The sequence below is a fragment of the Mobula hypostoma genome, chromosome 10 (assembly GCF_963921235.1).
Source record: "Mobula hypostoma chromosome 10, sMobHyp1.1, whole genome shotgun sequence".
Taxonomy (NCBI): domain Eukaryota; kingdom Metazoa; phylum Chordata; class Chondrichthyes; order Myliobatiformes; family Myliobatidae; genus Mobula; species Mobula hypostoma.
The window spans coordinates 30,817,096-30,961,274 of record NC_086106.1 but is presented as its reverse complement, the minus strand read 5'-3'; the positions used below and the strand labels follow the sequence as shown (position 1 = coordinate 30,961,274).

At 45.3% G+C, this 144,179-nt stretch overlaps 2 protein-coding genes across 2 annotated transcripts; both read right to left on the bottom strand.

Annotated features, from left to right (window-relative positions):
- Positions 1 to 65,511: 65,511 nt before the first annotated feature.
- On the bottom strand, positions 65,512 to 104,657 carry LOC134352816 (zinc finger protein 850-like). Its single transcript, XM_063060306.1, has 4 exons — positions 104,563 to 104,657; positions 96,137 to 97,961; positions 90,048 to 90,053; positions 65,512 to 69,272 (listed from the first exon to the last, which is right to left on the bottom strand). The coding sequence occupies exons 2-4, from the start codon at positions 97,132 to 97,134 to the stop codon at positions 68,138 to 68,140; spliced, it is 2,139 nt and encodes a 712-aa protein (XP_062916376.1). The 5' UTR covers positions 97,135 to 97,961; positions 104,563 to 104,657; the 3' UTR covers positions 65,512 to 68,137.
- A 21,624-nt stretch (positions 104,658 to 126,281) lies between these two features.
- On the bottom strand, positions 126,282 to 126,902 carry LOC134352480 (gastrula zinc finger protein XlCGF17.1-like). Its single transcript, XM_063059756.1, has 2 exons — positions 126,769 to 126,902; positions 126,282 to 126,624 (listed from the first exon to the last, which is right to left on the bottom strand). The coding sequence occupies exons 1-2, from the start codon at positions 126,900 to 126,902 to the stop codon at positions 126,282 to 126,284; spliced, it is 477 nt and encodes a 158-aa protein (XP_062915826.1).
- Between the last annotated feature and the right edge of the window lie 17,277 nt (positions 126,903 to 144,179).

Genomic DNA, 144,179 nt, shown 5'->3' with positions numbered 1-144,179 from the left:
ACCTGTCCAGCTCTTGGCTCTATCCCTCTCCCTCCTGTCTTCTCCTATCATTTTGCATCTCCCCCTCCCCCTCCAACTTTCAAATCCCTTACTCACTCTTCCTTCAGTTCGTCCTGACGAAGGGTCTCGGCCTGAAACGTCGACTGCGCCTCTTCCTATAGATGCTGCTTGGCCTGCTGCGTTCACCAGCAACTTTGATGTATGTTGCTTGAATTTCCAGCATCTGCAGAATTCCTGTTGTTTGCGTAAACAAAAGTTAACAGTGTTATGTGTATATATGTGTGTAAATGTAACTCCCAAATTATTGAGCTTGGGAGGCAAACAAGGCTTAGAGTCTTGAGATGATAAAGTATGAAAGTTCAGTTCATCCACGGAATAGGTGATGAGAGAGAGATATTTGTAATCCAGGGTAAATGTCGAGACCAGGCAATTACATCGATATTCCACAGATTCCACGACAGCAATACAAAATAACAATATTAGTGGGTTTTATCTCCGAAGTTGTTCCACTCCACACACAAAATATCACCAACAACGATCTTCAACGAATATCTTTTCAACACAAGTGGTACCACCCCGGAATTCAGCTACGGGTCATCCCAAAGTGGTGGCCACAGGATACTCAGACAGAATCCACATATGGATGATCACCAACAGTAGCTTATCACTGAGGTACTGTCTTCAAGTGGTAAAACTACCAACCCAGGCAAGGATTACCACACAAGGGTACCCCAAACACACAACATGATAGCCACTTTCCATGACATACGAAGTAACTCCAACAGTGATTTGCCACAGGGACGCCTTTCTTCACCCAGACCAGGGTAACACACAACTGGTATTCCCAAAGGTACTCCCCTGACCAGAGAACCCACTCTTGTGGATTAACTACGTGACAGTCACACCTTCGTATTCAAATGGAACTCAAACTCACCCTCACGGGCTACCTAGCAAGAGAGAGTCCACTAGGTTTCTTCTGTTTCAAACCTTCCTCTCCCCTCTTCTTTTAAAGTCACCGAATGTGACCACAAAAAGGAGACCGTCTTCTGTGGAAAAGTTATCAACCCTTGCAAGGGTTGGACCCACTGATAACTTCCCACCAGTCACACGTTTTCAACACTACGAGAGCCTCCAAAAACTCCACCTTTCTGTGGGCACAACAAAGCTCATGCAGCGTCCAAAACCATGTGTCTGTCCAACAACCAGCTGACCTTGTATTTATCTCAGCATGCTGAACACCAGCTGTCCATCACATAACCCTGCCCTCGGTCACCATGGCAACTCACTCTATATATATATATATATATATATATATATCCATCCTTATCTCTCTCTCTCTCTCTCTCTCTCCCTCTCCCTCTCTCTCCATGACAACCCAGAATGTGACAGCAGTAGTCAGTGTCCTCGTAAAAGTGTAAACACAAGTTGAAAGGCAGACTCCACCCCTCTCTCTCTCTCTCTCTGCAGAAATCCAAAAGTTAATCTCAGTTCTCTCTTGTGCCTTAAAGTGACAGTCCACAGCAAAAAGGAACCCCAGGGGTACATAACAGTGCTGATAGTGTTGCTAGACATGTTGATGTAGTCTAATCTTAGACTGCATAATCAGGTCTTAGCAACACACACAAAATGCTGGAGGAACTCAGCAGGCCAGGCAGCATCTATGGAAAAGAGTAAACAGTCGACATTTCAGGCCGTGACCCTTCATCAGTCCACTCTTTTCCATAGGTGCTGCCTGGCCTGCTGAGTTCCCCAGCATCTTGAGTATGTTGCTTGGATTTCCAGCATCTGCAGAATTTCTCATCTTAGTGCTGAGTTCTTGCAATGTTTCCCATCTGATTAAAAATGCTGAAGAAAGCTGCTGTCTCGGCTGATTTTTGAGAAGTTGTTTAACTCACTGCATAGCTTTGTACATCCATATTGCCAGGGCAACAGAGTTGTCTTTACTGCAAAGAGAAATGTGAAAAGTAACAATAACAGCATTTCTCCGCATCCCTTTTAAATGGATTCTCCTCTATCCTGAGGCTGTGCCTTCTTGTCCTAGACTCCCCCGCCATGGGAAACATTGTTTCCACATCTACTCTGTCTAGACCATTCAACATTCAAAAGGTTTCAATGAGATCACCGCCCCCCCCCCAATCCTTCAAAATTCAGCGAGTGCAGACCCAGAGCTATCAAACGTCCCTCGTATGATAGCCCTCTCATTCCAGGAATCATCCTTGTGAATCTCCTCTGAATCCTCTCCAATGCCAGCGCATCTTGGATGAGGAACCAAAAACTGTTCACAATACTCAAGGTGATGCCTCACCAGTGACTTATACAATCTCAGCCTCACATCCCTGCTCTTGTCTCCCTCTGGCCTCATTTTCTAGTGGTCCTAGGTCCTAAATCCACTCTCATCTCTCTACTTTTTACAAACTTGGAAAAGCTTTTACTATCCAGTTTGATATTGTTTGCTAGCTTGCTTTCATATTTCATCTTTTCCCTCCTAATGATTCTTTTAGTTGCTCTCTGTAGGTTTTTAAAAGCTTCCCAATCCTCTGTCTTCCTATTCATTTTTGCTTTATGTGTGCTTATACATTAGCTTTGACTTCCCTTGTCAGCCACAGTTGTACTATTTTGCAATTTGAGTATTTCGTTGTTTTTGGAATACATCTATCCTGCACCTTCCTCATTTTTCCCAGAAATTCATGCCATTGCTGCTCTGCTGTCATCCCTGCCAGCACCTCCGTCCAATTCACTTTGGCCAACTCCTCCTTCATACCACTGTCATTTCCCTTATTCCACTGAAATACTGCTACATCACACTACTTTCACACTATCAGATTTCAAGTTGAACTCAATCATATTGTGACCACTGCCTCCTAAGGGTTCTTTTACCTTAAGCTCCCTATTCACCTCCGGTTCATTACATAACATCCGATCTAGCATAGCTGATCCCCTACTAGGCTCAACAACAAACACCTCTAAAAAGCCATCTCGTGGGCATTCAACAAACTCACTCTCTTGAGATCCATTACCAACCTGATTTTCCCAATCAATCTGCATGTTGAAATCTCCCATGACTATCATAACATTGCCCTTTTGACATACCTTTCCTATTTCCCATTGTAACTTCTTGTTCAGATCCCAGCTACTGTTGGGAGGCCTGTATGTAACTGCCATCAATGTCCTTTTACCCTTGCAGTTTCTTAACTCAACCTACAAGGATTCAACATCTTCTGATCCTATGTCACATCTTTCTACTGATTTCATGCCATTCTTCTCCAGCAGAGCCACACCACCCCCTATCTTCCTATCCCTCCGATATAACGTGTAACCTTGGATATTCAGCTCACAACTACAACCATCCTTCAGCCACGATTCAGTGACAGCCACCTAACAATGTGTAATAGTGCAACAAGATCATCCACCTTATTTCTTATATTCCATGCATTGACTCAAATACATTTTGAGTACTGTATTTGCTACCCTTTTTGATTCTGCATCCCTAATGCACTGATACTCACCCTGCTGGCTGCAGTTTTGTCCTATCATCTGCCTAATCTTCCTGACAGTCTGCCTGCACACTATCTTTGCTTTTTTACCATCTGTCCTATCCTGAGTCCTTTCACTCCTGTTCAATTCCTCTGCCAAATTAGTTTAAGTCCTCCCCAACAGCTCGAACAACCTGCCCACGAGAATATTGGTTCCCCTCGGGTTCAGGAGCAACCCGTCACTTTTGAGCAGGTTATACCTCCCCCAGAAGAGATCCCAATGAGCCAAGAAACTGAAGCCCTGCCCACGCACCAGCTTCTCAGCCACACATTAATCTGCCAAATCATCCTGTTTCTACCCTCACTGGCACATGGGACAGACAGCAATCCAGAAATTATCACCCTGGAGGTTCTGCTTCTCAGCTTTCTACCTAGCTCTCTAAATTCAGGACCTCTTTGCTTTTCCTCCTTATGTCATTGGTACCAATATGTACCAAGACATCTGGCTGCTCTCCCTCCCTCTCCAAAATGTTGTGGATGCGATCTGAGCCCGGCACCTGCGAGGCAACATACCATCCGGATGTCCCATTATTGTCCAGAGAATCTCCTGTCTGTTCCCCTGACTATTGAGTCCCCCATCACTACTGCTCCCCTGTTCTCCCTCTTTCCCTTCTGCACCATGGACCCATGCTCAGTACCAGTAACCCGCTCTTCACGGCATTTCCCTGGGAGGTCATCCCCCACAACAGTATCAAAAACAGTATTCTTATTATTGAGAGGAATGGTCACGGGGGTACTAACTGCCTATTCACATTTCCATTTCTCCTGACAGTCACTCAGCTACTCGCCTCCTGCAACTTAGGGGCGACTACTTCCCAGTAACACTGATCCATTATCTCCTCACTCTCCTGTACAAGCCGAAGGTCATCTGCTGCGGCTCCAGATCCCTAACACGGTCTTTAAGGTGCTGCTGCTGGATGCACTTCACGCAGATGTAGTTCCCTGGGAGACCCAGTCTCCCAGGATTCCAACATCCAACATGAAGAACACGCAATGGTGATTTACTACATTAGACACAGTAAGAGAGGGTAAAATGGGAACCTTAACAGAGGCTTAGCCGGAGCCATTTCTCTTTCAAGCCGAAGCCTCCTTTGAGCCACAGCCTGAGACTCCGACTCTCATCACTGGCTTACTCCTGACAATGGCCGCCCTGCTTGTCCCTTCTGTACCTTTAAACAAGCGTCACCAAGCTGCAAGAAACCTCATCACTGTGCCCTGCTCCTGCCACTGATTGGGCTACTGGAATGAGCCCAAACGCCTGCAAAGGTCTCCTTCTAAACAGGTGACGCTGACCTGTCAGGGAAAGTATTGAAAGGCAAAATCGAAATAACACGTATGATGGGTTGGATAGTTTGAAGTGTGTATATTTTAATGCTGGGAGTATTATGGGTAAAGGTGATGAACTTATAGAGTGTGGATCAGTACATGGAGATATGATGCTGTGGCCATTACTGAAACTTGGTTGAAAGAGGGGCAGAAATGGGTAACTAACGAGTCAGGTTTTTGGAGTTCTAGAAAAGATGAAAGAGGGGTGGAGTTGGACTATTAATCAGGGACAATATCACAGCTACTCTCAGAGGAGACGTAATGGAGGGTCAGACACTGAGTCCACTTGGGTGGAACTAAGGAACAGGAAGAGCGCAATCACACTGAGGGATTGTACCACACAGCCCCGAATAGCCACACAAGGAACAGCTATGCAATCAGATTAAGGAAATGTTTAACAATAATAGGGTTGTTGTCATGGGGGATTTCAACTTCCCTAATATAAACTGGGACCTGCTTGGTGTCAGGGGTTTAGATGGGGCAGAATTTGTTAAGTGTATCCAGGAAGGTTTCTTAAATCAATGTGTGGACAGTCCAATGAGATGAGGGGCCACACTGGACCTGCTGTAGGGTAATGATCCTGGCCAGGGTGACTGACCTTTCAGTGGGTGAAAAGTTAAGGAACAGTGACCATAACTCCTTATCATTTAGGATAGCTATAGATAAGGATAGGTATGGTCCTTGTGGAAGAGTTTCTAAATTGGAGTCGGGCAAATTATGAGAGCATTAGGCAGGAACTAAGAAAGTAAAGTGGAAATAACTTTATGTTTAGCCAAGAAGAAAAAGGAAAAGTATGCAAATATTCAGAAGTTTGGATCAAACAAAGTGCATGAGCAGTATAAGAAGCCATAAAGAGTCCTTGGAAAGTAGGGTTAAGGTTAATCACAAGGCATTCTATACATATATCAAGAGCAAGAGGATAACTAGGGAGAGGGTGGGACCACTCAAGGATAAAGGGGGAACATTTGCTTGGATGCAGAGAATGTGAATGAGGTACTTAGTGAGCACCTTACTTCAGTATTTACCAAGGAAAAGGATATGGAGGACCAGGAGATCGCTGTTGAATGTATAAATATGTTAGAGCATTTAGAGGTCAAGGAGAAGGAAGTGTTGGGCCTCCTAATGAGTATTAAGGTGGATAAGTCCCCAGGGCCTGGTGAAGTTTATCCCAGGGTATTGAAGGAGGCAAGAGATGAGATTGTTGGGCTCTTGACCAGTATCTTCTTGTCCTCTCCTGCCACAGGCGAGGTCCCGGAGGACTGGCGAGTAGCTAATGTTGTCCCTCTATTTAAGAAGAGAACAAGGGAACTATAGACCAGTAAGTCTCACATCAGTCAAACTGCTGGAGTAAATTTTTAGGGATAGGACATATGAGCATTCAGAAATTACGGACAGCCAGCATTGCTTTGTGTGTGGCAGGATATCCCTTACCAACTAGACTGAGTTTTTTGACAGGGTGACGAGAGATTGATGAGCGTAGGGCAGTGGATGTTGCCTACATGGATTTAACTAAAGTGTTTGACAAAGTCCCTCATGAGAGGCTAATCCAGAAGATTAAGAGGCATGAAGAGACTGAGAGTATCTGTTTCCCCAGGTTGAAACACCTAATACCAGAGGGCATGCATTGAAGGTGAGAGGGGGTAGGTTCAAGGGAGATGTGAGGGGTAAGTTTTTTACTCAGAGTGATGGATAGAGGCAACTACTAGGGTGGTACAGGCAAATACATTAGAAGCTTTTAAGAGCCATTTGGATAGACAGATAGATGTAAGGAAGACAGAGGGATATGGACAATGTGTAGTAGGAGGGATTGGTGTTTGTGTGTTTCTGAATGCTATTTGGCTGGTTCAGCACAGCACTGTGGGCTGAATGGCCTGTTCCTGTGCAGAACTCTTTTATGTTCTGTGTTCTACAATACAGGGCATTCTGACTGTTTGCATCACAGCCTGGTGTGCAGCTTCAATGCACAGGATCACAAGAGGCTGCAGAGGGTTGTAGATTCAACCAGCTCCATTACAGGCACAGCCTTCTCCACCTTCAGGCCATCTTCAAAAGGCATTGCCTTTAAGATGGTGGCATCCATCATTCTGCATCCTCACCATCAGAGACATTCCCTCTTCTCATTACTGCCATCAGGGAGGAGGTACAGGGGTCTGGAGTTAAAGATTCAGCAACAGCTTCTTCCTGTTCGCCATCATATTTCTGAACAGTCCATGAACTATGTTGTTATTTTTTTCACACTTTATTTACTTTTGCGGCTTGAAAACAATGAACCTCATGGAAAATATATTTGGTCAGGTACACGGTTTGGAAAGGTTCAGAGAGACATGTGCCGAGCACAGGCAAATGGGAATAGCTCAGGTAGGTAGTTGTTGGGCCGAATGGCCTGTTTCCGTGCTGTATGATTCTGAAGCTGTCCAGGGTGAGGTGCAGCCCATCAGGATAATGCATCTGCCGATGTTTGATAGAATCCTGGTGGACACACTGAATGTTCTCCAATCTCTAAAATAAAGTACATACTCTGCACTTTCTAGATCATTCCATCTGTATGGAGGTACTAGGAGATGCTCCTGGCAATATGGATGTCCATGAACTTGAAGGTGTCAACCAGCTCTACAGCAGATCCATTGAGGATGGGGCTATGTTCATCTACATGACCCCAGACTCACCCACCATCCGCTGTCCCCTCTCCCTTGGGTCAACCACCAGATCTTCGGTTGCTGGCATTAAGGGTCAGGTTATGGTTCCGACACCATGACACAAAGTCTCTTCCCCGTACTGTCTCATTTAATCCAGCTGAGAATATACTGCAGGTGTCACTGGCAAACTTGGAGATCAAAATGGTATTGTACCCGAACACTAACTAGTATCAAGAAGTCCCACTTGGGAGGGAAAGGATGGAGTGTAAGAAAAGATTTAAATTTGATTCCTCCTTGGTTTATGCTAAAATGTGTAACACAGAATGGACACTTGTCTGGAAATGTTATGTCAGATTTTTGAAGGGATTTTGAAGGGTATAAAAGGGGGTAATTCTTTGTGCAAGGGGGAACCTTCTGTTAGGCTGGATTGCGGCGAGTACTGAGAGCTGGAGAGAGAGGTGGGGGAGGGGGGAAAAAGACTGAAAAGCCATCGGGCATCTGACAGTGCATTGTGTGGAGTGGCTTTGTGATTGGGTGATTATATTGTCTCTTTTACTATTTTATTAATCATTTTTCTTTCTATATTTCATTCTTTAATCAAGTCTAATAAGGTAATTTATTATAACCTTTAACCCAGGTGCTGTATCCTTTGTTTGTGGATACCTCTTGAGGCTGAATCAGGAAAGAACAAGGAACTACTGCTAAAATATTTTTGTTCCAAGTGGCCGTGTGATCAGTGAATGATTTCAGAACATGCAGTGGAGCTGCATGGTTGCCAGGGATCACTCCGATATTGCTTATCGCCCGTGATGCAACTGAGATTCTGACGACCCTGGTGTCCGGACTTGGCATCCTGAGTGTTTTACAGAGGTTACATCTGGATCCCCTGTACAGTGCAAGGTCATTGTCCCTGAACCTGAACCAGTTGGGCTTTATCATGATCCACAGATACTCAGTTTTCACGTTCAAGTTTAGTATCATTCAACTCTATACATGTTTACTGCCAAACCAAAGACGTTCCTCCAGATCAAGGTGCACAACCCAGTGTATATAACCATATAACAATTACAGCAGGGAAACAGGCCATCTCGGCCCTTCTAGTCCATGCCGAACTCTTACTCTCACCTAGTCCCACCGACCTGCACTCAGCCCATAACCCTCCATTCCTTTCCTGTCCATATATCTATCCAATTTAACTTTAAATGACAACATCGAACCTGCCTCAACCACTTCTGCTGGAAGCTCGTTCCACACAGCTACCACTCTCTGAGTAAAGAAGTCCCCCTCATGTTACCTCTAAACTTTTGCCCTTTAACTCTCAACTCATGTCCTCTTGTTTGAATCTCCCCCACTATCAATGGAAAAAGCCTATCCACGTCAACTCTATCTATCCCCCTCATAATTTTAAATACCTCTGTCAAGTCCCCCTTCAACCTTCTACGCTCCAAAGAATAAAGATCCAACTTGTTCAACCTTTCTCTGTAACTTAGAAGATGAAACCCAGGTAACATTCTAGTTAATCTCCTCTGTACTCTCTCAATTTTGTTGACATCTTTCCTATAATTCGGTGACCAGAACTGTACACAATACTCCAAATTTGGCCTCACCAATGCGTTATACAATTTCAACATTACATCCCAACTCCTATACTCAATGCTCTGATTAATAAAGGCCAGTATCCTGAAAGCTTTCTTCACCACCCTATCCACATGAGATTCCACCTTCAGGGAACTATGCACCATTATTCCTAGATCCCTCTCTTCTACTGCATTCTTCAATGTCCTACCATTTACCATGTATGTCCTATTTTGATTAGTTCTACCAAAATGTAGCACCTTACATTTATCAGCATTAAACTCCATCTGCCATCTTTCAGCCCACTCTTCTAACTGTCCTAAATCTCTCTGCAAGCTTTGAAAGCCTACCTATTCATCCACAACACCACCTATCTTAGTATCATCTGCATATCTACTAATCCAATTTACCACCCCATCATCCAGATCATTAATATATAAGACAAACAACACTGGACCCAGTACAGATCCCTGAGGCACACCGCTACACACCGTCCTCCAGTCTGATACACAGTTATCCACCACTACTCTCTGGCGTCTCCTATCCAGCCACTGCTGAATCCATTTTACTACTTCAATATTAATACCTAACGATTGAACCTTCCTAACTAACCTTCCGTGTGGAACCTTGTCAAAGAAATATATATATATGTATATATCTCACAGGCAACATATAAGGTAATATTACCATATTAAATAATAAGGTGCATGTATGACACAAGTCAAAAGGTAAACCGTATAACACTACTGGGTTTTCATACCTGATCAGACCTGGGTGGTAGAAATGAGTTCAGTAGTCTCACGGACCGGGGGAAGGAGCTGTTTCCCACCCTCACAGTGCTTGTCCTAATGTTACTGTATCTCCTGCCTGACAGTGGGGGGGGGGGTCAAAGACATTGTTGGACGCATGGGAGGGGGGATTACTGAGCACCTCTGATAAATATCTCAGATGGGTGGAATGGAGACCCTGATGATCCTCGTGATGGGGGCCCTTAATGCCATCCTTCTGAGGCACCGCTCTTCAGAAGGGTAAATACAAGTAGGTTTTCTCCACTGAGACTAGAACTACAGGTCATATGTTCAGGTGAAAGGTGAGATATTCAAGGGGAACAACAGGGAGACTCTATGGTGGTGATGAGATTGTAAAACGAGGTACCAGTGGAAGTGGTGGGGTCTGATTTCAAAACTGAAGAGGTTTGGATAAGCACCCGGATGGGAGGGGTACGGTGCTCCATGGTCCAGGTGCAAGTCAATGGGACTCAGCAGAACAATAGTTCGGCATGGACTAGGATGGTCTCTGGGTCTGTTTCTGTGCTGTGTTGCTCTCTGACAATGACCCTAAGACAGACAGTAGGGTCAGTAGATGTTGTTCACTTGGATTTTCGAAAGGCCTTTGACAAGGTGCCACACTTGAAGCTGCTAAACTCTAGTATTACAGCAAAAACACCAGCATGGAGGGAAGACTGGCTGTAACTCAAATAACCATGCGTTACAACAGTGACGTGCAGAAGAGCACATCGATTCATTCACTAGTTCCACCCGCTAACGCATCACTGAGTTCACATTGAAGAGAGGCCATACATCTGCTCTGAGTGTGGGAAGGGATTCATTCACTCATTCCACCTGTGAAACATCAGCTTTACATAAATCCTCAGCATTACATCTTTGCTTTTTTGATGTTACTCCTCTATAAATGATCAGTAACATTGCATTTGCTTCCCTTACCTCCAACTCAACCTGAAAATTAACATTCAACTAATCCGGCCTGTAATTTCCTGTCATTTTCTTGGCTCTTGCTTCATATAAAGTGGAGTGACATTTGCAATTTTCCATTCCTTTGGAACCATTCCAGAATCAAGTGTTTCTTGAAAGATCGCTACTAATGAGGTAGGCTCTTCACTACCTCTTTCAGAAACCCGGAGTGTAATCTATCTGATCCAGATGAGTTATCTACCTTCAGACTTTTCAGCTTCCCCATTACCTTCTCACTTCTGCTCCCTGACTGTCTCGAATTTCTGGCACGCTGCTGGTGTTATCCATTGCGAAGACTGATGCAAAATATTATTTAGCTCACCTGCCATTTCATTCTACCCCACTTCCACCTCACCAGCATCATTTTCCAGCAGTCCAATGTCGAGTTGAGTCTTGTCACTCTTTTACTGATGTGACATCAGTGACCCCAACTGACTCCCGTTGCCTAGGGTGAATCGTCGTTAACCCGCCAAACAGTGCAAATGCTTTGGTGCAGATACGGTGTGATGCACCCAAACATTAGCCGCGACACAAATATCAAACAACATACAGTGTGCAAGTAAAGAAATATACTTTATAGTAATTCTTAGTGGTGGGTTATTAGAAATAACTAAAAGAAAAGGCGCCACATAAGTAAGGTTATCAGTCTTGTGCACATAATATTGTAATACGTTGGAGCTCACACCTCCGATTCCATCCACAATGTCCTTCCGAGACTCCGGCCACCCTCCGAACCCCCGAGGTCCGGTATCTGCCGCCCTGGAACCGCTGTCCGTTCACCGCACGTCCGTCCTCTCCGCTCACCTCCCGAAAAAGCCCACGAACCCCAGTTCAGCACACACATACGAGATACAGTAGCATAACATAGCTTCCATTGGTTAGTTCCTCTATTATCTATAACTATAACCCAAACATTACCTCACAGTTAACATTACAAAGAAGCCATTTCATTATAACACTTCAGAGAAGCCATTTTATAATTAGCAGTTAACAGTTAATATTACTGAGAACCCTACATTCTCCCCCCACCGAATTAAGTCATACCTTTATGATGTTCAGATAATTTGCCAACCCTTCCTGCAGAACACACAGCCCAATCCACGTGCAGAAAGCAGTGAAATTGCTCCCCAACACAGCAGAGATCACACCTTGTTCCCCAGGTGCTACATAGGCCAACCTCTCTGAGACCTACGTACCCCCTCTTCTAACTCTTTTGCCTCAGACACTACAGGGGACCCTTTGAAACTACGAGGCGAACCCTCCCTCGAGTGGTCACCCAACCCCATCTGTACCTCGGAACCCTCTATCTCTGGTTCAGGCCCTACATCCTCCCCTTCAGCGCCCTGCGGTACCATGGACTGCCCCTCTCTAGCCCCCCTTACCCCGTCTAACTCAGTGGGGGAAAGGCCAGGAGTCTCTTCCTCCATCACGGGAGCATCAGCAAACAGCAGAAGGTACCAACCATTCCAGTCATCATCCTCCGAGTCAATATCCTTCACAGGGGCTGGGCTCGGGCCCGTCTCTCCCGGGGTGGGCACGTCCTCCACCCTGAGGGGACGCAGAGTCCTGGCACTGGGTGCAGCCGCCTCGTCAGCCTCCCGCTCTACCTGTATGTCTTGTCCGAGGGGCAACAGGTGATTCCAATGGAGAATCTTGACAGGCCCCTTTCCATCCTCAGGCCGCACCCGAAAGACCGGTAAGTTTGGCATCTGACTCTCCACCACACAGGGTGTGGCCGCCCAGCGATCAGCCAACTTGTGCTTTCCCGGTAATCCCAGATTCCTGATCAGGACTCGGTCTCCCGGTAGGAGTTGAGAGAACTTTACTTTCTGGTCATACCTCCTCTTATTTCCCCGATTCTGCCGGGCGGCCGCCTCCCCAGCCAATCCGAAAGCCCTTTTCAGCTCTTTCCTCATATCAGACACATACTTCAAGCAAGGCTTCGGCGATACTTCACCTGCATCAGTCCCGAAACAGAGATCAATGGGTAACCTTGCCTCGCGCCCAAACTTAAGATAATAGGGTGAGAAACCAGTAGCTTCGTTGCGTGTACAGTTGTAACAGTGAACCTGATGCCCAATATGTCGACTCCAATGATTCTTTTTGCTGATCTCCAGAGTCCCGAGCATGTCTAGCTGCGTCTGATTAAACCTTTCCGGCTGGGGATCGCCCTGCAGATGATAGGGTGTGGTCCTCGATTTCTCAACCTCCAGCATGCCCAGTAACTCATAGATGAGCTTACTCTCAAAGTCCCGTCCCTGGTCACTATGTGTCCACCTCGGAAGGCCATAGTGCACAAAATACTTCTCCCATAACACTTTCGCCACTGTAGTCGCCCTCTGATCCTTGGTAGGAAAAGCCTGAGCATACCTGGTGTAGTGGTCTGTGATGACTAAGGCATTGGCCGTGTTGCTGGCATCAGGTTCTATGGCCAGGAAATCCATACACACCAGGTCCAAAGGTCCTGCACTCTGCAAGTGGGACAAAGGGGTAGCCTGCCCGGGCAGCATCTTCCACCGTATGCAGCGAATGCACGACTTGCAGTATTCTTCAACATCCGTCCTCATTTGGGGTTGGTAAAACCGGTCCTTGGTCAATCCGTAGGTCTTTTCCATCCCCAAATGCCCCGAGTCATCATGGAGGGACTTCAACACAACCTTCCGATACTTCTCCGGCAGGACCAGCTGCCAACACCGAGGTCGGTCCGGGGGTGACGTTACCCGGTATAACATTTGATTCCTCAACCTCAACCGAAGCCATTCCCTCAGTAACAGAGACACTGAAACGTGTCACATCCCCCTCTCCCACGGCATGCCAGACCGGACCTATGTCTGGGTCACCTCACTGCGCGGCGGCCAATTCCCCAGGGCTTAACCCTGGCAGCTGCATGGTCTGCAGAGCAGTCAGGTCACAGTACACTAGGGGCAGGGCGTCACCCGATGCCCCCAGTGAGTCCACTGCCCAATCTGGCCTCTCCTTCTCCTCAGCCTGCACGGTGATAACAAACTGACACATTGTCTTCACCCAGATGCAGGAACACTCTCCCACTCCTCGTCCTTCTCCATGCCCCCGTCGGGACAGAGCATCCGCTCGACATTCCGGCTCCCCGGCCGGTACTTCGGGCTGAAATCATATGAAGACAAGGCTGCCAGCCACCGATGGCCTCTGGCATCCAGTTTCGCCGAGGCCAGGATGTAGGTGAGCGGGTTGTTGTCTGTCCTCACCTCAAACTTGGCCCTGTAGAGATCGTCACTCAGCTTATCCACCACCACCCATTTCAACACCAGGAATTCCAGCTTGTGAGTGGGATAGTTTCTCTCAGAGAGCGACAAACTCCAGCTGACAAACGCTACAGGCCTCAGCCCAGTGCCCTGATCCTGATACAAAACGGCCCCTAACCCCTCCTGGCTGGCATCGGTGTATAGCACATCGGGCAATTGGGGTCTGCAAATGCCAGTCCCGGTGCCTGAGTCAGCATCTCCTTCAGTGACTGGAAAGCTGCTTCACATTGGTCATCCCATCTTTGTCTGAAGGGCACTGATGGGTCCAAATATTCTCCAACCTCCTGTCCTCTCCTCCCTCTCCCCCTCTGTCCCAGGGGAGGGCAGCCACGTCGAAGCTGGTTCAAGGGATGACTCACCTTGGCATAGGCCTTCATGAATCTCCGATAGTATCCACAGAACCCCAGGAACGAGCGCAGAGCACTCACGGTCTGGGGCCCCGGCCACATGGTTTCCACTTCTATCTTAACCAGGTCTGTAGCTACTTCATCCCACAAGATTATATGTCTGACATAGCTAACAGACGTCTGGCAGAACTGGCACTTGTCCAGGGAAAGTTTTAACCCTTCCTGCTTCAGCTGGTTGAGCACCTTCATTAGTCTCGCTTTGTGTTCTTCCAAGGTGGATCCAAAGACTATGAGGTCATCCAAATATACTAGCACTTTGAGCAAGTTCATATCCCCCAATGTCTTCTCCATGACCCTCTGGAAGGTGACAGGGGCCCCCGATATGTCCTAGGCCATCCTTTGGAACTGGTAAAATCCCAGAGGGCATATGAATGCCATCTTCTCCTTATCGGCCTCACTCATCGTGATCTGGTAATACCCACTCCACAAATCCAACACACTAAACCACTTCGCCCCACTCAGACAGGCCAGCGCACCTTCGACCCAGGGGACCGTGTACTGATCTGGGACCGTGCACCTGTTCAGTGTTCTATAGTCCACACCCATACTAACCTTCCCATTCTTCTACCGGGCCACTACGATAGGAGACGCATATGGGCTCCGGGACTCCGTGATGATCCCAGCCTCCTTCAACTTGTCCAAATGCTGCCGCACTTCTTCCACATCTGCAGGGGCCAGGCGCCATGATCGTTCTCTAAACAGAGTATCCTCAGTCACCGGTATGGTGTGGCGAGTGCTCCTGGATCAACCCACATCAAACTCATCAAGGGAAAACACATCTGTCATCGTCAACATCTTCTCCACCAGCCTCCGCTTCCAACTCTCCGGCACAGGTGATGCCCCAAAGTTAAAAGCTTCAGCAGTCAACTTAGGCCTCTTCCCCGACAGCTCTCCATCAGCTGGCCTCACGGGGGCGCTATGCATCACCGTCACCGGGAACAAGTGTGCCAGAGGTATTCCTCGCTTAAAGGTGACCTCCCGTGCAGTGGTGCTCCTGACGATCGCCACTGGCCTGCGTACCTGTACCACCGAGGGCTTCTGCAACTCGGGTCTCACCAGCACCCCAGACAGGAATCTCGACTCCCCCTCAAGATCTTCCAGGGTGTCCACTAAAAGGGCTTCACCCAAAGGCACTACCGGGAATCTACTGGGCTTCGACTGGGCACACCACACAGTGCCTCGTTCACATGCCGCGTCCAGCCCAGGGCGACCCCACGCTTCCTCAAAAGCAGCTCGGAACACTAGGTGCACTGACAGGGTCTCCAAAAAGTCTTCACCCGCCTTCTCCTTGCAGGCTCCCAGCAGTCCCCGCACAGTAGGGGTGTTGGTCCCCACCAGAATTGACACACCCCCAGTCTCACCGGGGTCTGGGCAAACCAGTACCAGGGCCTCATGAGCCTCAGCTTCCAGGAACTCCAGTTTCACGGTCAAATAGCCATCATACGGGTAATCACCATGACTGATACCCCAAATTTCCAGTGCACTGAAAGGTGTGGGGGTAAGTGCGCCAGATACTGATCATAGAAGTAGGAGGAGTAGAAGATGGTGGCGCGACACAGCGCACGTAGCCTCTCTGGTGAAAAGATATCGTATTTGTAAGTAGGATGCCGTGCACAATTCTGATTTGACGGAGACAGCCGTGAGAGCACAGAGGAACATCTGGATTAACTTCTGAAATGCCCGGTTCGCTGCCGCTGCTACTGTGCGATCGAGAATCTCCGGAGGGTAGGCCCCAAAATCCTCGGCTTTGCCTGCTGCTGGCGACTGGGGCTGGGGTCGAAGCGTTCGGCAGAGATAGTGCTCTGTACTAGGTGTCAGAGGGCTGGTCGGAGGCTCGAAGTTTTCGGACAACTCAGAGCCGGACTGTGGTGGGGCATGGTAGGGAGAGTTTTCTTCCATCTCCCGTCTGCGTGAGATGTGGGACTTTCGAGAGATTTTGAACTTTTTGCCGTGCTAATGGCTTGTTCTTCATCAGGTTAAGGTATTGTTTGCACGGTTGTAACTATGTGTTATAATTATGTGGTTTTTGTCAGTTTTCCAGTCTTGGTCTGTCCTGTGTTTCTGTGATATCACACCGGAGGAATGTTGTATCATTTTTAATGCATGCATTGCTAAATGACAATAAAAGAGGACTGCGTGACTCTAATCTAGAACGACCAGTAATGTGACCTGCGACCCAGTGTCGAGTACGGCTTTTGCATCTATCCCCTCTCTCCGTAACGACACGCTGGATCGGGGCCCCACCAATCCTTCTGGATCCTCTCGAGGGCCCCGCTGCACATCGTTGGGAACGTATTTTCCCAGAGACTCCAGTCCGTTCCCTCACTGAGTCCCCTCTAAGTTTCCCGACCTCCTTTCCTGCTGGGACACCCGTCGGCTCTCCCTCGGAGGGGCTCCCTGCCGTTTACATTCCCGCCTGAAGTGCCCCTCTTCCCCGCAGTTATAGCACACGCCCCGTCTCGCGGGACCCCGGCCTCCGCCTGGCCTCAGTGTCGTCCATCCCGCCCGGGAGGGGCCTCCTCCGCTAGTCCCCTCACGCGGAGACACTCCACCTGCTATCTCCCGCGTGGAGCTGGCCCCAGTCATTTCACCACGAGGAGCGGAGCCCCCTTCCGCTTCCAATGCGGCCTCCTCCTCCCTTACCTCTCTGAGCAACTGAATAAAAGACGGGAGGGGACGCATTCTATGGGACAGCCGGAGGCTCGTAGCGATCGCATCGTGTCTCTGCGCGCCCCTGACTACCTGGTCGATCCTTATCCGAGCCACCTCATTCCCTGAAATAAACTCCCGGCGCCTCAAATAATCTAGCCTTCGCTCTAGCCGGAAAAGATACTCAGAAAGCTTTTCCCCTTTCTCCTGACGCAGATTCTGAATCCCCTCCGTCAGCCCAAAAGCCTCCTCTAATGCGTCTAAACACTCCTTCCAAGAAGCCGAGGGCTGGGTAAATGTCACGTCTTTTACCACCTGAGCTGCCACCCCTCTCAAACTTTCTCCCAATCTTTGCCGCTTCTCTTGCTCAGAACACTGCCACTCACCTAGCAGCTGAGCGGTGTCTTCGATCCAGGTCTCATAATCATCTTCCCCTTCGGGGGTGGGAGTCCTCCCTGAGAAAATTCTTAACTTCTGACGAGGACCCACCGCCCAGTTCACCAGGGAATTAATGGCTGAGGCCAACTCAGAGTCCTCCCACTTCAGTGGGGAATGAGAACTAATTACATTTTCCAAGTCTGACCACCCTCTTCCTTCATTCTTCAGAAACGATTGGACCCGCTCTCCAAAATCTCCGCCCCTAGCTTCGGGCAACCCCTCAGACCCTTCCTCCGTGACAGTGTGCACGCCCCATGGTCCCGCCTCACCGAGGTCACCGATACACGGCGGCAGTCCCAATTCCTTGACATCAGCGCCAGTCTGTACCAGCACAAAGGCTGGGTCTCCTGTTTTACCGATCTTTCTGCTTACAATTTCAACCTTACCGATAGCTCTGACCGTACTCAAACATCGAATTAACACATCGTCCGGGGTACGCATATCCACCCCACTTAAAACGCAGGCATGATTAACCGGGACATCCTCGATCTCACACCAAAGTTCAATCTTACCCGAGTCCATCTCTTCTAATCTACAGTGTATCCGACAGAATTCAAACCGCCGAGGAGCAACTCACAATGTAACGTCGGTGACCCCAACTGGACTCCCGTTGCCTAGGGTGAATCGCCGTCGACCCCGCCAAACGCTTTGGTGCGGATACGGTCTGATGAACCCAAATATCAGCCGCGACACAAATATCAAACAGTATACAAAGTGCAAGTAAAGAAATATACTTTATAGTAATTCTTAGTGGTGGATTAGTAGAAACAACTAAAAGAAAATGCGCCACATAAGTAAGTTTATCAGTCTTGTGCACATAATATTGTAATACGTTGGAGCTCACACCTCCGATTCCATCCACAACGTCCTTCCGAGACTCCGGCCACCCTCCGAACCCCCGAGGTCCGGTATCTGCCGCTCTGGAACCGCTGTCCGTTCCCCGCACCTCCGTCCTCTCCGCTCACCTCCCGAAAAAGCCCACGAACCCCAGTTCAGCACACACATACAAGATACAGTAGCATAACATAAGCTTCCATTGGTTAGTTCCTCCGTTATCTATAACTATAACCCAAACATTCCAGCTACAGAGAACATTACCTCACAGTTAGCACTACAAAGAAGCCATTTCATTATAACACTTCAGAGAAGCCATTTTATAATTAGCAGTTAACAGTTAACATTCCAGTTAATATTACTGAGAACCCTACGCTCATTACAGATCTAAAAAAGGCTTTGGAATCCTCATTTATATTATGAGCTAGATTACCTTCATATTCCCGCTTTAATTGTATTTTAGTTGCCTTCTGCGTAGTTTTAAAATATTTCTAATCATCTAGCTATTTTTGTTATATTGTATGCCGTGTTGCTTTTATGCTGTTTTTGGCTTGTCTTGTTGTAGTAAAAATCCTAAAATGTCGGCCAGAGGGCGCAGGGAACAATTGCTGGGATCAAATGCGTGATGTGCGGGCGAAGAGTGACCAAGGTATTGTCTCTGCGGACCTGAGCCGGTAGCGCCCGAGGCAATGACTGGTCAGGTGACGGGTCAACCCGGACAAAGGATCGACCCAGCTAGGGGTGGAGAGAAGTGACCACTGTATCAAAGAAGGGACACACCGCTGGTGAGGTCTCTTGGATTTGGGCTCGCCACAGGTTGGGTCGCGACTGACGCTGTGGACCAACTGGAACAGGGCGGCTGCAGTGAAACAGGCTCGGGCGCGCTCCCGAGAGAAGAGGCGATAACGTGCGTTGCGCGCAAGGCTGATTTCTGCCGGATCTGCGAACAGTCGCTGACTTTTGGCATAACACCCTGATTACCCCAAAACTATCTTTCGTTAGTAATCTTTTTATTGATTTAGAGAAAACATATATGCAGACAAGGGGAGAACTATCTCAAATATGTATATCAGCAACAATATTTTTGCTTATTGCTAAGTATGATTATGATAATATCTATTTCATCTTTTGTTTATATTCATAGTAGTCATAGTCATAGAAGTCATACTGAAATAGATGAAATAGATATTATCATAATCATACTTAGTAATAAGCAAATATGCAATATATAATAAAAAAAGGACAACTAATTCTCCTCATCAATTCATAAAGAGAGAGGGGAGAACTTTAAATTTAAAATGAAAGGAAAAAACCCACTGCACTAAAAAAAAGGAAAAAAGGGGGGACTGGGCAGTCCATTCGGAGGATACAATCAAGAAAAAAAGAAAGACTTTCTGATCAAATCTGAAACTCCAAAAAAAAATTGGAAGTGTAATAAATCAAATCAAATGAAAATATAGAATAAAAGGTCATCATATTTGCTCAAATTTAAAGGATGTATCAAATGTCCAGCTTCCTATTTTCTCTAAACTTTAAACAGGACATAATGGAGGAAAGCCAATAAAAGACAGTAGGTGGATGAAAATCCTTCCACTTCAGTAAAATGGCTCTCCTAGCCAATAAAGTCGAAAAGGCTATCATACGTTGAGCGGAAACAGGAATATTTCCTGCTTCTGATGGGATAATCCCAAAGATTGCCGTAAGTAAATTAGGTTGTAAATCCAGATCCAAGACTTTCGATAGCATTTTAAAAATATCTCTCCAAAAGTTATTTAGCTTTATACAAGATCAAGGCATATGAGTTAAAGTGGCCACCTCAATATTACATCTGTCACAAAGAGGATTGATATTGGAAAAAATACACGCTAGTTTATCCTTTGACATATGGGCCCGATGCACTACCTTGAACTGTATCAAGGAATGACAGGCACAAATAGATGAGTTATTAACCAAATAAAAATTTTTATTCCATTGATTATCTGAAAATGACTCTTGAAATTCCAATTCCCAAGCACATTTAATTTTATGATTAGATATCATTTGTGAATTCAATAACTGTTTATAGATTATAGCTATCAACCCTTTTTGAAATGGTTTAAACTGAAAGAGAGCATCTGTCATATTATGTGAATAAACCCCCCCAAAATTATCATGCATAGCGAATGCATAAGATGGCAAATGGAAAAGATTGGTTTCTGTATCGTCACCGTTTTTCTGGCCACCTCTTCCCTGATCCAGTGGATAAACATTCAAGGCATGCTTCCACATTGGCTTTCCTTGGACCCTTAAAGCGATATATTTGGTGAGCAACCCTTGCAATGGACCTCCTCAGGAGGGTCCCGGAGGTAGGTTCGTTGGTAGGTTCTCACCAGCACCCAGTCCCCTGGCTGGTAGATATGGCACTCTGCAGCCAGCACGATCTTCCGAATTTCAAATACAGGTTTAAGGACTTGTGTTAGAGCCATACAGTACTGCATTATGCTTTCACACAAAATATGGATGTCCATCTGTTTAATTGAAAAAGGAGGGGCATCTGGCAAATGCACGGGATGTCCCAAAGTTATTCCACACGGAGGTAGGACTTCAATTAATTTGAAGCACAGCGCACAGTCATGAGGGCCGGTGGAAGCGCCTCTGGTCATGTTAGCTCAGTCTGCTGACGCAATTTAGCTAACCTGCACGTCAGGGTCCCGCTACGACCGTCAGCTGCCCTGTAGGATTCAGGGTGGTAAGGGCAGGTGAAATGATGTTGACACTACAAAGCCTTTGTCATCTCCTGTAGAGCTGCCAATAAAGTGAGGATCGTTATCACTTGGGATTTTCTCAGGATTCCCAAATATAGTTATGAACTCTCATAATAAAAAAAAGCAACAGTTTTTAGAACAGCTTGTTGTTCAGCCCACTAGGGGATTGGCTGTGCTGGCTTTCATGTTGGGCAATGATCTGGAGGTGATAAGAGAGCTTAAGGTTAAGGAACCCTTGGGAAACACTGATCACAATATGATTGAGTTCACTTTGAAATTTGAGAAGGAGAATCTAAATTCCAATGTGTCGGTATTTCAGTGGAATAAAGGAAATTACAATGGCATGAGAGAGGAACTGGCCATAGTTGACTGGAAAGGGACATTTGCAGGAAGGACAGCAGAGCAGCAATGGCTGGAGTTTCGACAAAAAACGAGGGAAATGCAAGACAGATATATTCCAAATAAGAAGAATTCTTCAAAGGGAAGAAGGACACTATCATGGCTGACAAGCGAAGTCAGAGCCAAAGTAAAAGCAAGAGGGAGGGCATACAGGGAAGCCAAAGCTAGTAGGAAGATAGAGGACTGGGAAGCTTTTAAAAACTTTCAGAAGGAAATTAACAAAGATGAAGTATGAAAGAAAGCTGGCAACTAATAACAAAGAAGATACTAAAAACTTTTTAAAGTATATAAAGGGTAAAAGAGAGTCAAGGGTAGATATAGGACCAATACAAAATGACACTGGAGATATTGTAATGAGAGACGTAAAGATGGCAGAGGAACTGATGCATAATTTGCAACATTCTTCACAGTGGAAGACATCTGCAGTATACAGGACATTCAAGAGCGTCAGGGAGGTGAAGTATGTGCAGGGAAAATTATGACTGAGAAGGTGCTCAGAAAGCTTAATGGTCTGAGGGTGGATAAATCTCCTGGACCTGATGGAATGCACCCTCGGGTTCTGAAGGAAGTAGCTGGAGAGATTGTGGAGGCATTAACAATGATCTTTCAAGAATCGGTAGATTCTGGCATTGTACCAGATGACTGGAAAATTGCAAATGTTACTCCGCTATTTAAGAAGGGTGGGAGGCAGCAGAAAGGAAACTATAGACCAGTCAGCCCAACATCAGTGGTTGGGGAGTTGTTGGAATCGATTGTTAGGGATGAGATTATGGAGTACCTGGAGGCACATGACAAGATAGGCCAAAGCCAGCATCGTTTCCTGAAAGGAAAATCCTGCCTGACTACCCTACTGCAATTTTTTGAGGAAATTACAAGCAGGGTAGACAAAGGAGATGCAGTAGATATAGTGAACTTGGATCTTCAGAAGGCCTTTGACAAGGTGCTGCACAAGAGGCTGCTTAGCAAGATAAGAGCCGATGGAATTACAGGGCAGTTACTAGCATGGGTGGAGCATTGGCTGGTCAGCAGAAAACAGAGGGGAAAACAGGAATCCTATTCTGGCTGGCTGCCAGTTACCAGTGGAGTTCCACAGGGGTCGGTGTTGGGACTGCTGCTTTTTACGATGTATGTCAATGATTTGGACTACAGTATTAATGGATTTGTGATGATACAAAGATAGGCAGAGGAGCTGATAGTGTTGAGGAAACAGTGAACCTGCAGAGGGACTTAAATAGTTTAGGGGAATGGGCAAAGAAGTGGCAAATGAAATACAATGTTGGAAAGTGTATGGTCATGCAATTTGGTGAAAGAAATAAACAGGCGGACTATTATGTAGATGGGGAGAGAATTCAAAATGCAGAGATGCAAAGGGGATTGGGAGCCCTAGTGCAGGATACCCTAAAGGTTAACCTCCAGGTTGAGTTGGTGGTGAAGAAGGGGAATGCAATGTTGGCATTCATTTCTAGAAGTATAGAATATAAGAGCAGGGATGTGATGTTAAGGCGCTATAACGTACTTGTGAGACCACACTTGGAGTATTGTGTGCAGTTTTGGGCTCCCTATTTTAGAAAGAATGTACTGACATTGGAGAGGGTTCAGAGAAGATTCACGAGACTGATTCCAGGAATGAAAGGGTTACCATATGAGGAATGTCTGGTAGTTCTTGGGCTGTAGTCCCTGCGGTTCAGGAGAATGAGGGGAAATGTCATAGAAACACTCAGAATGTTAAAAGGCTTGAACAGATTAGATATGGCAAAGTTATTTCCCATGGTAGGAGAGTCCAGGACAAGAGGGCATGACTTTAGGATTGAAGGACGTCCATTTAGAACAGAGATGTGGAGAAATTACTTTAGTCAGAGGGTGGTAAATCTGTGGAACTGGCTGCTATGAGCAGCTGTGGAGGCCAAGTCATTGGGTGCATTTAAGGCAGAGATAGATAGGTTCCTGATTAGCCAGGGCATCAAAGAGTATGAGGAGAAGGCAGGGGAGTGGGGATGACCGGAAGAACTGGATCAGCCCATGATTCAATGGCAGAGCAGACTCAATGGGCTGAATGGCCCGCTTCTGCTCCTATATTTTATGGTCTTATGGTCTTATTATTTTGTGATGTGATTTACTTCGGCGACAGTTAATAACAATACCAGCAGGTAATTGAAAAGCAGGAAAATATTCATAGTTAATTCACCATCTTTTATCAGCATCCCAAAGAGGCAAAAACGCACATAGTTTTCATATGCACGTGATACTCCTAAAGCAAAACGTGAGTCTGTGTAATTATTTACAACTGCACCGCCTGCAAGGTTGCAGGTTTTGTTAAGGCAAAAAGTTTGGCTTCTCGAGCAGAACAGGAGAGAAGGTAGCTGAGCCATCTTAACTGCTACTTGAGGTGCTCACACTGCATTTCCACTGGGATTTTCCACTAAAAATGTCCCAGTATCAAACTGGAAGGAAAAGCCACAAAGAAAAATTACATGTGGGCTTCCCCAGTGTGAAGACACAAGGAGCGGTAGGCAGTCAGAGGTATGAGACACGGAAACAAATCCTTCAGCCCGAATGGTCCATACTGACCGAGCTGTCGACCCAAACTACCAGCATGTGGCCCAAAACCTTCTGAACCTTCCTTGTCCATGAAAAGTCTTTCAGTACTTGTCCCTGCCTCTAACTCTTCCTCTAGCATTGTGAGCCAGACACCCACCTCTCTGTGTGTGAAAAACCTGCCCCTAAACAGTGTTACGTACCCCGCAACTGGGTTGCCAAACCAGCAGAAATGGACCACTTAGTTGGAGTCTGGATTACTGGAACTAAGAAAGTTTTATTAAAGAAATAAGCAACACAGTACTCTAATCAAAAGGATATAAATGCAACAGTTTAGCAATGAATAAACACACATGTACACAGAACTAGGATAAATGGATCAATCAAGCTCTATTTCAGTCTAGGGGTAAAATGATCAGTCATCAAGTGACACAGAGTTCAGTTCAATTCAGTTCACAGTAATCGCCGTCGTGTCCTTGGGGGGAGAGAGAGAGAGAGAATGAATGAATATGCAAATCGGTTTCCAAACAGACCTTCGATATTCCTCGCAGTTAGCTTTCGGGCGAGTCCTTTGTAATGTCTTCTGAGGTCATCGACTGTGACCCCTCCGTTCCAGATACGATCGTTCTTCTGCGGTGAACCCGGCATCCAGGCAAGGGTGGACACACACACCGGGTTCCCGCCGACCGTACCTTTCCACCCTGTGCGTCTATGGCTGGTCCCGCGACCGGACCTCCAAAAAAACTCCCACCAATTTGTGGGGGGGCACACCGCTTTCAGGGTCTCGTTACCTTGTGGAGTTGTGTGTCCGTTGCCTTAGCGAACCTGTCCCTTTTTATCCCCCTGCTGCGGTATCGCCTGTCCATCAGACTTCAAACAGTTCAGGTTCAAAGCCACCGGTCTCTGACAATACTCTGAACCGTGTCTCCTTTCGGTAATCTCTCTCGTCTCTCTCTTATTAGCACCTTGCATGTTCCCCCATTGTCCTTTTATCGGCATCAATCTTCTGATAACTGGTTCTTTTGTCACAACAGTTATTAAAATCTTTCACTCTCTCACCTGAAACTGATGCCCTCTAGTTTGAAACTCCCCTACCCTGAGAAATGGCAGTGACTATTCACCTTATCGATGCCCTTTGTCACTTTATAAACCTCTATAAGGTAAAGCCTTACGTTTATGCTCCAGGGAAAAAAAATGCAGAGACATATGTTTTTTTTCAAAAAACTGTGAGAGCCAGAGGTGGTAGAAACAGATACATTAGGAGTGTAGGGTAATGTAATGTAATTGGGAGAAATGTGCATAATTCACAACCACCAACATCGAGTCAGGGTTTCACTTTAAGAGGCTGATCTGACTTGATGACATCCTTGTTACATAAAGAGCTTCAGTGTGCTTTTGTGTTTTGGGTTTGGAATTCGTTAGAATGTGTTATGGGTTTCTTTGGACGTAAAACGCCTCACTGTGTTTTATTTGTGAAAACCAGCATTGGTGATTCCGAAACTCTAGGACGATTCTGGAGTGATAGAACATGTCGGCCAACGCAGTCGCTTTGAAACTGGCGGAGTTTGGAGGGGGGGGAATGCCATCGCTGCGAGAGTGGCGAGTCTGCTTGAACACCCGCCTAAACACGGTAAATATCGATCGCTGAAGATTCACCTTTGACAGATTTTTGATCTACCCGGCCTCAGCGATGCTAGGCTTTTGGAGCTAATGGACCACATGCTGTCTCTCCTGGGAAATCACCATCCTTGTTTTACTATTAAAGAACTCTTCATGCAGCAAGTGCCTGATCAAGTTCACATAGCCCTCACTAATGCAGCTGTGAATGACTCCAGGAAGCTTCCTAAAATGGCTGATAGTCTACCCTCAGTTAGGCAATGGTGGATCATTCCTCCTCCTTTCTCTTCCACAGTAAGCCTGGTTATAAAGGCCCCGAACATAAAACATAGAAAACCTACAGCACAATACAGGCCCCTTGGCCCTAAAGTTGTGCCAAACATGTCCCTACCTTAGAAATCCATAGCCCTCTATTTTGCTAAGCTCCATGTACCTATCTAAAAGTCTCTTAAAAGACCCTGTCGTATTGGCCTCCACCACCATTGCCGGCAGCCCATTCCACACACTCACCACTCTCTGAGTAAAAAACTTACCCCTGACATCTCCTCTGTACCTACTCCCCAGCACCTTAAACCTGTGTCCTCTCGTGGCAACCATTTCAGCCCTGGGAAAAAGCCTCTGACTATCCACATAATCAATGCCTCTCATCATCTTGTACACCTCTATCAGGTCACCTCTCATCCTCCGTTGCTCCAAGGAGAAAAGGCCGAGTTCACTCAACCTATTCTCATAAGGCATGCTCCCCAATCCAGGCAACATCCTTGTAAATCTCCTCTGCCCCTTTCCATGATTTCCACATCCTTCCTGTAGTGAGGCAACCAGAACTGAGCACAGTACTCCAAGTAGGGTCTGAGCAGGGTCCTATATAGCTGCAACATTACCTCTTGGCTCCTAAACTCAACTCCACGATTGATGAAGGCCAATACACTGTATGCCTTCTTAACCACAGAGTCAACCTGCACAGCTGCTTTGAGCGTCCTATGGAGTTGGACTCCAAGATGCCTCTGATCCTCCACACTGCCAAGAGTCTAACCATTAATACTATATTCTGACAACTGCAGTGTGAAACAAACAATGCCAGGCCTGTGCTTTTACCAGGCTCGCTCTGGTATGAATGCTAGGAATTGCCGACTGCCTTGAAGCTTTGACGGTGCCAGCACCGTGAAGACCAGGGGTTCCAGAGGCTAGGATTGTCTACTGTCCATTCTGGACACCTCCTGTGTGACAAGGATGCTCACATGAGTGTGTTGCCAGCAGTGCCAATTGCTGAGAAGGCAAAGAGTGACAAAACCTCACTGGAGGCCACTAATGGGGGCAAAATCCAGACCTAAGGGACAGGACGGGTGATGCTCTGCTGCAGTGGGCAACGTTACACATGGAGTTTCGTTTTGGCTGAAGTGGCTAGACCTCAGCTTGGTGCAGATTTCCTACATGCTCAAGATCTGCCGGCTTGTGGGTGTCATGGACTTTGGGTCGGTACCCTGCTTTCCCCAGTAAGTGCCCCACAACGACGCTCTCAAGCACATGCACCACTGCCTGTGAGTTTGTTTGACTGCTGGGTGAATTCCCAAACCTCACCAAGCCCAAGTTCTCCAGAATCAGTTCCTGCAGTCACTTGTGAACTCACTGCTGTGTCAGAAGCTGCCGTGTTTAAATGTCCCAAGTATGGACTGCACATTTAAACTGTCCCTTCAGTATGCATTTGGCAACGTCTGCAGAGGTGTGACAACTGAGAGGACTTCTTCCCACATTCGAGACAGCTGGACGGTCTCTCTCCAGTGTGACTTCGCTTGTGCCTCAGAAGGAGAGATGACCGAGTAAATCTTCTCCCACACTCGAAGCAGGTGAAGGTCCTCTCCCCGGTGTGAATTCGTTGTTGCCTCACAAGGAGAGATGACTGAGTGAACCCTTTCCCACACTCGGAAAAGGTGAAGGTCCTCTTTCTGGTGTGAATTCGTTGGTGCCTCAGAAGGAGGGATGACTGAGTGAACCTCTTCCTGCACTCAGAACAGGTGAGTGGCCTCTCCCGGGGCTCCCCAGTGTGAACTCGTTGGTGCATCAGAAGGTTAGATGACCATGTGAACGCCATCTCACACTCAGAGTGGGTAAACCGTCTGTTCCCAATATGAATTCGCTGGTATGTCACAAGGCTGGACGACGAGTGAATCCTTTCCTGCACAAAGAACAGGTGAATGGCCTGTTCCCAGTGTGAATTCGTTGGTGACTAGCAAGGATAGACGACATAGTGAATCCTTTCCCACACTCAGAACAGGTGAATGGCCTCTCCCCAGTGTGAATTCGTTGGTGAGCTAGAAACCTGAATGACCGAGTAAACCCCTTCCCACACTTGGAACAGGTGAATGGCCTCTCTCCATTATGAACTTGTTGGTGTACCAAAAGCCTGGATGACTGAGTTAACCCTTTCCCGTAATCAGAGCTGGTGAAGGGAGGCTCCCTGATGTGGACTCGCTGGTGTTCCTGTAGGCTGAAGGAATTATTGAAAGCCTTCCCACAGTGAGAGCAGGTGGACTGCCTCTCCCCAGCAGGTATTTGCTGGCTGTTCATCAGCTCGCCAGGTCACTTAACGTCCTTACTGTGGTCCAATGTGCAGGAGATTGGATGACCAAATGAACCCCCTCCCACAATGAGAGCAGGAGAATGCCTGTCTCTGGTATGAATTCAATGGTGTGTCACCAAATGGGATGAGCGAGCAAATCCTTTCCTGCACGCAGAGGAGGTGGACGGCCTCTTCGCAGTGCGAATTTGCCACTGTCTCATCAGAACGACAACTGAGTGAGTCCCTTCATGCACCTGAAGCAGGGTGACAATGTTTCCTTGGGACTTCAGTGATCAGTCAGGAAAGAGACGAGCAAATGAATTACTTTCCTCAACTGGAAACAGGTGGAAAGAAGGTCTGAATATTCTCAGCATAATGGATCATTTAAAATATTTCCCCAGTCAAAAGAATGGATGTTTCATTGGTACAAAGACAAGGGAGTGGTAAACACGCTCCCTGCCACAGATTAGGTGAGCTCATCTCCCCCAACATGTCACAAACGGTCTCTAGTTGCAGTGGGGGTTCCTTTTCCAACCTGCACTAGAGTGATCACTGCCTGCTCCTTCACAGATGAAGGAGTTACATCATTTCTCGGCAAACTTGGTTCATGGCCTCACACAAGTGGATTCTCCCACCATCACTGACAACAGTACATTGTCTCCCCAATGTGCCATGGTCAGTGCCCTGCAACAGCCCTCACTGCCTGGGGTCTGAAGTGAAACAAACCAGCATCTCTCCTTCCACGTTCACAGGCCGATGATATTCAGGTGCTGGGGAGCTGAGTGGGGTGTAGACCTGATGTGATATTCCGTCTGAGATACCCAGTCGCAATTCCTCCACCTTTGATGTCCTGTAAAAAGATACAAAATTCATCAGTAAGTACAGGGTAGTGACTCAAACAGATCACTTTAATCTCCTGGGTGGGCTGTGACTCAGTTGGTGGCTCTCTGACTATGACACTGTAACTGTGACATTTAGACATTCGGCCCATCGAATCTGCTCTGCCATTCTATCACGGCTGATTTATTATCCCTCTCAGTGGTATTCTCCTGCCCTCTCCCCAGAAGCTATGAAGCCCTGACTAATCAAGAACCTGTCAACCTTCACTTTAAAAATACCCAATGAATTGGCCTCCACAGCCGTCTGTGGCAATGAATTCCACAGATTCACCAGCCTCTGGCTAAAGAAATTCCTCCTCATCTCTTCTCTAAATGGCTATCCCTCTATTCATGTGCCTCTGGTACTTGACTCCCCCACAACAGTAAGCAAACTCTTCACGTCCACTTTTCAATATTCGATACGTTTCAATAATATCCCTACACATTCTTCTAAACTCCTGTGAATACAGGCCCAGAGCAATCAAACGCTCCTCATGCATTAACACTTTCACTTCTGAAATTATTTTCATGACACTCGTCTGGGCTCTCTCTAATGCCAGTGCCTTTTCTTAGATTAAGAGCCCAAAACAGCTCACAATAATCCCAGACTGGTCTGAGTTTAAACCCCCACCAATATCTTATAAAATTTCAATATAACATCCCAATTCCTGTACTCAATACGTTGATTTGTGTACCAAAAGATTTCTTTACAGCCCTATCAACCTGTGACACCACTTCCAAGGAATTATAGATCTGTAATCCAAGATCCGACTCTTCTGTCACATTCCTTAGTGATCTACTGCTTTCGTGTAAGGCCTTCCCTAGTTGGTCCGCTCAGGGTTCGACACCTCACTTTCAATTTGGCATTTTTACAGCTGGTCCAGATCCTGCTGCAAGCTTTGATAGTCTTCCTCACTGTACAATACTCCCCCAGTCATGGTATCATCTGAAAATTTGTTGATCGAGTTAACCACATTATCATTCAGATTACTGATATAGATGACAAACAACAATGGACCCAGCATGGATCCCTGCTGCACTCCCCTATTCACAGACCTCCAATCCGAGAGGCAACCCTCTGTACCACTGTCTGGCTTCTCCCGTGAAGCCAATGTCTAATCCAATTTACTACTCCACCTTGAATGCCAAGAAACTGAACCTTCTTGACCAACCTCCCAGGCAGGATCTTCTCAAAGGCCTTACTAAAGTCCATGTAGACAACACCCATTCCTTGCCTTCTTCAAAATTCCTAGTAAATTCCTAAAAAAACTCTGTAAGATGCTAGACATTTCCTATCACACACAAAGCCATGTTGACTATCCCAATCAGTCCCTGTCTATCCAAACACTTACAGATTCAGTCCCTCAGAATACCTTCAAATAGCTACCATGGCTTAGGCTACAATCACAAACAAGAGGAAATCTACAGGCGCTAGAAATCCAAGCAACACACAGACAAAATGCTGGAGAAACTCAGCAGGACAGGTAGCGTCTATGGAAAAGAGTACAATCTTTTCGGAAGACCATCCTGTTGAAGGATCTTGGCCCGAAATGTCGCCTGTACTCTTTTCCATAGCTGCTGCCTGGCCTGCTGAGTTCCTCCAGCATTTTCTGTGTGTTGTGTGGCATAGACTTAGAGGTTTTATTAAACAGTGGAACATTAGCTATCCTCTGGCACTTCGCCAGTGGCTAAGGATATTATAATATCTTTGCTAGGGCCCCAGAATTTTCTGCAATAGGCTCCCACAGGGTGTGAGGGAACACCGTGTCAAGCCCTGGGATTTATCCACCCTAATTTGCCTCAAGCGAGCAAACATCTCCTCGTCTGTAATCTGTATAGAGTCCATAACCTAGCTGGTGCTTTGCCTCACTTCTATAGACTCTATGTCCATTTCTGTCTGAGAAAACACAGTTGTAAAATGTGCACTTAGGATCCCTCCATCATAAAAACATAGAAACATAGAAAACCTACAGCACAATACAGGCCCTTCCCCTCACAAAGTTGTGCCGAACATGTCCCTACCTTAGAAATTACTAGACTTCCCCATAGCCCTTTATTTTTCTAAGCTCCATGTACCTATCTAAAAGTCTCTTAAAAGACCCTGTCGTATCCGCCTCCACCACCATTGCTGGCAGCCCATTCCACGGACTCACCACTTTGAGTAAAAAGACTTACCCCTGACATCTCCTCTGTACCTATTCCCCAGCACCTTAAACCTGTGTCCTCTTGTGGCAACCGTTTCAGCCCTGGGAAAAAGCCTCTGACTATCCACACGATCAATGCCTCTCATCATCTTATACACCTCTATCAGGTCACCTCTCATCCTCCGTTGCTCTAAGGAGAAAAGACTGAGTTCACTCAACCTATTCTCATAAGGCATGCTCCCCAATCCAGGCAACATCCTTGTAAATCTCCTCTGCACCCTTTCTGTGGTTTCCACATCCTTCCTGTAGTGAGGTGACTAGAACTGAGCACAGTACTCCAAGTGGGGTCTGACCAGGGTCCTATATAGCTGCAACATTACCTCTCGGCTCCTAAATTCAATTCCATGATTGATGAAGGCCAATACACCGTATGCCTTCTTAACCACAGAGTCAACCTGCACAGCAGCTTTGAGCGTCCTATGGAATTGGACCCCAAGATCCCTCTGATCCTCCACACTGCCAAGAGTCTAACCATTAATACTATATTCTGCCATCATATTTGACCTACCAAAAGGAACCACTTCACACTTATCTGGGTTGAACTCCATCTGCCGTTTCTCAGCCCAGTTTTGCATTCTACCAATGTCCCGCTGTAACCTCTGACAGCCCTCCACACTATCCACAACACCTCCAACCTTTGTGTCATCAGCAAACTTACTAACCCATCCCTCCACTTCCTCATCCAGGTCATTTATAAAAATCACGAAGAGTAAGGGTCCCAGAACAGATCCCTGAGGCACACCACTGGTCACCGACCTCCATGTAAAATATGACCCATCTACAACCAGCCTTTGCCTTCTGTGGGCAAGCCAGTTCTGGATCCACATAGCAATGTCCCCTTGGATCCCATGCCTCCTTACTTTCTCAATAAGCCTTGCATGGGGTACCTTATCAAATGCCTTGCTGAAATCCATATACACTACATCTACTGCTCTTCCTTTATCAATGTGTTTAGTCACATCCTCAAAAAATTCAGTCAGACTCATGAGACATGACCTGCCCTTGACAAAGCCATGCTGACTATTCCTAATCATATTATACCTCTCCAAATGTTCATTAATCTTGCCTCTCAGGATCTTCTCCATCATGTTCAACTCCCCATAAAGATTACCAGTTTGATCTCCCAGAGGAAGATCCTTTGCTATCTTTTTACAGTGTGGGAGTCCCAGTCAATGTGGAAAGTTAAAATCACCTACCAATTCAGCCTTCTATTCCTTCCAATAGTCTGTGATCTCTCTGCAACAAGTTGGAGCATCACTTGAGTCGGCACTCAAAATAAGCAGATTGATAAATGAAACACAAGAGACCATCAGACAAACGGTTGTGTCAGTATTAAACTGAAGAAATGAAGTGAACCTGTACCTCCCTCATTAAACTATGATTTCATGAGCACGTGGCACAGGGTGGCAATCCTGGGATCATAACCCTGGAAGTCCAGCCCTTTAACTCAGCACCGAACTCCCTGAACTCACTTTGCAGAACCTCGTCATCCCTCCGACCCACAACACTGGTACCTTCCTGGACTATGACCCCCACCCTCCCACTGAACACTGAGCACTGATGAACAGCCAGAGGCCATGGTCCATGCGGGTAGCGATGACACAGGTAGGATGAGTGACGAGGTTTCGCATAAGGAGTTCAGGGAGTTAGGAGCTAAGTTAAAGGGCAGAACTTCCAGAGTTGTGATCTCAGGATTGCTACCCGTGACACATGCTAGTGAGGCCAGAACTAGGAAGTTTAATACAGTTTAACACAGCTAAGGATTTGGTGTAAGTGGTGAGGGGGTGGAGACATAAGTTTTTTGGGATCACTGGGGTCTCTTTCAGGAAAGGTGGGACCTGCACAGAAGTGATGATTTGCACCTGAACTGGAAGAGGACTAATATCCTAGTGAAGAGGTTTGTTAATGCTGAATGGTCAGGGTTTAAACTAGAGTTTCAGGGAGAAGGAAACCAGGGGCCTAGAACAGTTAGTGGAGAGGTTGTGGAGGCAGATGTTGGTAAGATCTCAAAGTCAGGAATCAAAAAGTTGAACATAATGTGTCTAGTGTCCTGAGCTGCCTATATTTCAATGCAAGAATTATCATAGGATGATAGTGCTCAAAATGAGATGACAAACTGAGGCAATGTGTAGTGAGGAGAGGCTGTTGATAGGGCAAAGTTGCAATCAACAGGACAAATTGCAATGTAAAAGGCAGACAAAATCAAAAAGGGTAAATACAGGACCAAAGGTGTTGTATTTGAATGCACGTAGTACACAGAATAAAGTAGATAAAGTTGCAGCACATTTGCAGATTGGCAGGAATGATGTTGTAGAAATCACTGAATCATGGCTGAAAGATTATAGCTGGGAGCTTAATGTCCAAGGATACACATTGTACCGAAAGCAAAGGCTAGAAGGCAGAGGGTGTGGTGTTGCTCTGTTGGTAAAAAATGAAATCAAATCATTAGGAAGAGGTGACATAGGGTCGGAAGGTGTAGAATCATTGTGGATAGAGGTAAGGAACTAAAAAGACCCTGATCAGAGTCAGATAGAGATCCCCAAATAGTAGTAAGGATGTGGCCTGCAAATTACAAAGGGAGATAGAAAATGTATGCCAAAAGGGCAATGTTACAATATTCATGGGGGACTTCAATATGCAGGTTGATTGGGAAAATCAGGTTGGCGCTGGATTACTGGAGGGGGAACTTCTAGACTACCTACAAGATGGCTTTTTAGAGCAGTTTGTGGTTGAGCCCACTAGAAATCCCTATTCTGGATTGGGTGTTGTGCAATGAACCAGAATTGATTAGAGAGTTTAAGGTAAAAGAACCTTTAGGGGAAGGGATCATAATATGATTGAATTCATCCTGAAATCTGAGAAGGAGAAGCTGAAGTAGGATCTATCAGTATTTCAGTGGAGTAAAAGGAATTACAGAGGTATGAGAGAGGAGATGGACAGAACTGATTGGAAAAGAACACTAGCAGGGATGATGGCAGAGCAACACTGGCTGGAATTTCTGCAATTCGGAAGGCACAGGATATATACATCCCAAAGTGGAAGAAGTATTCTGAAGGAAAGATGACACAATCATGGTTAACAAGAGAACTCAAAGCTAACAAAAAAGCCAAAGAGAGGACATATAATAGAGCAAAAATTAGTGAGAAGTTAGAGGATTGGGAAGATTTTAAAAACCAACAGAAGGCAACTAAAAAGTCATCAAGAAGGTAAAGGTGGATTATGAAAGTAAGCTAGCCAATAGTATTGAAGAGGATATCAAAAGTTTTTTCAGATACATAAAGTGTAAAAGAGAGGCAAGAGTGGATATCAGGCTGCTGGAAAACAATGCTGGAGAGGTAGTAATGGATAACAATGAAGTGGTGGATGAACTGAATTAAGTATTTTGCATCAGTCTTCACTGTGGAAGACACTAACAATATAGTGGAAGTTCCTGGTGTCAGGGGTCATGAAGTGTGTGAAGTTATCATAACAAGAGAGAAGGTCCTTGGGAAACTGAAAGATCTGAAGGTAGATAAGTCACCTGGACCAGATGGTGTACACCCCAGGGTCCTGCAAGGTGTGGCTGAAGAGATTGTGGAGACATTACTAATGGTCTTCCAAGAATCACTAGATTCTGGAATGGTTCTGGAAGACTGGAAGCAAGTGTCACTCCACTCTCCCAGAAGCGCGAAGGGCAGAAGAAAGGTTAGTCTGACCTCAGTAGCTGGGAGGATGTTGGAGCTGATTACAATATGAGGTTTCAGGGTACTTGGAGGCATATGATGAAATAGGCCACAGTTAGCATGGTTTCCTCAAGGGAAAATCTTGCCTAACAAATCTGTTCCAAATTCTTTGAAGGAATAACAAGCAGGATACACAAAAGACAATCAGTTGATGATGTGCACTTGGATTTTCAGAAGGCCTTTGACAAAGTGCCACATGAGACTGCTTAACAAGCTGTGAGCCCATGGTATACAGGAAAGATTCTAGCATGGATAAAGCTCTGGCTGATTGGCAGGAGGGAAAGAATAAGAATAAAGGGACATTTTTCTGGCTGGCTGCTGGTGACTATGGTGTTCCACACGGGTCTATGTTGGGACCAATTCTTTTAATGTTACATGTCAATGATTTGGATGATGGAATTGAATACTTTGTTGCAAATTTGAGACAATATGAAAATAAGTGGAGGAGCAGGTAGCTTTCAGGAAGTAGAAAGGCTACAGAAGGACTTAGATTAGGAAATGGCAAAGAAATGGCAGAGAGAATACAGTGTTGGGAAGTGTATGGTCACTCACTTTGGTAGAAGAAATGAAAGGGTTGACTATTTTCTAAGTGGAGAGAAAATACTAAAAACTGAGGTAGATGCAAAGGGACCTGGGAGTCCTTGTGCAGGATCCCCTGAAGGTTAATTTGCAGGTTGAGTCGGTGGTGAGGAAGGCAAATGCAATTTCAGCATTCATTTTGAGAGAACAAAAATATAGAAGCAAAGATGTAATGTTGAGACTTTATAAAACACTGGTGAGGCCTCACTTGGAGTATTCTGAGCAGGTTTGTGCTCAATGGAGGTTCACAAAAATTATTCCAGGAATGAATGGTTTGTCACCTGAAAAGTGTTCGATGGCTTTGAGCCTGTATTCACTGGAATTCAGAAGAATGGGGGTGATCTCATTAAAACCTATCGAATGGTGAAAGATTTTGATAGAGTGAACGTGGACAGGATGTTTCCAATGGTGGGACAGTCTAAGACCAGAGGACACAGCCTAAGAACGTTATTTCAGAACGGAGATGAGGAGGGATTTCTTTAGCTAGAGAGTGGCGAATCTGTGGAATTATTTGTCACAGGCAGCTGTGGAGGCCAAGACTTTATGTATATTTATGGCAGAGGTTGATAGATTCTTGATTCGTCAGGGCATAAAGGGATATGGGGAGAAGGCAGGAGATTGGGGCTGAGAGGAAAATTGGATCAGCCATGATGAAATGGCCAAGCAGACTCATTGGGCCAAATGGTCTAATTCTGCTCCAATATCTTATGGTCTTAAGGACTCGATCTGAAATATTCCTGACCCTGACACCCAGAAAGCAATACACCATTCATGAATCTCACTCTTGTCCATAGAACCTCCCTTTTGTTCCCCTAACTAACAAATCTCCTACCACCAGAGCTCCACCAGGGCTAACCTCCTCTCCCCACTTCCCTTCTGAGCCATAGTGCTCGACTCTGTGCTGGAGCCCTGACAGCTATGACTCTGCCAGGTCATCTCTACAACAGTATGCAAAGTTTTTGAATGAGGGAGGTGCTGGGGGTTTGAAGTCTGATATTCTTGTTGCTGCTTTTTCCCGTGTGGGCAGCTTGTCAGTTCCCTGTGCAAGAGCGGGGGCTGGGGGTGTGATGTTATTGTCCCTGTTTAGTTTTAAAGACGGGTAGGTTTGTTTGGATGATTGTGAGTTTTTCTTTTCATTGGGGGGTGGTGTTGATGTCTTTTCTTTCAAGGAACACAATGCTCTTGTCGGATTTCATGGCTATCTGGGGAAGACGAATATCAGAGTGGTATTCTGCATACAAACGTTGATAATAAAGTGAACTTTGAACCTTTATTCCTGTTGTTGAGGGGGATGGCTATTGGCTGTTTAATCCCTTTCACCATCCTGACTGTCACCCAGTTTTTCACCCATAGGTGAAAAAGGCGAATGGTATGCTGGCATTTATAGCGAGAGGATTCGAGTACAGGAGCAGGGAGGTACTACTGCAGTTGTACAAGGCCTTGGTGAGACCACACCTGGAGTATTGTGTGCAGTTTTGGTCCCCTAATCTGAGGAAAGACATCCTTGCCATAGAGGGAGTACAAAGAAGGTTCACCAGATTGATTCCTGGGATGGCAGGACTTTCATATGAAGAAAGACTGGATGAACTGGGTTTGTACTCGTTGGAATTTAGAAGATTGAGGGAGGATCTGATTGAAACGTATAAAATCCTAAAGGGATTGGACAGGCTAGATGCAGGAAGATTGTTCCCGATGTTGGGGAAGTCCAGAACGAGGGGCCACAGTTTGAGGATAGAGGGGAAGCCTTTTAGGACCGAGATTAGGAAAAACTTCTTCACACAGAGAGTGGTGAATCTGTGGAATTCTCTGCCACAGGAAACAGTTGAGGCCAGTTCATTGGCTGTGTTTAAGAGGGAGTTAGATATGGCCCTTGTGGCTATGGGGGTCAGGGGGTATGGAGGGAAGGCTGGGGCGGGGTTCTGAGTTGGATGATCAGCCATGATCATAATAAATGGCGGTGCAGGCTCAAAGGGCCGAATGGCTTACTCCTGCACCTATTTTCTATGTTTCTATGTTTCTGTGTTTCCCATGTCCTGCACCTTGAGTGTAATTACCTCTCTATATGTCCTCCCTATCAACCCTCAACCTCCCAAATGATCCAATGTTCATCCAGTTCCAGCTCTAACTCCTTAACGTGGAGTGTTAGAAGCTGGATGCACTTCCTGCAGGTTAAAACGTCAAGCACACTGGAGGTCTCCCTACCTTCCCACATCCTGCAAGAGGGGCATTCACTATCCTGCCAGGCATCCCTATTTCTCTAACTGTACAAATATAGAAGTTTCTGTACCACACAGTGATGCAGCCACACAGGACAGTCTCGATGGTCCTCCTATAGAAAGTTGTTGGAATGGGGACATGCCTCAATACCCTCAGAAACTGTAGGCGTTGCTGCATCATGTTGACAAGTGAGGTGGTGTTGTGGGTCAAGGTTAGATGGTCCATTATGTGCACACCAAGTAACTTTGTGCTCTTCACTGTCCGTGGCAGAGTTATTGATGTGTAATGAAGACTGGTCAAACCGTGCCTTCCTCAAGTCTACAATCATCTCCTTTTGTCTGGTCCATGTAGACATGCAGGTTGATGTTCCAGCACTGTTTGACGGGCCTCTCTACCTCCTCTCTGTGTGCTGACTCATCATCGTTGCTGATGAGGCCAACATCAGTGAACTTGATGATGCAGATTAAGCTGAATCTGACAGCTCAGTCATTAGTCAATAGCGTGAACAGCAGTAGATAAAGCACACAGCCATGGGGTCACCAGTGCTTAGTGTGATGGAGCTTGAGATGTTGCTGCCAACTCAGACTGACTGCGGTCTTCCCATCAAGATCCAATTAGTGAGGGGTGCTTAATCCCAACAAGGACAGTTTACCCGCAACCCTCTGAGGGATGATCGAGCTGGCATACGAAGCATCGTTTTCTAGGTGGGACAAGACAGATGTGGGGGGGGGGGGAACTGAGGCTATCATCAGTGGATGGATTTGAGTGGTAGGTTTACTGGTAAAAGTCTAATGAAGCTGGAAGGTGGGATTTTATATGATCCATTAGCAGCCGCTGAAAACACTTCATTTTTGTTGAAGTCAGTGCCACTGGGCAGTAGTCATTTAGGCCATTTACCGATGCTCTCTTGGGCAGAAAATGATGGTGGCTGCCTTGAACCCTGCAAGGACAGTAAATTGTTTCTAAGATATTAAAGGTGCCCATTAAGACCTCTGCTAAATGGGCCACACAGTCCATCAGCACTTGGCCAGTGATGTTATCCGGCCCTGCAGCTCTGCATGAGTTTACCCTGGCTAGGTTTGTCCTTGCCTCGGTTGTGGCCAGACAGGGTGTCTGTTTCTCAGAAAGAGAGGGGGCTTTCCTTGAAGCAACACACATAAAAGTTGCTGGTGAACGCAGCAGGCCAGGCAGCATCTATAGGAAGAGGCGCAGTCGACGTTTCAGGCCAAGACCCTTCGTCAGGACTAACTGAAGGAAGAGCTAGTAAGAGATTTGAAAGTTGGAGGGGGAGGGGGAGATCCAAAATGATAGGAGAAGACAGGAGGGGGAGGGATGGAGCCAAGAGTTGGACAGCTGATTGGCAAAAGGGATATGAGAGGATCATGGGACAGGAGATCCGGGAAGAAAGACGGGGGGGGGGGACCCAGAGGATGGGCAAGAGGTATATTCAGAGGGACAGAGGGAGAAAAAGGAGAGAGAGAGAAAGAATGTGTGTATAAAAATAAGTAACAGGTGGGGTACGAGGGAGAGGTGGGGCATTAGCGGAAGTTAGAGAAGTCAACGTTCATGCCATCAGGTTGGAGGCTACCCAGATGGAATATAAGGTGTTGTTCCTCCAACCTGAGTGTGGCTTCATCTTTACAGTAGAGGAGGCCGTGGATAGACATGTCAGAATGGGAATGGGATGTGGAATTAAAATGTGTGGCCACTGGGAGATCCTGCTTTCTCTGGCGGACAGAGCGTAGGTGTTCAGCAAAGCGGTCTCCCAGTCTGCGTCGGGTCTCGCCAATATATAAAAGGCCACATCGGGACCACCAGACGCAGTATATCACCCCAGCCGACTCACAGGTGAAGTGTTGCCTCACCTGGAAGGACTGTTTGGAGCCCTGAATGGTGGTAAGGGAGGAAGTGTAAGGGCATGTGTAGCACTTAACAACACCTTATATTCCGTCTGGGTAGCCTCCAACCTGATGGCATGAACATCGACTTCTCTAACTTCCGCTAATGCCCCACCTCCCCCTCATACCCCATCTGTTACTTATTTTTATACACACATTCTTTCTCTCAATCTCCTTTTTCTCCCTCTGTCCCTCTGAATATACCCCTTGCCCGTCCTCTGGGTCCCCCCGCCCTTGTCTTTCTTCCCGGACCTCCTGTCCCATGATCCTCTCGTATCCCCTTTGCCAATCAGCTGTCCAGCTCTCGGCTCCATCCCTCCCCCTCCTGTCTTCTCCTATCATTTTGCATCTCCCTCTCCCCCTCCAACTTTCAAATCCCTTACTCACTCTTCCTTCAGTTAGTCCTGACGAAGGGTCTCGGCCTGAAACGTCGACTGCACCTCTTCCTAGAGATGCTGCCTGGCCTGCTGCGTTCACCAGCAACTTTGATGTGTGTTGCTTGAATTTCCAGCATCTGCAGAATTCCTGTTGTTTGGGCTTTCCTTGATGTCACATCATTGTGGTATCTATACCTTGTCACATGCGCATGTCCCTGGTGTCACAAAGGTGTCTGTGGATCTTCTCTGCGTACACACACCTTGCCTTCTTGATGCCATGGCAGAGTACGGCTCCTGCTGACCTTAGTGTGGCCCTGTCCCCCAATCTGAAGGCAACGTCCCAATTGCCAAGCAGTGCATAAACCTCTGCAGTCAGACATATTCTCTGGTTTGTCCTGATGATTATATATTTATTTTTTAGGGCAGAACCAGAGCAAACTTTAAAACTGGTATTGAGTTGTGTGCGGGCCCACCACAAATGTTACACCGAAAGGGCTGTGGATCCTAAATCAGGAAGATACAAATTCCCCTTATCAGTTTCAAAACTTCATTTATTCAGGCAGGTAGAGGAAGCATTAAAATATTTAACAAGATGTGTGTGGACTCTTCTCCCCTCCTGCTCTACCCGATCCACTACACTGTTTGTGACCCAACCCATCATTCAGTGCCCGCCAAGCCCCCGACCGCTCTACTGCAATTCCCACTCCACTGATATAAAATGCTGCGGATCAATACATTAGCACCAGCTCAAACCACCGATGCAGTCTTCACTTGCCAACACTCTTCATAAGTCCAGACACAGTCATAATCCAAGCTTTTGCAGATAGTGATATACACAGTAAAGAAATTTGCACACATAAAGTTTAACTCTTTACAATATATTCAACTCCAATGTTGCAACCCCATTACAGGATTTAATACAATTCCTGCGGATGTCCCACTAAATGATGAGCAAGTCGCAAAGCTACTGAGCATAAAACCAAAGTTCCTTTCTGAACACCCCTGTGAGCTATCATAGCCACCTACCTCCTAGCGCTGTGTTTATCGACCACATGCTATCGGAAGAGGTGAGAAAGCTGTATATTTTCCTTTTATTGTCCTGCATGGATGTAGGCGTTTGTTCAGGTAAAAAGGTTCAGCTGCTTCAGCAGAACAGAAGCGGAGGGAGCGGTACAACCTCAGCTGCTATATGGGCTGCACACGACGCATTTCCAGGAGGATTTTCCACAAAATATTTTCTCAATATCAGAACGGGAAGAAAAGTCGTCAAAGAAAAATTAAATGGTGGCTTACATCAGCTGGCATTTTATAACAGAAAGAATTAATATTGTACACATTCTTCAGTATAGCTCCGGAACAAATTGTTTAAATTGTGTGTTCTGTGGATGAGAACGAGACTCCCAGGTGGTATGCGGCCTCCAGGGTACCAGGATCAGGAACATTGCAGATCGAGTCCACTACGTATTTAAATGAGAGGGTGAGGAGCCAGACGTCATGGTCCATGTCGGTATCAATGACGTGGGTAGGAAGAGTGACAAGGTCCTGCAAGGTGAGTTCAAGGACTTCGGTTAAAGGAACAAATGGGCTGCCGGTCTTGCCTCCTGCAACTCCAGTTTAAACCCTATCCTTACCCCATGCAGCACTGGCAAATCTTCCCTCTAGGACGTTCATCCACCTCCAGTTCACGTGCAAACTGTCCCTTCTGTACAGGTCCCACCTATCCTCGAAGAGAGCCCAATGATCCAAAACGCTGAAACCCTCCCTCCTACATCAACTCCTTAGCCACGTGCTAAACTGCACGATCTTCCTATTTCTGCCTTCACAGGTAGCAATCCTGAGATCACAACTCTGGTGAACCCGTCCTCTAATTTAGCAAAGTTAACTCAGTGGAGAGGTTGTGGAGAAAGATGTTTTTAAGCCGACATACAAAGTCAGGAATCAAAAGGTTGAACATGATGGGGCTAATGTTCTGGGCTGTGTATATTTCAATGCAGACTATTGTGGGATTAGGGCATGGATCAACACTTGGAATTATGGCATTGCAGATGAGATTGAAGGAGGGGCAGGACTGGCAGCTCACTTGTCCTGGAGTTCTGTTGTTTTAGACTTGATATAGTGGGAGGGTATGAAAAAGGGGAGGGGTGGCATTACCACTCAGGGGAAAATGTCACGGCAATGCAGTCAGGACAGATTGGAGTGCTCAACTGGTGATGGTTTATGAGTAGAACTGTGGTCGAGAACTTCTCATTTTTGATTATACCCGTCATCCTGTATATTCCAGCACATAGTGTGTTTTAGTCCATGAAGTCTTTTCAGACACTGGCACATCACGCAGTTCACCAAAGAACCCAGAAAATATTGGGAGACTCATCACACAGGCCATGAATATCTGGTGTTTCTGCTTCAGCAAAGGAGTCAGCTCCTTTGTCCCCTTCAGTTATTTCATCCTTCTTGTTCGTATGAGCTGCATAGTGTGAAAGTTACTGTAAGGTAACAAGAGCCTGGGGCAATTCTAGTCAAGAGACCACCAGGGACACTTCTGCTTACTACAGATGATATAATGTGTACTCAAGCTAAATCAGTGAGGCCTCTATCGTGAGACTTTTCCAGCCACGTCTTCCTAAAACATAGTTTCCCTTTACACATTAAGGGGTTCCAGAAACAGATGAGATAACAGAAGGATGGGAAACACACCAAACAACTAAGGCTCTATTGCCCAAAATTAACTTAGCGACGGGATCCTGAATTCCCCTATGAACTGTGCTTTTGAAAAGAGAGAGAGAGTTATTTAACAGACATGTTGTTTGTAAAAGAGAGCGAGATGAAGACTAACTGTTTGACTGTCACTTTAAGGCACTAGAACTAACTTTGGATTTCTACTGAGTTGGAGACAGCACCGAGCAGCTCGTAAGTTGTTATGGTGACTGAGGGCATTATTAAATGGATAACTGATGTTATGATTTTCGGCAGGTTGTTGATACTTCTTCAAGGACTTTTGCCTGCTTGTGCATTTCTTCACAGAGAGAGGAAGGAGGGATTATTTGAATGACAGTTGATGCTCAGCACGGGAAGATAAAATAGGTCAGATGATAGACCTCAGACACATGTTCTGGACACTGAATAAGCATTGTTGTGCCTGCAGGAAAAGTGGGTTCTGGAGGATCGATCAGGCGGATCAATCCATTGCTCTTGCAGTGGAAAGAGAAAAAGGGTTGACTGGTGGGGAGTTGTCCATGTGTCCACCCTTGCCTGGGGGATAGTTCAACCACAGAAAACCGGTCCCCTTTGTTAAAGTCACAGTCGGTGACTTTTAAAGGATTTCGAAGGACAACGAGAAGATCGACAGCATCAGCTCACCTGAAGACTCAAATCTCTCCCTCTCTCTCTCTCCCCATCACTACTCAACTCATTACCACAAATTGAACTGAATTTTATTTATCATCGTAAGACTATCTTTTTACCCCTAGACTTAAAGAAGCTTGGTTTTTCATACATATATTTCCACACTTACTGATGTACTTACTTATATATATAATCATTGTTAACCTGTTTGATTTATTTACATTTATATTACTGTATTGCGTAGTTAATAAATATTATTAGTTTATAGCGATACTGGACTCCAAAGTGTTTTCCATCTCTGCTGGTTCTTTATTCCCATCGTGACAAAATCAAAACATCAACTGCCTGCTTGAAGTTTCAATTAAATTTAACACCTGTATTGTGAATGGCATTTCATCTTGTAAGGAATTCAAACATATACAACTAAAAACAATCATTATCTGTAACTGATAAGCCAATTTTGTACAAAAATGGCTGTTTGTGTTCAGAAATCAGAAGATTGTGGTTGACACGGTGTTCTTGTGAACAGGTAAAATAAAAGGGATGTTTGAGTCGGTGTGTTCTGGGTCCAGTTATTTTGATTATTTTATTACAAGAGAAAATCTGCAGCTACTTGAAAACCAAGTAATACGTACAAAATTCCAGAGGAACTCAGTAGCCCAGGCAGTAGCTATGGAAGTGTACAGTCGACGTTTCTGGCCGAGACCCTTCAGCAGGACTGGAGGAAAAAAATGAGGAGTCAGAGTGGATTATTTTATTATCGGTCATGATGGATAATTCAGAACAACAACTGTGGCAGGTAATTTCCATCATTACCCATAATGATGACACATACTACTGCCCACGCAGTTTGCCTAATTATCCATTGTCAAGAGCTACTCCGAAGGCAAAACGAGAGCTGGTGTAATTATTTACAGCAGCACTGGCTGCAAGGATGCAGGCTTTGCTAAAAGTTCGGCTACTTGAGGGGAACAGGAGGGAAGGTAGCCATGCTGCCTCAGTCGCTACTTGAGGTGCACACACTGCATTTCCAATTGGACTTGAAACTAAAAAATCTCCCAGCATCAGATCAGAAGGAAAAGCCACAAAGAAAAATTATATGTGGACCGACATACACATGTGGCATTGTACAGTGAGCAGATTTTAAATCATACAAGTTCCTAAGAACAATTCAGGAATGAAATATTTAAAATAAACTGCATAGTCCATGGCGCTGGTGGTGGAGAAGGCAGAAAGCATTATCAAATTTGCCTTGGGCCGAGGGCATCTTCAAGCCCAGTGGCCTGACATTCTGCAAACAAAATAAAATACTCCTTGCGGACATCCCCATGTTTTGTTACCCGCTACCGTGTCCACCATCCCAATTCCTTTACTGTTTTCCTGATCCGACAATCATTTGCTAGATGCCCTCCCTGATTGTTGGCACCAAAAAGCAAACCCTCTGTGATATCACAGCAGCTGCACCCACTCTCTGCACTTGATGATTTCTCTTGCGCTTTCTTTGGTCCATCTCACTGGCCCGTGAAACTATCGCAGAGTAGGTCAAGCCCACCGGTGTCTAAATCTAGAACTTCCTGGTGGGCTGAGCTCAAGCCTTCCTTCATCATTTTCAGGAAGACTGGGTCATCCCTCCCCGGATTATCCAACCCTGAATACTCCTCATACACCCGATATTTATGTTCTGCATAATCCATGGCTGTCTCATAAGCTCTTTGAATCACTGCCATTATCATTCCACAGTTACTCTCACTCCCTCCCCTCCCCAACAATTGCTACCTCACTTTCCTTTGAAACGAAGAATCTTTCTTCATTGCTGGCTTTCCCACAAGTTGCCCATGTACCATCTCGCACCGCCTAGGCCATTCTCCCACATATGCCTCCGGCACTTCGCTTTTACCAAACACATGTATATCTTTGGGGTGTATCTGGTGAATTTTAACCATTAAACACAAAATAATCTGCAGATGATGGGGTCAAAGCAACACTCACAACACGCTGGAGGAACTCAGCGGGTCGGGCCAGAACCTTGACTGATCATTTCCACGGATGCTGCCCGACCTGCTGAGTTCCTCCAGCGTGTTGTAAGTGTTGAATTTTAACCATTTTCTTGAGGTTGAGGCAGAATCCCAAATTCCCACGTGCAACTTTAAGTGAGGGCAACTCTGACACCATGCTCTGTTTCTCCCCAGGGGTGAAAGGCTCATAAACGGCCATAATCAGAGTCAAGGGCTGGAGTGGAGCATCAGAGTTCTTGGCCTGGTGTTCCCTCACCTCAATGGGTACTATTCTGACTGATATATCTGGGTAAAACCTCTCCCTGGAATAACTCCACACTACGCAAAATATAAATGACAGGTACCAGTTAAACAGTACACACCTAAATCCGCAGAGTACGTACTCCGCAATCTGCCACTTTTGAGCAACCGAACTCATGAGGCCTCCTATATTCCTTTGCATTACACTTGCAAAATGGCTATGCTAAAATGCCACGCGGAACGAGTACACACGCCTCCACTGGCGTCCCGAACCCAACCCTTCGCAGCTGGTGGCTCCATCTCACCGAATTAACACCCAAAGTTCTGTCCCTTACAGAATCAGAAACACACACACACAAATAGTTTTTATACCTATACCAGCTCAGCTCTCTCTGTTCATGATCTCGTGTTCCCATGTACCACTGACCCAAACAGATCCAAGTGTGAGTGCTAATTTTTAAAAATTTCCACCCACTTAGACTACTAAAATCACTTGGCCAGATGATGGGTCGCGCCAAGGTGTTCCACTTCTGACATTAAATGTTGTGTGAATGAAGTCACCGAAGAAGAGTACTGATAGAGGTGAAGGAGCTTCTGTATTCGACAAAACAAGGTACAGCAGGCACCATCTGCAGACGCTTTTGGGCAAAAAGTCTGATTGGCCCAACATGGGGCTTGATATTTTATGTGCAAAACATCCAAGGACAATTCCAGATTTACAACGTACAGACAATGCTTTCTTTGAAACTGCACGCAGACTTCGCACCCACACCCCAGACATCCAAATTAATTTCAGTCAGCATTGTCTGGTTTGGGATTCATAACTTTTGGGAACACATTGTTCAGAGCTACACTCCAAATTAAATCCACAATTTACACTCAGACCGAAGTTTGGTGGTTAAAGCCATTTGATAAACTCAGAAACACTCCAACAGGGACAGGTTGAAGATCCGGGTCGGGACCCGGCGTCACGAGACCAGACCAACCACTCACACCTTCTGCCTCCACGGACGCTGCTGGACACTCAGTGGGTTGTGCTCCCTGCTTTGTGGGACCACCCTACCACAGGTAAAGGTAATTTGGCCCCACTGGTTACCAAGGTCATGGCTAATGGTGACCAAACACTGTTTTCCTGCTGTCCGACATCGCGTGATCCCTTTAGCATCGGGAGTTTCCCACTGAAGTTCATGACCTCCCAGTTCCCCACACTTGACTCCATCTGCTGTGTTCCTGCCTGTCCCTTCTGCTTGTCCATATCCCTCGAAGTCTCTCACACCCTCCTCAAGCCCAGTTCATTCACACAGAACAGATTTATTTATAATTGATGCAGAATACAAATGTACCTGCAGTTCCAGGGGAAACAACCCAAATGTGCCCAGTAACCAGGGTCCAAACCTGGATGTGATCAACGGCAGCAATAACTGCAGAATCAGTTCCTGCAGTCACTTGTAAACTCACCGCTCTCTCAGCAGCTGCCGTGTTTAAATGCCCCACCTACACTGTACATTTAGACTTTCCCTTTAGTATGTGTTTTTCGATGTCTGCAGAGGTAAGACGAAGAAGCGAACTTCTTCCCACACTCGGGGCAGGTGAATGGTCTCTCCCCGGTGTGAATTCGTTGGTGCCTCAGAAGGTGACATGACCGTGTGAAGCTCTTCCCACACTCGGAGCAGATGAACGGCCTCTCCCCGGTGTGAATTCGCTGGTGCACCAGAAGGAGAGATGCCTGAGTGAATCTCTTCCCGCACTCGGAGCAGATGAAAGGCCTCTCCCCGGTGTGAATTCGTTGGTGCACCAGCAGGTCAGACGGCCTGGTGAACCCTTTCCGACACTCGGAGCAGATGAATGGCCGCTCCCCGGTGTGAATTTGTTGGTGCCTAAGAAGCGCATGGGACTCCGTGAACCCCTTCCCACACTTGGAGCAGGTGAACGGCCGCTCCCCAGTGTGAATCCGCTGGTGCAACAGAAGCCCGGAGAGCCAAGGGAAGCCTTTCCCGCACTCGGAGCAGGTGAACGTCCGCTCCCTGGTGTGGACTCGCTGGTGCTTCTGCAGGTTGAAGGAATTCTTGAGAGCCTTCCCGCACTGAGAGCAGGAGAACTGCCTCTCCCCGGCGGGCATTTGCTGGTCATTCATCAGGACGCTGGGTCACTTGAAGTCAGTTGCATCAGGCGATTGGCCTCTCCCTGATCAGAACTCGCTGGCCTGTCACCAAGTGGGATGAGTTAATTACTGTCCTCAAATGGAAACCGGTGGAAAGAAGGTTTGAATACTCTCAGGGAAATGGATCAAGTTTATCTCAGTCAAAAGAGGGAATGTTTCACTGGTGCAGAAACAAGGATGTGGAGAACACGTTCCCAGTCACAGATCAGGTGAGCTCACCTCCCCCAGCGTGACACACACGGTCTCTCGTTGCAGTGGGTGTTCCTTTCCCAATCTGCACTGGAGTGATCACTGCCCGCTCCTTCACAGACTGAGAGTAGTTACACGGCTTCTCTGCAACTGGTTCCTGTTCTCACGTCAGTAGTTTCTCCCCTCCCCGCCGTAGACAGTGTCTCACTACCCAGCTGTGTCACGGTCGGTGTCCTGCAACAGCCCTCACTGCCTGGGGTCTGAAGTGAAACAAACCAGCATCTCTCCTTCCACGTTCACAGGCCGATGATATTCAGGTGCTGGGGAGCAGAGTGGCGTGTAGACCTGATGTGGTATTCTGTCTGACATGAGCGTTCACAATCCTTCCATCTTTAAAATCCTGTAAAAAATTACAAAAATCATCAGTAAGTACAGGGTAGTGACTCAGAACAGATCAACAACTGGGTCAGCTGTGACTCAGTTGGTGGCTCTCTGACTATGACACTGTAATTGTAACATTTAGACATTCGGCCCATCGAATCTGCTCTGCCATTCCAACACGGCTGTTTTATTATCCCTCTCAGTGGTATTCTCCTGCCCTCTCCCCAGAAGCTATGAAGCCCTGACTAATCAAGAACCCATCAACCTCTGCTTTAAATATACCCAATGACTCTTTTCAAACAGAAACAATAAAACGAAAGTGAAAAAACAACTTAGGGGAAATAAAGCCGAGACGCCATCTTGAGATGTAAAGACCCAGAAAAAACAAGTACTTCCCCGAACATTTCAAAAGGAGAACAAAATTAAACCCTGAATCTTCTACTTAATTACTTTCAAAAACAGAAAAAATAAAAATAAGGATAGAAAATAAGTGAAAAAAAGGGCAGAACCATTAAGAAAAAACTTTAGTCTAAGAGTATAAGAAAAATACCTACACTACAATCCAAGAACATAAGCCCTCAAATTATCAAAGATTCAAATCTGTAAATCTGTTATTAACCAAAAACAAAGAAACCAATAAGAACAAAGATGAAAAAAAAGAAATAGTAGAATAATTAGGTCTTAGAAGCCAAATTCAGATCATCAAGAAATTTTTGAGCTTTAATCAGAGATTTAGAGAGACAGTGGGAATTATCGGAAAGGATAATTCTCAGATGACCTGGGTAAAGGACAGCTGGTTTAAAACCTTTTTGATAAAATTCAGAAGACAATAGTTTAAAAGCCATCTGTTCCCTTAAAACTTCCGGACTGAAGTCTTCAACCAAACGAAGTTTGAAACTTGATCATCCTTATTCTTTGGGCAGCTCATATCAGATGATCCTTAATGTGAACATAATGGAACCAAATAATAACAACTCTTGGTTTAGAACCTGCGATCGTTTGGTGAAAGGAATACGGTGAGCTTGGTCTATTAACGGAGGGGTATCCAAAACTTCTGATCCAAACACGTCCAATGAAATTCCTCCTTCTCTCTCCTCTAAATGGACGTCCCTCTATTTTGAGTCTGTGCCTTCTGGTACTTGACTTCCCCCACAATAGCAAACATGCAGTACTCTCCACGTCCACCCTATCTTGGCCTTTCAATATTCGATAGGTTTCAATAAGATCCCCACACATTCTTCTAACCTCCAGAGAGTACAGGCCCAGAACAATCAAATGCTCCTCATACATGAACCCTTTCATTCCTCGAATAATTCCCCTGAAACTCTTCTGGGCTCTCTCCAATGCCAGCACATCATTTCTCAGATAAAGAGCACAAAATTGCTCACAATAATCCTAGAGCTACCTGAGCAATGCCTTAAAACTCTACCAACATCTTATAAAATTTCAATATAACATTCCAACTCACGCACTCAATACATTGACTTGTGTGCAAAAAGCTTTCTTTACGGCTCTTATCAACCTATAACGCCACTTTCAAAGAATTATGGATCTGTATTCCAAACTCCCACTGTCCTACCACATTCCTCAGTGTCCTCCTGCTCAGCATGGAAGACCCACTCTAGATGGTCGTCCCAAAATACAACACCTCACACTTATCTGCATTAAGTTCCATCTGCTATTTTTTCGCCTGGTCCAGACACCACTGCCAGCTTTGATCGTCTTCCTCACTGTGCACTCCTCCCCCAATCAAGCTGTCATCTGCAAATCTGCTGACCCAGTTCACCACATTATCATCCAGATTGTTGATGCAGATGACAAACAGCGACAGACCCAGCACCGATTCCTGCGGCACTCCACTAGTCACAGGCCTCCGGTCAGAGAGACAACCCTCCACCTTCTACCACTCTCTGGCTTCTCCCGCAAAGTCAACGCCTAATCCAATTCACTACCTCATCCTGAATGCTGAGCAACTGAACCTTCCTGACCAACCTCCCACGCAGGATCTTGTCAAAATCCATGTAGACAACATCCACTGCCTTGCCTTCATCAATTGTCCTGGTAACTTCCTCGCAAGATTCTGTAAGATTGGTTTGAAAGGACCTATGACACACAAAGCCATGTTGACTATCCCAATCAGTCCCTGTCTATCCGAACACTTGCGTAGCCAGTCCCTCAGAACACCTTCCAATAATGTTCCCACTACTGGCATCAGGCTCACTGGCCTTTCATTCAAAGGCTGATTCCAGGAACCTTTCTTAAACAGAACAACGTCAGCTCTCCTCACATCCTCGGGCACCTCACCAGTGGCTCAGGATGTTTTAAATATCTCTGCTCGGGCCCTTGTAATTCCTGCACTCGCCACCCACAGGGTCTGAGGGAACACCTTGTCAAGCCCTGGGGATTGATCCACCCTAATTTATCTCCTTGTCTGTGCTCTGTATCGGGTCCATTATCTCACTGCTGCTTTCCCTCACTGGGTCTCTGTCTCCCAAGTGAATACAGTCGCAAAATATCTATTTAAGATCTCCCCATCACTTTTGGACCCCCGTGTACATTACTACCGTGATCTTCCAGAGGACTGATTCTGCCCCTTGATATCCTTTTGCTCTTAATATATCTGTAGAAGCTGTTGGGATTCTCCCTCACCTTGTCTTCTTTTAGCCCCGTTCATTTCTTACTTACCTGTTCTTTTGCAATTGTTATACTCTGCACGTACCTGATTTGCTGTGACCTACCTATACCTGCTGTGTACCTTCTTCTTCTTCACCAGGTCCTCAGTGTCCCTCAAAAACCAAGGCTCCCAAACCTGTTGTCCTTGCCTATCATTCTGAACATATAAGCCCTGTACTCTCAAACTTTCATTTTTGAAGGCTTCCACTTACCAAGTACACCTTTGCCAGAAAGGAACCTGTCCCACAGCCTTTCTGTCACTTTCTCCAATCCAGAATCGCAACTCAAGGACCAGACTAATCCTTTTCCGTAACCACCTTTAAACTAATGGCAGGATGGTGTCAGGATGAGTTCGGTGGTCTAGTGGGTAGTGCTTGTCGCTCTCAGTTTCAACCTCCACTGCCGGCTTGTAAAAAGGAGAACTGAATGTTTAAGTCTCTCCCTGCCAGTACATAGCCTCTCCAACAGCAAGCAAGCCCCATGTTGTGACTCCTCGCTGGTGACACACAGAAATCGAACATCTTTCGGACTCAGGCTGAACTACGGAGGACAGGGAGGAGGTCTGGCCCCTGCACACGTAGGACGTGGGCCCACTGGCGTGTGGACACGCCCTGGTGCTCGTGAACCAGATCCCCAGCTGTGGGTAAATAGCCCCACTGCTTTGTGGGCAACCTCGGGAGAGACGAAGGCTACCGGAGTAAACCCAGACAGCAAATCCAGAAAATCCCCTAACGTGGCTGGATGTCATTGAACATCCCTGCAGCAGATCCTGCAGCCAAGCTGGTGCCAAACTAATTGCTTCATAACCTTTCCTTCGGACTACACTGGTGAGGTCGAGAGGGGGATCTTGACGACTGAGCATCTCAGGATCTCCATACCTTCTACGGAGGCCCGTGATGATCATCATCACCCATTGTCCTTCGAGACGGATGGATAGCAACCAACTAAATTTCCCTGACTACAATAAGAAGAGCAGTGAGGAAGCTGTAAAGTAGTGTCAGGCCCTTTTTAAATGCAATTTTGCATCGGGTCAATTACCCAGAAGCCCATGTGCCTGAAGTCACCAATAGCAGAGTTGGGTGACACTGGGCCACTGATTTCATCGACATCAACGAGCAGTTCCCCACGCACTCCCTCCCTGCGCCATCTCCTTTGTTACATGTCAAAGTGCATGATTTCTGGCCTCACCAGCACTTGGCACAGGTGGCACTCCAGACATCATACCGCTGGAGGTGCAGTGCTTTAAACTTACACTCACTTTGCAGGACCTCGCCACCTCCCAGCCTATGTTGTGGTACCTACAGGGACCACAGCCTCTGGCTGCTAACCCTTCCACTTCGTGCTGAGGACTGATACGAGATGCCCCGGACCCTGACATCCAGGAGGCAACATAACACCGATGAATCTCACTCTCTTGCACAGAATCTGCTTTCTGTTACCCTAATGAATGAATGCAATTTACTGCTGCCACAAAACAACAAATTTCACGTCAATACTGATAACCCTTACAAATCACGGACTGGGCCTCTGCTGGTCCATTGGGAAGGACATCGAGGGATCCGTGAGACTGTAATGTCCCGGGGATCATGATTATCTGGAGTGACTGGAGCAGTCAGTGAGATTTCCCAACGAGCAGAAAAGAGATGTTCAAATCGATGGGCTGGTTTTAGATGAGATTGGGAGAACAATGTAAGAGACAGCAGTGTGAGATTCATCACTTTACCTCCGATCTCTTCCTTCGCTGCATCTTCCCTGTACTGACCCCATTTCTTTCGCCCCTCAGTATGGAGAGCAGAACAGTGCAGCAGATGAAGAGGCCCTGTGACCCACCATGTCTGTGCTAATCGTGATGCCGATCCAAACTAATCCCGTCCCCTTGCACAGGATCCATCCGACCCCATTCCCTGCCTTTCACACATCTGTCTAAATGTTCCACTTGTATCTGCTTCCCATCACTTCCCCGGCAGCCCATTCCAGGTACCTTAACATCCATTGATCTTTCCCTTAATTGCACTCACAGACTCAACCTCGAGGGCTGTCTGGGGTGGACTCTTACCGCAGACTGAGATGGAGATCACGCTCGTTTGCAATATTCCAGAAACCATCTCCCCAGGGCCTCGATACACTGAGTGGGTACATTAATAAGTACACCTGCTCATTAATGCAAACATCTAATCAGCCAATGATGTAACAGCAACTCAATGCATAAAAACATGCAGACATGGTCAAGAGTTGTAGTTCAGTTATTGTTCAGACCAAAGGTCAGAAAGGGGAAGAAACGTGATCTAAGTGGCTTTGACCGTGGAATATTTGTGTCTGGCAGGGAGGTTTGAATATCTCAGACACTCTTGATCTCCTGGGATTTTCAGTCTCGAGAGTTTACAGACAAGGGTGCAAAAAACAAAAGAACATTGACTGTGCCGCAGTTCTGTGGGCAAAAACACCTTGTTAATGGGAGGGGTGAGTGGCCAGACTGGTTCAAGCCAACAGGAATGAGACACCAACTCAAATAACCACTTGGTACAACAGTGGTGTGCAGAAGTGTATCCCTGAACGTGGACACATCCGGAAACAATGGGCCACAGCAGCTGGAGAGGGTGAACGTAGACTCACTGCTCAGTTTACCCGGTACAGGAGGAGGCTAATAAAATGGCCACTGGGTGTAACTGCAGCACGATCCATTTCTATTGGGCATTCCTCAGTTCACACCAGCATAACATCGTCAACCCATCGTTTTCACTCCTTCCAGACCAACAAGCCCAGTGAGACCCAGGTCACCAATTAATTGACTAAACTGCACCGGGAGGAAACCCACATGGTCACAGGGAGAACACAAACTCCTTACAGACAGCGGCGGGAATTGAACCCCGTTCACTGGCGCAGTAATGACCTTATGATAAATGATACACAACCGTTCCGCCCTAATATTGTTTTGTAACTTAGCGTGGCAATCCTTTTGAGAGTGCAAACACACTATATTCACCCTTTTCTCCTCACAACACCAACAAACATTAAAAAAAATTGTCAATCATGCTGCCGTTATGGAGATACAACACAGAAAAAGCCCCTTTACCCAAATACACGCCAATTACAAACACTAAATCAAATTAGTTCTGTTCCATTCTCCACACAGTCATACTTATTCCCTACCTACACGCTCGGGTAATTTACAGAGGTCAATTTATCTACCAAAGTTAAAAGGCAATTGTTCTCGCATCATCTGTTACCATCGGCAGCGAGATCAGAGATTTGTTTCTTTATTTACTGGAGTTCCTATTTATCGGGTCTGAGTTCCGCTGCATGCCCACAGTTGGGTGTGGAGAGCTCGGCAGGGTCTGGAAGTCACCCCACCGGCTCCCAAATCATCTGCCGGTGCAGCAGGCGCTGTGGAGTCAATGGCCGCAATTACACGGGCGCGAGTGACCGCTCCACACCACCGATACACAAGCGCTGCCGTGTACATTTTAGGCCGGCGGCAGCTCGGGGAGGTTGGTCAGGGACGGGGCTGGGGAGGGTTTATCCTCACCGCGACACTTGTGGCGCCCGTACCGTCTCTCTCCCCCGTCGGGAACCGCTCCTCGGCCCGGCGCTCTGTTCCCGGCTCCAACCCTCCGCCCACTGTCGGTGACGTCACGTCTGACGTCAGGCTCTGGGGATCTGGCCAATCCAAAGTGAGGTTCGCGCAGCGCCTGTCCCTGTGTTTGAGGTCTGCGATCGTAACGCCAGAGAAACATCTTTAGCAACAAATTCAGAGTTACGGGAGATTCTGCAGATGCTGGAGATCTTGAGCAACACCCACAAAACGTGGAGGATTTCAGCATGTCGAAGAGCCTTCAATAGGCCTGGAAAGGCAGGGTGCAGAAATCAGAATGAGGTGGAGGAATTGCAATGAGTACAAGCCAGCAGGTCACGGGGGGTGGGGGGCGGGGGGCGGTGTGTTAGTGGGAGAGGGTCTCGCTGTACTTCCCTGCAGAGACGCTGCCTGACCACCTGTTTTCTTCCAGCATTTTGTGTCCCCACCCCCCCCCCCCGAACAGCAACGTTACCATGAAAGGACCTGTGGTGTTGATTGAGGAGGAAATGTTATTTGGGACCTTGGAATTAGTTCTGCAGCTCTGCTTGACACATTTGGGGATCTTTCGTGTCTGCTTAAGAGCCTCTCCCCGGAAGGATGGACTCGAGGAAAGGACAATCCATCATGACATCACTGGAGCACAGTATCTGGAATTGGACTGTGCACCCTGTGAATGTTAGAATCATGGAGTTACACAGCATAGAAACGGATCCCTCTCTCTCCCAAACGCGTCCATAGCTCTTTACGCTCATCATATTTATATGCATTAGTCTATATTCAACTGATCATTCAAATGTAATATTTTCATCTTGTAAATCTTCTAATTGTATCTGCCTCCCCCACTTCCTCTGGCGCCTGCTTCCAGATGACCCCCTTCATTCCGTGTGGCAGAACTTGCCCCTCAGTCCTCACTTAAATTTCTTCCATCTCACTGGCATCATATTCCTGATCTATAAGGTGAAGGAATTCTAAGAAATTCCAACAGGATATTGGTAACTGGAGAGAAAATAGATCTGAATAGTTCAAGGAGATGGGTAGAGGAGTATAAGATGATGAGAGGCATTGATTGTGTGGATAGTCAGAGGCTTTTTCCCCAGGGCTGAAATGACTGCCACAAGAGGGCACAGGTTTAAGGAGCTTGGGAGTAGGTACAGAGGAGATATCAGGGGTAAGTTTTTTTACCCAGAGAGTGGTGAGTGCGTGGAATGGGCTGCCAGCGATGGTGGTGGAGGCGGATACAATAGGTTCTTTTAAGAGACTCTTGGACAGGTACATGGAGCTTAGAAAAATAGAGGGCCATGGGTAACCCTAGGTAATTTCTAAGGTAGGGGCATGTTCAGCACAACTTCGTGGGCCAAAGGGCCTGTATTGTGCTGTAGGTTTTCTATGTTTCTATGTTTAAGGTCAGATTTTGGAACCAAGGTCAGGTTTCCTATCACTGACGGAGTTGTGAAATTTATCATTTTGTGGCAGCAGTGGAGTGCATTACATAAAATCTACTATAACTTGCAAAAGGAAATAAAAAGATATTCACACTACTTAAAAATCTCTCTCTTAATCTATCTATTAAAGATATATACCCATCTCTCTATATGTATATATAGATATATAAAAATCTCTTTCACTATTTATCTCTCCATATCTATATATATCAAGTTCAACTTTATTGTCACTGACTGTACATCAGTGTGTATATACAACCAAATAACATTTCTCCAGACCACAGTGGACCCACACAACATACATTACACATAGCAGATACACCAAAATATTAGATAAGTTAGTAAAGTACTTTTGCTCATGCATGCAGTAAACAGCTCACTGTCCCAGTAATGAGAGCTCAGTGGTGGCAGGGTATTCATTACTTTTTCAGTCTGCAGGAAGAAGCTGTTACCTAGTCTGGCAGTCCTAGTCCTCATACTTGTGTACCTTCTTCCTGACGGTAGTGTGTCAAAGAGGGTCTGGGATGGGTGGTAGGGATCTTCAACAATGCTTTGGACCCTTCATCTACAATGCACCCAGTAAATGTCAGAAATAGGAGGGAGGATCCTCTCGGTGGTTCTTACTGTCCTGTGTAGGGTCCTGCAGTTTGATGCATTGCAGCTTCCACACCACACAAAACCAGTCTTGATGTGCTCTGGTAGAAAGTTCCAGAAAAATGACTTCAATCTCCTCTGAAATTGTGGACCCTGCTGTGCCTTCCTGACTACTGAGGAAGTGTTGTAGGTCCAGGTTAGATCGTCTGTTTTTTCACACTGAGGAACATGGTGTTCCATTGCAGAGCCATTGATGTACAATGGAGACTGGTGAATCTGTGCCTTCCTAAAGTCCACAATCATCTCTTTTGTCTTGTCCACATTGAGACAGGTTGTTGTTTTTCTACCATTTCAGAAACCCCTCTCTCTCTTTATATATGCCGACTAATCATTGTCATCGATGACACCAAACACTGCAGTATCATTGGCGAACTTGATGATACAGTTTGAACCGAGTTGGCAACACTGATGCGAGTCAGCAGTGTGAACAGCAATGCATTAACCACTCAACCATGAGAGGCACCAGTGCTCAGTGTGATGGAGTTTGAGATGTTGCTACAAACTCAGACTGACTGGGGTCTTCCTGTCAAGAAGTCCAAGGTCCAATTACAGAGAGGGGTGTTGAATCCCAACAAGGACAGTTTACCCACTACCCTCTGAGGGATGATCGTGTTAAATGCTGAGATGAAGTCAATGAACACCATCTTGGCATATGAGCTATCGTTTGCAAGGTGGGACAGGAGAGCTGAGGCTATAGTATCATCAGTGGATACATTTGAGTGGTAGGTTTACTGGAAAGAGTCCAATGAAGCTGGAAGGTGGGATTTTCTATGACCCATTACCAGCCACTGAAAGCACTTTATTTTTGTTGAAGTCAGTGCCACTGGTTGGTAATCATTTAGGCCAGTTACCGATGCTCTCCTGGGTACCAGAATAATGGTGGCTGCCTTGAACCCTGCAGGGACAGTAAACTGGTTCAGAGTTATTAAAGATGCCCGTTAAGAGCTCTGTTAGCTAGGTTGCTTCAGCATTAAACCTTCTGTAAGATTTTGCATTCAAAGGGATTGGTGTTTCCATCACAGGCTGTGATGCAGCCAGTGAATATATTCTCCACCACAAACATCAATAGAAGTTTGTCAAAGTTTGAGATGTCATGCCGAATCTTCGCAAACTCCAAAGGAAGCAGAGGTGCTGCTGTGCTTCCTTCATAATTGCACTTACATGCCGGGCCCAGGACAGGTCCTCTGAAATAATAACAGCGCGGAGTTTAAAGTTGTTGACCCTCTCCACCTCTGACCTTCCAATGAGGACTGGCTCATGGACCTCTGGTTTCCTCCTCCTGAAGTCAATAATCAGCTCCTTGGTCTTGCTGTTATGTCATCACTCAGCCAGATTTTCAATATCCTTCCTGTATGCGAAATTGTCACCCCCTATGATAGTGGTGTCATCAGCAAGCTTGAATATGGCATTGGAGCTGTGCTCAGCCACACAGTCATAAGTGCAAGCAAGATGATCGGGGAGTTAAGCACACAACCTTGTAGTGCACCTGTGGTGATGGATACAGTAGAGGAGATGTTGTTGCCAACCTGAACTGACTGGAGGAGATCAAAGATCGAATTACACAAGGAGGTATTGAGGCCATAAGCAGTCCTTCCAGGTGAGGCAACTTCCCTTGCAAGTCTATTGGGGTTATCTACTGTAGCTGGTGTTCACAGTGCTGCCTGCTGTACAGTGGTGAGACACAACATAAATTGGGGGAATATCCAGTCGAGCACCTTCCCTCCATCCACAGCAAGCAAGATTTTCCAGTGTTCCAATTCTAATTCCTATTTTGACATATTGGTTCATGCCCTCCCCTATCGTCACATTCACATTTTAACATTTGGAATGTTTCTTTGAGATCCCTCCTCATTCTCCTGAACTCCAGAGAATACAGCCCAAGAGCTGCCAGACGTTCCTCATACAGTAACCCTTCCATTCCTGGAATCATTCTCGTGAATCTTCTCTGAACCCTCTCCAATGTCAGTATATCCTTTCTAAAATAAGGAGCCCAAAACTGCACACAATACTCCAAGTATGGTCTCATGAGTGCCTTATAGAGCCTCATCATCACATCCCGGCTCTTATATTCTGTACCTCTAAAATGAATGCCAACATTGCATTCCCCTTCTTCACCGCCGACTCAACCTGGAGGTTAATCTTTAGGGTATCCTGCACAAGGACTCCCAAGTCCCTTTGCATCTCTGAATTTTCTCCCCATCTAAATAATAGTCTGCCCGTTTACTTCTTCCACCAGAGTACATGACCATACACTTTCCAACATTGTATTTCATTTGCCACTTCTTTGCCCATTCCCCCAAACTATCTACCTACATCTCCGTACTCTATATTCCGTCTGGGTAGCCTCCAACCTGATGGCATGAACATCGACTTCTCTAACTTCCGCTAAGGCCCCACCTCCCCCTCGTACCCCATCTGTTACTCATTTTTATGCATACATTCTTTCTCTCACTCTCCTTTTTCTCCCTCTGTCCCTCTGAATATACCTCTTGCCCATCCTCTGGGTCACCCCCCCCTTGTCTTTCTTCCCGGACCTCCTGTCCCATGATCCTCTCGTATCCCCTTTTGCCTATCACCTGTCCAGCTCTCGGCTCTATCCCTCCCCCTCCTGTCTTCTCCTATCATTTTGCATCTCCCCCTCCCCCTCCAGCTTTCAAATCCCTTACTCACTCTTCCTTCAGTTAGTCCTGACGAAGGGTCTCGGCCTGAAACGTCGACTGCGCCTCTTCCTATAGATGCTGCTTGGCCTGCTGCGTTCACCAGCAACTTTGATGTGTGTTGCTTGAATTTCCAGCATCTGCAGAATTCCTGTTGTCTACATCTATCTGTAGGCTTTCTGTTTCCTCGACACTAGCTTTGTATCATCGACAAATTTAGCCACAAATCCATTAATCCCATAGTCCACATCATTGACATACATCATAAAAAGCAGCATTCCCAACACTGACCCCATGGAACTTCACTGCTAACCGGCAGCCAACCAGAATAAAATCCCTTTATCCCCACTCTCTGTTTTCTGCCGATCAGCCACTGCTCCACCCACGCTAGTAACTTCCCTGTAATTCCATGGGCTCTTATCTTGCTAAGCAGCCTCATGTGTGGCACCTTGTCACCTTGTACACCATGTCTCATTTGATAGCAGCTCCTCAGAGAGAGTCAGCAGGTGGTACATCTATGGTACTATGCAGGCAAGATAACAACTGTGCATTCGGGTTAGGCAAAATATCCCATTTTTAAAGGGTATTTTTTTGCAGCCAGTAATTGGACTGGCAGCTACTTACACAGTAAGTACCATTAACAAGATTCAGAGGGTCACCAGTTGTATAGATATTGCACGTACTGCTACCCAAGTCTCATCTCATCCCTTGATGTTTACAGGAACATACTTCACCCCATCTTCAAGAAGCAGCTTCAAATCAAGGGGATTATGTAAGCGGAACAAGTGCTACACATGCCCTTACACTTCCTCCCTTACCACCATTCAGGGCCCCAGACAGTCCTTCGAGGTGAGGTGACACTTCACCTGTGAGTCGGCTGGGGTGATATACTGCGTCCGGTGCTCCCGATGTGGCCTTCTATATATTGGCGAGGCCCGACGCAGACTGGGAGATCGTTTCACTGAACACCTACGCTCTGTCCGCCAGAGAAAGCAGGATCTCCCAGTGGCCACACATTTTAATTCCACATCCCATTCCCATTCTGACATGTCTATCCACGGCCTCCTCTACTGTAAAGATGAAGCCACACTCAGGTTGGAGGAACAACACCTTATATTCCGTCTGGGTAGCCTCCAACCTGATGGCATGAACATCGACTTCTCTAACTTCCGCTAATGCCCCACCTCCCCCTCGTACCCCATCTGTTACTTATTTTTATGCACACATTCTTTCTCTCACTCTCCTTTTTCTCCCTCTGTCCCTCTGAATATACCTCTTGCCCATCCTCTGGGTCCCCCCCCACCTTGTCTTTCTTCCCGGACCTCCTGACCCATGATCCTCTCGTATCCCCTTTTGCCTATCACCTGTCCAGCTCTCGGCTCTATCCCTCCCCCTCCTGTCTTCTCCTATCATTTTGGATCTCCCCCTCCCCCTCCAACTTTCAAATCCCTTACTCACTCTTCCTTCAGTTAGTCCTGACGAAGGGTCTCGGCCTGAAACGTCGACTGCACCTCTTCCTACAGATGCTGCCTGGCCTGCTGCGTTCACCAGCAACTTTGATGTGTGTTGCTTGAATTTCCAGCATCTGCAGAATTCCTGTTGTTTGTGGGATTATGTAATTGTTGTAATTTGATACTCCTGAAAAAAAGTTGTATTGTACAAGTCCTCTGCTACTGTATAGGTCTAGTTTTGTTAAATGAGTAAAGCACAGAATCAAACAGTATAATTCAGGGGTATAGACCATATTGGCATCTCGCCTTCCAAATGTATAGGAACTCTCTATAGCACACCCAGTGGAACGACTGGTTAGTACATGGCACATATTCATAACAAAGGCGAAGAAAAGTGGTAGAAGTATTAGTTTCCAGAGATGGTGTACTTCTGCATTTAAGCAGAAAATAGATGCCAGATTATTCAAAACATAATGCATAGTGATTACTCAAGGTGGCAAAAAGCAAAGATAAAGAGTTCAGTCTGTCAGCTGATATTATCAATGTCGTTCTGGCCACCTATTTCCAGCTCAGGGGGCACCACTGCCTTAACAGCATGTGGCGTGATTCCACGTTGGCTTTCCTTCCAACTTTAAAGCAGTATATGTAAATAGCACATGGAATGGACCTTCCCAGCAGGGGAGCCAGGCTGTTCTTTCGTTGATAGGTTCTCACTAGCACACCCCATCTCTCTTCTGGTAGATTTGACACCTCTGCAGCCAGCACCATCTTCTGGGCTTCAAGTAGGTGTTGCTGGGAAACTTAAAGAACTTGTTTTAGTGCTATACAATACTGCAACATGCTTTCACTCATAGTATGGATAGCCATTTGTTTAATTAAATAGGGAGGAGCAACTGGTGCGCTCATGGGCATCCCAATACTATCTCATGTGGAGATAGGACTGTTGCATGGTTTGGAGCATAGCGCATTGTCAGGAGGGCCAGTAGAAACAGCTCTGGACACCTTAGCTCAATCCTGAAGCAGTGGAGGCTACCTCAGTAAATATATTTAAGACAAGGTTGGATAGATTTTTACGTAGTAGGAGAATTAAAGGTTATAGGGAAAAGGCAGGTATATGGAGATGAGTCCATGGTCAGATCAGCCATGATCTTATTGAGTGGTGGAGCAGGCTCGACGGGCCAGATGGCCGACTCCTGCTCCTATTATGTTCTTACCGTGCATTTTAGCTAGGATGCATTTTAAGACCCTGTTCAGTCACCTTGTAAGATTGAGGGTGGTAAGGGCACATGAAGATACTTACACTCCAAAGTTTTTGTCGACTCCTGTATAACTTAACTGGAAAGTGAGGACCGTTATTTCCTGAGAATTTCTCTGGAATCCCAAACCTAGATAAAAATTCTCATAATAAGAAAAAAGCAACAGTTGCATTATTTCTCTGAGTTGGATGAAAGCTTTTACCCATGGAGATAATAAACAAATAACAAGTGCATATTCCATACATGAACCATACATTTAGGTAACTGCATAAAGTCCATCTGGAGATGCAGAAAAGACTTCCAGGGGGAGCATCCAGCAGCTGCAGATGCCAACAGTATGTTTTGGCAAGTCATAGTTATTTTACTTGCTATAATCGGGAATCTCTCTTTTTTGATTACACCCATCATCCAGCACATAGTGTGTTTTAGTCCATAGTCTAATGCATCACGCTGGAATTGTACTAGTTCATCAAACGAATTTGGCTCAGTAATGGCAGCCTTAACACACTGGAATACCACGTGGCCATAACAAGAATCAAAAAGGATTCATATCTTTCCTTCCCATGTTATTTCATTCTTCCTGTTGGTATGAAAAACAATTGAAGTAATTAAAAAGCAGGAAAAGATTCATAGTTCACTGTGTTTTATTCAAGTTCCGAAGAGCTGAGAAACCCAAAACTGAGAAAGTTTCCTTTCAGTGTCCATTGTCATGTGCTTTTTCGAAAGCATAATGAGATTCAGTGCAATTATTTTCAGCAACGCCAGCAGCAAGGATGTTCAGATAAAAAGGTTCAGCTGCTCCAGCAGAACAGAAGCGAAGGGAGTGGTACCACCTGCGCTGCTATATGAGGTGTATGCACCACTTTTCCAGGAGGACTTTCCACTAAAGAAATTCTCAGTATCAGAAACATATACAACTAAAAGCAGTGTCTGTAACTGATGAGCCAATTTTGTACAGAAACGGCAGTTTTTGTTCAGACATCAGAATATTGTGGTTGACATGGTGTTCTTGTGCACAAGAAAATAAAAAGAATGTTTTAGTTGTAAGAGTCTGGGCCCAGTTATTTTGATTATTTTATTATTGGTCATGATGGTTACTTCAACAATAATTAACAACACGAATTGTAGCAGATAATTTATATCATTACCCATAATGTTGAGACGTACTTGTGCCCCTTAATTTCCATAATTATCCATTGTCACGTGTTTCTCCTAAGGAAGAGTCGGTTTAATTATTTACAACTACACCACTTGCAAGGATGCAGATTTTGTTAAGGCAAAAGGTTCGGCTACTAGAGCGGAACAGGATGGAAGGTAGCTGAACCACCTTAACTGCTGTTTGAGATGCACACACTGTATTTCCACTAAAAATTTTCCTTGTATCAAAGTGGAAGGAAAAGCCACAAAGAAAAATTACACGAGGACTTAGATACATCATGTGGCATTTTACAATGGGTAGAATTAAAATTGCACAAGTTCTTAAGAAATAATTACTTAAAATAAACAATGTCGCTGTGGTGCTGATGGTGGAGAAGGCAGAAAGCTTTATCAAATTTGTATTGGTCTGAGGGCCAGACTGACTGTAAATAAAAAAAAATACCCCTTGTATACATCCCATCTTTCTTACTGCACCATGTCCACCATCCCAATTCCATGTTTGTTGACGTGAATCAAAGAAAGTCAATCATAAAGAATAGCAATATATAAACTGTATCTACACTGTTCAAAAGAAAAATTACCAATTACCAGCAGTTAATGTTTGAACCAAAGTTTACGGTGAAATTTTTTGCAGAAGCAATTGCTTTTGAGTTGCTGGGTGTATTTCACATCTTTCCTTTCTTCCTATCTCTGGCACCCCCTACTGTGTAAAGGGAAGCTGTATTCCTCTCGGTTATTTATACATTACTGTACCACAGTCATACTCACCTACCACATCTACAGTAAACAATTCGATCTTACTTCAGATTCTGGGCTGGCTACAACTGCCCCAAGCTAACCTTACCTGACTGCAGCTTTCACATTCCCACCCCACTGCAGGAAGTTGAGAGAGTGGCCCTAATGTGTGATTACACCTACCCACAGCAGGGAAGTGAATGGGCAAATACGGGATCAGGAAAGAGTGGGAGTGAGTGTGTGTGTACACATACACCCTGTGATCCTGATCTATGACCATCCCATTGCAGGGAGGGGGGAGAGTGGTCCTGATTTATGAATGTCCCCACACCACAGCGGGGGGGGGGGGCAGTGGGTAAAACACAGAACCTGAGCACTGAGGGGGCATCTGGCCTGCAACTGTCTTGGTGTGTCAGGCTGAGGCAGTCAGGGGTGTTTCATCAGGGTGAAGCACCTCCTTATCCTGAGTGCCCACCCAGTGGGCCATGTCGAGAGGTGGCAGTTAAGAGTCTGAGGTAGAAACATATAAACAAGTTCTTTGGCCCAGATAGTCCAGACTGAACTCATCCAATCCTTCTAAACTTTCCTGTCCATAAGTGTTTTAGATACTGTAATTCTACCTGCCTCAAACCACTCATTCTGGCAATCTGTGCCATACAGGCACCACACTGTGTGTGAAAAACTTGAACCTCGTGTGCTCTTTAAATCCTCCCCCATCTCACCGAAACTAATGTTCTCTAGTCCTACATTCCCCTATCGTGCGAAATGGCTGCGGTTATTCACGGTATCTATGCCTTTCAGTGGGCATGTGGCCAAGTGGTTAAGGCATTCGACTAGCTACCTGAAGGTCGTGAGTTCGAGCCCCAGCCGAGGGAACGTGTTGTCCTTGAGCAAGGCACTTAACCACACATTGCTCTGCGACGACACTGGTGCCAAGCCGTATGGATCCTAATGCCCTTCCCTTGGACAACATTGGTGTCGTGGAGAGGGGAGACTTGCAGCATGGGCAACTGCTGGTCTTCCATACAACCTTGCCCAGGCCTGCGCCCTGGAGAGTGAAGACTTTCCAGGCGCAGATCCATGGTCTCGCAAGACTAACGGATGCTTTTCTATGCCTTTCATGAGTTTATGAACATCTGGATGGTGACGCTTCAACACACTGTGCTCCAGGGGAAAGATAGCTGAGGGAAGTGTTCCTTTTCTCACTGAGCATGGTGGTGCATGCCAGAGGTGGTAGAAGCTGATACATTAGGATCATTTAAGAAACTCCTAGATAGGCACGTGGGTAGCAGAGAAATGGGAGCCTCTCAAGGTGGAAAGAATTTGATTGATCTCAGAGTAGGTTAAAAGGGTCAGCACAGCATCGTGGATCAAATGGCCTTGTAACAAAGTAAGAAAGCAGACATCAGGAGGCACTTTAAGGAGTCAAAATGGATCTTTAATTACTCAATATCAAAGGAAATATTTACATGTTATTTCTGAGAGAAAAATTACCCATCCTATACCGACATCAGGCATTGCTCTTTGCTCCTCAACTGCTCCCCGGGGTCTCTGAGCAGAACTCCCAAAAACCAACACAAGGCATTTCAGTCTACAGGCCAAATCATTTGACATGTACAGGGATACAGAGAAATCATCACATTAGTTAAAACCATATTCGCCCTTAATTTACACTGTTTAAATAGTCTTCCATAACTATTCAATGACATAATACAAATTTAATACGTAATCCCTTAAAATAACCTACAAACTCGACTATAAAAACACTTGAAATAATAGACTTCCTCCTTACATAAACCGCTAGATCCAAAGATCCTACATTACTCATAATTCATAGCTTAATCATAACGGATGGTCGGAAAAACTTGCATAAGTATCTCCCAAGTCAGTGGTCCCCAACCACTGGGCCGCAAAGCACATGCTACTGGGCTGCGAGGAAACAATATGATTTGGCGATATGAAATGATATGAGTCAGCTGCACCTTTCCTCGTTCCCTGTCACGCCCACTGTTGACTAACACACCCGCGCCCCCCCCCCCCCAAATTGGCCAGTCCGCAAGAATATTGTCAATATTAAACTGGTCATCGGTGCAAAAAAGGTTGGGGACCCCTGTCCTAAGTTACCACTTACTGACCCACTCTGCAGCCACGTACCATGTGGGGAAAACAACAGGCAACAAAGACAGAATTGCATTTAGAAAATGTGCTTAAAATGTTTAATAAATAAATGTTGAAGTTAAACCCACAATGTTGTCAGTCTTTGCTGGTGCTCACGTCTAGCAGAGATTAATGGGCAGGCTTGCTTTTGAACTGTAGAGCACACAGTGCCGATGAAGGGACAACTCAGCCACATTGCAACAAAGTACATCGTTTTAGCGAAACAGTAAACACAGATAAATTTAGCGTGCTTGATGTTAAAATGTCCACTGCATTGCTGCAACTGACAAACGTGGGGCATGATTCACTGAACACCTTTGACCGTTTACTTACGTAAACATTCTAACATTCAAATGGGTAAGGTAGTCTGCGGTGTTCTTCCCAACCTGCAGTTTTAATTTGTGTGGGGGCTTAAGCAACTATCACAGGCTCACACTGTGCTGCAGGGTTCTATGTTCTATCCAAGTCTATCTTTATAACCGAAATCTTCCAGTCCTGGTATCATCCTTGTGAATCTATTTTGCACCTTTGACTCCTCAGTAGTATCCTTCCTATCATTAGTGACCAGAACTGTACATAAATTCCAAGAATGGTCATCTGTGCAGTTGCAACCCAGGTGCTGACTCTTGCACTCAATCCCCTGACCGATGAGGGTAAGTGTGCCAAACGCCTTCATCACCCCGTTTACCCACGTTACCACATACGTGGAGGTCTCTCTGTTCTGCAATGCTCTGCACGACACTGCATTCACTGTGCCAGTCCTGCCCAGGTTTAACTTCCTAAAATACAACATTTTGCACTTGGCCCACTTTCCCAGGTGAACCAGATGCTGAACTCTGGAAATACAAATCAGGATGCCAATACAGCTCAGCAGGTCAAGCAGCATCTGTGGAGGAAAAAGGAACAAGTTGATGTTTTCAGTCGAGACCCTGCATCATCAGACCAGACCAGACCAACAACTCACATCGGCGGCCTCCACGAATGCTGCTGAACCTCAGTGGTTGTGCTCCCTGCTTTGTGTGACCATCCTAACAGAGATAAAGGCCATTCTGCCCCTCCAGTCAGCAAGGTCATGACTAATAGAGACTGCACGCCATTTTCCTCCTGTCTGACATCCCATGATACCTTTACTTTTCCGTGGATTGTCAACTTGTCGTGGTGGAGAAGCTTGTGTGGTCCTGCGATCCCGAGAGCAATGCCATCTGGAGCTATGCTCCTGGTAGGGTCACCCACGGCAGTAAGGTCGAGGGTGAGGTCCCTGACAAAGAACAATCCAACCAAGACCTCAATGGGGGAACAGGCGGACGAGGTTACTTTGAACTCAACGGCTGTGACGGCAGATGAAGGCTACAACAAATCCAACAGCTCTAATCGTCGTGGTTCCCATGCCACTGAAATCAGTTGGTTGATTTGTGAAGTATCGTGTGCTTCTTGGAGTGCAACATCAAGTACACGCGCAGGCATCTTCACTCTGTGGGCCACTTTTTCAGAACGAAGACCACCATCCTTGACCTCGTGGGATAGCCACAACGACGATCCCTTTAACATTGGGAGTTTCCCCAATAAAGTTCATGACCTCCCATTTTCCCACATTTGACTCCATCTGCCGTGTTCTTGTTCGTCCCTTCAGCTTGTCCTCATCCCCTCAAAGTCTCCCCACATCCTCCTCAAGCCCAGTTCATTCACACAGAACAGATTTATTTATAATTGATGCAGAATACAAATGTACCTGCAGTCCCAGGGGAAACAACCCAAATGTGCCCAGTAACCAGGGTCCAAACCTGGATGTGATCAACAGCAGCAATAACTGCAGAATCAGTTCTTGCAGCCACTTGTGAACTCACTGCTGTGTCAGAAGCTGCAGCGTTTAAATGCCCCATGTACAAACCGCACCTTTAAGCTTTCCCTTTAGTATGCGTTTGGCGATGTCTGCAGAGGTGAGACGACTGAGAGAACTTCTTCCCACATTCAGGGCAGGTGAACGGTCTCTCTCCAGTGTGAATTCGTTGGTGCCTTAGTAGGAGAGATGACCGAGTAAATCCCTTCCCACATACGGAGCAGGTGAACGGCCTCTCCCCGGTGTGAATTTGTTGATGAAGCAGAAGGTCAAATGACCGAGGGAATCCTTTCCCACACTCGGAGCAGATGAACGGTCTTTCCCCAGTGTGAATTCGTTGATGCATCAGAAGTACAGATGACCTCGCGAATCCTTTCCCACATTCAGAGCAGATGAACGGTCTCTCCCCGGTATGAATTCGTTGATGCATCAGAAGGACAGATGACCTTGCAAATCCCTTCCCGCACTTGGAGCAGATGAACGGCCTCTCCCCAGTGTGAATTTGTTGGTGCCTTAGTAGGAGAGATGACCGAGTGAACCCTTTTCCGCACTCTGAGCAGGTGAATGGCCTCTCTCTGGTGTGAATTCGTTGGTGCCTCAGAAGCTCGTACGATCGAGTGAACACCTTCCCACACTTGGAGCAAGTGAAAGGCTTCTCCCCGGTGTGAATTCGCTGATGCGTCAGAAGGACAGATGACCTTGCAAACCCTTTCCCACATTCAGAGCAGGTGAACGGCCTCTCCCCGGTGTGAATTCGTTGATGAAGCAGAAGGACAGATGACCTTGCAAACCCTTTCCCACATTCAGAGCAGATGAACGGCCTCTCCCCAGTGTGAATTCGTTGGTGCGTCAGAAGCTCGGACAACCGAGTCAACCCTTTCCCGCACTTGGAGCAGGTGAAGGGCCTCTCCCCGGTATGAATTCGCTGATGCATCAGAAGGCTAGACGACCGAGTAAACTCCAACCCACATTGGGAGCAGCTGAATGGTCTGTCCCCAGTGTGAACTCGTTGGTGACTCACAAGGCTAGATGACATAGTGAATCCTTTCCCACACTCTGAGCAGGTGAATGGCCACTCCCTGGTGTGAATTCGTTGGTGTCTCAGAAGCACATACGACCGAGTGAACCCCTTCCCGCACTCGGAACAGGTGAACGGCCTCTCCCCATTATGAACTTGTTGGTGTGCCAGAAGCCTGGATGACTGAGTTAACCCTTTCTCATAATCAGAGCAAGAGAAGGGCTTCTCCCCGATGTGCACTTGCAGGTGCTCCTGCAGGCTGAGGGAATTCTTGAAAGCCTTCCCGCAGTGAGAGCAGGTGGACTGCCTCTCCCCGGCAGGTATTTGCTGGCCGTTCATCACGTCGCCAGGTCACTTAACGGCCTTAAACACAAAACACTCTGCAGATGCTGGGGTCAAAGCAACACGCAGGGTCTCGAAGGGTCTCGGCCCGAAGCATTGACTGTTCGTTTCCACGGATGCTGCCCGACCTGCTGAGTTCCTCCAGCGTGTTGTGCGTGTCACTTAACGTCCTTACTGTGGTCCAATGTGCCAGTAAGTTGGATGACTGAATGAGCCCCTCCCCACAATCAGAGTAGGACAATGGACTCACCCTGGTATGAAGTCAATGGTGTGTTGCCAAGTGGGTTGAGAGAGTGATTCCCTTCCCTCTCGCAGAAGAGATGAACCAGGTGCAGATTTGCCTGTGTTTCATCAGGACTGATGACCGAGTGAGACCCTTCAAAACAAGGTGACAATGTTTCCCCAGGACCTCATTGATCAGCCAGTAGAAAGATGTCTGAATGAATTACTTTCCACAAATGGAAACAGGTGGAAAGGAGATTTGTATATTCTCAGGAAAATGGATTATTTGAAATACTTCCTCAGTCAAAAGAATGAATGTTTCATTGGTACAAAAACAAGGATGTGGTGAACACCTTCCCAGTCACAGATCAGGTGAGCTCACCTCCCCCAGCGTGTCACACACGGTCTCTCGTTGCAGTGGGTGTTCCTTTTCCAATCTGCACTGGAGTGATCACTGCCCACTCCTTCACAGGCTGGAAGAAGTTACACGGCTTCTCTGCAACTGGTTCCCGACCTCACGTCAACAGTTTCTCTCATCGTCGCTGAGAACATCGTCTCTCCAATGTGTCACGGTTGGTGCCCTGCAACAGCCCTCACTCTGATGTAAAACAAACCAGTGTCCCTCCTTCCGCATTCACAGGCTGATGATATTCGGGTGCTGGGGAGCTAAGTGAGGTGTAGACACGCTGTGATATTCCAGTCGCAATTCCTCCACTCTTGATGTCCTGTAAAAAGTTACAAAAATCATCAATAACTACAGGGTAGTAACTCGGTAACTCACTTTAATCTCCTGGGTCAGCTGTGACTCTAGTGGCAGCTCCCTGATTATGACACTATAATTGTAACATTTAAGCATCTGGCCCATCGAATCTTCTCTGCCATTCCTTCATGGCTGATTTGTTGTCCCTCTCAACCCCATTCTCCTGCCCTCTCCACATAACGCATGACATCCTGACACAACAAGAACCTGTCAACTTCTGCTTTAAATATACCCAATGACTTGGCCTCCACAGCCATCCGTGGCAATGAATTCCACAGATTCATCACCCTCTAGCTAAAGAAATTCCAGCTTATCTCTGCTCTAAATGGATGTCCTCTATTTTGAGTCTGTACCTTCTCGTTCTGGACTTCCCCACAATAGAAAACTTACTCTCCATGTTCACTCTATCTAGGCTTTTCACTGTTCTATAGGTTTAAACAAGATCCATAGAGATTCTGCTAGACTACAGAGTACAAGCCCAGGGTAATCAGATGCTCCTCATACATTAACCCTTTCATTCTGGAATAATTCTTGTAGACCTCTTCTGGGCCCACTTCAATGCAAGCACATCTTTTCTTAGATCAAGAACCCAAAATTACACACAATCATCCCAGTGCAGCCTGAGCAATGCCTTAAAACCCCACCAACATCTTATAAAATTTCAATATAATGTCCCAACTCCTGTACTCAATACATTGATTTATACGACCAATGTGCCAAAAGCTTTCTCGGCATTAACAGCTCCCAAGATGAAGTTGCCTGGGCCTACACATACCTCTGGCACCATCTTTTCTTATTTTTAAAAACACTAGTTGTATCAGCTTTTATATTCTTGGCTAGTTTACCTTCATATTTCATCTTTTCTCTCCTTCGGACTTTTTTAGTTACTCTGTTTTTTTTTCCCCAAAAGTTTTCCAATCCTCTGATTTCTCACTTTTGCAATATTATAGGCACACTCTTTTGCTTTTATGCTGTCTTTGACTTCACTTGTCAGCTATAGTTGCCACATCCTTCATTTAGAATACTTCTTCTTTGGAATGTATCTATCTTATGCCTTCTGAATTGTGCTCAGAAACTCCAACCACTGCGTTCCAGCCGTCAACCCTGCTGGTGTTCCCTTCCACTCAACTTTAGCCGGGTCTACCCTCATGCCTCTGTAATTGCCGATACTCCACTTTTATACTGATACATCAGCTTCTTCCTCTCACACAGCAGGATGAATTCTATCAGATTATGATCACTGTCCTCTAAAAAAACCTCTACCTTACGATCCCTAATCAATTCTGTTTCACGACACAACACCCAATCCAGAATGGCCTTTTCTGTTGTGGGCTCACCACAAGCAGCTCTAAAAACCTTCCACAAATTCCCTCTTAAGATCCAGAACCGACTTGATTTTCCTCATTTACCTGCACATTGAAATTCCCCAAGACTATTGTAACATTGCTCTTTTTACATGCCTTTTCTATCTCCCATTCTAATTTGTATCGCATCTCCTGGCTACTATTTGGAGGCCTCTATATACCTCCCATCAGCGACTTTTTACCCTTGCAGATCCTGAACTCTACCCACAAGGATTCTACATCTTCTGATCCTATGTCACTATTTTTGAAGGATTTCATTTTTTAACCAATAGACAGCCTACCATCTCTCCCTGTCCTTTCGACATAACATGCATCCTTGGATGTTAAGTTCCCAACACTTCTCTTTCAGCCATGACTCAGTGATCTCTACAACATCATAATTGGCAACCTCTCACAATGCTACAAGATAATCTACCTTATTCTGTATACTGTGTGCATTTAAATATAACACCTTCAATCCCGTATTCAGCACCCTGTTCAATTTTCCCCCATGTTACTCTTCAGCTCATCCCACTGAAGGCAATTTTGCCCTATCATCTGTTCGCCCTTGTTCCTCACAGTCTCACTACATACCGAATCTTCTTGTGTAGATACCAACTGCACCATCCTGGGCCCAATCACTCTGGTCCCATACCCCTGCCAAACTATTTTAAACCCTCCCAACAACTCTTAGCAAAGATGCCTGCAGGTACATTTCTCCTCAAGTTCTGGTGTAACCTGTCCTTTTTGTTGAGGTTATACCTCCCCGAGAGAGATCCTAAAGATACCGAAATCTGAAACCCTGCCCCCTGCACCAATTCCTTAGTCACGCATTCATTTGCCTAATTATCCTACTCTTACCCTCACGGCTCATGGCACAGGCAGTAATCCAGTGATTACTACCCTTGAGGTCCTGGTTTACAGTTTTCTACCCATCTTCCTATATTCTCTCTTCAGGAACTCATCCCTTCTCCTACTTCTGTCAATGGTGGCAAAACGTTCCACAACTTCTGCCTTTCATTGCTGTGGACCCATTCGAAGCATCCCTGACCCTGGCACCTAGGAGGCAACATACTATCTGGGTGTCTCTTTTATGTCCAGAGAATCTGCCTTCTGTTCCTCTGACTATGGAATCCCCTATTACCAATTCCCTTCTGAGCCAGACTCCCCACCAGAGAGTCAGTTGCTGCAGCTTCCCTCCAAACAGTACATGAAGCACTAACTTTGTTATTGAGGGGAACGGCCACAGGGATAACCTACACTGGCTGCCTATTCTTTATCCCTCTCCTGCTAGTCACCCAGGTACCTGTCTGCCACCACACAGGATCGGCTACCTCAATGTAACTCCTATCTACCACCTCATTCGACCACGAGTCAAGGTCATTCTGTTGCAGCTCCAGTTCCTTAGCACAGTGTCCAAGTAGCTGCAGAGAGACCCCCAGAGTTCCCACAACTCACACAAAGAACAAAGCATTAACCTTGGATCCATTCTCAACAGACTAACTATGTACTAATCTACAGAGCCAGAGAGAAAAAGAACTCACTGGAAGCTTAATGCATATGACATGGGGCAGAAATGTCAGGCTCTTCTCCCAAAACCCGTCCCGGAAGAGCAGTGCTCTGACACCCTGCATCAGAATTGCAAATATGTTGTGTTTAATTTGGAGCAGTGAGGTGTGGCCCCTCCACCCGTTCAACAGGCAAGAGTGAGACATGCCACGCAGCAGCTGACGTCCTATCATAGCAGAAAAGCAAGGACCTGATGGTAAGTGGTTATATTTCATTGGGACTTTCAGGACATTTGGTATGTCCCCAAAGATTCCAGCAAATTTCTACAGAAGTACCGTAGAGAGCAATCTAACTGGTTGCATCACCAACTGGTCTGGAGGAGCCGCTGCACGGCATTGGAAAAAGCAGCAGAGGGTTGTGAACTCAGCTCCATCATGGGCACTAGCTTCCCCACCACAGGACATCTTCAAAAAGCGAGGCCTCAAAAGGTGGCATCCATCACTGAGGATCACCAGCATCGAAGACATGCCCTCTTCTCATTGCTATCATCAGCGTGGAGATATAGAAACCTGAAGACATACACACTCAGCATACTAGCAATAGCTTCTTTCCCTCCACCATTTGATTTCTAAATGGACCATGAACATGACATCACTATTTTTTGCATGACTTAAACATTAAAATTAATTTTTATTATAATTCAAAGTATATTTTATAGTCAGAGAAAACTACAGCACCGTAACTGGCCCTTTGGCTCATCTGGTCTATGTCGAACCATTTAAGTTATCTATCCCATTGACCTGTACCCGGATAATAGCTCTCTATAGCCCTTCCATCCATTTACCTGTGCAAACGTCTCAAACTTTGAAATTAAAATCACATTCCCAACTTGAACTGGCAGCCCGTTCCACCCCCTCATCATCTGAATGAAAATGTTTCTGCCAATGACCCCCTTACTCATTTCATCATTCATGCTTAACCCGCGACTTCAATGGTAGTCTCACTTAACCTCTGATGGAAAAAGCCTGCTTGCATTTGCCCTATCTATACCCCTCATAATTTTGTACATCTCTATCAAACCTCCCCTCAATCTTAAAATACAAACAACAGGAATTCTGCAGATGCTGGAAATTCAAGCAACACACATCAAAGTTGCTGGTAAACGCAGCAGGCCAGGCAGCATCTCTAGGAAGAGGAAGAAGTCCTGACGAAGGGTCTCGGCCTGAAACATCGACTGTACCTCTTCCTGGAGATGCTGCCTGGCCTGCTGCGTTCACCAGCAACTTTGATGTGTGTTGCTCCCCTCAATCTTCTATATTTCAAGGAATAAAGTTCTAACTTATTCAATCTTTCCTTTCAACTCAGGTCCTCCAGTCCAAGTAACATCATTATAAATTTCCTCTGTACTCTTTCAATTTTATTTATATCCTTCCTGTAGGTAGGTGACCAAAACTCCACACAATACTCCAAATTAGGCTTCACCAAAGTCTTATACAACTTCAATATAACATCCAAACACCTGTACTCAATACTTTGATTTATGAAGACCAATGTTTCAAAGGATTTCTTTACAACCCTATGACCAGGGAATTATGGATCTGTATTCCAAGATCCCACTGTTCTACTGCATTCCACAGTGCTCTACCACTCACCATGTAAAGTCGTACACTGATAGGCCCTCCCAAAGTACAAGACCTCACACTTATCTACATTAAATTCCATCTGCTGTATTTCAGCCCGGTTTTCCAGCTGGTCCAGATGCCACTGCAAGCTTTGATAGTCTTCCTCACTGTCCACTACTTCCCCAATCATGGTGTCATCTGCAAATTCCCTGATCCACTTCATCACGTTAGATAACAATCAATAACGGACCCAGCACCGATCCTTGACGTACCATGAGTCACAGGCTTCCGGTCAGTGAGGCAACCAACTACCACTCTGGCATCTCCCACAAAGACGATGCCTAATCCAGTTTACTTCCTCATCTTTAATATCAAGCAACTGAACTTTCGCGACCAACCTCTCACGGGGGAATTTGTCAAATGCCTTGCTGAAGTCCGTGCCCACTGCCTCACCTTCATCAACTTTCCTGGTAACATCCTCTGTCCCTCATCAACCCATGTCTATCCAAATATTCATGTATCCATTCACTTAGAATACCTTCCAATAATATTCCAACTACTGATAAAAGGCTCACTGGCCGAAAATTTCCTGGTTTATATTTAGAGCCTTTCTTAAACAGAGTAACATTTATTATCCTCCAATCCTCCAGGACCTCACCCGTCACCAGCAGAGATTTAAACATCTGTGCTAGGTCCCTTCCAGTTTCTGCATTTGCCTCCTACATGCCCTGGGGATTTATCCACCCAGATTTGCCTCAAGACAGCAAACGTCTCATCCAGTGTAATCTGATGCGGGTCCATGACCTCGCTGTGCTCTACCCCAATCCTACAGACTATGTATCATTTCCTGAGTAAATACAGATGCAAAAAATCTATTTAAGATCTTGCTCCCCCATCTCTTTTGGCTCACGCACAGATTACCATTCTGATATTCCAGAGGATCAATTTTGTTCCTTGGAATCATTTTGCTTTCAACATAGCTGTTGAAGCCTTTATGATTCTCCTTCACCTGATATGCTAGAGCAATCTCATGCCTTCTTTTAGCCTTCCTGATTTCTCAACAGTTCTCTTTCATTTCTTCTAATCCTCAAGTACCTCATTGTTCCTAACTGCCAGTACCTGATAAACACCCATTTTTCTTAAACAAGGCAACAATCTCTCTTTAAAACTAAGGTTCCCAAAACCTGTTATCTTTACCTTTTATTGTGACAGGCATATGCAAGCTTTTTACTCTCAAAATATCAGGTCTGAAGGCCTCCCACTTCTCATGTACATCTTTGCCAGGCAACAACTTGTCCCAATCCACACCTGGCCAATTCCTTCTAAAACCATCTAAATTGGTCTTTTCCAATTTAGAATCTCAACCTGAAGTCCAAACCCATCGTTTTCTATAATTACCTTGAAACTAATGGCATTATGATCACTAGACACAATGTGTTCCTCTGCACAACTTTCTGCCACCTGCCCGGTTTCATTCCCCGACATCCATATACTGATTAAAGGAAGCTTTCCTGAACACATTTGACAAACTCTATCCCATCTAATGCTCTTACAGAAATTTGTTCTTCTAACTCCTGCAGACTGTTGTGTAGTCTATAATATAGCCCCATTAACATGGTGATACATTTCTAACACCTCAGTTCCACACATAAAGCCTCACTAGATGAGTTCTCCAGTCTGGCTTGACTGAGCACCTGCCAAGACATTTTCCCTGACTAGTAACACCACCCCTCCTCCTTTAATCCTTCCTCCTCCATCACATCCTTAACAATAGAACCCTGGCATATTGAGTTGTCAGTGTTGCCTCTCCTGCAACCAAGTCTCACTAATGGCTGCAATATCATAATTCCACGTGTTCACCCATGCCCTGAGCTCATCTGCCTTTCCTACAATACCTCTTGCATTGAAATATAAGCTACTCAGAACATTAGTTCCACCATGCCTACCATTTTGCTTCCTAACTTTCTCTGAATTATTAACAACATGACTCTAAACGGAAAGGTAGCAGAGAGACTTAGTCAGTTTAGGAGAGTGGGCAAAGAAATGGCAGATGAGATACAACGTTGACAAATGTACGGTTGTACATTTCGGAAGAAGAAATAATCGGGCAGATTATTATTTAGATGGGGAGAAAATTCAAAAATCGGAAGTGCAAAGGGACTTGGGGGTCCTTGTGCAGGATACCCTAAAGGTTAACCACCAAGTTGGATTGGCAGTAAGGAAAACGAATGCGATGTTGGCATTCATTTCAAGAGGAATAGTGTATAAGAGTAAGGAGGTGTTGATGAGGCTCTATGGGGCATTAGTGAGACCTCATTTGGAATACTGTGTGCAGTTTTGGGCCCCCTATCTTAGAAAGGATATACTGATGTTGGAGAGAGTTCAGAGAAGATTTACGAGGATGATTCCTGGAATGCAGGGGCTAACATATGAGGAGCGTTTGTCGACTCTTGGATTGTATTCATTAGAGTATAGAAGAATGAGAGGGGATCTCATAGAAACATTTTGAATGTTGAAAGGGTTGGACAGAGTAGATGTGGAAAGGTTGTTTCCCTTAGTGGGTGAGTCCAGGACAAGAGGCCATAGTCTTAGAATTAGAGGGTACCCAGTTAAAACAGAGATGAGGAGAAATTTTTTTAGCCAGAGGGGCGTGGATTTGTGGAATTCGTTGCCAAATATGGCTGTGGAGGCCCGATCATTGAGGGTGTTTAAGGAGGAGATTGACAGGTATCTAATTAGTCAGGGTATCAAGGGATATGGGGAAATAGCTGGAAATTGGAACTAGATAGGTGAATAGTTTAGCTCATGGGGGAGCTGCGGAGCAGACTCAATGGGCCAAATGGCCTACTTCTGCTCTTTTGTCTTGTGATAACCATTCCACTATCTCTTCTGGCAGTCTTGTTCCCATCCCACCCTCCCCACCCCGTGCATTACCAGCAAACCTTTCTTTTAGGTTACTAGACCCTCTCCAGTTTAGGTGCAAACTGTCTCATCTGCACAGGTTCCACCTTCCCTGGAAGAAAGCCCAATGGTCCAAAAATCTGAAGCTCTTCCTCCTACGCCAACTCCTTAGCCCCAGGTTAAACTGTGTGATCCTCCTGTTTCTGGCCTCACAAGCACGTAGTGCGGATAGCAGTCCTGAGATTACAACTCGGGAGGTCCTGTCTTTTAACATTGCACCTAACTCCCTGAACTCACATGGCAGAACCTCATCCGTCTTCCTGCCTACGTCACTGGTACTGTTGCAAGAAAAAGTATGTGAACCCATTGCATTAGTTACTGCATTACTCATAAAATGTGGTTTGATCTTCATCTAAGTCATAATAATAGACAAACACAATCTGCGTAAACTAATAACACACAAACAATTGTACTCATCAATATTGAGTACATTATTTAAACAATCACAGTCAAGGTTCAAAAAAGTATGTGAACCTCTGGGGTAATGCCTTCCACAAAAGCTTTCTGGTGTTAGGTGTTCCAATCAATAAGATGAGATTGAAAGTGTGGTTATAAAAAGACACACAAAGTCAGGTTACTAACAGAGCCTGGTCTTCTCTAGAAAGATCCGTTCATGTGCGCCATGCCTCGATCAAAACAGATCAGAGGGCCTTTGAAGACTGGTAGAGATGCATGAAACTGGAAAAGGCAAGAAAAGCATTTCTACAGACCTGAATATTCATCAGTCCACAGTAAAATAAATTGTCTACAAACTGAGGAAATTCAGTACTATTGCTACTCTCTCTGGGAGTGAGCATCATGCAAAGATCACACAGAAAGCACAACGTGCAATGCTGAAGCGGTGAAAAAGAACCCAAAGGTTATAGCTACAAACCTACAGAACTTGCTAAAGTCTCTGTTCATGTGTTTACTGAAAGAAAAACATGGAACAAGAATGGTGTCCATGGAGGACACCACAGAGAAAGTCACTGCTCTCCAAAAAAAAACATTCATGCACGTCTCAAGTTTGCAAAAGACCACTTGGATATTCCATGACAATTCTGGGACAATGCTCTGTGGACAGAGGAGACAAAAGTTGAACTTTTTAACAGAAATCCACACTGCTATGTTTAAAGGAAAAAAGGCACGGCACACCAACAGCAAAACCTCTTCGCAACTTTGAAGCTTGGTTAAAGGAGCGTTGTGGTTTGGGGCTGCTTTGCTGCCTCAGGGCCTGGACAGCTTACAATCATTAATTCAAAATTATATCAAGTCATTTTACATGAAAATGTGTCAGGGTAGTGGTCCGTCACCCGAAGCTTAATGGAAGTTGGATGATGTAACAACATTGATCCGAAACAAAAAAGTAAATCAACAACAGAATGGATTCAAAAAGGAGAAAATTAGTGTTTTGGGATGGCAAAGTCAGAGTCCAGACCTTAACCCAATTAAAGATGCTGTGGCATGGCCTGAAGTGGGCTTTTCACACAAAATAGCCCAGAAATATTGATGAACTGAAACAGTTCTGTATGGAGGAATGGTCTGAAATTCCTCAACGTATTGCAAGTCTGATCAGCAGCTACAGGAAACGTTTGATGGAAGTTATTTCTGCTAAAATACTTCTACCAATTATTAAATACAAGGTTTCACATACTTTTTTTCCAGCCTGGACTGTGAATGATTAATCAACGTCTTCAATAGTCATGAAAAGTACAACTGCTTGGTGTTCTGCAAACCTCAAAATCCCCAGTCTAACATGTATTGCACTGTACTGCTGCTGCAAAACACCAAATTTCATGGCATGTCAATGATAAAACTGATTCTGTAATCCTTGTGCATCATTAATTGGACTTCAGCTGGTCCATCTGGACTGAGATTCTCCAATGAGCAGAGATGAAATAGAGATGTTCAAACCGATGAGCTGTTCCTAGAGGAAATCAGGAGAATGCAAGTGGCAGTGTGATATTCATCCCTTTACCTCTGATCTCTTCCTTCTCTGCATCATCCCTGCACTGACCCCATTTCTTTTGCCCCTCAGTATGGAGAGCAGAACAGTACAGCAGATGAACAGGCCCTGTGACCCACCATGTCTGTGCCGACCATGATGCCGATCCAGACTAATCCCATCCCCTTGCACAGGATCCATCTGACCCCATTCCCTGCCCCTTCCAGCTCAATTACTTCTACGCTCGCTTTGACCGAGTCAACAAGGAAGTCACCCTCAAAGCGGATCTCGCAGCTGGTGAACTACCTCTCTCACTTTCCACCTCCGAAGTTTGCACCATCCTGAGCAAGGTGAATGTACGGAAGGCAGCTGGTCCGGATGGAATACTTGGCCGTGTGCTCAGAGTCTGTGTAGGGCAGTTGGCCAGGGTCGTCACGGACATTTTCAATCTGTCCCTGGCAAAGGCAGATGTCCCCACAAGCTTCAAGATTGCCACCATCGTGCCAGTGCCCAAGCATTCCACGGGCCTGAATGACTTCCGCCCAGTTGCACTCACCCCCCATCACTGCAAAGTGCTTTGAGAAACTGATTCTATCACATCTGAAATCCTGTCTGCCCACTACCCTGAACCCCCATCAATTTGCCTATCGCACCAACAGGTCAACAAAGGACGCCATCTCCACCGCACTTCACTCTGCCCTGACCCATCTGGACAGCCCCAACTCTTACGTCAGAATGCTGTTCATTGACTTTAGTTCGGCATTCAATACAGTGATCCCCTCCAACTACTACTACTACGTCGACTCAGGCCTAGGGGGCCGGCGTCCGGCACAAAGGAATGAGGCAAGGCCTCCAAGCTGATCACCAAACTTTGCCAGCTTGGTATCAGCTTATCCCTCTGCAATTGGACCTCACACTTTCTGACCAACAGACCCCAAACTGTTAAGTTAGACAACCTCTTCTCCTCCACTCTCACCCTGAATACCAGTGTGCCTCAAGGCTGTGTGCTGAGCCCTCTTCAGTACTCTCTTTTCACCTATGACTGCGTTCCTGTACATGGTTCTAGCTGCATAATCAAGTTCACAGACAACACCACGGTGGTTGGCCTGATCAGAGAGGATGACGAGTCAGCCTACAGGGATGAGGTCCAGCACCTGGCCGCGTGGTGTGCCGATAACCAGGCCCTTAACACCCAGAAGACCAAGGAGATTATTGCGGACTTCAGGCATGCTAGGAGCCACACTCATGTCCCCACCTACATCAACAGAGCTGTAGTGGCGCGTGCATCAAGCTTCAAATTCCTTGGTGTCCACATTTCCGATGATCTCACCTGGTACCTGAACTCCTCCATCCTGATCAAAAAGGTGCAACAGCACCTTTATCTCTTTATCTAAAAAAATCTAAACGTTCCAATTGTATCTGCTTCCCATCACTTCCCCGGCAGTCCATTCCAGGTACCTTTACGTCTATTGAGCTCTCTCTTAAATGCACTCACGGACTCAACCTCGAGGGCCGTCTGGGGTGGACTCTTACCGCAGGCCGGGACGGAGATCACACTCATATGCAATATTCCAGAAACCACCTCCCCAGGGCCTCAATACACTGAGTGGCTACATTAATAAGTACACCTGCTCATTAATGCAAACATCTAATCACCAATCAAGTGGCAGCATCTCAATGCATAAAAGCATGCAGACATGGTCAAGAAGTTCAGTTGCTGTTTAGACCAAAGGTCAGAAAGGGGAAGAAAAGTGACCCAAGTGACTTTGACCATGGAATAATTGTGTCTGGCAAGGAGGTTTATCTCAGAAACTCTTGATCCCCTGGGATTTTCATGCACAGCAGTCTCGAGAGGTTACAGACAAGGGTGCAAAAAACAAAAGAATATTCATTGTGCAGCAGTTCTGTGGGCAAAAACACCTTGTAAATGGGAGGGGTGAGTGGCCAGACTGGTTCAAGCCAACAGGAATGAGACACCAACTCAAATAACCACTTGGTACAACAGTGGTGTGCAGAAGTGTATCCCTGAACGTGGACACATCTGAAAACGATGGGCCACAGCAGCTGGAGAGGGTGAACGTAGACTCACTGCTCAGTTTATCCCGTACAGGAGGAGGCTAATAAAATGGCTACTGAGTGTAACTGCAGCATTATCTCTTTAAATTCTTTCCCAATACCTTCCATCAGTTTAATTGCTCATTGTATCAGTACATTCACTTTCAGTGACTCGTGCAAAGCTCCCAGATCTCTCTCAACACCAACAATTCTGAATCTGTAATTATTTACAAAGTAATCCACTGCTGTTTATTTCGCTCAATTGGATGAGCTCACGTAGAGCCAGAGTCACGGACTTCTCCATGTGATATTTCATTTGCCCTACTCCCTCTGGTGAAGGGACTTGATGTGTCCACTTTGACTCACTTTTGGTCCCCACCTGACACTCACTTTCATCTGTAAGATATGGGTATGCCTGCCCTCGCATGCAAACTGAACTCTAGCAGACTGGGCAGATGAGATGAACAGTGAGATCCAAGAACCAGAAAGGAGAGTCATGGAAACTGAAGAGCATTACAAGGCACAAAACTCACGGTCATCCACTTCAACCAAGGGAAGCCCCAGTTCTGATAACTGCTCACAGACTTCCATAGTGAGTGAGCACACTGACCCAACAAAACAGCCTTTCCACTTTCAAAACCCTCCTGCAAAGATTTCACTCTCACCACCAGATTTGATGCAATTAGTCAGTCATTATCACTCATACGTATCTTGTTTATAACTTACTGTATCCTTGTTCCAACACACACAATCACCCAGTTCTAAATCATCAGTGAATATGGATACAAGATACTGGGCCCCAAATCAGTGACCATGGCTTGTGAACAGCTGGGACCCTTGAAATGATCCTTACAGCTTCCTAACTGAGATATAACCTGTTTATTCCTAACCTTTCGATCTATTTCTATTAAACATTTCTCAATTGACAGCAGTATAATATCACCAACCCCTTGATCTTTCAATTTTTTTTAAGGAGATACAGCACAGTAACAGGCCCAATTACACTCAAGTCACCAATTAACTAAACTGTACCCGGAAGAAATCTACACGGTCACAAGGCGCAGTAATAACCTTACACTAAATGAGACACAGCCGTTCCGCCCTGATGGTGCTTTACAGCTTTGCGTGGCACCTTACACAGTCCTTCTGCGAGTACAAACACACTATATCCACCCTTTTCTCCTCACAACACCAACAAACGTACCAAAATATCGTCAATTATTTTCTCATCCTAAATCTATGCTGCCGTCATGAGATACAACACAGAAAAAGGCCCCTTTACCCAAATACACGCCAATTACAAACACTAAATCAAAACTGGTTGTTCCATTCTCCACACAGTCATACTTATTCCCTACCTACACGCTCGGGTAATTTACAGAGGTCAATTTATCTACCAAAGTTAAAAGGCAATTGTTCTCGCATCATCTGTTACCATCGGCAGCGAGATCAGAGATTTGTTTCTTTATTTACTGGAGTTCCTATTTATCGGGTCTGAGTTCCGCTGCATGCCCACAGTTGGGTGTGGAGAGCTCGGCAGGGTCTGGAAGTCACCCCACCGGCTCCCAAATCATCTGCCGGTGCAGCAGGCGCTGTGGAGTCAATGGCCGCAATTACACGGACGCGAGTGACCGCTCCACACCACCGATACACAAGCGCTGCCGTGTACGTTTTAGGCCGGCGGCAGCTCGGGGAGGTTGGTCAGGGACGGGGCTGGGGAGGGTTTATCCTCACCGCGACACTTGTGGCGCCCGTACCGTCTCTCTCCCCCGTCGGGAACCGCTCCTCGGTGTTGATGAAACCTGCGGCCCAGCACTTGGCTCCAAACCGCCGCCCAACTCCGCTATTGGTGGCGTCACGTCTGACGTCAGGCTCTGGGAATCTGGGAATCTGGGAATCTGGGCCCCTGGGCAATCCACCTTCTGCAAAGTTGTATTGAACAGCGCCTGTCACTTACAAAAGGGAAAGGAGAGATATTTGCACTACTTAAAGATCTCTCTCTTTATCTATCTACTAAAGATATGTACCTTTATCTCTCTGCTGTATAAATGTATATATAGATATATATATAATCTCTTACACTATTTATCTCTCTCTCTATATATACATATCAAGTTCAACTTTATTGTCACTGACTGTAATCAGTGCGCATATACCATCAAACAACATTTCTCCAGTCCACAGTGCACCCACACAACCTATATTACACATAGCAGATAAACCAAAATATTAGATAAATTAGTAAAATACTTTTACTCATGCATGCAGTAAACAGCTCACTGTCCCAGTAACGAGAGCTCAGTGGTGGCAGGGTATTCATTACTCTTACGGTAAATTCATTACTCTTACAGTAAATTGTTTCAAAGATATTAAAGGTGTCCATTAAGACCTCTGCTAAATGGGCCACACAGTCCATCAGCACTTGGCCAGTGATGTTATCCGGCCCTGCAGCTCTGCATGGGTTTACCCTGGCTGGGTTTGTCCTTGCCTCGGTTGTGGCCAGACAGGGTGTCTGTTTCTCAGAGGGAGGGGGGGCTTTCCTTGATGTCACATCATTGTGGTATCTATACCTTGTCACATGCGCATGTCCCTGGTGTCACAAAGGTGTCTGTGGATCTTCTCTGCGTACACACACCTTGCCTTCTTGATGCCATGGCAGAGTGCGGCTCCTGCTGACCTTAGTGTGGCCCTGTCCCCCAATCTGAAGGCAACGTCCCAATTCCCAAGCAGTGCATAAACCTCTGCAGTCAGACATATTCTCTGGTTTGTCCTGATGATTATATATTCATTTTTTAGGACAAAACCAGAGCAAACTTTAAAACTGGTATTGAGTTGTGTGCGGGCCCACCACAAATGTTACACCGAAAGGGCTGTGGATCCTAAATCAGGAAGATACAAATTCCCCTTATCAGTTTCAAAACTTCATTTATTCAGGCAGGTAGAGGAAGCATTAAAATATTTAACAAGATGTGTGTGGACTCTTCTCCCCTCCTGCTCTACCCGATCCACTACACTGTTTGTGACCCAACCCATCATTCAGTGCCCGCCAAGCCCCCGACCGCTCTACTGCAATTCCCACTCCACTGATATAAAATGCTGCGGATCAATACATTAGCACCAGCTCAAACCACCGATGCAGCCTTCACTTGCCAACACTCTTCATAAGTCCAGACACAGTCATAATCCAAGCTTTTGCAGATAGTGATATACACAGTAAAGATATTTGCACACATAAAGTTTAACTCTTTACAATATATTCAACTCCAATGTGGCAAACCCATTACAGGATTTAATACAATTCCTACGGATGTCCCACTAAATGATGAGCAAGTCGCAAAGCTACTGAGCATAAAACCAAAGTTCCTTTCTGAACACCCCTGTGAGCTATCATAGCCACCTACCTCCTAGCGCTCTGAAGGGCTACAAAGTCCCAGCTGGTCTGTAATTATGGCAGAGGTGTCTCCTTTCTCCACAAGCGGATAATCCAATGCCATCCTATTGTGCAGGCTGACTGTCCTGTCACCAGCACTTCTGCTGACTGATCAACCAGCACATCCTTTGTCTGCTCTGGAGCTGAAGCCATCTCATTGGCTGATGACTCCATGGCTAACACCAGGATCAAAGAATGTTAAAACTAAGTTCACAGTGAAATTGTAGATAGAGTGATAAACTAAAACCCAGTCACTGCCATTTTAGTTAAATATAAAACAGTACTGCAAGTTAAGTAACATTCAAATTGTACAGGATAACTGATGCAATGTTTTCTAAATAATACGTATGACATTTTATGCAAACTCCCTGGGGCAGGGTAACACTTTGATGTTTTAACTAGTTCTGACAGTTTTGCAAAACACCCACAATCCTTGTCCCACACAAGTAACAGCAAGCATTTTTCATGACCTATGCTGCAACTCAGTTACAATAACTTTTAATAAGATGGGCATCCTCCCTTTGAGGATTAATCTGGAATATTTCTGAAGCACAGTACGCATGCGTTCTATGTATTCATTAACATCATTCCCCATCTTTTGTGTGTCTTATCTCAATCGACAGTGTGAAGGAACGTCTCTTCCAGCTTCTGTTAAATTAGTTCAGCATACATTTAAAGCAACATCTCATTCATCAGCCTCTGGTATCAGTTGTTACTTTTAAAACACTGAGGTAGACACCTTGGTGCTGGCTTCATGCACCCAGACTGAGCACAGCAATCTCAACAACTTTGCATCTAACTTCCACCCTGCCCTTAAATTCACTTGGTCCTTTTCTCATACCTCTCTTCCCTTTATCAATTTCTCTGTCTCCATCTCTGGAGACAAACTGTCTTCTGATATCTTTTATAAACCTAATAACTCTTGGAGAATCTTGACAATACTTCTTCTCAAACTGTCACCTGTAAAAATGCCATTCCATGTCCTCAGTTCCATTGACTCTACCTCGTCTGTTCCCAAGTTGAGGTTTCCTTTCCAAAGTTCAAAGTGAATTTATTGTCAGGTTACATATATGTTTCCATATACAGCCCTAAGATTTATTTTCTTGAGGGCATACTCAATAAGCCCATGGTTTCTTACGGTTGTTATAGCAGGGAGTGGTAATGGGGTAAGCTCCCACTATCTATTAAATACCCCCAATGGTGTGCCTCAAATAGCCTCTGACACCAAGTCCAACTCCTGTGGAATCATATCCACTGACAGAAGGGACAAAGGTGGGTTTCTGGTGCCTTAAAACCAGTTGCTTTGGGCAGATGGGACTCATCAGCCATGGTTGACCGCTCATGTAGGAAAAGGAAAACTCTGATCTGAAACCTCTGCTGTCTTCTGGCTCTTGTTTCCAATTCCTAAATCAATAATCAGCTCCTCCTGTCTTGCTTCTTGCTGACATTGAGTAAGAGATTATTGTTAGCCAGATCTAGTCAGCTCCATCTTGGGTACTAGTCTACAAAGTATCTAGGACATCTTTAGGAAGCGGTATCTCAGAAAGGCAGCGTCCATTATTAAAGACCTCCAGCACCCAGGACATGCACTTTTCTCACTGTTACCATCAGATAGGAGATACAGAAGCCTGAAGGCACATTCTCAGCGATTCAGGAACAGCTTCTTCCCTCTGCCATCCAATTCCTAAATAGACTTTAAAGCTTTGAACACTACCCCACTTTTTTTATATATACAGTATTTCTGTTTTTGCACATTTTTAAATAATCTATTAAATATATGTAATTGATTTACTTGTTTATTTATGTTTTTTTTTACTCTCTCTCCTAGATTATGTATTGCATTGGACTGCTGCTGCTAAGTTAACAAATTTCACGTCACATGCCGGTGTAAATTTGTAAGGAGATAGCAGATTTTTGTAGCAAGTACATGGTTGTGATTGTGGGAGATGTTAATTTTGCACACATAGACTGGGAAACCCATACTGTAAAAGGGCTGGATGGTTTGGAGTTTGTAAAATGTGTGCTGGATCGTTTTTTGCAGCAATACATAGAGGTACCAACCAGAGACAGGGCAGTGTTGGATCTCCTGTTAGGGAATGAGATAGGTCAGGTGACGGAGGTTTGTGTCAGGGAGCACTTCGGGTCCAGTAATCACAATGCTATTAGTTTCAATATAATTATGGAGAAGGATAGGTCTGGACCCAAGGTTGAAATTTTGATTGGAGAAAGGCTAACTTTGAGGAGATGCAAAAGTATTTAGGAGGAGTGGACTGGGACAATTTGTTTTGTGGGAAGAATGTAATAGAGAAATGGAGGTCATTTAAAGGTGAAATTTTGAGGATACAGAATCCTTATGTTCCTGTTAGGTTGAAAGGAAATGTTAAAAGTTTGAGAGAGCCATGGTTTTTAAGGGATATTGGAAACTTGGTTCGAAAAAAGAGAGGTATCTACAATAAATATAGGCAGCATGGAGTAAATGAGGTGCTCGAGGAATATAAAGAATGTAAAAAGAATCTTAAGAAAGAAATTAGAAAAACTAAAAGAAGATATGAGGTTGCTCTGGCAAGTAAGGTGAAAATAAATCCCAAGGGTTTCTACAGTTATATTAATAGCAAAAGGATAGTGAGGGATAAAATTGGTCCCTTAGAGAATCAGAGTGGACAGCTATGTGCAGAGCCAAAAGAGATGGGGGTGATTCTGAACAATTTCTTTTCTTCGGTATTCACTGAGGAGAAGGATATTGAATTGTGTAAGATAAGGGAAACAGGTAGGGATGTTATGGAAACTATGATGATTAAAGAGGAAGTACTGGTGCTTTTAAGGAATATAAAAGTGGATATGTCTCCAGGTCCTGACAGGATATTCCCTAGGACCTTGAGGGAAGTTAGTGTGGAAAAAGCAGGGGCTGACAGAAATTTTTCAAATGTCATTAGAAACGGGGATTGTGCCGGAGGATTGGCGTATTACTCATGTTGTTCCAGTGTTTAAAAAGGGTTCTAAGAGTAAACCTAGCAATTATCGGCCTGTGAGTTTGATGTCAGTGGTGGGTAAATTGATGGAAAGTATTCTTAGAGATGGTATATATAATTATTTGGATAGACAGGGTCTGATTAGGGACAGTCAACATGGATTTGTGCGTAGGAGGTCATGTTTGACAAATCTTACTGAATTTTTTGAAGAGGTTACTAGGAAAGTTGACGAGGGTAAAGCAGTGAATGTTGTCTATATGGACTTCAGTAAGGCCTTTGACAAGGTTCCACATGGAAGGTTAGTTAGGAAGGTTCAATCGTTAGATATTAATATTGAAGTAGTAAAATGGATTCAACAGTGGCTGGATGGGAGATGCCAGAGAGTCATGGTGGATAACTGTTTGTCAGATTGGAGACCAGTGGCTAGTGGTGTGCCTCAGGGATCTGTACTGGGTCCAATGTTGTTTGTCATATATATTAATGATCTGGATGATGGGGTGGATGAAAAATTGGATGAGTAAGTATGCAGATGATACTAAGACAGGTGGAGTTGTGGATAATGAAGTAGGTTTTCAAAGCTTGTCGAGAGATTTAGGCCAGTTAGAAGAGTGGGCTGAAAGATGGCAGATGGTGTTTAATGCTGATAAATGTGAGGTGCTACATTTTGGTAGGACTAATCAAAATAGGACATACATGGTAAATGGTAGGGCATTGAAGAATGTAGTAGAACAGAGGGATCTAGGAATAATGGTGCATAGTTCCCTGAAGGTGGAACCTCATGTGGATAGGGTGGTGAAGCAAGCTTTTGGTATGCTGGCCTTTATAAAATCAGAGCATTGAGTATAGGAGATGGGATGTAATGTTGAAATTGTACAAGACATTGGCGAGGACAAATTTGGAGTATCATGTACAGTTTTGGTCACCCAATTATAGGAACGATGTCAACAAAATAGAGTGAGTACAGAGAAGATTTACGAGAATGTTACCTGGGTTTCATCACCTAAGTTACAGAGAAAGGTTGAACAAGTTGGGTCTTTATTCTTTGGAATGTAGAAGGTTGGGGGGGGTGGGACTTGATAGAGGTATTTAAAATTATGAGGGGGATAGATAGAGTTGATGTGGATAGGCTTTTTCTATTGAGAGTGAAGGAGATTCAAAGAAGAGGACATAAGTTGAGAGTTAAAGGGCAAAAGTTTAGGGGTAACATGAGGGGGAACTTCTTTACTCAGAGAGTGGTAGCTGTGTGGAATGAGCTTCCAGCTGAAGTGGTTGAGGCAGGTTCAATGTTGTCATTATTGAACAGCTATATGGACAGGAAAGGAATGGAGGGTTATGAGCTGAGTGCAGGTCGGTGGGACTAGGTGACAGTAAGAGTTCGGCACGGACTAGAAGGGCCCAGATGGCCTGTTTCCGTGCTGTAGTTGTTATATGGTTATAATAAACCTGATTCTGATTTTAACCACTCAGCCAGATTTTCAATCTCCTTCCCATATGCTGATTCATCACCCCCATCATTTGGCCCTATGGCAGTGGTGTCATCAGTGTATTGATTAGTTTTGAGGGGATGATGGTATTGAATGCTAAACTGTAGTTGATAAGGAGCATCCTGACGTATACAGCTTTGCTGTCCAGAAGATTCAGTGAATGAGGAGCTGGTGAGATGGCATCGGTTGTGGACCTGTTGTTCTGGTAGGCAAATTGGAGCAGATCCAAGTCTCTCAGGCAGGAGCTGATGTTTCATCAGCAACCTCTCAAAGTTCTTCATCACTGTGGCTGCAAGTACAACTGGGTAATAGCCATTGAGGCAGGCCACCATGCTCTTCTGGGGCACCGGTATAAATAAAGCCTGCTCAGACTGCCGAAGAGAGCTCAATCAGCATCATCTCAGATCTGGAACATCCTTAAAAGAATGGGTTTCTCTTCCTCCACCATTAATCCTGCCCTCATCCACATCTCTGCTGCCTTAACAAGAATAAAGTTCCTTTTCTCTACTACTCCACGACTGTCTGCATCCGGTATATCATTCTCCACAACTTCTGCCATCTTCCATAGGAGCCTGCACCAAACACATCTTTACCTCACACCCAACCACTCCCCCACAGTCACAATTTTCTGCTTTCAGCAGGGATGGCTCTCTCTCCCATTTCCTTTTCCATTCAGCCCTCCCAACTGGCACTTATCCTGCAAGTGGGAGAACAGTTACGCCTGTCCATTCAAGACCCTGAACAGTCCTTCTAGGTGAGGCAACTCTACACTTGCAAGTCATTTGGGGCTGGTGTTCCCAATGCAGTGGTGAGACCCAACATAAACTTGGGGGGGGGGGGGCTGCTCTGTCGAGCATCTTCTCTCCATCCACACCAAGCAAGATCTCCCAGTGTTCAAACACTTTAGTTCCAATTCTAATTCCTATTTTAACATGTTGGTTCATGCCCAACCCTACCGTCACAATGAGGCCACTCTCAGGCTGGAGAAGCAACACATCATATTCCATCTGGGCAGCCTCTGACCTGAAGGCATGAGCACTAATTTCTCTAACTTCCAGTAATTTTCACCCTCCTGTTTCCAGTTCCTTCCATTCTGCACTCTGGCTCACCTCTTACCACTCACCAGTCTAGCACCTCCCCTAGTGCCCCTCCTCGAGACCTTTCTCCCATGGACCACTCTCCTTTCAGATCCTTCTTCTTCAGTCCTTTACCTTTTCCACCATTAACTCCAGGTTTTCACTTCATCGACCCCCCCCATCCAATTACCATCTCTTTCACCTGCCTTCCCGTCACCTTCCAGCTTCATCCTCCATCCGCCTTCCCCTTTCTCTCTCTTCCTTTCCAATCGTAATGTGGGGATAGGGCCAAATCATCACCTGTTTATTCCTTGTTATTGATGCTGCCCGATCTGATGAGTTCCTCCAGCATGTTGTAGTGTGATGATCTGCAGAATCTGTTGTGTTTATCCTTTTGACAATCTTTCTCACCACCTACACTTCCACCAGTTTTTCTGTCAACTGACCAGGCCACCTACATTTTCATCCAAATATTAGAAACAACAGGTGCCAGCACAAACCTTACAGAATTAATCACAGACCTCCAGTCAGATATACAACACTGGTCATCTGTGACCAAATTAATCTGGATTCAGTTTGCCATTTCACCATTGATAATACCATGTGACATAATCTTCTGGACCAGCCTACCATAAGGTACTTGACTAAAATCCAGATGTATAATATCAACTGCGCTTCTCTCGATCATCTTTGTCACTTCCTCAAGAAAATGAGGTTTGTGAGAAAGGACCTCCACTATACAGTCCCGCTGTTTTCTCGATAAACCCGTGCTTTTCCAAATAAATTTAATCCATGTAAATCCTTTTTCCAAGAATGCTTTTTAATAATTTTCCTACCCTGGTGTAAAGATTACTGGTCTATAATTACCTGGCTACTTTTATTGTACAAACAACTTTGACTATTCTCCAGCAGTCTGGCTTCTCGTCCTTGGTTAAATAAGATACAAAGCTTATGCTCCCCGCTTGCCTTCATTATCCTGGGCTAGATTACATTAGGCACTGGGAACATACACATCCTAATTTTTTTAAGGTACCCAACACCTCCCCTTTCTTCTGACAACATACCCTCTAATCTTCCCCTTTTCTAATCTCACCATCATCCATGATCTTCTCATTGGGAAATTCTAATACAAAGTACTCATTACAGAAAGGGACCTCACCCATTCCTCTGGTCTTGTCGAAAAGACACAAGAGATTCTGCAGATGCTGGAATTTTGGGCTAACACACACAAAATGTTGAAGGAACTCAGCAATTCAGAAGGGAGAGGAACATTGATATTTCAGGCTGAAGCTCTTCATCAGGACTTCATGTATAAATCCCTTTCTCAATCAGTAGACCTACCCTTTCCTGAGACACCCTCTTGTTCTTTATGTTTATGTAACATACCTGAGGATTCTCCTTATTTCTACTTATCAGGGACATTTCATGACCCATTATATCCCTCCTAACATTTTTGACTAAGTTCTTTTATTTTTTCTTTTTAATCAGAATTCGGTTTATTATCATGAAATTTCTTGTTTGTGGCAGCAGTATACTGCAATATACCACATACCATAAGTTGCAATAAGAAATACATATAACGTTAAATATGTAGTGCAGAAAGAAAGTAAATATGGTGATGACGTGTTCATGGGAGCATTGTCCTTTCAGAAATCTGATGTTCCAAAAACATTGGGTGTGTGTCTTCAGGCTCCTGTACCTCCTCCCTAATGGTAGTCAAAGTCAATGTTCAAAGTAAATTAATTATAAAAGTACATATACAGTATATCACCATATACAACCCTGAGATTCATTTTCTTGTGGGCATATTGAATAAATCCGCAACACAAGCAATGAAAGACCACACCAACTCAGGCTATCAGCCAGCATGCAAATGACACAAACAGTGAAAATACAGAAATAAAAATAATTAGTAAATAAGCAATAAATATCAAGTACATGAGATGAAGAGTTCTTGAAAATATGTCCATAGATTGTGGGAACATTTCAATGATGGGGCAAGTGAGGTTGAGTGAAGTTATCCCCTCTGGTTTAAGAGCTTGATGGTTGAGGAGTACTAACTGTTCCTGAACCTGGTGGTGTGAGTCCTAAGGCTCCTGTATCTTTATCCTGATGGCAGCAGCAAGAAGAGAGCATGTCCAGGATGGTGGGGTCCCTGATGATAGATGCTGATTTCCTGTGACAACTTTTTGTGTAGATATACTCAATGGTGGGGAGGGAGACTTAGGTTGCGTAGTAGAAATGAACAGAGTGAGGATAAGAGAACTTTTAGGTTGGTGGCAGTGGATGGGAGATCTTCAGAGGTGTTGAGGTTGGTGATGGTGGAGAAAACAATGGCCTGAAGGTCCTGAATGGGATCCTTTTCAGGCGATAAGAGGAGGAGTTGGAAATTTTCTGCTTGGCCTCAGCAAGATAGATGTCAGTCCACCAGACTAGAACAGCATCCCCTTGTCTGTGTGTTTGATGGCCAGTTTGGAATTGATGTGAATAGAGTGGATGGCCGCATATTCCGAGGGTATGAAATTCAAATTGGAAACAGACAGTTGCTGTCTCATCAGCGGTCAGAGAAGAATAGATCCGGAGCAGGCATGTGTGTGTGATAATAATGTAGTGTTTATGGACCGTTCAGAAATCTAACAACGGGGGGGAAGAAGCTGTTCTCAAAATGCTGAACATGGTTCATGTATCTCCTCCACAATGGTAGTAACGAGGAGGGTGCATGTCCTTCATGGTGAGGGTCCTTAATGATGGATGCTGCCTTCTTGAGACCCTAGTTGTTGAACATGAGAAACAACAGAAACTTGGTGAATGCAGCAAGGCATTCTTGTACCCATCCCATCTGGAAATTCATCGGCACAGTCACACCAGGGAAAGGCCCTTCAGCTGCCCCTGTGACCACACTGTCCTCAAGTCAGGACATAAAACTGCTACTTTTATACTTATCAGTTACAGATATTAACCACTTGGTAATCTGTGTATGTTTGAATTCCTTCTTGCAAGATCAATCGCATTCACAGTATAGATATTAAAAGTCAACAGAAACTACAAGCTGACAACAGATAACACTTTAAAGTTGGTAAAGCAAATGTCCCTTAGCTGCTGAATGTATTCCATATCTTTTCATTATTTCTATCTTGGCTGTGTAAAGGGAATCTACCAGCACTGGACTTCGAGATTGATGGTCCTGATTTCAAATCTGGCCAGGTCCCAACATGGGCAGCAGCAGTATCTGTGCGGAAGAAAATCCTGGCAATCAACTTCCATATCTTGCCACGAAAACCCTTTGGTCATCTACACTATCCATAGGGTCACCATGAGCTGACGACAACTTGACTGCACTTAACAACATGTTCTTGCATGATTCACACTGCCACAGTCATTCTCACAGATCTTGTCTGTAGTAAGCTAGGTTGGCCCTGACGATCTCACTTCACACAGGTCTGGCTTGACTACAACAGCAGCCAGGATATTTTGACTGGGTGTTCTCTTCAACCCTTGCCTGACCACAATTTCCACACTTCTTCCTTTTTGTTCTGCAGAGGACCACCTAAGCCTTATGAATTTCAGTAGTGTAGTCTCTGAGCCTCTGTTAGAGTTTCAGAAGGGACAGTTGACTGTTGATATCAGGGATGTACCACACTCACAGCTAATAATGGCACAAGTACCACCTCTCTCAGACAACAGAAACTCTAGTGCTAGTCGATTCTGCAGGGCCGCAGTGTGAACTGTCAGCATTTCAGCAGTAATGTCGTTGATGGTCTGGCTCATGTTAGGTAATGCTTAGACTATGCTTGTAGCCAGTTTCTCCAGCAGTGCAGAAGCCATGCTAATGCTTTCACGAGCCAGTAGGTAACCAGTCCAGCAGGTCCCCAGAACAGGAACACTACAGTCCAGAAGCACTCAGTCTTCATCATGCTCCTATGATGGCAGCTCCTCACAGTGGGATGTAGAGAGAGCAGGTAGGTGGTATCCATGGTACTCAGTTGGTAAGATCCGGTTTAAGCAGGACAGCCCATTTTGAAAGGGTGTTTCTTGCAGCCAGTGGTTGGAGTGACGGCTACATACCCAGTAAGACCCATTAACAAGATTCAGAGGGTCATTGCTGTAACTGACAAACGTGGGGCATGATTTACTGAATACCTTTGATTGTTTACTTACGTAAACATTCTAACATTCAAATGGGTAAGGTAGTCTGCGGTGTTCTTCCCAACCTGCAGTTTTAATTTGTGTGGGGGCTTAAGCAACTATCACAGGCTCACACTGTGCTGCAGGGTTCTATGTTCTATCCAAGTCTATCTTTATAACCGAAATCTTCCAGTCCTGGTATCATCCTTGTGAATCTATTTTGCACCTTTGACTTCTCAGTAGTATCCTTCCTATCATTAGTGACCAGAACTGTACATAAATTCAAAGAATGGTCATCTGTGCAGTTGCAACCCAGGTGCTGACTCTTGCACTCAATCCCCTGACCGATGAGGGTAAGTGTGCCAAACGCCTTCATCACCCCGTTTACCCACGTTACCACATACGTGGAGGTCTCTCTGTTCTGCAATGCTCCGCACGACACTGCATTCACTGTGCCAGTCCTGCCCTGGTTTAACTTCCTAAAATACAACATTTTGCACTTGGCCCACTTTCCCAGGTGAACCAGATGCTGAACTCTGGAAATACAAATCAGGATGCCAATACAGCTCAGCAGGTCAAGCAGCATCTGTGGAGGAAAAAGGAACAAGTTGATGTTTTCGGTCAAGACCCTGCATCATGAGACCAGACCAGACCAACAACTCACATCGTCGGCCTCCACGAATGCTGCTGAACCTCAGTGGTTGTGTTCCCTGCTTTGTGTGACCATCCTAACAGAGATAAAGGCCATTCTGCCCCTCCAGTCAGCAAGGTCATGACTAATAGAGACTGCACGCCATTTTCCTGCCGTCTGACGTCCCATGATTCCTTTAACATTGGGAGTTTCCCCAATGGAGTTCATGTCTTCCAATTTTCCCACACTTGACTCCATCTGCCGTGTTCCTGTCTGTCCATTCAGCTTGTCCACATCCCCTCAAGGTCTCTCCACATCCTCCTCAATCCCAGTTCATTCACACAGAACAGATTATATATAATTGATGCAGAATACAAATGTACCCGCAGTTCTAGGGAATACAACCCCAAATGTTTCCAGTAACCTGGATGTGATCAACAACAGCAATAACTGCAGAATCAGTTCTTGCAGTCACTTGTGAAATCACTGCTATCTCAGCAGATGCATTGCTTAAATCCCCATGTACACACCGCACATTTAAACCTTCCCTTTAGTATGCGTTCCGCGATGTCTGCAGAGGTGAGACGACCGTGCAAAGTTCTTTCCACATTCAGGGCAAGTGAACGGTCTCTCTCCAGTGTGAATTCGTTGGTGTCTCAGTAGGAGAGACGACCGAGTAAATCCCTTCCCGCATACGGAGCAGGTGAACGGCCTCTCCCCAGTGTGAATTTGTTGATGAAGCAGAAGGTCAGATGACCGAGTGAATCCTTTCCCACATTCAGAGCAGATGAATGGTCTCTCCCCGGTGTGAATTCGCTGATGCATCAACAGGACATATGATCTTGCAAACCCTTTTCCACATTCGGAGCAGGTGAACGGCCTTTCCCCGGTGTGAATCCGTTGATGCAGCAGCAGGACAGATGACCTTGCGAACCCTTTCCCACACTCGGAGCAGATGAACGGCCTCTCCCCAGTGTGAATTCGTTGGTGTGTCAGAAGCTCGGACAACCGAGTCAACCCTTTCCCACACTCTGAGCAGGTGAATGGCCACTCCCTGGTGTGAATTCGTTGGTGCCTCAGAAGCTCATAAGACCGAGTGAACCCCTTCCCGCACTCGGAGCAGTTGAAGGGCTTCTCCCCGGTGTGAATTCGCTGATGCGTCAAAAGGCTAGACGACCGAGTAAACTTCAACCCACATTGGGAGCAGGTGAATGGCCTGTCCCCAGTGTGAATTCGTTGGTGACTAGCAAGGATAGACGACATAGTGAATCCTTTCCCACACTCAGAACAGGTGAATGGCCTCTCCCCAGTGTGAATTCGTTGGTGAGCTAGAAACCTGAATGACCGAGTAAACCCCTTCCCACACTTGGAACAGGTGAATGGCCTCTCTCCATTATGAACTTGTTGGTGTGCCAGAAGCCTGGATGACTGAGTTAACCCTTTCCCGTAATCAGAGCAAGAGAAGGGCTTCTCCCCGATGTGCACTCGCAGGTGCTCCTGCAGGCTGAAGGAATTATTGAAAGCCTTCCCGCAGTGAGAGCAGGTGGACTGCCTCTCCCCAGCAGGTATTTGCTGGCCGTTCATCACGTCGCCAGGTCACTTAATGTCCTTACTGTGGTCCAATGTGCCAGGAAGTTGGATGACTGAATGAGCCCCTCCCCACAATCAGAGTAGGACAATGGACTCACCCTGGTATGAAGTCAATGGTGTGTTGCCAAGTGGGTTGAGCGAGTGATTCCTTTCCCACTCGCAGAAGAGGTGAACCAGGTGCAGATTTGCCTGTGTTTCATCAGGGCTGATGACTGAGTGAGACCCTTCAAAGCAGGAAGACAATGTTTCCCCAGGACCTCAATAATCAGTCAGTAAAAAGATGGGCAAATGAATTACTTTCCTTAAATGGAAACAGGTGGAAGGAAGATTTGGATATTCTCAGGGAAATGAATCATTTAAAATACTTCCTCTGTCAAAACAATGAATGTTTCATTGGTACAAAAACAAGGATGTGGTAAACACGTTCCCAGCCACAGATCAGGTCAGCTCACCTCCCCCAGCATGTCACACATGGATTCCAGTTGCAATGGGTGTTCCTTTCCCAATCTGCACTGGAGTGATCTCTGCCCGCTCCTTCACAGACTGGGAGTAGCTACACGGCTTCTCTGCAACTTGGTTCCTGTCCTCACATCAGTGGTTTCTCCCCTCCCCGCTGTAGAGTGTCTCACTACCCAGCTGTGTCACGGTCGGTGTCCTGCAACAGCCCTCACTGCCTGGGGTCTGAAGTGAAACAAACCAGCATCTCTCCTTCCACGTTCACAGGCCGATGATATTCAGGTGCTGGGGAGCTGAGTGGGGTGTAGATCTGCTGTGATATTCTGTCCGAGATAAGCGTTCACAATTCTTCCATCTTTAAAATCCTGTAAAAAATTACAAAAATCATCAGTAATTACAGGGTAGTGACTCAGAACAGATCACTTTAATCAGGTGTGACTCTGGTGGTACCTCCCTGACTATGACATTGTAACATTTAAACATTTGGCCCATCGAATCTTCTCTGCCATTCCTTCATGGCTGATTTGTTGTCCCTCCCAACCCCATTCTCCTGCCCTCTCCATGTAACGCATGACATCCCGACACAACAAGAACCTGTCAACTTCTGCTTTAAATATACCCATTAACTTGACCTCCACAGCCATCCGTGGCAATGAATTCCACAGATTCATCACCCTCTAGCTAAAGAAATTCCAGCTTATCTCTGCTCTAAATGGATGTCCTCTATCTTGAGTCTGTACTTTCTAGTTCTTGACTTCCCCACAATAGAAAACTTATTCTCCACGTTCACTCTATCTATGCTTTTCACTGTTCTATAGGTTTCAATAAGATCCCCATAGATTCTGCTAGACTACAGAGTACAAGCCCAGAATAATCAGATGCTCCTCAACCTTTTCATTCTGGAATAATTCTTGTAGCCCTCTTCTGGGCCCACTTCAATGCAAGCACATCTTTTCTTAGATAGAGAACCCAAAATTACTCACAATCATCCCAGTGCAGCCTGAGCAATGCCTTAAAACCCCACCAACATCTTATAAAATTTCAATATAACGTCCCAACTCCTGTACTCAATACATTGATTTATAAGACCAATGTGCCAAAAGCTTTCTCGGCATTAACAGCTCCCAAGATGAAGTTGCCTGGATCTACAAATACCTCTGGCACCATCTTTTCTTATTTTTAAAAACACTAGTTGTATCAGCTTTTATATTCTTGGCTAGTTTACCTTCATATTTCATCTTTTCTCTCCTTATGGACTTTTTCAGTTACTCTGTTTCTTTTCCCCAAGTTTTCCAATCCTCTGATTTCTCACTTTTGCAATATTATAGGCACACTCTTTTGCTTTTATGCTGTCTTTGACTTCACTTGTCAGCTATATCTGCCACATCCTTCATTTAGAATACTTCTTCTTTGGAATGTATCTATCTTATGCCTTCTGAATTGTGCTCAGAAACTCCAACCACTGCGTTCCAGCCGTCAACCCTGCTGGTGTTCCCTTCCACTCAATTTCAGCCGGGTCTACCCTCATGCCTCTGTAATTGCCGATACTCCACTTTTATACTGATACATCAGCTTCTTCCTCTCACACAGCAGGATGAATTCTATCAGATTATGATCACTGTCCTCTAAAAACTCCTTTACCTTACGATCCCTAATCAATTCTGTTTCACGACACAACACCCAATCCAGAATGGCCTTTTCTGTTGTGGGCTCACCACAAGCAGCTCTAAAAACCTTCCACAAATTCCCTAAGATCCAGAACCGACTTGATTTTCCTCATTTACCTGCACATTGAAATTCCCCAAGACTATTGTAACATTGCTCTTTTTACATGCCTTTTCTATCTCCCATTCTAATTTGTATCGCATCTCCTGGCTACGATTTGGAGGCCTCTATATACCTCCGATCAGTGACTTTTTACCCTTGCAGATCCTGAACTCTACCCACAAGGATTCTACATCTTCTGATCCTATGCCACTATTTTTGAAGGATTTCATTTTTTAACCAATAGACAGCCTCCCATCTCTCCCTGTCCTTTCGACATAACATGCATCCTTGGATGTTAAGTTCCCAACACTTCTCTTTCAGCCATGACTCAGTGATCTCTACAACATCATAATTGGCAACCTCTCACAATGCTACAAGATAATCTACCTTATTCTGTATACTGTGTGCATTTAAATATAACAACTTCAATCCCGTATTCAGCACCCTGTTCAATTTCCCCCCATGTTACTCTTCAGCTCATCCCACTGAAGGCAATTTTGCCCTATCATCTGTTCGCCCTTGTTCTTCACAGTCTCACTACATACCGAATCTTCTTGTGTAGATACCAACTGCACCATCCTGGGCCCAATCACTCCGGTCCCATACCCCTGCCAAACTATTTTAAACCCTCCCAACAACTCTTAGCAAAGATGCCTACAGGTACATTTCTCCTCAAGTTCTGGTGTAACCTGTCCTTTTTGTTGAGGTTATACCTCCCCTAGAGAGATCCTAAAGATACCGAAATCTGAAACCCTGCCCCCTGCACCAATTCCTTAGTTACGCATTCATTTGCCTAATTATCCTACTCTTACCCTCACGGCTCATGGTACAGGCAGTAATCCAGTGATTACTACCCTTGAGGTCCTGGTTTACAGTTTTCTACCCATCTTCCTATATTCTCTCTTCAGGAACTCATCCCTTTTCCTACTTCTGTCAATGGTGGCAAAACGTTCCACGACTTCTGCCTTTCATTGCTGTGGACCCATTCGAAGCATCCCTGACCCTGGCACCTAGGAGGCAACATACTATCTGGGTGTCTCTTTTATGTCCAGAGAATCTGCCTTCTGTTCCTCTAACTATGGAATCCCCTATTACCAATTCCCTTCTGAGCCAGACTCCCCACCAGAGAGTCAGTTGCTGCAGCTTCCCTCCAAACAGTACATGAAGCACTAACTTTGTTATTGAGGGGAACGGCCACAGGGATAACCTGCACTGGCTGCCTATTCTTTATCCCTCTCCTGCTAGTCACCCAGGTACCTGTCTCCCGCCACATAGGATTGGCTACCTCAATGTAACTCCTATCTATCACCTCATTCGACCACAAGTTAAGGTCATTCTGTTGCAGCTCCAGTTCCTTAGCACAGTGTCCAAGTAGCTGCAGAGAGACCCCCAGAGTTCCCACAACTCACACAAAGAACAAAGCATTAACCTTGGATCCATTCTCAACAGACTAACTATGTACTAATCTACAGAGCCAGAGAGAAAAAGAACTCACTATTAGCTTAATGCATATGACATGGGGCAGAAATGTCAGGCTCTTCTCCCAAAACCCGTCCCGGAAGAGCAGTGCTCTGACACCCTGCATCAGAATTGCAAATATGTTGTGTTTAATTTGGAGCAGTGAGGTGTGGCCCCTCCACCCGTTCAACAGGCAAGAGTGAGACATGCCACGCAGCAGCTGACGTCCTATCATAGCAGAAAAGCAAGGACCTGATGGTAAGTGGTTATATTTCATTGGGACTTTCAGGACATTTGGTACGTCCCCAAAGATTCCAGCAAATTTCTACAGAAGTACCGTTGCGAGCAATCTAACTGGTTGCATCACCAACTGGTCTGGAGGAGCTGCTGCACGGCATCGGAAAAAGCAGCAGAGGGTTGTGAACTCAGCTCCATCATGGGCACTAGCTTCCCCACCACAGGACATCTTCAAAAAGCGAGGCCTCAAAAGGTGGCATCCATCACTGAGGATCACCAGCATCGAAGACATGCCCTCTTCTCATTGCTATCATCAGAGTGGAGACATAGAAACCTGAAGACATACACACTCAGCATACTAGCAATAGCTTCTTTCCCTCCACCATTTGATTTCTAAATGGACCATGAACATGACATCACTATTTTCTGCATGACTGAAATATTAAAATTAATCTTTATTATAATTCAAAGTATATTTTATAGTCAGAGAAAACTACAGCACCGTAACTGGCCCTTTGGCTCATCTGGTCTATGTCGAACCATTTAAATTGTCTATCCCATTGACCTGTACCCGGATAATAGCTCTCTATAGCCCTTCCATCCATTTACCTGTGCAAACGTCTCAAACTTTGAAATTAAAATCACATCCCCAACTTGAACTGGCAGCCCGTTCCACCCCCTCATCATCTGAATGAAAATGTTTCTGCCAATGACCCCCTTACTCATTTCATCATTCATGCTTAACCCGCGACTTCAATGGTAGTCTCACTTAACCTCTTATGGAAAAAGCCTGCTTGCATTTGCCCTATCTATACCCCTCATAATTTTGTATATCTCTATCAAACCTCCCCTCAATCTTAAAATACAAACAACAGGAATTCTGCAGATGCTGGAAATTCAAGCAACACACATCAAAGTTGCTGGTAAACGCAGCAGGCCAGGCAGCATCTCTAGGAAGAGGAAGAAGTCCTGACGAAGGGTCTCGGCCTGAAACGTCGACTGTACCTCTTCCTGGAGATGCTGCCTGGTCTGCTGCGTTCACCAGCAACTTTGATGTGTGTTGCTCCCCTCAATCTTCTATATTTCAGGGAATAAAGTTCTAACTTATTCAACCGTTCCCTTCAACTCAGGTCCTCCAGTCCAAGTAACATCATTGTAAATTTTTTCTGTACTCTTTCAATTTTATTTACATCCTTCCTGTGGGTAGGTGGCCAAAACTCCACACAATACTCCAAACTAGGCCTCACCAAAGTCTTATACAACTTCAATATAACATCCAAACACCTGTACTCAATACTTTGATTTATGAAGACTGATGTTTCAAAGGCTTTCTTTACAGCCTTACCACCATGGAATTATGGATCTGTATTCCAAGATCCGACTGTTCTACTGCATTCCACAGTACCCTACCACACACCATGTAAAGTCGTACACTGATAGGCCCTCCCAAAGTACAAGACCTCACACTTATCTACATTAAATTCCATCTGCTGTATTTCAGCCCGGTTTTCCAGCTGGTCCAGATGCCACTGCAAGCTTTGATAGTCTTCCTCACTGTCCACTACTTCCCCAATCATGGTGTCATCTGCAAATTCCCTGATCTACATCATCACATAAGATGACAAACAATAACAGCAGTGACGCTTGTGCCATAGCACAAGTTGCAGGCCTCCAGTCAGAGAGTCAACCATCTACCACTCTGGCATCTCCCGCAAAGTTGATGCCCAATCAAGTTTACTTCCTCATCTTGAATATCAAGCAACTGAACCACTGTGACCAACCTCCCATGGGGGAATTTGTCAAATGCTTTGCTGAAGTCCATGTAGACAACACCCACTTCCTCACCTTCATCAACTTTCCTCACTCTGTAAAATTGGTTGAACACGACCTACCATGCACAAAGCCATGCTGACTATCCCTCATCAACACATATCTATCAAAATATTCATAAATCCATTCAATTAGAATATCTTCCAATAACATTCCCACTACCGATGTCAGGCTTGCAAACACGAGTAATTCTGCAGATGATGGAAATTCAAGCAACACACATCAAAGTTGCTGGTGAACGCAGCAGACCAGGCAGCGTCTGACGAAGGGTCTCGGCCCGAAACGTCGACTGTACCTCTTCCTAGAGATGCTGCCTGGCCTGCTGCGTTCACCAGCAACTTTGATGTGTGTTACTGATGTCAGGCTCACTGGCCAAAAATTTCCTAGTTTATTTCCAGAGCCTTTCTTAAACAGAGTAACACAAGTTATCCTCCAATCCTCCAGGACCTCATCTGTCACTAGTAGAGATTTAAATGTCTCTGCAAGGTCCCCTCCAATTTCTGCACTTGCCTCCTTCAAGTCCTGGCGATTTATCCTCCAGGATTTACCTCATCTCCTCCACTGTAATCTGATTCGAGTCCATGACCTCACTGTGCTTTGCCTCAGCCCTATGTCATCTCCTGAGTAAATACAAAAAAAACATTTAAGATCTCTCTCCATCTCTTTTGCCTCCACGCACTGATTACCATTCTGATATTCCACAGGATCAATTTTGTTCCTTGGAATCCTTTTGCTTTTAACACATCCGTAGAAGCGATTATGATTCTCCTTCACCTAGTCTGCTACACTAAGTTTTACCTCATCTCCTCCACTGTAATCTGATTCGAGTCCATGACCTCACTGTGCTTTGCCTCAGCCCTATGTCATCTCCTGAGTAAATACAAAAAAAACATTTAAGATCTCTCTCCATCTCTTTTGCCTCCACGCACTGATTACCATTCTGATATTCCACAGGATCAATTTTGTTCCTTGGAATCCTTTTGCTTTTAACACATCCGTAGAAGCGATTATGATTCTCCTTCACCTAGTCTGCTACACTAAGTGACACATAATTGTTCCGCCCTAATGTTGTTTCGTAACTGCGTGGCACCTTACACAGTCTTACTGAGAGTGCAAACACACTATATTCACCCTTTTCTCCTCGCAACACCAACAAACATTTAAAAAAATTGTCAATCATGCTGCCGTTATGGAGATACAACACAGAAAAAGCCCCTTTACCCAAATACACGCCAATTATAAACACTAAATCAAATTAGTTCTGTTCCATTCTCCACACAGTCATACTTATTCCCTACCTACACGCTCGGGTAATTTACAGAGGTCAATTTATCTACCAAAGTTAAAAGGCAATTGTTCTCGCATCATCTGTTACCATCGGCAGCGAGATCAGAGATTTGTTTCTTTATTTACTGGAGTTCCTATTTATCGGGTCTGAGTTCCGCTGCATGCCCACAGTTGGGTGTGGAGAGCTCGGCAGGGTCTGGAAGTCACCCCACCGGCTCCCAAATCATCTGCCGGTGCAGCAGGCGCTGTGGAGTCAATGGCCGCAATTACACGGACGCGAGTGACCGCTCCACACCACCGATACACAAGCGCTGCCGTGTACGTTTTAGGCCGGCGGCAGCTCGGGGAGGTTGGTCAGGGACGGGGCTGGGGAGGGTTTATCCTCACCGCGACACTTGTGGCGCCCGTACCGTCTCTCTCCCCCGTCGGGAACCGCTCCTCGGTGTTGATGAAACCTGCGGCCCAGCACTTGGCTCCAAACCGCCGCCCAACTCCGCTATTGGTGGCGTCACGTCTGACGTCAGGCTCTGGGAATCTGGGAATCTGGGCCCCTGGGCAATCCACCTTCTGCAAAGTTGTATTGAACAGCGCCTGTCACTTACAAAAGGGAAAGGAGAGATATTTGCACTACTTAAAGATCTCTCTCTTTATCTATCTACTAAAGATATGTACCTTTATCTCTCTGCTGTATAAATGTATATATAGATATATATAATCTCTTACACTATTTATCTCTCTCTCTCTCTATATATACATATCAAGTTCAACTTTATTGTCACTGACTGTAATCAGTGCATATATAGAACCAAACAACATTTCTCCAGACCACAGTGGACCCACACAACCTATATTACACAGCAGATAAACCAAAATATTAGATAAATTAGTAAAATACTTTTACTCATGCATGCAGTAAACAGCTCACTGTCCCAGTATACTTTATACTTTATACTTTATTGTCGCCAAACAATTGGTACTAGAACGTACAATCATCACAGTGATATTTGATTCTGTGCTTCCCACTCCCTGGATTACAAACATTGAATATTAAAAATAGTAAAATTAGTAAATATTAAAATAGAAAAATGGAAAGTAAGGTAGTGCAAAAAAAAACAAGAGGCGGGTCCGGATATTTGGAGGGTACAGCCCAGATCTGGGTCAGGATCTGTTCAGCAGTCTTATCACAGTTGGAAAGAAGCTGTTCCCAAATCTGGCCATATGAGTCTTCAAGCTCCTGAGCCTTCTCCCGGAGGGAAGAGGGATGAAAAGTGTGTTGGCTGGGTGGGTCGTGTCCTTGATTATCCTGGCAGCACCGCTCCGACAGCGTGCGGTGTAAAGTGAGTCAAAGGACGGAAGATTGGTTTGTGTGATGTGCTGTGCCGTGTTCACGATCTTCTGCAACTTCTTTCAGTCTTGGACAGGACAACTTCTATACCAGGTTGTGATGCACCCTAGAAGAATGCTTTCTACAGTGCATCTATAAAAATTAGTGAGGGTTTTAGGGGACAGGCCAAATTTCTTTAGTTTTCTCAGGAAGGTGCTGTTGGGCCTTCTTGGCAGTGACCTCTGCTTGGTTGGACCAAGTCAGGTCATTTGTGATATTGACCCCGAGGATCTTAAAGCTTTTGACCTGTTCCACTTGCTCACCACCGATGTAAATTGGGTCGTGCGGTCCGCTTCTCCTTCTGAAGTCAACAACCAGACCTCAGTAGTGGCAAGGTATTCATTACTCTTACGGTCTGCAGGAAGAAGCTGTTACCCAGTCTGGCAGTCCTAGTCCTCATACTTGTGTACCTTCTTCCTGATGGTAGTGTGTCAAAGAGGGTCTGGGATGGGTGGTAGGGATCTTCAACAATGCTTTGGACCCTTCATCTACAATGCACCCAGTAAATGTCAGAAATAGGAGGGAGGATCCTCTCGGTGGTTCTTACTGTCCTCTGTAGGGTCCTGCAGTTTGATGCATTGCAGCTTCCACACCACACAAAGCCAGTCTTGATGTGCTCTGGTAGAAAGTTCCAGAAAAATGACTTCAATCTCCTCTGAAATTGTGGACCCTGCTGTGCCTTCCTGACTACTGAGGAAGTGTTGTAGGTCCAGGTTAGATTGTCTGTTTTTTCACACTGAGGAACATGGTGTTCCATTGCAGAGCCATTGATGTACAATGGAGACTGGTGAATCTGTGCCTTCCTAAAGTCCACAATCATCTCTTTTGTCTTGTCCACATTGAGACAGGTTGTTGTTTTTCTACCATTTCAGAAACCCCTCTCTCTCTTTATATATGCCGACTAATCATTGTCATCGATGACACCAAACACTGCAGTATCATTGGCGAACTTGATGATACAGTTTGAACCGAGTTGGCAACACTGATGCGAGTCAGCAGTGTGAACAGCAATGCATTAACCACTCAACCATGAGAGGCACCAGTGCTCAGTGTGATGGAGTTTGAGATGTTGCTACAAACTCAGACTGACTGGGGTCTTCCTGTCAAGAAGTCCAAGGTCCAATTACAGAGAGGGGTGTTGAATCCCAACAAGGACAGTTTACCCACTACCCTCTGAGGGATGATCGTGTTAAATGCTGAGATGAAGTCAATGAACACCATCTTGGCATATGAGCTATCGTTTGCAAGGTGGGACAGGAGAGCTGAGGCTATAGTATCATCAGTGGATACGTTTGAGTGGTAGGTTTACTGGAAAGAGTCCAATGAAGCTGGAAGGTGGGATTTTATATGATCCATTACCAGCCACTGAAAACACTTCATTTTTGTTGAAGTCAGTGCCACTAGGTGGTAATCATTTAGGCCCGTTACCGATGCTCTCTTGGGCAGAGAACTATTGTGGCTGCCTTGAACCCTGCAGGGACAGTAGACTGTTTCAGAGTTATTAAAGATGTTTGTTAATACCCCTGTTAACGGGTCCATACAGTCCTTCAGCACCTAACCAGAGATATTATCTACAATTCAGGAGGGAAATGAACATTGATATTTTGGGCTGAAACTCTTCATCAGGACTTTATGTATGAATCCCTTTCTCAATCAGTGGACCTACCCTTTCCTGACACACCCTCTTGTTCCTTATGTTTATATAAAATGCCTTAAGATTCTCCCTATTTCCACTTTTCAAGAATATTTCATGGCCCAGTATATTCCTCCTAACATTTTTTGTCTAAATTCTTTTCTTTTTTTTCTTTACAATCAGAATTAGGTTTATTATCACTGACATACTGTATATTGTGAAATTTGTCATTTATGGGAGCTGTACAGTGTAATACATAAAATATCTGCACAAAGTTTCTGCCTGGCTTCAATCCCCTTGTCTGTGGGTACAAATTCAAAAAGAAAGAAAGAATTATAATAAATAAATAAACAATAAATATCACCAACATTAGATGAAGAGTCCTTGAAAGTGTGTCCATAGATTGTGTGAGCACTTCAATGATAGGTCAAGTGAGGCTGTGAAGTTATTGCCTTTGGTTCAAGAGCCTGATGGTTAAAGGGTAAAATTATCCCTGAACCTGGTGGGGTGAGCCCTAAGGCTCCTGTACCTTTATCTTGATAGCAGCAGCGAGAAGAGAGCATAACCTGGGTGGTGGTGTCCCCGATGATAGATTCTGTTTTCCTGCGACAACTTTTTATATAGATGCGCTCAATGGTGAAGAGGGCTTGACTGGGCTGTATCAACTACATTTTGTAGGATTTTCCATTCAAGGATATTGGTGATCATACCCGGCTGAGATGATAATTAACAAGAAAAGGGCATGTCCTAGCTAATGGCAGTTCTTAATAGTGGATGCTGCCTTCTTGAAGCATCACGTTTTGAAGATGTTCCTCAAGGGCTTTGTCTGATTCCAGCTTTCTAAACTTCATATATGCCTTTTTTCTTGTTGACCAAATTGACAACAACCTGAACCTTGTAATCATTTGCCTTTCATCCTCACAGGCACATGTTGGTGTGAACCCTAACCAATTGGCTGTTAGCACACTTCCATGTCAAGTATGGATTTACCCTCAGTTATTCCCAATCTACTTTCTCCAGTGTCTGACCAATACAGTTGTAATTAGCCATCCCCAAGTGAGCAGAGTAAGAATCACGTTTACCATCACTGTCTGATGTGATGTGAAATTTGTTGTTTTGCAGCAGCAGTACACTGCAGATTACTGTTTGAGGTATGCGGACTCGGGTTCCGTGATCAGGAACAGGCAGAAACAATGGGCCTATAGGAGAATCAGGGTTGTAGATCTTGGGTAGGAGGTAGAAATGAGTACTGTGGGGGTAAGGGAATTATAAAGTTGGTGACAGTGGATGGTAGACTTTCAAAGGTGATGAGGTTAGTGATGGTGCAGAAAAGAATGGCCTGATGTTTCTGAGTGGCATCCTTTACAAAGGGCAAGTAAGAGGACTCAGAAAGTTTCTGCCTGGCCTCAGCAAGGTAGATGTCAAGTCCGCCAGACAACAACAGCAACCGCTTGTCTGTGGGTTTGGTGGTGAGGTTGGGATTGATACGAATAGAGTGGATGGCCATGTATTGAGAAAGTGTGAGATTCGAATACACAGTTGGTGTCTTGTCAGCAGTTGGAGATGCAAATTTCTGTGATAATGAAGTAGTGTTCATGGACCATTCAAAAATCCGACAGCAGAGGGGGAAGAAGCTGCCCTCAAAATGCAGAGTGTGGGTCTTCATGCTCGTGTACCTCCGCCTCGATGGTAGTAACAAAAAGGGTGAATGTACTCAATGGTGACGGTCCTTAATGATGGATGCTGACTTCTTGAGGCCCTGCTTGCTGAACATGTCCTCAAAGGTAGGGAGTTCCTATGATGCAGCTGGTTGACTCTGCAACCTCTTTCAATTCAGTCTGGGAGCCTGCATACCAGACTGTGATGCATTTTCATCTGAGGGCCTTATCCATAACTTCAACCTTTGAATTATTGCCATTGCTCCCAAAAATGCTTCTCCCACCTTTGACATTTCTAACATCTGGTCAGGCTCATTCCCCAAAATAAGGTCTATTAGAGCTCCATCCCTAGGTGGGCTCTGTTTCAAGAAACTTTTCCTGGGTGCACCTTACAAATTCTCCTCATTTGAGACATGGACACATAGAAGGGCACGGAGATGCACACCGACACAGAGACAGCATGACACACACATCTCTTTATCTCACTCCCCTTCCCTTCACCTACCTTCTAGCCTGTCACCCAAGACGTGCCCTCTTCTCATTGTTACCAGCAGGAACAAGCCTTCGGGATCAGGAGCCTGAAGATGCACATTCAATGTTTTAGGAACAGCTTCTTTCCCACCACCTCAGCGTGGCCATCTCCTGCTGCAGGCCATCCACTTGAAGGCTTGACAAGCCATGCATTCAGCAGTGCTCTTGTTGCAACACATGGTTATTTGAGTTACTTTAGCCTTCGTGTTAGCTTGAACCAGACACCATTCACCTCTGACCTCTCTCATAAACAAAACGTTTTCGCTCACAGAACTGTCGCTCACTAATCTTTTTTTGTTTTTCATACCATTCTCCGTAAACACTTGAGACTATTGTGCATTAAAAATCCCAGAGCAGCAGTTTTTGAGATACTTAATCCACCTTGTCTGACACAAACTATCATTCCACAGTCAAAATTACTTTGGATCACATTTCTTCCTCATTCTGTTATTTGGTTTAAACAACAACTGATCTTCTTAAACATATCTACATGCTTTTATGCACTGAGTTGCTGCCACATGATTGGCTGACTAGATATATGCATTAATGAGGTGGACAGGTGTACATAGTAAAATAGCCCCACTGAGTCCCACTTGCAAATCTCTTACTAGCTCTTCCTTCAATTAGTCCTGACGAAGGGTCTCGGCCCGAAACGTCGACTGTACCTCTTCCGAGAGATGCTGCCTGGGCTGCTGCATTCACCAGCAACTTTGATGTGTGTTACATCCTGAAATTTGCTGTTTTGCAGAGCAGTTCAGTGCAAGACTTAAAAAAATACTAAATTACAGCTGACAGTGAAGTAGTATTTCATTTTTCTCCCTTCCCATCTCCTACCCTAAATCTAATTCGAAGGGTGGTAGAAACAAGGGAATGACTGATCCAAATAACATGCCAAGATCAGCCCACCAGATTCTGAACACCACCAGCCGTTGAAAGTGGGAGAAAGCAGGGGATGATGGCCCAAGGAGAAACGACAGAAATGTGGTGAAGGTGGCAAGGCATTCTTTTACTTATTCCATCTGGAAATTCATCGGCACAGTCATACCAGTGAAAGGCCCTTCACCTGCCCCATGTGTGGGGAAGTGTATTTTGAGGGCATGGTCCGGTGTATCCAAAAACAATGTGGGAACTGTTGTGGACAATGGAAGGTGGTTGGAGGGCTAATGTTGTGCCTTTATTAAAGAAAGCTGGAAAGAGAACCCTGGGATCTATGGACCAGTTTGCAAGATTACATAGAATGTCATGGCAAAGAGGGCTTATCCAGCAAGAACACCCAGGTAGAACTCGGGAATAAAACTAAGTGCAATCACCATTATGATATTATACTATAGTCCTTCAAAATGTCAGCAGGAGCTGGAGGAACAGATATAAAGAACATGGTTCTCTCTCTATTATGGTCCTGAGCTATCAGTGTTCTGTGTCATGAGTGTCCCCACCCCACTGCAAGAAAGGTGAAGGGGAAGTTGGGGTGTGGGAGTTCCCAAATGGTCCTGTGTTGTGATGTCCCCACCCCACTGCAGGAAGGTGAAGGGAAAGTTGAGGTGTGGGAGTTCTCAAATGGTCCTGAGCTGTGATGTCCCCAACCCACTGCAGGGTGGTGAAGGGGAAGTTGGGATGTGTGTGTTTCTGAATGGTCTTGGGCTGTGAATATCCCCACCCCACTGCAGGGGGCTGAAGGGGAAGTTAGGGTGCATGTGGTCCCAAATGATCCTGGCTGTGAGTGTCCCCACCCCACTATCCTGATTATCTTGATCTGTGAATGTCCCTGTGAGGTGGTTGCCGATAATTAAACAAAATAACTGGGACCATACGCATTGACTATTACAACTTAAACATACTTTACTTACTTGGGTCCCTGGCTTGAGAACAGCATGGCCCCTGTTCTCAAACCAGGACATAAAAGTGCTACTTCTATACAGAATTGGCTTATGAGTTACAAATATTAACCATTTGGTAAATTGTGTATGTTTGAATTCCTTACTTACAAGGTCAATTGCCAAGCTGACAACCAATAACAGCTTGAAATTAGTAAAGCAATTAATTATTCCTTAGTATGGCAATGTGTAATCAACTAGGAACAAAGCTTCCCTTTACACAGTGGGGGTGGAGGAAGGTGGGACAGAGACAGTCAAGATAGGAATAATAAAAAGATGTGAAAACATTCTAGTGTCATTCTCATCTATCTGATCTGTAGTAAACAAGGTTGGCTCTGATGATCTCACTTCAAAAGTCTGTGTTGACTACAACTGCCCCAGGCTATTTTGACTGGATGTTGTATTTAACCCTTGCCTTACCACAACTTCCACACTTCTTATAAGACCATAAGACATTAGGAGCAGAATTAAGCCATTCAGCCCATTGAATCTGATCCACCATTCCATCATGGCTGATCCCAGATCCCACTCAACCCTATACACCTGCCTTCTCTCCATATCCATTGATACCCTGACTGATCAGAACACTATCAACTTCCACCTTAAATATACCCATGGAGTTGGCCTCACCGCAGTCTGTGGGAGAGCATCCACAGATTTACTACTTCCTGGCTAAAAAATTCCTCCTTACTTCTGTTCTAAAAGGTCACCCCTCAATTTTGAAGTTGTGCCCTCTAGTTCTGGATACCCCCACAACAGGAAATATCCTTTCAACATTAGGTAGGTTTCATTGAGATTCCCAGGCATTCTTCTAAATTCCAGTGAGTACAGGCCCAAAGCTGTCTAAAGCTCCTTATATGTTAACGCCTTCATTCCCAGAATCATCCTCGTGAACCTCTTCTGAGATTCTCTCCAATTACAACACATCCTTTCTGAGATATGGGGCCCAAACTGTTGCCAATACTCCAAGTGTGGCCTGACTAGTGTCTTATAAAGCTTTAGCATTATCTCTTTGCTTCTATATTCTACTCCCCTTGAAATAAATGCCAACATTGCACTTGCCTTCTTGACCACAGACTCAACCTGTAAATTAACCTTCTGAGAGTCTTGCACGAGGACTCCCAGGTCCTTCTGCACCTTTGATGTTTGAAGCTTCTCCCCATTTTGATAATAGTCCACACTATTGTTTCTTTTACCAAATGCATTATCATACATGTCCCAACACTGTATTCCATCTGCGACTTGTTTGTTCATTCTTCCAATTTGTCTAAGTCCTCCTGCAATCGCATTGCTTCCTCAGTACTACCTACCCCTCCACTTCGTATCATCTGCAAACTTTGCCACAAAGCCATCAAATCCATTATCTAAATCATTGACAAACAACATGAAAGGTAGCAGTCCCAATACTTACCCCTGAGAAACACCAGCAGTCACTGTCAACCAACCAGAAAAGGCCCCTTTTATTCCCACTCGCTGCCTCCTGCCTGTCAGACACTCCACTATCCTTGTCAGTATATTTCCTGTAACACCATAGGATTATCTGGAGTGTATGGGGTGTTAGGGAGGGGTAGCACCTCTGCTGGGGGAACATGTCACGTCCTTTTCAAGGCAGTTTGTCCACCCTTGGTCCCCACCTGGCACTCAGCTCTCACCTGTGACTCTCCGGAGCTGTTTGCATGCGACAGCGGCCACAGCCCGGGCAATGGCTTCGACAAGCCAGCTAAACCAGCGGTAGCCGACGGGTCTCAAACCCTCGGTGTGATAGGGAGTTGTCTATCCCAGCATGTGAAGACAGACTCCGGCGGATTGAACGGACGAGACCAATGGAATGTCCAATGGTCAAGAAGGCGGTCTCTGCAAGTGTCGTGGAATGTGTAGAGCAGGACAAGACACAGAAGACGTCCTGGTCATCCACTGCGCCTAGTCCCATCTCCAGCCATCTCGACTCTGTCTTGCCACTGGATCCAGATGGGAATTGGGAAAAGAGAGTGAGGCTGATGCTGTGCAGCTCTCCCTCACTTAAATCCAAATCACGCGCTAGTCTCGACACCATCAAATGGTGTCGAGGTCCTCATCAATGTCGATGATGGACGAACACACATCTTTGTCAAGCACCCTAATGTGTGGCACCTTATGAAATGCCTTCTGAAAATCCAAGTAAATGACATCCACTGCCTCTCTTTTGTCCATCCAGCTTGTTACTTCCTTGAAGAACTCTAACATATTTGTCAGTCAAGATTTCCCTTTACAGAGAACATGCTGACTTTGACTTATTTTATCACTAGTATCCAAGTACCTTGAAACTTCTTCCTTAATAATACACTCCAACACTTTCCCAATTACTGAGAGCTAACTGGCCTATAATCTCCTTTCTTTTGCCTTCCTTCTTAAAGAGTGGAGTGACATTTGCAATCTTCCAGTCCTCCAGAATCAAGTGATTCTTAAAAGGCCATTTGTTATCTCTTCAGCAATCTCTCTCAGGACTCTGGGATGTAGTCTATCTGGTCCAGGTGACTTATCCACCTTAAAGACCTTTGAGTTTGACAGCACATTTTCCTTTGTAATAGTAATGGCACTCACTCCTGCTCCCTGACACCCACTACTAGTGTCTTCCATAATGAAGATTGATGCAAAGTACCCATTAAGTTCATCTGTCATTTCTTTGTCCCCCATTATTATCTCACCAGTATCATTTTCCAGTGATCCAATATGAACTCTCACCTCCCTTTTACTCTTTATATAACTAAAAAACTTTTGAAATCCTGCTTTCCTTCTTTTTGTTCTGCAGAGAATAACATAAATCTTACTGAATTTCAATAGCATAGTCTCTGAGCCTCCGTTAAGAGATTCAGGAGGGACAGTTGACTGTTGATATCAGGGATGTAAGCACCACACTCACAGCTAATAATGGCACAAGTACCACCTCCCTCAGGCAACAGAAACTCTAGTGCTAGTCGATTCTACAGAGCCACAGTGTAAACTGTCAGAATTTCAGTAGTAACATGATTGATGGCCTGGGTCGTGTTATGTTATGCTAAGACTACTTTTGTAGCCAGTTTCTCCAGCAGTTTTGAAGCCATGTTAATGCTTTCACAAGCCAGTAGGTAACCAGTCTAGTAGGTCCCCAGAACAGGAACACTACAGTCCAGAAGCACTCAGTCTTCATCATGCTCCTTTGATAGCATTTCCACACAGTAGGATGTAGAGAGAGTAGGCAGAGTATCTATGGTATTATGTAGGCAAGATAACAACCATGCATTCAGTTTAGGCAAAATATCCCATTTTTAAAGGATATTTCTTGCAGCCAGTGATCAGACTGGCGGCTGCATACCAGTAAGTACCATTAACAAGATTCAAAGGGTTGCCAAGTTGTATAGATATTGCACGTACTGCTACCCAAGTCTCATCCCGTCCGTTGATGGTTATAGGAACATACTTCAGCCCGTCCCCAAGAAGCAGCTTGAAATCAAGGGGATTATGTAACTGTTGTAATTAGTCCGATACTATCCCAGGAGTCATTCCTATGAGCAGAGCAGTCCTGTGCTCCCTTTATAGTTCTGGTTTTCTTATCAATGGAAAACCATGAATCAAACTCACTATGAGTTTCAAGCCACCTTCCAAATGTATAGGAGCTCTCTACAGAACTCCCAGCAGCATGACTGGTTAGTACACATTAATATTCATAACTAGGGTGAAGAAAAGTGTAAGGAGTATTAATCTCCTGAGATACTGTATTTCTGCATTTAGGCAGAAAATAGGTGTCCAGATTACCCAAAACTTATAATGCATAGTGATTAGTTAAGGTGACAAATAGCAAAGATGAAGCGTTCAGTCCGTCAAAGCTCTTCAGGCTACCTATTCCCTGATCCAGTGACATCGCTGCCTTAACTTTCAACGTTCAAACGAAAATTTATTATCAGAGTACAAACATGTCATCACATACAACCCTGAAATTCTTCTTCTGTGGGCACACTTAGCAATTCTATAGAACAGTGACTGTTAACAGGACCAATGGACAACTAACTGTGCAAATGCAGATATAAATAAATAGCAATAAATAATAAGCATGAAATAACAATATAAAGAGTCCTAAAGTGAGACCATTGATTGTGGGATCACCAGTTGTAGAATGAGTGTAGTTATCCCCCTTTGTTCAAGAGCCTGATATTTGAGGAATAGTAACTGTTCCTGAATGGTGGTGCGAGTCCTGAGGCACTTGTACCTTCTACCTAATGGCAGCAGCAAGAAAAGAGCATGTCCTGGGTGGTGAGGATCTTTGATGATGGATGCTGATTTTCTATGGCAATGTTTCATGTAGATGTGCTCAATGGTTGGGATGGTTTTAGCCATGATGTACTGGGCCAAATCCAATACCTTTTCTTGGATTTTCCACTGAAAGGCATTGCTGTTCCCAAATCAGGCCGTACTTCAGCTATTTTCCACCACACATCTATAGAAGTCTGTCAAGGTTTTCGATGACTTGCAGAATCTCTGCAGACTCCTGAGGAAGTTGAGGCACTGTTGTGTTTTGTTTGCAATTATATTGAGATAGTGACACTCAGGAATTTCAAGTTATTGACCCACTCCACCTCTAATTTTCCAATGATTACTGGCTCATGGACCTCTGGTTTCCCTCTCCTGAAGTCTACAATCAGTTCCTTGGTCTTACTGACTTTGATTGAGAGATTATTGTTATTACACCACTCAGGCAAATTTTCATTTTCCCTCCTGCATGGTGATTCAGCCCATAACAGTGGTGTCATTAGCATATGGTGTTGAAGCAGTACTAGCTAAGCACACGTCCCTGTGGTACTCCTGTGCTGATGGAGATTGTGGAATATGAACTGACTGGGGTCTACAAGTGAGGAAATCCAGGATCCATTTGCACATGGAGGTATTGAGTCCCAGGTGTTCGAATTTACTGATTAGTTTTGAGGGGATGATGGTATTATATGCTGAGCTGTATTTGATAAAGGGGATCCTGATGTATGTACAGATGTTCCAGGGTTGTGTGAATAACTAACAAGATAGCATCTGTTGTAGACCTGTTGCTTCAGTAGGCAAAGTGGAGCAGATCCAAGTTGCCACTAGACAGGAGCTGATATGTTTCAACACCAGCCTTTCAAAACATTTCATCACTCTGGATGCAGGTGCCACTGGGCAACAGTCATTGAGACAGGTTACCATGCTCTTTTGGGGCATTGGTACATTGAAACCTGCTTGAAGCAGATAGGCATAATATGCTGCCGGAGCAAGAGGTTGAAGATTTCTGTGAATACACCAACTAGTTGGTCAGCATGGGTCTTCAGTACTGGGCCAAGTATTCTGTCCGGACCAGATGCTTTCCAAGGGTTCACTTTCTTGAAGGCAGCCTGCATGTCACCTTCAGATACTGAGACCAAAGGATCATTGAGAGACATGGGGGGGGGGGGGCGCAATGGTTCCTCCCTGTCCTGGTGGTCAAAGCGAGCATAGAATCATTGAACTCATCTGGAAGTGAAACTCTGCTGTCCCAAATGTTGTAAGATATAACTTTGTATGAGGTTATGGCATGCAAACACTGCTACAGCTGTTGAGCATACCTTGTTGATTCCAGTCTAGTCCAGAAGCTCCACTTTGCCCATGAGATGGCTTTCCAGAGATTGTACCTGCACCTCTTGTAACATTCTTGACCTCCAGACTTAGATGCCTTGGATCCAGCTCTCAGTAGATTCTGGATTTCATCCAGGGCTCCTGATTGGGATAAATCCTGAAAGATTTTGTGGGGACACATTCATCTGCAACTGTTTTCATAAAGTATGTAATGACATTCGGGTCCTCAGATGAGTTCTTGAACACGACCCAGTTCACTGACTCAAGGCAATCCTATAACTGTTCCTCTGCCTCCTGTGGCCACCTCTTAGTTGTCTTGATCTCCGGAACCTTGCTTTCTAGTCTATGTCTGTATGCAAGTAGCATGAGTACAGCAAATCCAACAGGGCTCCGGGCTGTTCTTTCTTCAGTATGTTCTCACTAGTACCTAATGCCCCGAGTGGTAGGTTTGACACTCTGCAGCTAGCACCATCTTCTGGGCTTTAAGTGCATCTTGCTGGGAACTTTTAAGAACTTGAGTTAGAGCTATACACTTATATTATGGATATCCATCTGTTTCATTGAAAAGGAAGGAGCACCTGATATGCTCATAAGACGTTGCAACACCATCTCATGCAGAGATTGGCCTGTTCCTTGGAGCACAGCAGGTTGTCATGAGCACCAGTGGATGTGCCTCTGGCCACTTTTGTTCGGTCTCGCTGCACGACATTCATTTCAGGACCCCATTTGTCCTGCAGCTGACCTGTAAGATTGAGGATGGTAAGGGCAGGTGAAAAGATATTTACAGTACAAGGCTTTTGTCAATTCCTGTATAACTTTACCCAGCAAGTGTGGACCATTACCACTTGAGAATTTCTCAGGAATTCCAAACACAGGTATAAATTCTCATAATAAAAAAAATAGCAACAGTTACAACATTATTTCTCTGAGCTGGATATGCTTTTACCCATCGAAATAAAAAACAAAATCACAACCCATACATTTAGGTAACTGCATAAAGTCCATTTGGAGATGCATAAATGACTACCAGGGCGAGGGTCCACCAGCAACACATACCAACATTGTGTTTCAAGATTATGTCTCTGGTAAGTAATTTAACTTGCCTTAATTGAGAATCTCTCTTTTTCGATTACACCCGTCACCCAGCATATAGTGGGTTTTAGTCCATAATCATTTCAGCCTCCAATGCATTACACTCGAACTGTACTAGTTCATCAAACAAATTTGGCTAAGTCGTGGCAGCCTGAACACACTGGAGCGCTACGTAGCAAATCATTTACTGAGAAGATCATCGGGGTCTCTCTTCCCGCCATTACAGACACTTACACCACACGCTGCATCCACAAAGCAAACAGCATTATGAAGGACCCCACGCACCCCTCATACAAACTCTTCTCCCTCCTGACATCTGGCAAAAGGCACCGAAGCATTTGGGCTCTCACAACCAGACTGTGTAACAGTTTCTTCCCCCAAGCCATCAGACTCTTCAATACCCAGAGCCTGGACTGACACCAATTGTGCCTATTGTCTTGTTTGTTATTTATTGTAATGCCTGCACTGTCTTGTGCACTTTATGCAGTCCTGGGTAGGTCTGTAGTCTAGTGTAGTTTTTATGTTGTTTACGTAGTTCAGTGTAGTTTTTGTATTGTTTCATGTAGCACCCTGGTCCTGAAAAACGTTGTCTTGTTTTTACCGTGTACTGTACCAGCAGTTATGGTCGAAATGACAATAAAAAGTGACTTGACTTGACTTGTTCCCTCCAGTTACATCATTCTTCCCGTTAGCATGAGCCACATAGTTATAAGAAAAAACAATTAAAAAGCAGGAAAAGATTCATAGTTAATTCACCATGTTGTATTCGAGTTCCAAAGAGGTGAGAAATCCACTTAGTTTCCTTTAATTGTCCATTGTTAAGAGCTACTTCAAAGGCATAACGAGATTCAATGCAATTATTTACAGCAACGCTAGGTGCAAGGATGTAAGCTTTTGTTCAGGTAAAAAGGTTCAGCTGCTCCAGCAGAATAGAAGCAAAGGGAGCTGTACCACCTCTGCTGCTATATGAGCTGCAGGCATCACTTTTCCAGGAGGATCTGCCACAAACATTTTTCACAGTATCAAGCTCAGGAGGAAAAGTCAAAGAAAATTACATGCCAGTTTACATCAGGTGGCATTTTACAATAGGAAGAATGAAAATCATACAAGTTCTGAAGAACAGTTTGGGAACAGATTATTTAAACTGCATGTTCTATGGATGAGAACAAGATTCCCGAATGGTATGTTGCTTCCGGGTATCAGGATCAGGGACATCTTAGATCAAGTGAGCAGACAAAGGTCATGGTCCACGTCCATACCAAAGACATGGATATGAGGGTCTGTGAAGTGAATTCCAGAAGTTAGATGCTAAGTTAAAGGACAGGACCTTCTCAGTTGTGATCTCGGAATTGGTTCCCTTGCCATGTGCTAGTGAAGCCAGAAAAAGCTAGATGATACAGTTTAACACATGGCTAAATGGTTTGGTGTAGGAGGGAAGGCTTCATTTTTTTGGATCATAGTGCTCTCTTCCAGGGAAGGTGGGAGCTATACAGAAGAGACCGCTTGCTCCTGAACTAGGGGTGGTCTAATATCCAAGCAGGAAGGTTGCACTGGTTGGAGGTATGTGGGGGGGGGGGGGTTGAACTGGGGAAGAAAGAGGGAGTTTTAACTAGTTGGAGGATGGGAACCAGTTCGCCAGAACAAATAGTGGAATGGGTTGTGGAGAAAGATGCTGTTAAGCTTAGATACAATGTTGGGAATCAAAAGATTAAGCATGATAGGACTAACATCCTGAGCAGTGAATATTTCGATACGAAGAGCATTGTGGGTAAGTGCTTAGGGCATGGATCAACGTGAGGAATTATGACATTGTCGCCATGAGTGAGACATGGTTGCAGGATGGCGGAGGGGTAGGGGAAGGAGGTAAGCTGGCAGCTCAGTGTTCTAGGTTTCCTTTGTTTTAGACATGATAGAGTGGGAGGGATTAAAGGGTGAGGGGTGGCAATATTATCTGCAGAAAGTGTCACTGCAGTTCACAGTCAGGAAAGACTGGAGTGCTCGTCTGATGATGGTTTATCGGTAGAACTGTGGTTGAGAATTTCTCATTTTTGATTATACCTGTCACCCTTTATAGTCCAGCACATAGTGTGTTTTAGTCCATAAGATCTTTTCAGCCATGCAGTATACTAAAGATTCTGGAAAATATTGGGAGACTCATCATACAGGGGTGCTGTGGGAGACTCATCATACAGGGGTGCTGTGGGAGACTCATCATACAGGGGTGCTGTGGGAGACTCATCATACAGGAGTGCTATGGGAGACTCATCATACAGGGGTGCTGTGGGAGACTCATCATACAGGGGTGCTGTGGGAGACCCATCATACAGGGGTGCTGTGGGAGACTCATCATACAGGGGTGCTGTGGGAGACTCATCATACAGGGGTGCTACGGGAGACTCATCACACAGGGGTGGTATGGGAGACTCATCACACAGGGGTGCTATGGGAGACTCATCATACAGGGGTGCTGTGGGAGACTCATCATACAGGGGTGCTATGGGAGACTCATCACACAGGGGTGCTATGGGAGACTCATCATACAGGGGTGCTATGGGAGACTCATCACACAGGGGTGCTGTGGGAGACTCATCATACAGGGGTGCTGTGGGAGACTCATCATACAGGGGTGCTATGGGAGACTCATCATACAGGGTGCTATGGGAGACTCATCATACAGGGGTGCTGTGGGAGACTCATCACACAGGGGTGCTGTGGGAGACACATCATACAGGGGTGCTGTGGGAGACTCATCATACAGGGGTGCTGTGGGAGACTCATCACACAGGGGTGCTGTGGGAGACTCATCATACAGGGGTGCTGTGGGAGACTCATCATACAGGGGTGCTATGGGAGACTCATCATACAGGGGTGCTGTGGGAGACTCATCACACAGGGGTGCTGTGGGAGACTCATCACACAGGGGTGCTGTGGGAGACTCATCACACAGGGGTGCTGTGGGAGACTCATCATACAGGGGTGCTTTGGGAGACTCATCATACAGGGGTGCTATGGGAGACTCATCATACAGGGGTGCTGTGGGAGACTCATCATACAGGGGTGCTACGGGAGACTCATCATACAGGGGTGCTATGGGAGACTCATCATACAGGGGTGCTGTGGGATACTCATCATACAGGGGTGCTATGGGAGACTCATCATACAGGGTGCTATGGGAGACTCATCATACAGGGGTGCTGTGGGAGACTCATCATACAGGGGTGGTATGGGAGACTCATCATACAGGGGTGCTGTGGGAGACTCATCATACAGGGGTGCTATGGGAGACTCATCATACAGGGGTGCTATGGGAGACTCATCATACAGGGGTGCTGTGGGAGACTCATCATACAGGGGTGCTGTGGGAGACTCATCATACAGGGGTGCTGTGGGAGACTCATCATACAGGGGTGCTATGGGAGACTCATCATACAGGGCTGCTATGGGAGACTCATCATACAGGGGTGCTATGGGAGACTCATCATACAGGGGTGGTATGGGAGACTCATCATACAGGGGTGCTATGGGAGACTCATCATACGGGGTGCTATGGGAGACTCATCATACAGGGGTGCTGTGGGAGACTCATCATACAGGGGTGCTGTGGGAGACTCATCATACAGGGGTGCTATGGGAGACTCATCATACAGGGGTGCTATGGGAGACTCATCATACAGGGGTGCTATGTGACCATGAATATCTGATGTTGCTGCTCACTTGTCCCTCTAGTTATTTCATCCTTCCCGCTCATATGAGACACAGGGTGTGAAAGTTGCATTTGGGCAACGAGAGCCTAGAGCAGTTCTAGTCAAGCGAGAACTTTGAAGTGAGACTGTCAGCAACAACTCTATTTACTACAGACAAGATAGTGTGTACTCAAGTCAAATGAGTGAGGCTACTGCAGTGAGACATTTCCAGAAATGTCTCCCTAACACATAGCCTCCCTTTACACATTAGAGGGTTCCGGAAACAGATAAGATAACAGAAGGATGGGAAACATACCAAAAAAACTAAGGCTCTATTGAATTTCAAAATATTATTGGCTGCCAAAGTTTCCATTCATTTTTAACACATCTATATTCCATACTAACTTCAAAATAAAATCGGCTGTCTGCTTGAAATTTCAGTTGCATTTACCATCTCTATTGCAAATGGCATTTCATCTTTCAAGTAAGGAATTCAAACATACGCAATTTACAATAATCAATAATCGCAACTAATGAGCCAATTTTGTGTAAAAATGCAGATTTTGTTCAAACTTCAGAACAGCGTAGATGACAGGGGCCTATGTTGTTCTTGAGCACAAGTAAAATAAAAGGAATGTTTGCGTTGCAAGAGTCCATGTATTCTGGGCCCAGTTACTCCCACTTTCAAATCTCTTACTAGCTCTTCCTTCAGTTAGTCCTGACGAAGGGTCTCGGCCTGAAACTTCGACTGTACCTCCTCCTAGAGATGCCGCCTGGCCTGCTGCGTTCACCAGCAACTTTGATGTGTGTTGCTTGAATTTCTAGCATCTGCAGAATTCCTCGTATTTGCGACTTTGATTATTTTAGTTACTTTATTATTGGTCACAACAGTTATGACAATAGTTAATAACAACAATTGTAGCAGGTAATTGAGAAGTAGGAAAATATTCATAGCCAATTCACTGTCTTTTATCAGCGTTCCAAAGAGGTGAAAACCTATACAGTTTCCATAATTATCCATTGTCACATGCTACTCCTAAGGCAAAACAAGAGCTGGTGTAATTATTTAGAGCAACACTGGCTACAAGGATGCAGGTTTTGTTAAAAGTTCAGCTACTTGAGCGGAGCAGGAGGGAAGGTAGCTGTGCCTCCTCAACTGTGACATGAGGTACACACACATTTCCACTAGGATTTTGCAGTAAGATTTTTCCCAGTATCTAACTGGGAGGAAAAACCGTCAAAGAAAAATTACATGCGGGCTTACATACACCATGTGGCATTTTACAATGGGTAGTATTAAAATCATACAAGTACTTACGTACAGTTCAGGAAAGAGTAATTTGAAAGGAATGGTAGTGCTGGTGGCAGTGGAGAAGGAAAGCGATAACAAAGTTGCCTTGGTCCAAGGGTACCTTCGAGCCCGGTGGTCAGGCTGTCTGCAAATTAAAAAAAAACCCTCTCTGGACATCCCCATGTTTTATTTTACCCCTACCGTGTCTACCATCCCAGTTCCATGTTGATGTGAATCAAAGAACTATAAAATTATACATTTAGAAAAATGGCTCCCAGTTCTCTTTCTGCGCTTTCTCTAGAATGTTCCCAAGACAAATTGTAATGGATAATTCAACAAGTTTAACTTAGCAATTAACTGAATTTTTATTTTATACAGCAAAAAAATGAAATACCCAATTGTATAATGTAATTAAAGGAACACTTGTTGCATTTTGAGAAAATCTGCAGAAAATAAAATTTCCAACAACATAACTGTATTAATAAAATAAAGCATGGTCTTAAACCAATGTATTACATATAAATATAATAAAGCTAAACATAAAAAACAACATTCAGATTTTATAAGACAGCAACCACAATACTTCTAAAACAATATACATATTACTCAGAGGCAGAGCAGCCCAGGAAGCCTCACACAAATATTGTCCTCATTTTCCTTAACACCTTTAATCCCTTGATGCTGTTTGGCAATAGTGCAAAACAGTTGCAATTTAACTTAACTCTTCTTATCTCACACAATTAACAATATATGTTTTCCTTTAACCTAGGTTTCAAATTATTTACAGTGACATTTAACAGAACAGAGAGAGGGGAGGGGAGGGGAGAGGAGAGGAGAGGAGAGGAGAGGAGAGGAGAGGAGAGGAGAGGAGAGGAGAGGAGAGGAGAGGAGAGGAGAGGAGAGGAGAGGAGAGGAGAGGAGGGGAGAGGAGGGGAGAGGAGGGGAGAGGAGGGGAGAGGAGGGGAGGGGAGAGGAGAGGAGAGGAGAGGAGAGGAGAGGAGAGGAGAGGAGAGGAGAGGAGAGGAGAGGAGAGGAGAGGAGAGGAGAGGAGAGGAGAGGAGGGGAGGGGAGGGGAGGGGAGAGGAGAGGAGAGGAGAGGAGAGGAGAGGAGAGGAGAGGAGAGGAGAGGAGAGGAGAGGAGGGGAGGGGAGGGGAGGGGAGGGGAGAGGAGAGGAGAGGAGAGGAGAGGAGAGGAGAGGAGAGGAGAGGAGAGGAGAGGAGAGGAGAGGAGAGGAGAGGAGGGGAGAGGAGGGGAGAGGAGAGGAGAGGAGAGGAGGGGAGAGGAGAGGAGAGGAGAGGAGAGGAGAGGAGAGGAGAGGAGAGGAGAGGAGGGGAGAGGAGAGGAGGGGAGGGGAGAGGAGAGGAGAGGAGGGGAGAGGAGGGGAGAGGAGAGGAGAGGAGAGGAGAGGAGAGGAGAGGAGAGGAGAGGAGAGGAGAGGAGAGGAGAGGAGAGGAGGGGAGGGGAGGGGAGGGGAGGGGAGAGGAGAGGAGAGGAGGGGAGAGGAGGGGAGGGGAGAGGAGAGGAGAGGAGAGGAGAGGGCAATTCTATAATGCGCAGCTCTCCTATGTTGACAACTAAGGTGTAGGCGTACCTTGCTACTCCACACAGGACGAAATTTGTGTTCCAGCACAAACTCAGTTTAAGACAGATCAGCTATCGGGCTGAATTCCTTTCTCTTCTATAACAAAACCAAAGGTTAGCCATTGCAGTGGAACATCCAAGTAAATGTTGTCACCAGTAATGAAATAAAATAACTAAAATAACTGGGTCCAGAACACACATACATTTACAACTCAACGTACTTAATTTACTTGCGTACAAGGAGAACAGCATTGTCACGCCACCAATCTGTTCAAGCCAGGACAGAAAACTGTTGTTTTAATACAGAATTGGCTCATTAGTTAGATATTGATTAAATTTTAATAAATGATGTCTGTTTGAATTCCTCACTTGCAAGATCACCATCATTCACAACAGAGTTTAAAGTTCTATTGAAACTATAGGCTGATAAGCAATTGTTCCTGAATTGTTGGGTGTGTTTCACATCTTTTCTTTACTCCTATCTCACCTATCTCAGCAGAAGAAAGTGTTTTTTTTAAAGTGTGGTGTGTGGGAGTATGGAACATCCCACCAGAGGTGGTAGATGCAGATAGATTAGGGGCATTTAAAATAGGCACTCTTAGATGGGCACATGGACGATAGAAAAATGGGAGGACTATGTAGTAGGGAAGGATTGGATTAATTTTTGGGTAGGTTAAAAGGTTAGCACAACATCGTGGACCAAAGGGTTGTCGTGTTCTATGTTCTATCTAGTCTATCGTTATACCCCAACCCTTACTATCTTGGTATCATTCTATTTTGCAGCTCTGACTTCTTAGTAGTATCCTTCCTATTGTTAGGTGACCAGAACTGTCCCAAGTATGGTCTACCGATAATTTCTGCAGTTGCAATGTGGTGTGCTGACTGGTACACTCAATTTCCTGACTGTGAAACACATTCACCACCCCATCCATGCCCAGTGCTACTTTCAGGGAACTCTGTACATGCAGGTCACTCTGTTCTCCAATGTTCCCCAGTGCACAGTCATTTACTGTGCAAGTCCTGTTCTGGTTTAATTTCCTAAAGTGCAACACTTTGCACTTGGCTTAAGCTTCACATGCCAGTCCTTGGCCCATTTTCCCAGGTGGAAGCGCAAATCAGGATGCTGAAAGAGCTCAGTAAGTCAAGCAGCTTCTGGGATCCTGCATCACGGAGCAAGACCGTCAACACACAGCTTCTGCCTCTATAGGTGTTGCTGGATCCTCTGTGGGCTGTGCTCCCTGCTTTCTGAGACCATCGTGCCGCAGTTAGAGCTATTCGACCCCTCCAAACTGCCAAATGGTCACCACTGACATCATTTTCCTGCTGTCCGGTATCCCGTGATCCCTTCAACATTGGGACCTCCCCACCAAGGTTGATGACCTCCCATTTCCCCACATTTGACTCCAACTGCCGTGCTCTCGCCTGTCCCTTCAGCTTGTCTGCATCCCCTCAGAGCCATTTCACATCCTCCGCAAGCCCAATTTATTCACACAGGGCAGATTGATTTATAATTGATCCAGAATACAAACTTGTCTGTGGATCAGGAGAAATAATCTCAAATGTGCTCAGTAACAGGGTCCAAACCTGGAAGTGATCAACAGCAGCAATAACTGCAGAATCAGTACCCTGCAGTCACTTGTGAACTCACTGCTGTCTCAGCAGCTGCATTGTTTCAATATCCCTGAAACATGCTGTACATTTAAGCTTTCCTTTTAGACATTTGTCAGTGTCTCCAGAGGTGACATGACCGAGCAAGGTTCTTCCCACATTCAGGGCAGGTGAATGGTCACTCTTCAGTGTGACTTCGTTGGTGTCTCAGAAGGTCAGATGATCGAATGAATCTCTTCCCGCACTCGGAGCAGGTAAATGGCCTCTCCCCGGTGTGAATTCGTTGGTGCAGTAGAAGGACAGATGTTAGAGTGAATCCTTTCCTACATTTGGAGCAGGTGAATGGCCTCTCCCCGGTGTGAATTCGTTGGTGAGTCAGAAGCTGAGACAACCGAGTGAACCTTTTCCCACACTCGGAGCAGGTGAACGGCCTCTCCCCGGTGTGAATTTGTTCATGCAACAGAAGCTCAGACAACCGAGTGAACCCTTTTCTGCACTCTGAGCAGGTGAATGGCCTCTCCCTGGTGTGAATTCGTTGGTGCCTCAAAAGCTCATATGATCAAGTGAACCCCTTCCCACACTCAGAGCAGGTGAACGGCCTCTCCCCGGTGTGAACTAGTTGGTGCGCAAGAAGCCTGGATGGACAAGTAAACCCTTTCCCGCACTCCGAGCAGGTGAAGGGGTTTTTCCCGATGTGGACTCGCTGGTGCTTCTGCAGGTTGATAGGATTCTTGAAAGCCTTCCCACAGTGAGAGCTGGTGGACTGCCTCTCCCTGGCAGGTATTCGCTGGCCGTTCATCAGGTTGTCAGGTCACTTGAAGTCGTTACTACAGACAGAAGTGTTGGTGGATTGGATGACCGAAACACCCCCTCCCACAATGAGAGCAGGAGAATGCCTGTCTCTGGTATGAATTCAATGGTGTGTCACCAAATGGGATGAGCGAGCAAATCCTTTCCTGCACGCAGAGGAGGTGGACGGCCTCTCCGCAGTGCGAATTTGCCACTGTCTCATCAGAACGACAACTGAGTGAGTCCCTTCATGCACCTGAAGCAGGGTGACAATGTTTCCTTGGGACTTCAGTGATCAGTCAGGAAAGAGACGAGCAAATGAATTACTTTCCTCAACTGGAAACAGGTGGAAAGAAGGTTTGAATATTCTCAGGGTAATGGATCATTTAAAATATTTCCCCAGTCAAAAGAATGGATGTTTCAATGGTACAAAGACAAGGGAGTGGTAAACACGCTCCCTGCCACAGATTAGGTGAGCTCATCTCCCCCAACATGTCACACACAGTCTCTAGTTGCAGTGGGGGTTCCTTTTCCAACCTGCACTAGAGTGATCACTGCCTGCTCCTTCACAGATGAAGGAGTTACATCATTTCTCGGCAAACTTGGTTCATGGCCTCACACAAGTGGATTCTCCCACCATCGCTGACGACAGTACATTGTCTCCCCAATGTGTGACAGTCAGTGCCTTTCAGCAGCTCTCACTGCTGGGGTCTGAAGTGAAACAAACCAGTGATTCTCCTTTCTTATTCAAAGCTCAGTGATACTCTGGTACAGGAGTGTGGAGTGGACCTACAGACCTTTTGTGATATTCCATCTGAGATAAGCACTCACAACTCGTCCACCTTTAAAATCCTGCAAAAAAGTTACAAAAATCATCAGTAAGTACAGGGCAGTGACTCAGAATAGATCACTTTAATCTCCTGGTCAGATGGTAGCTTGCTGACCATGACACCATAGTTGTAACTTTTACACATTTGGCCCATTGAGCTATTCCATTATGGCTGATTTATCATCCCTCTCAACCCCATTTCCCTGCCCTCTTCCCAATGACATATGACGCCCTGACTAATTAAGAACCCGTCAACCTCTGCTTTAAAAATACTTAGCAATGAATTCCACAGACTCATCACTCTCTGGTTAAAGCGATTCCTCCAAATTCCCTCTATTTTGAGTCTAAGCCTTCTGGTACTAGACTCCTCCCACATAGAAACATAGAAAACCTACAGCACAATACAAGCCCTTCGGTCTACAAAGCTGTGCCAGACATGTCCTTACCTTAGAACTACCTAGGCTTACCCATAGCCCTCTTTTTTTCTAAGCTCCATGTACCTATCCAGGAGTCTCTTAAAACATCCTATCGTTTCCACCTCCATCGCTGCCGCCAGCAGCCCATTCCACGCACTCATCACTTTCTGCGTAAAAACTTACCCGACATCTCCTCTGTACCTACTTCCAAGCACTTTAAAACTATGCCCTCTCGTGCTAGCCATTTCAGCCCTGGGAAAAAGCCTCTGACTATCCACATGATCAATGCCACTCATCACCTTACACACCTCTATCAGGTCACCTCTCATCATCCATTGCTCCAAAGAGAAAAGGCCGAGTGCACTCAGCCTATTCTCATAAGGCATGCTCCCCAATCCAGGCAACATCCTTGTAAACGCAAACAACTCCTCTGCACCCTTTCTATGGTTTCCACATCTTTCCCGTAGTGAGGCAACCAGAATTAAGCACAGTACTCCATGTGGGGTCTGACCAGGGTCCTATATAGCTGCAACATTACCACTCGGCTCTTAAACTCAATCCCATGGTTAATGAAGGCCAATGCACCGTATGCCTTCTTAACCACAGAGTCAACCTGCGTAGCAGCTTTGAGAGTCTTATGGACTCAGACCCCAAGATTCCTCTAATCCTCCACACTGCCAAGAGTCTTACCATTAATGCTATATTCTGCCATCATATGTGACCCACAATAGGACTCTCCATGTCCACTCTAAGATTCCCAGACAATCTGTTAAACTCCAGAGAGTACAAGCCTAGAGCAATCAAACCATCTACATACTTTAACCCTTTCATTCCCAGAATGATTCTCATGAACCTCTTCTGAGCCGTCTCCAATGCCTGCAGATCTTTTCTTAGATAAAGATTCCAACACCATTCACAAAAATCCAAGTGCAGTGTGCCTTAAACCATCACCAACATCTTATAAAATTTCAAGAAAACATCCCTCTCCTGTATTTTATGAAGGCCAACTTGTCAAAACTTTTCTCTACAGCCCTTATCAACCTGTGACACCACTTTCAAGGAATTATGGATCTGTATTCCCAGATCCCTCTGTTCTACCTCAATCTTCAGTGCCATAAGACCTACTGTGGTTGATCCTCTGAAAGTACACCTTACACTTGTCTGTAAATTCCCATTGCTATTTTTCAGCCCATTTTTCTTGCTATTCCAGATTCCACTGCAAGCTTTGATAGTCTTCCTCACTGTCCACTACTCCCCCAATCATGGTGCCATTTGCAAATTTCCCAGGCAATTTACCACATAATCATCTAGATCATTGATATAGATGACAAACAATAATGGACCCAGTACCAATCCCTGTGGCACACAACTAATCACAGGCCTTCAGTCAGAGAGGCAACCATCTCCTTCCACTCTCTGGCTTTCCCTGCGAAGCCAATGTCTAATCCAATTTACTACCTCATTTTGAATGCCAAGAGATTGAACCTTCTTGACCAAGCTCCCATATAGGATCTTATCAAAGGCCATATCCACGTAGACACTCACTGCCTTGCATTCATCAAATTTCCTGGTAACATCCTCGAAAAATACTTTAAAAATGTTTGGACATGACCCACCACACACAAAGCCATGTTTACTATTCATAATCAGTCCCTGTCTATCCAATCACTTACATATCTGCTCGCTTTGAATACCTTCCAACAACTTTCCCACTACTGATATCAGGCTCATTGGCCTCTAATTCCCTGACTTATTCTTAGAGTCTTTCTTAAACAATGGAATACAGTAACATCAGCTATCCTCCAATCCTTCACAACCTCACCATGGCTAAGGATTTAAAAAATATCTCTGCTAGGGCTCTTACAGTTTTCTGCACTAGCCTCCCACAGGGTCCGTATCCTGAGTAGATAGAGATGCAAAATATCCACTTAAGATCTCCCCCATCTCTTTTGGCTCCACGCATAGATTACCGTTTTGATCTTCCAGAGGACCAATTTTGTCCCTTTCTATCCTACTGCTCCTAGTACATTTACAGAAGCCCTTGAAATTCTCTTTCACCTTGTCTGCTGGAGTAACCCCATGCCTTCTTTTAGCCCTCCTGATTTCTTTCTTAGGTGTTCCTTTAAATTTCTTATAGTTAAGTACCTCATTTGTTGTTATCTGCCTATACCTGCAATGCACCTCCTTTTTCAATCCCTGAACCCCTTATCCTTCCTTTTAATTCTGACAGGAACATACGAACTCCGTGCTCTCAAAATTTCACTTACCAATACAGGTATCCCCCACTTTACGAAAGTTCGCTTTACGCCACTTCACTTTTACGAAGGACCCACATTAGTACCTGTTTTTGCTAACCAAAAGAAATCTGAAGAGGATTTTTGCTTTTATGAAAAAAGGCGAAAAGTGAAAATACTGTTCAGCGTTTGTTTTGCAGCGAGCCATTATAGAGGCAGTGCGCACCCTGAGCAGCGCTGCCAAGCTCCTTCCCCGGGAACTTCTCCGCATCAAGCCGCCATAGCTTTGAACTCTGTCTGTGAGCATCTGTGCTTTATCTCGATTTATTTTGCACAGTTGTTAGCAAGATGTGTCCTAAGGTATCAGAAAAGCCTAAGAGAGCTTGTTACGCTTAGCATAAAACTGGACGTAATTAAGTGTTTCGATCGTGCTGAATGAAATAAAGACATTGTGCATGCGTTGAACTTGCCTGCGTCCACCATTCATGCTATTTACATGCATAGAGAAAGAATCGTGAAAGCTGCCAATGTTACTATTGATTCTGCTAGTAGTGGTCTCTTTTAGTTGGCATCCAATAATGGATAAAATGGAAAGTCTATAGCTTGAGTGGATTGATGGGTGTACAAAGCATAGTGTTCCGTTAAGTTATCTTATACCAGTCAGTCTTTTTAATAAACTGAAACAGAAAGCACTGGACGATGGTAATGAAAGTGTTGCGAAAATGGAATTTAAAGGTAGTCATAGGTGGTTTGATCGTTTTTTGAGGCGAGGGCAGCTTCATAGCTTAATGTTTACTGGAGAGAGTGCTTCCACTGATACTGAAGCTGCTTAAAAGTTCCCAGAAGAACTGAAGAAAATAATTACAGAAGGTGGTTATCCGTATAAGCAAGCACTTAACTGACGAAACTGCAATTTATTGGAAAAAATTGCTGAGCAAGACATTTATTTTGATAGAAGAAAAGCAGGCTAAGGGACACAAGGCATCGAAGGACAGATTTACCCGAATGCTTATTATTATATTACAGATTGACTTTCACTAATCCGGCACCATTGGGACCTGAGGAGAGCCAGATTACTGAAAATGCCGAATTACAGAAGGATCACATTAAGCATAATCAGTGCTGGATTATCGAAGACCGGATTACATGCAGTCGGATTAGTGAAGCTCGACTGTATAAGGCTGTGTATTTATCATATCATTCCTGCTTTTACTATATGTTAGTGTTATTTTAGGCTTTATGTGTTATTTGGTATGATTTGGTAGGTTATTTTTCGGGTCTGGGAATGCTCAAAAATTTTCCCATATAATTTAATGGTAATTGCTTCTTCACTTTATGCCATTTCGGCTTACGAAGGTTTCATAGGAACGCTCTGCTTTCGGACAGCGGGGGGAAACCTGTACACCTTTGCCAGAAAGCAAACTGTTTCAATTGACACTTGCCAGATCTGTTCTGAAACTATCAAAATTAGCTTTCAACAGTTTAGAATGTAAACCCGAGAAGACCAATCCTTTTTTATAATTACCTTGAAACTAATGCATTATAATCACTAGTTGCAAAGTGTTCCCCTACATCAACGTCTGTCACCTGCCCTGTCTCATTCCCTAACAGGAGATCCAGTATTGCACTCTTTCTAGCTGGGACTTCTGTGTACCGATTAAGGAAATTTATCTGGACACATTTGACAAACTCTTTCCCATCCAGCTCTTTTACAGTACAGGAGCCCCAGACAACATGTGGAAAGTTAAAAACACTTACTATCACAAATAGTCTGTGATCTGTCTACAAATTTGCTGCTCTAAATCCCACGACACATTGGCGGACAACAATATAATCCCATTAATGTGAACATACCATTCTTGTTCCTCAGTTCCACCAGTAAAGGCTCACTAGATGAGCTCTCTAGTCTGTCCTGACTGACCACTGCCATGACATTTTCCCAAGTAATGCCACCCCCCATTAATTCCTCCCACTCTATCATGTTTAAAACAAGGGAACCCCGGAACATAGAGCTGGCAGTCCTGCCCGTCTTGCAACCATGTCTCACTAATCACTACAATGACATAATTCCATGAGTTGATTCATGCCCCAAGCTCTTCCATCTTTCCTGTAATATTCCTTACATTGATATATACGCAGCTCAGAACATTAGTCCAACCATGCTCAATCTTTTGCTTTCTGACTTTGTACGTAGTCTTAACATCTTTCTCCACAACCATTCCACCGTCTGTTCTGGCACTCTGATTCCCATACTCCTACATCTCTAGTTCACACCCTCTCTCCTGTGTAGTGCTGACACACTTTCCCACCAGGATATTAGTCCCCCACCAGTTCAGGTGTAAGCGTTCCTCAAGTACAGGTTCCACCTTCACTGGAAGAGAGCCCAGTGATCCAAAAATCTGAAGCCCTCCCTCCTGCACCATCTCCTTAGCCACATGTTAAAAGTACAATATCCTCCTTCTGGTCTCGCGAGCATGTGGCATGGGTAGCAATCCTGATGTCATAACCCTGGAGGTCATGTCTTTCAACTTAGCACCTAACCTCCTGAACTCCCTTTACAGGACCTTGTCACCCCTCCGACCCATGTCATTGGTACTGACATGGACCTTGATCTCCACCTGCTCACCCTCTCACTTAAGAATGCTGTGATCTCAATCTGAATTGTCCCTGCTCCTGGCACCCTGGAGGTAACATACTATCCTCCCAAAAATATCCAAAGCAGTATACCTGTTGTTGAGGAAAATGGCCACAGGAGTACTCTGCACTGGCATCCTTTCCCAGTACCCCTCCTGAAAGTCACTCAGTTTCCTGTGCCCTGTACCTTGTGTGTAACTACCCCTTTCTATGCCCTGTCTATCTACCCTTCAGACTCCTGAATGATCAGGAGTTCATCTCCATTCCAGTTCCAACACCTTAACAGAAGCTGCAGTTGGATGCACCTTGCAGGTGTAGCCGTCGGGCACTGGAGGTTTCCCTGACTTCCTATATCCTGAAAGAGAAGGAGTCCACTATTCTGCCTAGCATCCCTACTGCACCAAATGTGCAATAAGAGAGAACGAATAAATAAATTAAAAAGTTTACCTATGGCCTACACCTCTCCTTGCCAAAGCCTCAACTCCCCACTCTAACACTGGCCCATTTACACAATGGCTGCTCCCACAATGGGCGGTCCCCTTAAACCTAACTTATTTTATTGGACCTTGTCAAGTGCCAAATTATGTGCCAACCAATGTCTCCTCAGGAACTGTAGCACACAAAATGTGGCAACCGCCGCTGCCTGCTTCTTTTAAAATCTTGCTCCCTCTATGCAATCCAATGTCTCCTTGGGAACTGTAGCACACAAACTGTTAGACTTCTGCAGACTCCATCCTCCCTCAGCACCACCTGTGTCTCCACCTATTTTTGTATGACTGTAAACTTGACCACAAAGCCATCAACTCTGGCATATAACATAAAAACAAGTGGTCTCAACACCACCCCTACGGAACACCAGCAGCAACAGGCAGCAAACCAGAAAAGGCCCCCTTTACTCCCACTCTGTCTCCTGCCAGTCAGCTAATCTTCAATCCATGCTGGTATCTTTCCTGTAATACCCTGGGCTCTTATCTTGTTTATCAGCCTCATGTGTGGCACCTTGTCAAAGGCCATCTGAAAATCCAAGTGTAAGGATTTCTTCTTTTATGTTACTGCTAAGGTGAATAAAATGGCTTCTCTGTACTGTTAACTGCTGAGACAGTGGTTCTCTGTAGCAGCGTGTTTGGGTTATAATTAGTGATAATGGGACTTGTATTCATTTGCTAACCAATTGGGATAGATGTTATTCTTTCTGTCTGTGTGAAAGCTGTTAGTTTGCACGGGCTTCGGAGAGAAGACGCGATGAGGATGAAGAGAGAAGACGTGGCTTGAGGAGACAGTGGCCGGACCTGCTGGGCCTGGGCTTGGGGCGGGAGCCCAGGGGCCGACTAGTGAAGGAGGATCAGCGAAAGGGAACTCGTGAGCTCCAACGTTTGTGCACTGGACATGTTTATGAGATTATTGGTGCCTTTTATTTGTTTTCCTTTTCTTTTTTTCCTCTACTAACCCCATAATTAAATATAAAATCTTAATCGTTTAACCGCACATTGTGGACTGAATGTTATTTCGGGGTACTGATGTTACACAGGGGACACAACATGCAGCATCCACCCAAACAAGAGTGCTAAAGTTTGGTCGGGGAGGGGGCGCCACCCCTGAGATCATGCCACAAGACGCCACAAGCCTTACACAAGTAAATAATATCCACAAACTCTCCTTTGCCTATCCTGTCTGTTATTTCCTCAAAGAATTCCAACAGATTTGTCAGGCAAGCTCTCCCCCTATGCTGACTTTGGCCTTTTTTTTTAATCTCCAAGTACCCCTAATCTCATCCTTAATAATGAACTTCAAAATTTTTCCAACCACTAGCTGGTAATTTCCTTTCGTATGCCTCCCTCCCTTCTTAAAGAGTTGAACGACATTTCCAATTTTCTAGTCCGCTAGAAACATTCCGGAATCTCATGATTCTTGAAAGATGACTACTATTGCCTCTACAATCTCTTCAGCAACCTTTTTCAGAACCCTGGGGTGTAGTCCATCTGGTCCAGGTAACTTATCTACCTTCAGATATTTCAGCTTTCCAAGAACCTTCTCTTTAGTAACAGCAAACACACATATCTGCCCCAAGACACTCTTGAATTTTTTGACTTTCTTCCACTTTGAAAAATGATGCAAAATACTTATTAAGTTTGTCCACCAATTTTTAGACCATAAGACATAGGAGCAGAATTAGGCTATTTGGTCCATCGAGTCTGCTCCGCCATTCAATAATGGCTGATCTTTTCTCTCCCTCCACAACCCCATTCCACCATTTTATACTGTCATAGCAAACTACAGCAAAGCAGCACCCCCTTTGGCCCAACTAGTCTCTGCTGAACCTTTTGAACTGCCTCATCCCATTCACCTGCACCTGCTCCGATCCATGTACCCATACAAACTTCTTTTAAATGTTGAAATAGAAATTGCACCACCACTTGCGATAGCAGCTCGTTCCACACTCTCACCACCCTCTGAGTGAAGTTTCCCCTTACGTTCCCCTTAAACTTTCACCTTTCACATCTCGTACTCTTACCCAACCTCAGTGGAAAAAGCCTGCTTGTATCTACCGTATATACTCCCCTCATAATTTCGCACACCTCTATTAAATCTCCCCTGAATCTTCTTTGTTCTAGAGAAAAAAGTTCTAACCTATTTAATCCTTCTTTATAACTCAGGTCCTCCAGTCCTGGCAACAACTTTACAAATTTTCTCTGTACTGTTTTAATCTTATCTACATCTTACCTGTAGGTAAGTGACCAAACCTACACACAATACTCCAAACTAGGCCTCACCAACATCAACAACATAACATACCAATTCCTGTACTCAATACTTTGATCTATGAAAGCCAATCTGTCAAAAGCTTTCTTAAAGACTCTTATCCATCTGTGCCACCACTTTCAATGAATTATGGACCTGTACAGGTGTCCCCCGCTTTTCGAACATTCGCTTTACGCCACCTCGCTGTTACAAAAGACCTACATTAGTTACCTGTTTTCGCTAACAGGTGATTTCACCGTTACTAAAAAAGGCAGCACGCACCCTGAGGAGCCAAGCTCCTCCCCCGGAACTGCATTCTAGCCAGCATTGCTTAAACACGTGCCTGTGAGTATCTGTGCTTTATGTCGATTTATTTTGAGCATCCGTTAGCAAGGTGAGTTCTAAGGTATCGGAAAAGCCTAAAAAAGCTCGTAAAGATGTTACACTTAGCGTAAAACTAGACATAATTAAGTGTTTCAGTCGTGGTAAACGAAGTAAGGACAAAGTGAGTTTGGCTTGTGGAAGTTGACGACGATGATGTTGAAGAGGTTTTGGCATCCCATGACCAAGAACTGTTAGATGAAGAGCTGATACAGTTGGAAGAGGAAAGGATAACAATCGAATCTGAATGCAGTAGCGAACGGACTGAAAGTGAAGTCGCCCAGGAACTGAACTTGAAGCAACTGCGTGAGATTTTCGCTGCAATGATTGTAGAAAAGTACAACTTTAATTTTGAAAGGGTACGTAGGTTTAGGGCATATTTGCAGGATGATTTGAGTGCTTACAAAGAACTGTATGATAGAAAAATGCGCAAGGCTAAGCAGTCAAGCATACTGTTGTTTTTCAAGCCTTCCATATCAGCCACAGCAGATGACGAACCTCGACCTTTGACATCAAGGCAGGCAGACATAGAAGACGACCTGCCTGCCCTGTTGGAAATAGACGATGATGAGATGATACCCCAGTGTCCCACCACCCCAACCTTCGGGCCGCGGGCAGATACATGCCGCGAAGAATACAGTGGAAGCTGGTACGCACCCAGCACATCTTTAAGAAAAAAAGCTGAAATAAACAAGCTAATTAATCAGGAGCTGCCCGGCACGTAAATGTCGGCCCAGATCAGAGGCGATTGCCGATTGCGTCGCCTCTGATCTGGGCCGACATTTACGTGCCGGGTGGCACCTAATTAATTAGCTTGTTTATTTCAGCTTTTTTCTTAAAGATGTGCTGTGTGCGTCCCGGCTACCGCTGTACCCCCGCATGCTTTGCGGATCGGTATCGGTCAGCGGCTGGAGGGTGGGGGCTACTGCACCACCCAAACTCCGATGACTCAGTCTAACACACCATCATCAGTGTGCTCGGCGCTGTCTTCCCGATTCCGGTAAGTGATACTACACTGTACATACATTATTTCAACTTTATATAGGCTGTGTATTTTTATGTGTTATTTGGTATGATTTGGCAGCTTCATTGCTTAAAGGTTACTGGAGAGTGTTTCTGCCGAGAGCGCTTGCGTGAGATTTTCGCTACGGTGGACAGTGCGGCAATCATTGTAGAAAAGTATTTCTACTTTATATAGGCTGTGTATTTATCATATCATTCCTGCTTTTACTATATGTTACTGTTATTTTAGGTTTTATGTGTTATTTGGCATGATTTGGTAGGTTATTTTTGGGTCTGCGAACACTCACCAATTTTTCCCATATAAATAAATGGTAATTGCTTCTTCACTTTACGACATTCCGGCTTACGAACCGTCTCATAGGAACGCTTAGCCTTCGGATGGCAGGGGAAAACTTGTATTACCAGATCCCTTTGTTCTGCCACACTCCTCAATGCCCTACCATTCACTATGTAAGACCTCCAATGCAAATTTTGATAGCCTTCCTCGCTGTCCACAACAGTCAAATTTTGGCATCATTTGCAAACTTGCTGATCCAGTAAAGTACATTATCATCTAGATCATTCATACGAATGACAAACAACAACGGACCCAGCAACAATCCCTCCAGAACTCCCGCTTATACCTGCTATACACCTTTTTTTCCTTAACCAGGGCCTTAACACGTCTCGAAAATGAAGGTTCCCTAATCCTGTTATCCTTGCCCTTTATTCTGACAGCAAGATACATTAACTGTACTCTCAAAATTTCACTTACTAAGTACACCTTTGCCAGAAAACAGCCCGTCCCAATCTACACTTGCCAGATCCTTTCTGATACCGTTAGTTCCTCTGCACTAACTTCTGTCATCTGCCTTGTCTCATTCGTACTCTCTTGTTGAAACTTTCCTGAACACATTTGACAAAGTCTATCCCATCTAGTTCTTTACAGTATGGAAGTCCCAGTCAATATGTGGAAAGTTACCTTATGCTTCTTGCAACAGTGTATGATTTCTCCACAAATTTGTTCCTCTAAATCCTGCAGTTTGTTGGATGGTCTATAATATAGCCCCATTAAAGTGATATGTTTTGTGTTCCTCAGTTCTACCCATAAAGCCTCAAAAGGAGAGTTCTCCAGTCGCTTCAGACTGTGCACTGCCATGACATTTGTCCTGACTAGTAAAGCCACCTCTCCCCCTTTAATCCATCCCGCTTTATCATGTCTTAAAAATAAACAGAACCCCGGAATACTGAGCTGCCAGTCCTGTTCCTCCCCCTCCCCCCCCCCAAACAACCAGGTCTCACTAATGGTGACAATATCATAATTCCATGCCCCGAGCTCACCTGCCTTTCATACAATATTTCTTGCGTTGAGATATACGCAACTCAGAACATTAGTCCTACCATGCTCAACCTTTTGCTTCCTGACTTTGTCTGAGATCTTATGTCTCACATTTCTCCACAACCATTCCACCATCTGTTCTGCCACTCTTGTTCTCATCTCCCTGCAACTTAAACCCACTCATGCATGTGCAGCAGCAGCAGTAAACCTTCCCTCTTGGATGTTAGTCATCCTCCTGTTTGGGTGCAAATCATCTCTTCTGTAGAGTTCTCTCTTTCCCTGGAAGAGAGTCCAGTGATCCAAAAATCTGAAGCCCTCTCTCCTACACCAATTCCTAAATGTTAAACTGTATGATCTTCCTATTTCTGGCCTCAATAGCACATGACATGGGTAGCAATCATGCGATCACAACCCTACAGGTCCTGTCCTTTAACTTAGCACCTAATTTCCTTAACTCACATGGCATATCTTCGTCCCTCTTCCTACCTGTGTCATAGGCACTTATATGAAGCACAACCTCTGGATGTTCACTCCGCCACTTAAAAATGCTGAGGACTCAATCCAAGATTTCTGGACCCTGGCACCTGTGAGGCAACATACCTCCATGGATCTTGCTCTTATCCACAAAACCTCCTTTCTGCTCCCCTAACTAATGAATCCCCAGTCACTACAGCCCATCTCTTCTCCCCACTTCCTTTCTGAACCACAGAGCCTGACTCAGTACTGGAGACCTGACCACTTTGGCTTTCCTCTGCTAGGTCATCCACCCCACCAACAATATCCAAAGTGTTGTTGAGTGGGATGACCATAGAGGTACTGTCTGCTTAACCCCTTTCACACTCCTGACTGTCACCCAGTTTTCCATATCCTGCACCTTGGGCACAATTACCTCTCTATACGCCCTGTCTATAACCCCCTAAACCTGTCAAGTGATCCGGAGTTCATTCAGTTCCAGCTCCAACTCTTTAATGTGGAGCGTTAGAAGCTGCAGATGGATGTACTACTTGTAGGTAAAGTCATCAGGGACACTGGAGGTTTCCCTGTCTTCCCATCTCACAAGAGGTACATTCCACTATCCTGCTTGACATCTCTACTGTTCTAACTGTGCAATTATAAAGCACTGTTATCACTGGATTTGACAGATAACCAATTAATCAATCATTCTCACCCACACAAATCTCACGTCTGCACTTGATACTTCCTGTATTCTTGTTCTCACATGCACCATCATCCAGTTCTGCACCGTCAGTGAATATGGATACAAGACACTGGGCCCCAGATCACTGATCATGGCTTCTGAACGTCTGCATCAATCCTTACAGCTTCCAAACCAAGAAATAGCCTGCTTGTTCCAAATCTTTTGATCCATTTCTAGGAAGCATTCCTCAATTCACACCAGTCTAATATCGCCAACCCCTCGTTTTCACTTTTTTTGGAGATACCATACAGTAACAGGAGGTACAGCCCTTAAAGCCCAATTACACCCATGATTAATCAACTTAAAAAACTGCACCCAGAGAAAACCCACACAGTCACGGAGAACACATAAACTCCTTACAGTGACAGGAATTGAACCCTGATCACTGGTGTCGTGATAGCGTTATGATGATGCACAACTGTGTCATCCTAATTTTATTCCATAACTTTGTGACACCTTTCAAAGTCCTTCTGAAAGTGCAAACTTACTATATCCACACTTTTCTAGTCACAGCACCAACAAAATTTTAAAAAATACTGTCAATCATCATTTTCTTATCATAAATCTATGTTGCAATCATAGTGATACAACACAGGAAAAGGTCTTTTTGCTCAAATACATGCCAACTACTTTCAGACACTAAAACTACATTATTTTATTCTTCACAAAGTTTTATTGTCCTCACCTACCAAAATTAAAAAGGCAATTGTTCTTGCATCATCTGTTATAATCAGCAGTGAGATCAGAGATTAGTTTCATTTACTGGAGTGTAACTCAGTTCCTATTTATCCAGTCTGAATTCCACTGCATGCCCATATTTAGGACTGGAGAGCTTGGCGGGCTTTGGAAGCCACACCACCGGCTTTCAGTTCATCTGCCGGTGCACCAGGTGTTGTGGAATCCATGAACAAGAGAAAATCTGCAGATGCTGGAAATCAAAGTAATACACACAAAACGCTGGAGGAACTCAGCAGGCCAGGCAGCATCTACGGAAAAGAGCAAACAATTGATGTTTCGGGCCAAGACCCCTCATAAGGACTGGAAAACAGGGATGAGGTCAGAGTAAGAAGGTTGGGGGGGGGCAGAGAAAGAGGTACAAGGTAGTAGGTGAAACCGTGAGAGGGTGAGGTGTGAAGTTAGGAGCGGGGAAGTTGATTGGTGAAAGAGATAAAGGGGAATCTGATAGGAGAGGACAGAAGGCCATGAAAGAAAGAAGGTGGCAGAGCACCAGCAGGTGGTGATGGGCAGGTATGGAGATAAGGTGAGAGAGGGAAATGGTGAAGTGGTGGGGGGAGAGAGAATTACCGGATGTTGGAGAAATTAATGTTCATGCCATGAGGTTGGAGACGACCCCGACAAGGCGCTGATACTCCAACCTGACTGTGGCCTCATTGCAGCGGTAGAGGTGGCCATGGACTAACATATTGAAATGGAAATGGGAAGCAGAATCGTAGATTGGGAAACCGCTTTGCTGAGCACCTATTCTCTGTCAACAAGAAAAAGCTGGATCTCCCGGTGGTCAGCCTTTTCAATTCTACTTCCCAATCTCATATGTCAGTCCATGGCCTCCTCCAATGATGAGGCCATACTCAGGTTGGAGTAGCAGCACCCTATATTCCATCTGGGTAGCCTCCAACCTGATGGCATGTACATCGATTTTTCAAACTTGCGGTAATTGCCTCATTCACATTGTTCTCTCTCACACCTCATTTCCTTACCCACCCTTTACCACCCCCCCCGTGCTCCTCCCCCTTCCCTTTCTTCCATGGCTTTCTGCAGACATCCCACCTCTCCCAGAAGTTCCGGGAGCCTCCCGCATATGAATAGTGGCTCTCTGATGCCCACAAATGATATACAATATCACAGAAATCAATTTTTTTTAAGAGCGAGCGAGAGAAAGCAAGATAGAGCGTGAGAGAGACCACGAGAGAGAGAGAGCGCAGGCGAGAGAGCGAAAGCAAGCAAGAGAGAAAGCAAGCGAGAGCGCTTGAGAGCGCACGAGTGACCCAGAGAGAGAGAGAGAGAGAGAGAGAGAGAGAGAGAGAGAGCGAGCGCGCACGCCATGGCAGAGTGTTCCAAAAAAATATATAAAACGTACGTCACCCCAGACTACACTAAAGTGTACCCCTGCCTCATAGGGGTCAAAATAATGACAGTGTTGCTCACTGCACTGTTTGCAACAGTGACTTTTCTCTTGCCCATGGTGGGTTAAGACTGTAAAAGATGTGTTGAGGTGAGCTTAACAGGTGTCATTCGTTCATTAGCATAGCTAACGTTATTTAAACTAGCTGGCTAGCTGCTAACGGCTACTCTATTGCAGACATCCCACCTCTCCCGGAAGTCTCCTGCAAATTGATGGTGCTACCTCCCTGAAATGAGCTTTTTCAGGGTGGGATACCTGCTTTCTGTCCTCTATCAGATTCCCCCTTCTCCAGACCTTTATCTTGTACACCAATCAACTTTCTGGCTCTTTACTTCACCCCTCCCGGTTTCACCTATAACCTAATACCCTGTAACTTCTTCCTCTCCAACCCCCTCCCCTCCCCTCCCCATCTTAAGCTGACATCATCTCTTTTCTTCCCAGTCCTGATGAAGGGTCTTGGCACGAAACGTCGACCGTTTACCCTTTTCTGGCCTACTGAGTACTGTACCTTTGGGATTCTGTGTGTGTTACTGTGGAATCAATGGCTGCCTCGTCGATCACAATTACACGGGCGCGAGTGACTGCTCCACACCACCGATACACAAGCGCTGCCGTGCACATTTTAGGCCGGCGGCAGCTCGGGGAGGTTGGTCAGGGACGGGGCTGGGGAGGGTTTATCCTCACCGCGACACTTGTGGCGCCCGTACCGTCTCTCTCCCCCGTCGAGAACCGCTCCTCAATGTTGATTAAACCTGCAGCCCAGCACTTGGCTCCAAACCGCCGCCCAACTCCGCTATTGGTGGCGTCACGTCTGACGTCAGGCTCTGGGAATGGGTGTATGTGCCAAAGCCACTGAGGTGCTATAATTGTCAAAGGTTTGGACACGTGGCTAAAAACTGTAAAAGGCAGAGGAGATGTGCTAGATGTGGGGGTGATCATGAATATGGAAAGTGCGGAACAGGAGTGCAACGAAAATGCTGCAATTGTGGAGGAGCTCATAATGTGGCATATAGTGGGTGTGAGGTTATGAGACGGGAGAATAAAATTCAAGAAATAAGAGTGAAAAGAAAGATCACTTATGCAGAAGCTGTAAGAATGTCAAGAGAACAGAATAATGCTCCTAATGAACAGGGAGCAATAAGGATACAAGAGATGCAACAAAGAACAAATGACAGGATTTATGTAGACAAAAAGGCTCTAGTAACATTCATTGCAGGAGTGATTAATAGTACTGCTGAGGTAAAGTCAAAAAGTGACAAAATTCAGCTGGTGGTAAAAGCAGCAGTAAACCATTTAGGGTTAGTAGGACTGACATGGGAGGAAGTGAGGGAGAACCTCACTAATCAGTCGTCAGGAAGTGTCATGAGTTGGTTAATACTAATTATGGTGATTCTTTTACAATGGAATGCAAGGAACTTACTGGCCAATAGCCAGGAATTCAAGCACTTTATTAAAGAAATGGTTGTAAAGCCGGATGTAGTGTGTATTCAGGAAACTTGGTTGAAACCAACTTTAGACTTTGTGGTATATAGGTATACAATGATAAGGAAAGATAGAAATCTAGGGGGAGGAGGGGGTTGTGCTATGTTAATCAAGCAAGGTATACCATACAGGATACTGGAAAAAGATGATCAGGAATACATAGTGGTGGAAGTGTGGGAGAGAGGGGAGGGAGTGGTTATAATTAACTACCATAATCCATGTAAAAGGTTGGATTTGGACAGCCTATTAAGGATACAAGGACAAAACAGACATTAAGTAGTGTGGTGTGCAGATTTCAATGCTCATAGCACAATATGGGGGGATCAGATTACAGATCCAAATGGAAAGGTAATTGAAGATTTGATGGAAGAAAGGGAATTGGTGTGTATGAATGATGGTGTTGTTGTTGTTCGTCCATTGTTGACGTCGAAGAGGACCTCGACACCGTAATGATGGTGTCGAGACTAGCGCGTGATTTGGATTTAAGTGAGGGAGAGTTGCGCAGCGTCAGCCTCACTCTCTCTTCCCAATTCCCATCTGGATCCAGTGGCAAGACAGAGTCTAGACGGCTGGAGATGGGACTAGGTGCAGTGGATGACCAGGACATCTTCTGTGTCTTGTCCTGCTCTACACGTTCCACGACACTTGCAGAGACCGGCTTCTTGACCGTTGGACCTTCCGCTGGTCTCGTCTGCTCAATCCGCCGGAGTCTGTCTTCACATGCTGGGATAGACAACTCCCTATCTCACTGAGAGTTTGAGACCCATCGGCTATCCTCACCTGGTTTAGCCGGCTTGTCGAAGCCATTGCCCGGGGTGTGGCCGCTGACGCATGCAAACAGCTACGGGGAGCCACAGGTGAGAGCAGAGTGCCAGGTGGGGACCAAAGGT

Bases quoted from the DNA above. Each gene is read 5' to 3' on its own strand.
- LOC134352816 (XM_063060306.1), bottom strand. From the start codon at position 97,134: ATGAACGGCCAGCAAATACCTGCTGGGGAGAGGCAGTCCACCTGCTCT.
- LOC134352480 (XM_063059756.1), bottom strand. From the start codon at position 126,902: ATGAACGGCCAGCGAATACCTGCCAGGGAGAGGCAGTCCACCAGCTCT. The intron at 126,625-126,768 runs GTGCGGGAAAGG...AATTCACACCAG, and splicing joins AACCCCTTCACCTGCTCGGA to GGAGAGGCCATTCACCTGCT.